At 44.4% G+C, this 144,179-nt stretch overlaps 2 protein-coding genes across 2 annotated transcripts; one reads left to right on the top strand and one right to left on the bottom strand.

The window, feature by feature from the left end:
• Nucleotides 1-43,667: 43,667 nt before the first annotated feature.
• Nucleotides 43,668-73,233, bottom strand: TRMT44 (tRNA methyltransferase 44 homolog). The gene is made up of 11 exons (XM_072126145.1): nucleotides 72,845-73,233; nucleotides 71,631-71,748; nucleotides 67,639-67,858; nucleotides 59,624-59,692; nucleotides 58,580-58,687; nucleotides 57,191-57,262; nucleotides 56,052-56,158; nucleotides 54,597-54,780; nucleotides 50,537-50,921; nucleotides 50,344-50,460; nucleotides 43,668-43,918 (listed from the first exon to the last, which is right to left on the bottom strand). The coding sequence occupies exons 1-11, from the start codon at nucleotides 73,158-73,160 to the stop codon at nucleotides 43,686-43,688; spliced, it is 1,929 nt and encodes a 642-aa protein (XP_071982246.1). The 5' UTR covers nucleotides 73,161-73,233; the 3' UTR covers nucleotides 43,668-43,685.
• Nucleotides 73,234-75,062: 1,829 nt separating this feature from the next.
• On the top strand, nucleotides 75,063-138,045 carry ACOX3 (acyl-CoA oxidase 3, pristanoyl). Its single transcript, XM_072126144.1, has 18 exons — nucleotides 75,063-75,211; nucleotides 77,263-77,422; nucleotides 77,667-77,900; nucleotides 79,853-79,927; nucleotides 80,409-80,498; nucleotides 81,489-81,632; nucleotides 83,152-83,240; nucleotides 90,763-90,859; nucleotides 92,027-92,209; nucleotides 95,801-95,923; nucleotides 104,545-104,665; nucleotides 105,848-105,970; nucleotides 106,189-106,302; nucleotides 128,155-128,270; nucleotides 132,473-132,647; nucleotides 133,013-133,080; nucleotides 135,680-135,766; nucleotides 137,642-138,045. Exons 2-18 carry the CDS (start codon nucleotides 77,270-77,272, stop codon nucleotides 137,759-137,761), a joined length of 2,112 nt encoding a protein of 703 aa, XP_071982245.1. The 5' UTR covers nucleotides 75,063-75,211; nucleotides 77,263-77,269; the 3' UTR covers nucleotides 137,762-138,045.
• The last annotated feature ends 6,134 nt before the right edge of the window (nucleotides 138,046-144,179 follow it).

Genomic DNA, 144,179 nt, shown 5'->3' with positions numbered 1-144,179 from the left:
ATGACGGTATTTAATATTCCATGCCCTGAATTGGGAAAAAAATTTCAAATGCAGTGAAATTTGCACCATTTTTTTGTTGTGGGCTTGGATTTTACGACTTTCACTGTGCTCCCCAAATGACATGTCTACTTAATTCTTTGGGTTGGTGCGATCTCGGGATTCCACATTTATGTAGGTTTTCTAATGTTTTCATACATTTACAAAAATGAAAACCTCCTGTACAAAAAAAAAATTCTTCATTTTGCCATCTTCTGGCGCTAATAACTTTTTCATAGTTTGGTCTACGGAGCTGTGGGTGGTGCCATTTTTTGCAACTTTTCTTGACGTTTTCAATGCTGCCATTTTAAGGACTGTACGGCCTTTTGATAACTTTTTAATGATTTTTTTTATATTTTTCAAAATGGCAAAAAAGTGGCACTTTGGGCGCTATTTTTGGGCGCTATTTTCCGATACAGGGTTGAACGCCATCACAGAAACTGCAGGATGTCAAAACTTACCTCAATATACCAACAGAGGCCAGTGATGAGGGGGGCACCTCGCTAGACCTGACGTAATGACAGAGGTAAGTATAATTGCACCTGGAGTCCAATTAAATATTTGGTTCCTGACAACCCCTTTAATAGGATCCCTATGTGCACTGAGTTGTTTACAATACTGGCATCATTTTATGAACCCTCTGAGGCACCAGGTCTTGGTTGTTACTGCGACCTCTGAACCCACAGCAGTCAGTGCTTTCTATGAGATCCCCATTTCTCTTTTAGTTGTCCTTTAAAAACTGTAAATGCAACAAGAAAACTTTATCGCTTGTTTGTTTCCGCCGTGAAACACACATCCTCCTGATTGCCGCTCTGTTGATTACAACTTAAAATGTTCTGATTTAATCAACATAATCATCTGCAACAGAAAACTTCTCTCAATAAAAAAAAATCTTGTTTTTTTTTTTTCTAAATTGCAATTTTCAAGTTCTCTCATTATCGTGGCAATTGACAAAAGATAAAGTTTTGCCACCTCTACGCCTTATTTTATACAGTCTACATCTACGAGAAATTATTTTTCGCCTGATTAATCCAGTTCAGTTATTTATTTCCATCCTGTTTTTTTTGTAATTTATTGTTATCTGTCATAAAAGTGGAGAATAGAAGTGACATGATTATAGGTGGAAACGTACCCGTTACCGTCTCTCACCGCCTTCCGTAATTTGAAAGCTACACATAAATATTTCATTCACAGAAGACTGTTCTCTTCAAGTGATTTAATACCTAGAAAGAAAATGAATGTTAAATGTGATGAACAGTCTAAATTCCATCAATGTAGACAAATAAATTTCCTAAATCTCAGCTCTGGAGCAGATACACAATTGTTATGTGGATCAATGGAGAAAGACCTCAATTGGAGCAACCAATGTGTTGATGATTAAACAGAAAGTAGAATCTAAGTGACCCTCTTATTTGTTATACTCAGGCCTCTGTGTAAGGACAGCTTCATTCACATATTCAGTGGATAAAAATTCAGCTTCACGTCGGTCATATTTTTGGGAGGTACAGAAACAGCTTCTAGGGTAGTAAACCACCTTTATCACCATGAACGATGACACAAGCCGACAGCTGGGACCGGAATCTAAATGGCATCCGTTTTTTTATAGCCCCCAGCAAAGCGGGTTGGACTGGCTGCAGCATGGTACGACCAGGTCGTTCCACAAGTGTGACCGTGTCTGCGGTGGCAGCCAAGGGTAGGTGCAGAGTCAGAAGGCAAGTTTGTGGTCCTGGACAGGTTGGAGGTCAAGACAGACGGCAAAGCTTCAGGGTCAAAGACGGAGCAGAAGGTCAGGGCTGGCAGCGGAGGTGCATAAATGGGAACAGGTTCGGGGGTCACAACGGGAATCCAATCACAGGTACAAAGCACAGGACAAAGCTTTCTCGACGGCATAGAGCACGAAGATCTGTCAGGGAATGCTGGGAGAAGTCGGTTTTTAACTTATTTCAGGAAGTGCCAGCACCAATCAGCGGAGCACTGGCCCTTTAAATTTATGAGTGCCGGGATGGGAGCAGGAGTGTGGAGAGGTGAGTGAGGCTGGGGGTTGTGAGCGCCGCGGAGAGTGGCACGGGTGCGCCTGCAACTTGGGATGTGGGTCGCAGGAGCACCCGTGACACTCACTGTCCAAATTAAATTGCATTCTATGAGAGTTATGGAAACAGCAAAGCCTTGAAAGCTCGAATTTTACAGGATTGCTCTAATATTGCTTTGGCAGGGGACAGTTGTCACAGTTTATCTATATAGCGCCTACAGATTCAACAGTGCTGCACAGAGTTTGCCAAATCAGTCCCTGTCCCAAATGGGACTCACAATCTAATCAGCCTACCAGTATGGAGTATTTTGGAGTGTGGGAGGAAACCGGAGGACCCGGAGGAAACCCACGCAAACACAGAGATACTATAACTTGGGGATTTACTTGGGGAATAGGGACAATATATGGTCAAAATTTCACAGAATGAGTGTGGGTAATTTATCATATGCCGGTACTTCTTACACCATGAAAGCCACGCGCCCCTGTCATAGCGTATAGCGTATAGACCAAGAGTCTTAGACATCCAGACGTATCCGCTGGGGGACAGCTCCCTGCAGGCACTGTCAGTTGGGTGGTCAGTGGAGAGACTATTTAGGATATTGGTTCCAGATACTAACAATGCAAATTTCTCTGGAATGGTTGGGGCTAGAAAAAAAAATCCAAATGTGCCAGAATCTGTAGAGTGCAAAACATTCCAATTTATAGAAGTGATGATAGAATCTCTTGACAACCCACCCAACAACCCAAATACGTATTGGACACCTGCTGCCAATTTATAAAAGGAGAAGTTGAAGGCTGATCGCAACAACAGTCTTTGCTTCAAGTGAAAAAACTGGAAGATGAGATATCAGCAGGTACATTCCAATTTGTTTGGGTAAAGAAAGTCAAGTGTTCTTTGATTCTGTATAATAATTTAGACTCAGATTTGTTCCTGAAAAACAATAACAAATGTCCCCAGCAAGAATGTTCTAAACTAACAAAAACTCTGAGTCACCTCCAGTAGATTTCCTCACCTGCCTGGTGTTGTTAGGAGTTTATTATCTAATATAATTTGCCTCAATCTTTGACAAACTAATCAGATTAGATTGCCGCTCCGCACCGATGTAGGTGGTATAATTCCCCCGTTTTCACGGCAAAGCTTACGTAGAAAAAGAATAGAGTACATTTGATTGAAAAAACTGAAAGGAATAAATAGAGAAAAGCGAAATACATATAATTAGAGGCTTAACATACAGCACATAATGCACATAAAACATTGTAAGCAAATTACTAACGCGGTTTTCTGTAAACGGAGTGAGTCACCGATGTTTAACTTTGGTTTATTGTGAAGGGATCACTAATTTATGTCCAACGCATTTGCTCATTGCCTTAAAACACAGGATAATGGGTGAACTAGATGAATTAAAATTACGTTTCATAATTACATGACTTAAGTTTTTTTATATTTTGGAGACCTGGAGAGCCCTTGGGTAGCCAAGATGGGGCGGGTTAAAAAAATAAACATGTACTTACCTCTGCTGTCCCTCCCGGCATCCAGCGCTGCAATCTCTCTGGTCTATGCCACACCCACCTGTCCTTATTCCCATTATTGTATCATGCAGGACGGGTGGGCATGGCCGACCACCTCGGCCGGGAAAAAGCTGAGTGCAGGCAACTTCCGTGCTCCTGTTTGTTTACAAGGGGCAAAACCCAGAGAGTTCGGGGCACTGGAAGCCAGGTGGGACCACAGTGGTAAGTACATGTTTATCTTTTTAATCCACTCCATCCCAGCCACCCAAGGTTTTTTTTTATACCCCCTTTAATAGAAAATATTGCATATTAATACAGTCTATCAAATAAAACCATAAAAATTTTTGGGGGAAAGGGATAATTGATAAAAAATATAGGGGCCTGGTGGCTACCTTTGGCATTCCACTGGTGCAGTCTTGATCACTCCATTACTGCTCCTGCCTAGATCGAACTTGTTTTTATTTTCTTATTTTATAACTACTGGTTTAAGAGGCTGGACTAGGCTAGATTATACCACTTAGGTCCTTTTTTCATACCCCCTTCAGTAGCATTGTGACACACACATGAATTACCACATTTTTCAACATTTTATTGGGGATTCAGCTTTGGTAAATTACATGAGAAACCAAACTGACTCCGAACACATAATAACACAGTTCGGCGGTGTTTTAATCCCCATAATCGCACCGACCCAAAGAATAAAGTAGACATGTCATTTGGGGCGTACAGTGAAATCCCAAAAATCCAAGCCCACAAGAATATGGCGCAAATGCGTTTTTTCATCAATTTCACCGCATTTGGAATTTTTTTCCCGCTTCCCAGTACATGGCATGGAATATTAAATACCGTGACTATGAAGAGCAATTTGTAACACAGAAAACAAGCCCTCACACAGCTCTTTACATGGAAAAATAAAAATGTATTGATTATTGAAGGTGGGGACTGAAAAATGGAAATGCAAAAGGACTGTGGCAGGAAGGGGTTAAATCACTGGACTACATGGAATGGTGCCAATGTTATTTTATCCATAAATAATTACTATACATGCGATATAAAGGAATGCAAACTTACTCTTATTTTGTAGTCAAACAATTATATTTTGTGCCACAAAATACATTCTGTTCACACAAAATAAGCAGCTTCACAAAATTATTATATATAAAATCTAAATAATTTTGTATACACAAAAATGATTTTTGTAATGACAAAAGGCAATTGGGGTCTCCAAATCGTACTTTTGGGAGCACAAAATAGATTTTGTGCTGACAACTTTTAATTCTGTGCCCATAGTATTAATTCTGTGACCACTAAATTAATTTTGTGCCACAGAAAGGGGCGTAACTTGAGGGGGTGCAGAGGTTGCGGTTGCAACCGGGCCCAAGAGGCTTTGGGGGCCCATAAGGTCTCACTTTCCCTTATAAGAAGACTATTACTATACACCATACATTATAGTCGGGGGCCTGGCACAAACTTTGCACTGGCGCCCATCAGCTTCTAGTTACGCCACTGGCCACAGAGCACATTTTGTGTCACGAAACGCCTTGTGAACAAATGGTTCCCCGTAGTTCGAGCTCTAGAAGCTTCTTTCATTCTGTTCTATCTTGAAGAGCTTTTTATATTGTACTATGAGCGCTCTGTCTGGTTATTGTCGTTAGTGCTTATTTTATAGAATCTATTCGGTCTTATGTTTAATGAAAATAACAATTACTGGAACAAAGAATGTCAACATGGAAAACTATTCATGTATGTGGACATCAAGCATAAAAAAATATACATTTAGAGGAAATCTACCATCAAAATCAATAATGATATCCCAGGGACTGAAATATCCAGGCACTGTGACTGTGGTAATCTTCTTATATTTGTTATCCTTGGCCTCTTTCCTTCTAAAATCAACTTTTAAAATTATGCTAATGAGACGGTTCTACGCTAGCAGTTCTGTGATCTGGCTTTACTAGCTGTAAGATTGTCTCACTCTCCCCCCTGCTCCCTCTGCACTGAAATTACAGCACAAAATACTCACTACACAAGTAAAGAGGGAGCAGCGAAAGGGTGAGACAGTGTAATAGTCTAGATCACAAAGGGGTTATGGTAGCCACTCAAGCTCATTAGCATAGTTTTAAAAGTTGATTAGGCCTTGGATAACAAATATAAGAAGATTACCACTGGATCTATGAGTAACGTCCCTGGTTTATCAGGATGGATTTTCATGGTGGATTTCCTTTAAATGAAATATTTCCCTATTTTATTGCGCCTTGTACTCAGGCATACAGTGGTCTCTGAGATTATTCAGTCACAGCATACCCCGGTCAAGCTTGTCTTATATTAGCTACTTCCCACATATAAATGTACATGTATGCAGAATATATACGGTTTGTTGCTGCATCCTGCCATACATCAAAGAGATGCTATTGGTGCAGGAGGTTGCCTATATGACTGCACTAACATAGGCAAAGCTTGTTAGTAGATATGGACGCTGCTTTTTAAAACACCAGTCTTAATATGTGCGCCACAATAACGGACCCTGCGGCACTATTAATGAATGCCCCCCACAGAGTCTTAAAGGTCATGCATGATAACCTGACATGGCCACTACATGCTATCATTCTGACCCAGTTCTCTTTGTTAATTCCAGTTGTAGCAGGTGTGGGTTACAGCTGATGGTGGGGTGTTAGGTGTTTGCTCTCACATATCTTGTATTGGTCATAGGTATCTTTAATCTGGAAAATCCCTTTAATTTCTGCTGTTAGCCAGTTGACAAGGCCATATATACCTCTGAAGAAATCAATGCATCCATATATTACATTTAGGTCCCATTCACAAGGGCCCTGTGGGGGCGTACATATCCTATATACGTCCCTATAGATGCCTATGGTGCTGGGCGTGGCACGGTGAAAACAATGGGGCAGATTTATCAAGCTGTCTGAAAGTCAGAATATTTCTAGTTGCCCATGGCAACCAATCACAGCTCCTGCTTAAAATATTCATGAGCACTGGTGAAATGAAAGCTGAGCTGGGATTGGTTGCCATGGGCAACTAGAAATATTCTGACTTTCAGACAGCTTGATAAATCTGCCCCAATGTGTGCTCACCGTACCATGCAATTGCCGCAAAAAAAGATAGAGCGTTCTCTATCTTTGGCCGTAAGAACGGCCATGCAGCGCTATTTCCTATGGAGAGGGGAGGGGTGAACAGCACTTATCCCTACTCCTCTCCAGCTATGGCCTGGCGAGCACATGTTAATGTGAATGTACCTTTATATATGGGATATATGGGAGAGCAGAGAAATAATTCACACTCATGGCCCTATAGCCTCATGGGGGTCTTGTTTCACAATATTAGACAACAGTACCCTCTGAGGTGATGGTAACTCATTGTCACAGATCAGCAGATTATAATATGGACCTTTTGTAATTTGTGATAGAATCAATTAACCTCTAAAAATGATATCAAATATGTCAGACAAAGCAACTAGGCCTCATTCCCCATAGCAACCAATCACAGTACAGCTTACATGTCTCAAACTGCTTCAAATCTGTTAATCCCTGCATTGTGATTGGTTGATGTGAGAAACAAGGACAATTTTTCTATTATATTGTTTTAATATATAATGCCCTGTGGATATATATTATTTATATCGGTACCAACCGATTGGAAAGGTTACGCTTCCTATAACACATTATTTATTTACTTTACATTATTTGGCTGTAATTCCCTCTAAAAGAGTCTTAAAATCAGGAGGCTTCATAGGTCGCAGATTCAGTTTAGTAGGAAGAACAAGCTCCAGTATTGTAAACTTATAAATTATTGCTGCCCCATAAAAAAGTCATAATAAACAGATTTAAAACATTGATATCACTTTGGAGGAAAGACTAAAAGTACCAGGTTGTCAAAGAGAAAAATGCTGTTCACTCAGAAACCCATTGAACTCTGGGAGACAGTGAATAATGGAGGGACATCAGTGCACCGGCTGCATATAAATGCTCTATATACAGGGAATTGCCATGACTTGTTATGGAAGTGCAGAAACAATGTACTGTATAGAGAGAAAAGAGAGAGCAAACTACAGCGTTGTCAGTATAATCCCCTTGAAGGACTGGATTCCACATAGGGAACAGATAGCGCCATACACAATGTAGTGGACATTCCTGGCTGCTGCAGCTCCTCTAATAGAACTGCTCTCTGTATACTGTACTAGAAGCTGTACTGTAAACTGTGCTATACATATATATGTGTATACTGTGCTGTACTGTGCTGACCTGTACAGACAGTCCCGGGTTATGTACAAGATAGGTTCTGTAGATTTGTTCTTAAGTTGAATTTGTATGTAAGTTGGAACTGTATACTTTATTATTGTAACCCCAGACACATTTTTGGGATTTTAAAAATGTTGTATTGTCATAAGAATCAGGATTAACAATAAATCTTAATTACAGACACATTTGATAACTGTTACAGCGGATTATTGTAGCCTAAGGCTAAAGTACAGTAAATTACCAACATCCAGAGGTTCGTTTGTAACTAGGGGCCATCTGTAAGTCGGGTGTTCTTAAGTAGGGGATCACCTGTATACTGTACTATGTATATATATATATATATATAATATATATATATATATATATATATATGTGTGTGTGTATACTGTGCTGACTGTACTGTTATACTCAGCAAAGGGATGGAATACTTATAACCGGGGGAGATTTCAGTTTTTCTTCTTCAGTAAATTAGCTATAAAAATATCTACATTTCAGTTTCTGTCAACAGGGGGTGCATAGTGTAGATTAATGAGCAAAAAAATAACATTTTCGATTTCACAAACTGGCTGAAATTTGATGTAATGCTTCTACTCGCCTGTGGGAGTGCTATAGAGAACCTGAACTGCCAATGATCACTGGAGATCACTGCAATGGTCACTGTACTCTCAATGGGCCTTTGCTTCAAATCGATTTTCGCTGTGATTCCAGTACTGCCAGACTATTTCATATATTTTTTTTTTTCATCGTACATGTGGAACTACCCACACAAATTGTGTTCCCGAAATACTTCTCTGTTTTCTTCCAAGGGTATGTGGCACGCAGACACATGCCCCGGGACTGACTGTCAGCCTGCTATGAGCTTTACGATTACACAGAGCATTAGAAATGTGACAAGCTGCTTTTCAGTACCCGTCAGTCCTAGATTTCTGTATGAATCATCAGATCCCGCTGTAAAAATGATGTTGAAAGGAAAACGTAATGGCGTCTTTTCCAACACCGAGTCCCCCAGCGTTCTAGGACTCCAGCCAAATCCACTGTACCTGTATTAGACAAACACCTCTCTGTGGTCCCTCATTTACTCCACACTGTGCCGATTCAGCTCCGCCGGGCTCCGCATTGTAGTCACACACTAATTACAGCACAAAGAGGATCAGACGTGGTTTCTTTTGTGCGTTTCTTGATGGTTTGAATAAAACGTAAATCGCTTTTTAACTTTCTTTGTTTTAACATAGAATAACATAGAATTCATTGCATAGTATAGTGTAGAATGTATACACACTTTGGGCTGCCTTTAAAAAATTGAGCCGAAATATCAGAAAAAGTCATCAATTTTTCATAGAGAGAGCTGAAAGCTGCAGACAGTGTTAGTTATAGATCCTGTAGGTCTGTGGAATCATACATGTGTTAGTAGCAGCAGGACTATGAAAATGCTCCTGATAAAAACACAAACACAGAGAATTACACACTGTTTTCAGTTTTGTATGGTGAAAACTGCAAAACTGCTGTCAGATTCCCCTTATGCAGAGAAACTTAAACTGACTTTATTAGGGTATCCTGTTCAGTGTTAATGGGGTTCTTTGGATCATCCCACTATAATAGTGGCAAACTTTACAGTTGGTAGAATAGGAATGCTTGAAGGAATTATCCACTTTCAGTAGATAACTGATAATGTTTGTGAAATGAAACGTTAAACAATTTTCCAATTATCTTTCTGTAACCATTTTTTTTCTAGATCTCTGAATTCTGTCATTCTATAGGAAGCTGATCCCTGGTCATGTGACATCAAATAGGTGCACGGCTAGTTATATCCCTAACCAAGTGACGTCAAATGGGTGCATAGCTTGTTATATCCCGTTATGTCACACAAGTGCACGGTTCGTTATATCCCTGGTCATGTGATGTCACACAGGTGCACGACTCACTATATCCCTGGTCATGTGATGTCACACAGGTGTACAGCTCGTTATATATCCCTGGTCATGTGATGTCTCTCAGGTGTACAGCTCGTTATATATCCCTGGTCATGTGATGTCTCTCAGGTGTACAGCTCGTTATATATCCCTGGTCATGTGATGTCTCTCAGGTGCATGGCTCGTTATATCCCTAATTATGTGATGTCACACAGGTGCACAGTTCATTATATCCCTAGTCATGTTAATGTTACACAGGTGAATGACTCCTTACATAACTGGTCATGTTATGTCACATAGGTGCACAAAGAGAGTAATCAAAGCTGTGCGTTATAACGAGCTGTTCACCTGAGTGACATGACATGACCAGGGATATAACTAGCCGTGCACCTGTGTGACATCAAATGACCAGTGTATAACGAGTCGTGCACCTGTGTGACATCACATAACCAGGGATATAGCAACTCATGCATCTGTGTGACATCACATGACCAGGGATATAAGAAGTCATGCACCTGTGTGACATCACATGACCAGGGATATAACTAGCCGTGCACCTGTGTGACATCAAATGACCAGTGTATAACGAGTCGTGCACCTGTGTGACATCACATAACCAGGGATATAGCGACTCATGCATCTGTGTGACATCACATGACCAGGGATATAAGAAGTCATGCACCTGTGTGACATCACATGACCAGGGATATAACAAGTCATGCACCTGTGTGACATCACATGACTGTTTTTTATCAATTTTAGGTGCATGGTGATGGAAGCAATTGTTACTGTAAGATCCAACCCCATCTGTGTAGAGCTCAATTGGAGCCTGTAGTCACTGTATGGTGCCCAACTACAGACACAAAGAGCCAATTGTTTCCGGCTCTGAACACCTGATGCTCTGTGCAGGCTCCAGAGTCAAGCACAGACTAATCAACTAGTAGTACCCTATGCTGAGGCCATCAATAGTCATTCATTTAAGAACCATTTATATGCAGACACCTGGCCCCATGGCCGGACCTACAGATCCTGCTTCTTATTTGGATGGGAATGTTCACTTTTTTTGGCAAAGTTATATAAACCCCATCACTTTCACAACTGGATAGGACTGAAGATGCTGACAGAATCTCAAGAAATCAGGGACAGTTAGCAAATATTTTGATGATCTATATAACGAGCCAGCCCAAGTTGGGTTGTCTTCTGCAGTTCTCTGAGATCCATTATTGTGTCAAAGCCAGGAAGATCACTCAGTAATCTAAGAGTCACTCATTGGTTGAATCGGTTGGGTTGCACCTGTGGCTCGAAACTGGTCCAATCCATGGCTTATACCTATGAATCAGCACATACACATGTGCATTCCCTAAGATCCCCCCCCCCATCCCATCATCACAGCCCTAATAATGGATATCACATTGATTCACACCCACAGAGAAGTCAATGATAGACCAATCCATAACATTTCCATCATAAACGTAAAATATCACATAATTGTTTTGTTGATAATTTCTTCCGACTTGTCGTAACTCCATTGTCTGCAGGTTCTGGAGACGTCCCTTTTACATAATGAGCTGCTAACACTTAGCCTTTACAACTGATCACGGACTTATCTGCTTCCTTCCAGGTGGGCTGGGGCGTAAATTGGGCAGACTACAAATTCGGCATGTTCTGCAGTAAAACACTGGCGAGCCTGAATTTTGCCAAGATAATATGGAATTTGGAAGAGGAGAATGAAAGAATAATGCCTAAATATTGTAGCAGTAGGAACAGTGGCCTCCATGTTCCATTGATAAATAGATATATAGTATACAGCATATATATCTACTTATGGTCCCCTACTTAAGAACACCCGACTTACAGATGACCCTTAGTTACAAACGGACCTCTGGTTATTGGTAATTTACTGTACTTTAGTCCTGGGCTACAATAATCAGCTGTAACAGTTATCACAGGTGTCTGTAATGAAGCTTTATTGTTACTCCTGGTTCTTATGACAATCCAACATTTTTAAAATACAATTGTCACAGAGACCAAAAAAATTTTGGCTGGGATTACAATGATAAAATATACAGTTCCAACTTGCATACAAACTCAACTTAAGAACAAACCTACAGACCCTATCTTGTATGTAACTTGGGGACTGCCTGTACTCCAGTAACCTAGGAGGGTGTAGGATCTTCAGGACCAGCTATAATGTCTTCAGGCCACTGAACTTGTATCCTTCATGGCTATTCGTATCCCACCTCATGTCCAGGCTATAGGCGCCCAGCAGGGCTCTAAAACCTTCTTTCTATTGTACAGTTTTTCCCAATAACTTATTTCCCAATAATATAGAACTTTTCCTTGCTGTATTTTTTTTCTTACAATGGAGGGCATGCATGGAATGGAACCCCTTTAGGATACGTGAGGGCTCAATCTTATGGATAGGGCCAGTAGTGGTTTATAATACAGGTGACCCGGGGCCCAAGGATTCTAGGGGGCCCATGATCACCTGAACCAATCATCAAGTTTTATGCTGCCCTGTAGAGATAATAAAGAGAAGGATCTCCAGCCATAAAATCCTCAAGCTCTCAACACATATGTATAGAAGGGTCCTCCAAAGGTCCTCAAACAGCAGTAACAAAAGTGGAAAGAGGGACCCTCCTATTTGATTCTACTACCATATGAATGAAGTAAAAGCCATTAAATAATTAGATTTGTAACAGGCCACAATTTTCATACAACCCAGGGCCCATGGTGGTCTTAATCTGCCCCTGGAGAGGGCATAACTTTTATACTCAACAAAACTTTCACTTAGGCTATCCATGGTATTATTGAGACTTGTTGAACCCTCTAAGGCACTAGAACCAGACCTATATGTCATATGCAATGTCCCATGTGTCCCATATTCCATTTCTTCATAACTAGTAAATCTGAATAAACAGTCTATGCCTTTTCAGGACGGCCTATTGATAATGTGCTGACTGTTGACATTGACTGTTAAACTGGGCAGAAAAAATTGCTGCCGACTTGTGATCACTAATGAATTCCCGGTGGAACAAGCGCCGATCCAAAAACTGACAACACGAAGACCTGGAGTGCTGACTCGGCTCATTTAAATTCTGTTTATTAGAGGCCGCTGCTTTGTAAAGCCAGTAAATTAAGCTGATCCTGCAGGTCCTACAATCAGTACCCCTGCTGATCACAAGTACAGGATTCCCAATCGATCATCTGAATGCAGCAGAGCATCGCACAGACACATTGCTGCAACAGTTACCCAGTTGACTATGGGTCATTTACTATCTACAGCTGTCTGGTAGTTCAGATGGAGAAGGTAGGACTCCGGTTCTTGCAACATTATGGGTTCTAGCAGTCCTGGTCCACTGGTATTTGCTCCCTGTTCCTTGATCTTCTCATTTACACCTAACTTTATGACCTCCGTGGTCATAGATGAAGGTGCTGTGAAATTGTTATTGTCCTGATGAAGCTCCCCTACTGATGGTCAGACTTTAGATATTTTTCCAGACAGACGCTTGCGCCCGGAGTTCTGGGACCTGTAGTGTATGGATAGAGGAGGGTTAATACGACATGAATTCCAATGGCTGCAAGTTGAAACACATCCAGGAACTTGGAGCATAATCCGTTCTTCACGCCTGGTAATAGAGATTGCAGTCACAGCAGGTTATGTTTTGATGACTGCTATGGACATTGTTTCATGGCTTGTAATAATGAAATCGGAGCAAGTAATTAACCTGTGTGAAAAGTAAATTCATGACAGTAATTTGACTCCTTTGAATCTGGGTCTTCTCAGTCTCATACTACAGCTGTAGACCTCAACTTTTGGGAGCTGTTGAAGGGTAATTTTACTTGTGTGGACAATAAGGGGGGCATTCTACTTGGGGAGGCCAATAAAATGGCAGCCCCTGCCCCCAGTATATAGCCAGCCAGCCCCTGCCCCCAGTATATAGCCAGCCAGCCCCCTGTCCTCAGTATATAGACAGCCCCTGCCCCCTAGCATATAGCCTGCAGCCCTGCCCCCTAGCATATAGCCAGCCTGTGCCCCCTAGTATATGACTAGCAGTCCCTTCCCCCAGTACATAGCCAGCCCCCTACCAAAAGTATGCCAAGCCTATAAAAAAAAATAAACTCTGTACTCACTTTTCCAACACCCCTTGCAGTTCCTCTTCTTTCTTCTGATGTGGCACAAACACTGTAATGTCAGCAAGTGTGTGCACTGGCAGCGCATAGGGAGCCGAAGCACCGGTAGAAAGAAGATGACATGCGGGGGGCATCGAAAGGTGTGTACAGAGGAGTTTGTTATTTTATAGACTCGTGTATAAGCCGAGTTAGGTTTTTTCATCCTTTTTTTTTTATGCTGAAAAACTTGGCTTATACTTCAGTATGGTAACTCTGTGCCATAGAGTCTTCTGGAACCTGTACTATTAGTATGAAGCTGTACTTTACAATTAGTATGAAGCAATGCAGTCAGTTCTGTTCTGATGAACCCCATAGGATGAATGGGGGAGATCTTCATAGTATCATCATAGTTTATACGTTTGAAAAAAGACACATGTCCATCAAGTTCAAAAAAGGAAGGGAAGGGATTGGATGAGGAACAAAAGTTGCTGAGAACAAGAAGAACTTTACAGGAACCCAGCTGAATATAGTCTTGTAGCAGGAATTGGGGCTGATGTGGTTTCTAGCAAGTAATAGGAACTCTCACCCTTGGGTTTGCACGTCTCTGCATTGAACATCTTGCTCCATTTTCCTGTGCCTGTGACCAGGGGTTTTCTCTCTTGTCCCAAGTCTCTGCACTGGGAATACAGTACTTTTCAGGCCCAATGAGCAGGGGCGTAACTTGAGGGGGTGCAGAGGTTGCGATTGCACCTGGGCCCAAGAGGTTTAGGGGGCCCTTACGGTGTCACTTTCCCATATGAGAAGACTATTACTATAAACCATACATCATAGTCGGGGGCCTGGCACAGTCTTTGCACTGGGGCCCATCAGATTCTAGTTACACCACTGCCAATGAGGATACCTTCTCTTCTACTTTACGCAATCACTTCTGCTGTCTTGGTTGAAAGATGAGTATTGTAGTCAGATGCAAGTCATGGGCTTCAGCAGATGCCTCCCTAGCCATGGTAACCAATCAACACAATTGTCTTGCCCATATGTCTTGATGCCCATTTTGTCTGCTCTAACTAATTCTTGCATTACCCTAAACTGCTATCTTCAGAACATTCGAAGACCACCCCTCATCAGTACAATACCAGGTGAACACTTATGTAATGGAGCCATCAAAGTACTCCATAACATTTATTATCATCTTGCTTGAATTTTCCTTAATTTCGACAAATCAGCCTAAAATTGTTTTGCAAATTATTGTCAATTGAACTAATCAGTGTCGATTCTTGTAATCAGGGATAACAAAATCTTCTCATTTTTCAACCTCCTCTTCCTTGTTTGCCAAAGGAGAAAAAGTAATCTTGTAAAGATCATACAAAATATGAAACTTATAGTTCTATATAACAAACTCAGGACAACTTTAGAAAGACAAAAACATAGCCACATCTTAACTATGTGAATTTAACATTTAGTAATATACATTATTTACTGTACATTGTGAAGAGTTCACTGGACTTTTTTAATGGAGACCTGAGAAGGAAAATGAAGGTAAAGGAGGTGAGATGGGTCGAGAAGTTTTAAGGAAACCTGCCATGAGGAATCTACTATCAGAAGTAGATCGGATGGTAGATGATTCCTGCTGCCTCTGCCCTAATCTGTAATGTAATAATCCTAGAACCTAACATTAAAAAACTTTATTTTATTAATATGTAAATTAGATGCAGAGGCTACTAGGGCGTGTACTAGCCTGGCCGGGCACTGGGCGCTAAGACAACACCCCGCCCCAGTAGCCTCTGCAGTTGATTTACAGGTTTCCTCTAAGGCTCATAGTTGGCTTAAACAGGATCACTAAAAAACTATTGTGGACAATAAGTAGTCAAAAGGAGCTAGAATGGCTATATCACTGCTAAACATCTTTTTGGCCACAAAAACCACACGCAACTCTGTATTTCTGCCCGACTAGAAAATCCCTTTACTTATTTATAAGTGTAAATTTTCTTTTTTTTTAAATGCAGGCATCTGTATCCATTATCTCCCTACTGGTGTCCAAATTTTAATAAAAAGACTGGTAGAGCTCCTTTTCTATCTTTCATCCCCATAGACTTCTATGGGGAACATGTAATCTGATCCCTCAGTTAGTGTAACTGCTGGTTGCAGTGATAGGATCCCGCTTTTAGTGCGGGTTTGTTCCACAGTAAGAGCGCTTATGTTATAAATAATCTATGTATTGCCCGGTTTTGATTTAAACGATGATTTATAATTTGGGGATAATTACTGAGTATCACTACCGTATATACTCGTGTATAAGCTGAGTTTTTCAGCACAAAAAAAGTGCTGAAAAACCTCACCTCGGCTTATACACGAGTCAATTAAAAAAATGTAATACTCACATTATGGTGCCTGGATGCACTAGCGTTGGCTCCCGATCCTCGGTGGTGGCTCTCAATTTCCGCGGTGGTTGTCTTCTTTCTTCTCTTGCCGGCGGAGTCGCGTCCATGCGATCTCCCCGCCGGCGCTTACTATGATGCAGTGGTGTGACGTCATCAGCGGCGACACCGCCGCATCATAGTGAGCGCCGGTGGGGAGATCGCATGGACGCAACTCCGCCGGCAAGAGAAGAACAGAAGCCGCCGGGGATCGAGAGCCACCGCAGAGGATCGGGAGCCAGCATCGAGGATCGGGGGTGAGTATCGCCGGAAGGTGAGCACATTTTTTTTAATGTGCTCAACATACAGGGGGGCAGGCTGGCTGTATACATTAGGGGGCAGGCTGGCTGTATACCACTTGGGGCTGGCTGTATACTACACCCTCGGCTTATACTTGAGTCAATAGGTTTTCCCAGTTTTTAGTAGTAAAATTAGGGGTCTCGGCTTATACTCGGGTCAGTTTATACTCAAGTATATACGGTAAGTACTGAGTTTAGTGCTGCACAACAACACGTGGTCACAAGAAGTAAGATCATAGTGTTATTCTATGACATTGTACATAATCGTGGCAACTGGGCCAGTCAGACATCCTAAAGGTACCCCGACCAAATAGATGGTGAGGGTGCCCATCTGTCCTCATTTAGAAACAACCCTGAGTATTTGTATATGTCATTTTCTCTGGCGATCCCATAACTATACATGTATTTTCTATTAATGATAAAGACTGGATGAAACTGAGCTGAAATCATGAGTTTTCTGTCCATGACTGCGTTCCCAGCAGGTCTATCAGTGCTTAGTATCACATTGCAACTCTGATAACTTCCCATAGAGCAGGGTCTTCACGGAGAGCACAGAAATATTGTTTTCCTCTAAATAAACTCTGCTTTAGCAAATTGGCAGTAATTAATTGAGACTGGAGCAAATAACCAGGATGGAAGGGATGGAAGAATGGAGGTAGTGTGGCTGCCGGTGTAAACAAGTTAATAAATCAGGTAAGTAAAACTTTTTTCCCAGTGGTTATATTTTTTGATTTATTAAAAATATTAAAATTGTTATACTAAAATATAAGGCGAGGGCAAGATGGCAACTTTGGTCACAAAAGCCATCATGCATCTAACTAGTGTCAGACTGGGGTGCTTAGGGTTCACCAGTTAAGGAACATTCTTGCATCCCACCACGGTACAGCAAATGTGTAAATAATAACTAACAACCATTCTGAAATTCTTAAAACATATTTAACATAGTAGTAATTTTCTCCCCAGAAACCGCGCTAACTGTCTCTTGCCTTAGACTTTGCTCCTCTTAGTTCTGTGAACCAGGAATACATGACCACATAGCAGCGCGCCTCAGGCACCTGCAAGATGCTGCAAGGTCATTGATGCAGCAGAGCATGTCCAAGTCCCTAAAGCCAATGACATTGTGTATTTACGGCACAGGCTTTATGAGGATTCCACGGTGGCTTAGTGGTTAGCATTACATCCTTGCAGTGCTGGAGTCTTAGGTTCAAGTCCCAGGGTCAACATCTGCAAAGAGTTTATGTTCTCTGCGTGGGTTTCTTCCCACATACTGGTAGGTTGATTAGATTGTGAGCCCCATGGGGACAGGGACTGATATGACAAACTCTGTGCAGTGCTGCATAATCTGTGTGCGCTATATAAATAAAGAATTATTATTATTCCCAAGAAAATGTCACAAATGAACTCATTAATGTCCTCTCAATCAACCAATGTCTTTACAGTTTGTTATGTAATCTATCTATCCAGCTTCACATCTCCAGAGTCTTCTATGGGAAGCATGTAACCTGATCCCTCAGTTAGTGCATGTGCCAATTCCAATTATTTCCAATTATTAGATCCTACATGTAAGAAATGTGTTTGTTCCAGGAAGTCCAGTTATACAATACCACATATAGAAATATAGTGATATAGCTAAATAAAATGTATGGAGTTGAATCATGATCTACTATCACCGAGTTTAAGTTAAGTGCTGCAAAAGAAAGTGTAATTATGTGTCCATCGCGAGCTCAGAGAGAAACATTTTTGTCAGGCCTCGGGATCAGTGGATCCTCTTGACCACCGCAGGAAGTGGTACTAGCAGCCACCTGGGATCGGAATCTAAGTGGCACCTAGTCCAGGCAGATGGGAACGGGAACACAGGAGCAGGAACACACAGGAACGCAGGAATATCGCTGGGGAGCTTTCTCTAAGGCATAAGCACATAGATCCAGCAGGGGACACAGGAAGGGGCTGGAATTTAACTAGAATGGCTGGGCGGCCAGCGACAATTATCGGCGCACTGGCCCTTTAAGGAGTCATTGCTGGATCATGGATCACCAGGCAACTAGAACAGCAGAGAGGGGCATGGGTGCACCTGCGACCCAGGAGATGGGTCGCAGGAGCACCCGTGACAATTTTATTCATACATTGATACATTTTCATGACGAAGAACATAATTTGTAGTTCTAAGAAATAAATTCTAAAGAGTTCCCTATTTTCTTATTTTAAATAGGGGGGCACCAAACAAATCATCTAAACTAAGACAACGGGGGGAGATTTATCAGAAGAGGTAAAACTCTTCTAGCTGCCAATGGCAACCAATCAGAGCTCAGCTTTCATTTTCCCACAGCTGTCTATAAAATGAAAGCTGAGCTCTGATTTGTTTCCATGGACAACTAGAACAGTTTTTCCTCAGACACTTCTGTTCCTATTATTATGTGAAATGTAAAGACAATTTCGGAGCTGAAATCTCCAAAATATCCTTCCCTGCTTTTGAGACATAAAAAAAATGAAAAATCTGCAGCCTCCTGTGTACAATCCGGCTACTTATTGTGGGTTCTCTGGGAAATCTTATTTAATTGCCTGAGCCTCAATTACAGCATTTAATCTGCTCAGAAAATATGAAGAATAAGCAATGGCGTATTAGCGGCCGCCTCCTGCAGAGTTTTTCTTCCCGTACCTTAATCATGGAGGCAGCTCGGCCGCAGAGGCTTCTATCTACCTCACACCAGCTTGTGTTTCAGGAATCACAGGTATTTCTGATGATAAAACTCAAGACCTTCTAATCTCCTCGAAAGAAAATAACATGCGGCTCTTAGGTATGCTTAAGGCTCTGTTCACACCTCATTTTTTCAACAGAGCCCAGGAAAGGTCTCAGGGTATAAGGTGAGGTACAAGGCTGCTTTTCGCCATCCTGCTCCCTCTTGCTGAGAGACGTGTACGTTCAGTGGAGGCCATTAGAGGCTAAAGTTTTGCTTCCAACCTGGCCTCTGCTGAGCGTACAAGGCAGGAAGGTCCCCATATAAGGACAGTGATAACACTGGGAAAGCAATCTGAAAATCGGCAGCAACTGGGTGGGGAAGCAGGACTCACAGGCTTTCTCTATGAGTGAGTGGGGAAGCAGGACTCACAGGCTTTCTCTATGAGTGGGTGGGGAAGCAGGACTCACAGGCTTTCTCTATGAGTGGGTGGGGAAGAAGGACTCACAGGCTTTCTCTATGAGTGGTTGGTGAAGCAGGACTGACAGGCATTCTCCATACCTGAGTGAAGTTGGCCCCCCCACCTTGTTCAAATTAAACAAAATTGGTGTCAAACGTTTGTGCTACGTTTGTGCTGGTTTGTGCAGCAGAAATTTTTGTTTGTGTTGGTTTGTGCAGCAGAAATTTTTGTTTGTGCTGCTATCATTTTTAAGATATTAATGAAAGTTTCCAGAGGTCATCAGAGGTCAACCAGCCCCCCATATTGCCCAAACCAAACAGAACTGGTGCTGAACAATTCTGCTACGTTTGTGCTGGTTTGTGCTGCTCAAATTTTTGTTTGTGCTGCTTTTGTTTTGAATAAATGAACAAAAAAATAAAAGTCAAAAGTTCAAGCAGCCCTCCCTAACATTAACCAAATTGAACAAAACTGGTTTCAAACCATAGTGCTACATTTGTGCTGGTTTGTGCAGCAAAGATTTTCGTTTGTGCCGCTATCATTTTTAATATACATACTTTTTTCCAGAGGTCATCAGAGTTCATTTCTTCCAAAGTACAATGTGTTTGCTAGCTCCCTCTGGTGATCAAACCAGGGAAGTGTCACTAGGTTTGTTTTTTACCAGTTCATCCTCAAACCTATGTAAACACCTGAACATACCTTAAAAATGATAGCAGCACAAATGAAAATTTTTGCTGCACAAACGTAGCACTAACGCTTGACACCAGTTTTGTTTGATTCGGTTAATATGGGGGGGCTGCTTGAACTTTTGACCTTTAATTTTTTGTTCATTTATTCAAAACAAAAGCAGCACAAACAAATATTTGAGCAGCACAAACCAGCACAAACGTAGATTTGTTCGGCACCAGTTTGGTTTGGGCAATGTGGGGGGGATGGTTGACCTCTGATGACCTCTGGAAACTTTAATTAATATCTTAAAAACGATAGCTGCACAAACGAAAATTTCTGTTGCACAAACCAGCACTAAAGTAGCACAAACGTTTGACACCAATTTTGTTTGATTTGAACAAGATGGGTGGGGGCAACTTCACTCAATTATTCTCCATGAGTGGGTGAATGAAGCAGGACTCACAGGCATTCTCCTTGAGTGGGTGGGGAAGCAGGGCTCACAGGCTTTCTCTATGAGTGGGTGAATGAAGCAGGACTCACAGGCATTCTCCTTGAGTGGGTGGGGAAGCAGGGCTCACAGGCTTTCTCTATGAGTGGGTGTGGAAGCAGGACTCACAGGCTTTCTCTATGAGTTGTCAAAAAAGCAGGAATTAAGGCTGGTGCAATGTTGTGGTAACAGTAATGGATTTCTATGAGCTCAGAATATTAATGGTCAATCCACAGGTCACCAATTTCAGTTGGGTTGGGTATACTCTCTGAAAATAATAAATTACTATATATTTACAGGCTCAATATTGTCCCCTCTATCCTATGTGGCTCCAAGTCCTGAGTCTTCTTTTATATGTATACAATGTAGGTCTGCAGTTTTAAAACATCCACATCTCTTCTACGTCCCGGAGTAAGGCATTGAACTCTAATTTGTACCAAATTGTCATATTTAATTCCTGCTTTAATTACAAGCAGGACAATGCTAACATTGTCTGTAGGTCGCTCTTTTCTTTCCGGAATTATGGATGATGGAATTTTCTGTTCTGAAGCTACCTGATTCAGCAGCAATGAAGTGGGAAGAGTCTAACATCTTCTTGTACCTGCCCTGAACCTAAGTCAAATTTAGGATGCCCACAGTTCCCAAGATGCCTTGTATTCCCTCATTGAATAATTTAGCAGTCAATACAATGTGATTCCTACATGGAAATCCTCTGACCTTATGTGTGTACATACAGGACTAAATTTTGATTAGCCTCCAAGCTGCAATTATATGTAGGAGCAAGGAGCCTGGAATAAATAGTACAAACCAGCAGTGAAACAGTTACATGATGTGTATAGTCTGTTTTGTGTGAGCAGTAGTGGTTCCCTCCTCTGTAAAAAGTGTCTGGAGAGCAGAAAGTGGGGGAGGAGGCTCCCGAAGTGTATATGACACAGCTGGAGTGGCAGAAATAGATAAACATCTGCAAATTCACAGACTAACAAAGAGGAACTCACAGGGAGAGTTTTTACCTCACTGTTCTGTGTAGAAGACTGCATCCACAGTTATCTGTCCTGCTTGATACACACAAAGCATCACATTACTGAGTGAGCAGGGGGCAGTGGCCATCCCCTCTGTAAAACCGTATATGTGTCCTTTGTGTAAACGAGATATGGTCTCATGGAGATAAGCAGAAGAAGCAGGGGAGAAAGCTACTGCAGGAGTAGGCTAATCTGAGGAGGATAGCAAAGAAACAGCTGCACATAGGTAATCAAGATAATAGGCAAAGTTGTTCTAAGTACATGAGTTGCACTTTAGTCTCTCGCATTCTATTCATGAACCAGGAAGCCCAGGATTGACTTTACAACTATAACAGGATGTAAATTTAATAGAAAAATAACAAAGTGCTTATGATAATCATCACTTATCCATCCTCCATATGAGGCTCAGGAATGTCATGTCTCGCATGTCACCTCACATCTCCTGCCCTTGAAGTTCAGTCTTTTGGTATCTCGCAGTTACAGCCGCCGCCTGGGTCCACGCCTGGCGGATAATTGCCTGGGCAGTATTACTGTGCACTTTCCAGATAAAGATTCCTGTCTGAGCACAGCGCCAGGTATTGATCTCCTCAGGATTACACCACGTCTCAGTCCATCGATCACTATTTTTATGTAATCCTGAAATGCTGAAGTCAGAACCAGGAATCGCACTCCACGCACGTAGTTAATAATGAGCCCCCGAGCCGCCAAATCTTTACTATTAGTTACAAATCCGATCATCCCTCATAAGAGACATTGAACAGAACGTCCAGGAGATGGGGGAGGAATCCAGTGAAGGTAATAAACATATCCAAATACAGAACAGACGTGTGTCCACTATGTAATAGGGAATGGGTTCTGCTATAATGGTGAATATTAACCTCTATGATGCCAGGGGTGTAATTAATACATCATGACCATATACTTGTTGTTAATAGAATATAATTACAGGCAGTCCCCGGGTTACCTACAAGATAGGTTCCAAAGGTTTGTTCTTAAGTTGAATTTGTATGTAAGTCAAAACTTAAATCGTATATTTTATAAGTGTAGATCCAGACAAAAATTTTTTTTTGCTCCAGTGACAATTGTAGTTTCAAATGTTTTTGCTGTAATTGGACCAAGGATTATCAAAAAAACTTCATTACAGACACTTTACAGCTGATCATTAAAGCCTGGGAGTATAGTAACATCCAGAGAGCTTCACCAGAGGTCACAGGGGGAGAGAGGTCCGTCTTTAACTAGGAGTCGCATTTAAGTTGGGTGTCCTTAAGTAGGGGACTGCCTTATATTAATATATTATAGTACAACGAATATGGAAACCTACCACAAGATCAAGGATTGTAAACCAAGCACACTTACATGCAGGTATATGCCCCTTCAGACAGGATCAGCTCTTCTTTTAGATTTTAATGCCCTTGTTAAAAAAAAAAAAAAAATCTGTAAAATTATTCAAATGTAATTGAGGGGTTCAATTAACAGCTATAGAAGCTCATTTGCATAGTTTTATATCCTTTTTTTTGTAAAAACAAAGACATAGAGGGGGTCATTTACTAAGGGCCCGATTCGCGTTTTCCCGACGTGTTACCCGAATATTTCCGATTTGCCCCCGATTTCCCCTGAATTGCCCCGGGATTTTGGCGCACGCGATCGGATTGTGGTGCATCGGCACTGGCATGCACGCAATGGAAATCGGGGGGCGTGGTCGAACGAAAACCCGTCGGATTCGGAAAAACCGCCGCATTTTTTAAAAAAAATCTGTTGCGGAGCTTGCACTTACCTTCACTCAGCCCGGCTCGGTGAACTCCAGTGCTTTCCGATGCTTTTCAGTGCAGCAGCGCCACCTGGTGGACGGCGGAGAAACTACCTTCATAAATCCCATCCGGACCCGAATCCACCGCAGAGAACGCGCCGCTGGATCGCGAATGGACCGGGTAAGTAAATCTGCCCCAAAGAGCTAAAAGAAGAGTTGATCCTGCCAGAGGGGGCACACAGCAGTATTTCAGTGTGCTAGGTTTACAATTGTTCATCCTGGTGGTAGATATCCTTTAAACCTCCAAATCTTCCTCATAGCCTTAGAGAAAGCTGTTCCTGATGCCCTGCGCGATTATCCTTATTTCCTGTTGTGACCTCGATTCCATTCCTGACTTTGCTCCTGTGCTGCCCGTCCTGACCTTCTGCTACATCCCCGACTCTGATCCTGTGCTGCCCGTCTCAACGACCTTGCCTTATGATTCTGTACTTCGTCTTGGCCACCACTGTGAACAAAGTCACACCTGTGAAACGACCGGGTGGTACCACGCCGCAACATGTCCAACCTGCTTTGCAGCGGGCTCTGGTGAAAACCGGGTGCCACTTAGACAAAACTTAGCAAAACTTTTAGCCACAAACATGACTCTATAAGCGTTTCTTATGAAACATTTCAGCGATCTTTCAGAAGACGTACAGTATGAGTAATGGCCTGTGAATACAATATATGCAGACCCTACGTTGGCTTCTTCCAGCTGCACCGCTTCATTTCCATATTATGGATTGTATAAATGAAAAGATTTCCAGAGGGAGATGAAACGGAATACAGTTCTGTGATCTCTCCGGACAAGAAACATAAAACAAATTCTAAAAGGCTTTGAACATTTGACAAAATCATGGTGGGGGTAATGGGGTAGATCTGCCATTACCTGGGTCCATCGTGTGATGGTGTGAGTCCTCCGGACAGTAATTAGCCTGAAAGTGGCAGAACAATGTAGGAAGAAGATGATCCGACACAATTATGTAACTTCTAAAAAAAAATAAAATGTGAAGAAAATCAATGGATCAATGACTATGCTGTAAGTTGGAGATTCTGAGATCTCAGTACAAGCAGTCCCCGGGTTACATACAAGATAGGTTCTGTAGGTTTGTTCTTAAGTTGAGTTTGTATGTAAGTCGGAACTGTATACTTTATTATTGTAACCCCAGTCAAAAATTTTTTGGTCTCTGTGATAATTAGATTTTAAAAATGTTGGGTTGTCATAAGAACCAGGAGTAACACTAAATCTTCATTACAGACACCTGTGATAACTGTTATAGCTGATTATTGTAGTCTAGGACTAAAGTACAGTAACTTACCAAAATCCAGAGGTCCTTTTGTAACTAGGGGTCATATGTAAGTCAGGTGTTCTTAAGTAGGGGACCGCCTGTAGATGTTTTGGCAAATATCTATCACCTAAGCTACAAGCTTAGATTAGAAGACACGAGTATGATGGAAAGTTCTTAAATACTGCCCAAAAAACGGATTTTTATCCCATTGTCTGTCCCTCAGTTCATCCACCAGAGCCCAAAGTGAGCAGAGTGAAAGGACACAGATCGACAGCTCGGTGACTGCTAATGGTGGAAATGACATCAAAAATATGTCAGTCTGCATCCCACATTGGACCACCACAATCAGTCCAGCCAAGTATATAAAGTGGACAAAGACCTAGAGGTTAAAGGCAACCTGTCACCAGGAGACCCATTTTTAGCGCTCCCCCAGTCCCCACAGAGCATAGTACATACACTGCCAAAGTGTTTTTGTATTAAAAATAGGTTTTACAGAAAAAAAGATGAGTTATTTTGTACCTTTCATTAGCAGCTGCTGTGTGACCAGGCAGTTGCCTATTGGGAGGAGCTAGAAAGGAGCAGTCCCCCCCCCCCACCTTTGGGAAACAGCTTCTCCATGTGACCTTTTCAAATATATGAAAACACCCATCACTTGGCTTAGCGACGCCCCCTGCTCCTCTACAGCCAATCCTGAGTGTTGGAAGTTATTCATATATTTGAAAAGGTCACATGTTTCCCAAGGGTGGTGGGGGGGGGGACTGCTCCTTTCCAGCCCCTCCCAATTGGCAACTGCCTAGTCACATAGCAGATGCTAATGATAGGTACAATATAACATATCTTTTTTTCTGTAAAACCTATTTTTTATACAAAAACACTTTGGCAGTGTATGTACTATGCTCTGTGGGGACTGGGGGAGCGCTAAAAATGGGTCTCCTGGTGACAGGTTCCCTTTAACCAGATTTTCAGAAGTCTCCTATGTCCACCATTGATACATCTTAGGCTTGGTCTGCTCACCTTGATGTCACAGCTGTTCATGAGGTTACTTGGTTGCCCATGGTGTTGCTTAGCTGCCCAGAAGTATATGGCTACCTGGTTTTGCTCTAGTGTCTGTTGGCTGGTGAGCGGTACACAATACTGATGATATTATTGACTTAAAGGGGTTTTTCCCACTAAATAATTTAGGTACTATCCACTGGGTAGGGCCTACTTGCTGATCGGTGGGGGTCTTAGTGATAAGACCCCCACAGATCACAAGAACGGGGAGGGGGGGGGGGGTCCGATGGGGTTTCTCCTTTGGACCCCTTGTCGCTCCCCGAAATAAATGGGAACAGCAGCGCATGTCCGTTCTGCTTCAGTCATCTCTGATGGAGATTGTCGAGCACAACGGGGAGCGACAAGGGGTCCGACGGAGGTACCTGGGACCCCTTCGATCCCCCCGTACTCGTGATCTGAACGGGAGGACTGTTCAAATCAGCAAGTTGGGACCTAACCTGTGGTGGGAAAACCCTAAGGCACCACAAGTGGGAACACATCTAGGACTTTCGTCTTCCCCTACAACTGCCATGCTGCTTACTAACAACCAATACAACAATACATTGCATAACATGCATTAATATCCATTCATATGCATTAATATGTATATATATTTATAGGACAGAGCAACTAGAATGGTGGGAACTGTAAACATTCTGACAGATAATATACAATATACCAAGGAATGTACTATATAGATGTAACTCTATACACTTAGTTCCAGATAATTCAAGATAAAAATTCCACAAATTTAAAATGCATATAAATCATAAAAGACAACATCTGCCCAAGTTGACTGCAAATCAAAGTGAAATATGAAACAGTTTCTACAGATTTCAGAACTATGTGATATGTTATACATTATCTGATCTGTCTTCTGGTATATATTAAGGTAAGACATCCAGAGGTCACTGGCTTCTTAAAGGGTCGCTACACGTTAATACAGAAACACATAGAAAGGGTAATAGCACAGAAGATATTCATCATAGGTGAGAACTTTTCTATAAGGGATCCCAATACTTGTGTCTTCTTAGGTGCATCATGATGCAGGGGTGGATTTAGTATATTGGTGCTCAGTTGGAATCTGTATAAATCTATATAAACCACGACAGAAAATGTACTGCTGATTGTGATCTTGCATTCTGTCCTGGACTAGTCTGAACACTACCTTACTTCACTCATGGCTGTCTCAATGGATTTCCAATATGCATATCTGTCTCCTGTTGGCTTTGCTCTGGGCTGCAGACAGTTATGCTATCTCTTCTATTTTGATTGCTTCCTGATAGTCTGATTTGTCTGGATGTTAGGGGATTGGTCCAATCACTCTTATAAGAGGATGGTTGGCCCTCTTCGCAGTACATGCTCTAAGTCTTCTTTGGAGCTTGCTATAATTTTCTTGACTTCCTTATATTTTGATGTTTGCTAGTCTTCTGACCATCCGTTGTCTCTTGATTCTATACTGCATTGTCCTCTTGGCTTTGACCCATAATTGCACGACCATTCTTCTATGTTTGTTTGTAGTTTCTTTTTTTGTGTTTCTTCTTCGTGTTTCCATTTTGGTGAAGGAAGGGTATGTCAACCAGTTGTTACATACTGTTATGGTAGAATAGGCAAGGAGATGGCATTACAGATTTTGTTATCCCCTATCCTGTGGATTTCTATAATACTTGGTACAAGCCTTGAGGATTTCAATGAGGGGCTCCCCATATCTCCAGTACCCCAAGCAATCGCATAGTTAGCGTAACGAGTATCAATATTGACTTTAACTTTAACATAGGGAATTATTCTGACACGACAACAAATAAACCATAAAAAATAAATCGGAGAGAAGCTTTTTGTAGTTGGTAAATATTACATGGATTGTCCTTTTAGCAATATCGTGCCTGAAGCAAGACAACCTCAGGAGCGCTGAAGGATTTAACCTCCTCCGAATATATCTCCTGCGGAGGAAGGATCCAAAGGGAGCAGAGAGGTGAGTAATTGTCTCCATTAGAAAGACACAACGGTAAATACTCATTAAATATACATTATTTGCTTTACTTGTCTATCACAAAGTGCGGCGGGTACAAGTAAACCTGGATTTATCTAGGAAAGCCTGGCAAATATACTGTGAGCCTCGGATTGAAGTAATATAGAAATACAGAAGGGGGATCTGAAATATTGCCTGGGATAACATGAAAAGCCACATTTCTACAAATGCATTTACGGTATTTTATACCTGCACGTTTTATATCTGTTTCTGGGATTCACTTCTTCTGGACTTATTCAACTTTTAGAAAATTCAAGATAATCAGAAAATTCAGGTCCCAACTTTTGGGAAGGCGGAGAAGGAACATAAGGTGCATTGCGGGTAGTGAACCATCATTTTTTTTTAAAACAAAGACCCACCCTTGACCTGACTCTAACTATAGTCCCTGGTGTGCCCGAAAAATATAAAATATCATCCCTTATAGTGAATCAACATCATATAATGTCCAAATATTATGCCCCCTCCCTTTAATGTAGCCATCACCTTATTATGTCCTTTTTTCTCCAGCCCCAAACTTATGATTCTCCCTGTAGCTCCCCTTATTTATACCCCTTTTTTGTATCACCCCCATCTATAATGTTCCTATAATGCGCCTATTTTCTGTTCGATCCCTGGTTTCTTCTCAGGGGTGTAACTAAGAAGGGCTTATATACATATTTGTATACTCACACATGTTTATAGAATTACTCAAAATTATACATTCATACACACATTTATATACTTATATACACACATTTATATACACACATTTATACATTCATACACACATTTATACATTCATACACACATTTATATACTTATATACACACATTTATATACACACATTTATACATTCATACACACATTTATATACTTATATACACACATTTATATACACACATTTATACATTCATACACACATTTATACACTTATATACACACACATTTATGCATTTATACACACATTTATATACACACATTTATGCATTCATACACACATTTATATACACACATTTATACATTTATACACACATTTATACACTTATATACACACACATTTATGCATTCATACACACATTTATACATTCATACACACATTTATACATTCATACACACATTTATATACTTATATACACACATTTATATACACACATTTATACATTCATACACACATTTATACACTTATATACACACACATTTATGCATTTATACACACATTTATATACACACATTTATGCATTCATACACACATTTATATACACACATTTATACATTTATACACACATTTATACACTTATATACACACACATTTATGCATTCATACACACATTTATACATTCATACACACATTTATACATTCATACACACATTTATATACTTATATACACACATTTATATACACACATTTATACATTCATACACACATTTATACACTTATATACACATATTTATATACACACATTTATACATTCATACACACATTTATACACTTATATACACACATTTATATACACACATTTATACATTCATACACACATTTATACACTTATATACACATATTTATGCATTCATACACAAATTAGTATACATGTATACACACACCTTTTTTTCTTAGCTGCCAATGTGCACTGTGATATACATATTATTCTACGAAACGTACAGCATAATATGGTGGTGCGTATGATCACTGATTTATTGTGTTAGGTTGGGTAACCTATAGCAGCTGTTATGGTGGTTTTCCCTGTAGTTACACCCCTCTTTCCGCTTAAATTAAAAACAAATCTGATCCTCACCTATCCCTGGTTCCCCACTGCAGTACTCTCCTCTTCTGTCTTCTCTGCTGTCGCTGTGTGTAGCTATGAAGCTGGCAGGTCCGATGATATCAACACATTGGCCCACATTTATCGAAAACAGTGTAAACTGCACTATGTACAGTGTGCCTGTGTAGTGTGCAGGGGGCACCAGATTCAGGATTTTTGCCGCACATTCTTCATGAATCTGGCGCCCCCTGCACTGCTCCGCCATTGTGCACCAACTTTGGTGGGCCCAGACTCTAACCCCATAATGTGCCCTGGAACTCCAGCAGAAGAACCCAATTTGGAGGCTACAATGATCTATTTCCTAGGACTTGTGAATAATTGTGTCTGTTGGGACTATGATACTGCAACACCCCTGCCAATGTGCAGGCAGAGGTGTGTTGTGAATAAGCCCCTCAGTCTGTGTTTCTCCCAGTATGTGATCCTGCGCAACTCCCCTCAGGGATTATGCAGTTGTATAGAGGTAATTAGCAGTGGTCAACCCTGCATGTACAGCAAGGGTTAAGATATGTAATGATTGTTATCCAATGATATTCTTCCATGTGAACTGGAGTGTGATTGGAGAGTGAGCCACCACTTGACCAGGGAATAACAAAACCCCTGGGCAGGAAGGACAAGCCCTCTTAGGCCTGAGCCTTGCTTCTGAGCACAAGCTCTTTCTCTTACCAGCCACCTCTTACAAGAAAGGTCACCTCTTTACCACCAGCTCTCTTGCATAGAACACCTTGCAGATTGTCAGTGACCAGAGAGATAGTGTGACACACACCTTCAGTGCCACACACAGAACATCCAGAATAAAGCTGCAGCTTCCATATCTGGACACAGCTATATCCCAGCCTATATCTACTACCAGGCTGGTGAATCTATTCCTGAGGATCACTCTCCATGACCACTCCAGTAATCCGGAATCTCCAACAATCCGGCATCTGTAACAAGACCGTTTGGCCCATTGCCTGCAGCTGTTCTAATAAAGAACCGTGAATTATTTTGCACAACATTGCCTCCGTCTGTTCCCTAGATATGGCTGTAACACTGCGGGCTTCCCCATCCATCACCCAGGGATTCATCCTACAGACACCTCAGGGGTTGTCCCAGGGAGAACCAGTACCTCAGCCTCTCCCTCCATATTTCTTGCACACACCACCTGCTGGAGAGCTGCCAGGCTGTAGGACAGTCCTCCGGTCCCCATACCAAGCACCGTGACCACAGCGTGACCTATGCCGCAACCTCCAGCCACTCCAGTATTCTGGGCCGGCTGCCTCCAGGCCCCAAGAAAGGGCTAGGCCCCGGTGGGGGATGTTGCAATACCCCAGTCCAACTCTCGCTAGGCACATGTACAACCAACTGATCATTTGGGCATCGCTATTGTCATGATTAGTGGGTTATCCTATGGAGGATATAAATTTCTGTATCCACACATTTAATGTGGGACAATCCCTTTAAAGGAAACCTACCACTCAGTTCAGGGATTAAACAAGATATGTTTCTGCATCAGTGTAGCTACAGCATTCTCAAGGTATGTTTGCTTCACAATGCATCAAATCTAATGGTAGGTTTCCTTTAATATTGATATGACACATGCTTATGGAGTGAAGATACAACATATGCTATATCACAATAATGTTATTACCCAGCATGCCTCAGACACCTACGTAAACAAAATAAAAGTTTGTTAAATCAATTCCAGCTTGTCACATAATTGACAGGCAGAGTTATCCTATGACAAATGTGACTAAACATATGTATTGTGATGGCGATGCCCCCGCAGCGTGCGGATCCCTGGTAGAAATGCCAACCACTGACATTTACAGTTCTGCATTGATTTCCAGCCTGAATCCATATGTAGTGATAATATTATTATTAATTACATTGAAGGAGTCGTCCTCCATCACAGCGGGAGAGGGAGGGGCAGGAGGAGAAGACCTAAGATGTATAATAATGTGACAGTCTCTATCAAGTGGCGGCAACCAGACTCGGGACTGACAGTAATGACACAAGTCGTCTCAGGACGGGTTACAGTAATTGGATCAAACTGGTGACACGTTGTCAGAGGAGCGGAAACTATTATTTTATGTTACGTTTATATAGAGTACATCCAATATATTGTGAAATATTAATATTGAATGACAAGTTCTATTATAAAAGAGTGAAAAAAACAATACTATATGATATAGACATAGACTGAGCATTTAAAGGGGCAAACCACTTTTTATATGGACATCAAAGAAGGGAGTAGAGCATAGAACGTAGCATGAATCTCCTTCATACTCCTGGAAAACCACTTGAGGACCAGGCTGGAAAAAAATTCAGCTCATGCCCCCAACTGGAAGTGCTGGGGATTCACAGGTCCTAATCGCTGGACCACCTCGGACCAAAGGACAGGAAGAAGTGACATCTCATGGTTCGGGAAGAGCAGAGAGACCACAGGCCAAAGGAGGTCACGGGACCCCTCACCACTTGGACAAGACATCAGCCAATGAACAGAAGTACCAGCGCGGCATGGGATGTGGGAGCCAGAAGAAGGCACATACACTTTTTTGTGGGGTTTTTTGACACCCCAAGACAAGAAGTTTTCCATAACCCCTAAAAAATACCAAGGTTCAAAATCAGTACAAGACCTCCAACTAGGATGTATCGTTTATAGTTTTGTATGGGAGACACCTCATGGGTATCTTCAGGCTCAGGGTTGGACTGGCCCACCAGAGGATCCTACAGGGGGCAAAGGCTCTGATAAAATTTTTGCCCCAAACAAACAAAACGTGCCCAAGGTGTGGCAGAACTGACTTTGAAGAATAATCCTATTATACCTTATTAAACATATGAAATTACAAAATGGAATTTGTACATATGCTTAATTAAGAAAATTTATTTGCATATTTTACAAACGAGACATTAAAGGGGTGTTCCCAAAAAGACAAGATTCTCAAATATACGTAGCATGACAAAATAACAAATTCTTTAATTAACAAAAATGCAGCATTTCCCAGATATATTTCCAACCTGTCTCTATCAGTCCTGGTGCATACAATTTCAGTTTCCCCAGGAACTGACCATAAATTTTCTAATTATGGTCGGGCAGGGCTGATTCTTCTCATGAATAGCTTCTCCTGTCCACCATTGGAACTCGGAAGAACCTCCACAGATGGTGTCAGACTCGCCCAGCAAGGAGCCAAAGCATCCTCCGGTAGGCCCTGGGTCTAACCCAATTCTGGATACCGGAATTCCAACAGTAGACAACTCAACTTGAAGGCTGGTAGGGTCTATTTTCTAGATGTGGAAGGATGGTTGGCCACCAGGATAATTTTGGTGGGGCCCACAGAACTCCTGTCCAATACTGGTCACAGATTGAGGAACAAGCAGTAGTACGTGAGATGCCGAGGATTACTCTGTATTATAGGAAATGTGTAGATAAAGGTTCGGTGCAACTTGGACATCCCTCTGAATGTGTCCACCATCGGGCACGGGTGGCCCCCAGGGGCAAAGCAGTATTGTCTTCTCTTTAGCATCAGAATAAAGGACGAGCCATACCCTGTTATAGCGCTGGTGTCTCTCTGCCCGGAAACCTCTGGGATTTTTATTTCCTCTGGATACATGTAAGGTCAGAGCGGAGGGGAGCCTGAATAGCAGAGCGGAGGGGAGCCTGAATAGCAGAGCAGAGGCGAGCCTGAATAGCAGAGCGGAGGCTGAATCACGTTCATTCCACATTGTGGCGAGGCGCGGTTAATTACGCTACAGACAATCTGTGTTTATTTTTAGCTGAGGTCTATGATTTCCCTGCTACATGTTACCTTTCAGAGAATTCATGGCGATTCTGTAAAGAAATAGTGGAACAAGAACTAACAATGGAAAATGAAGAAATAATTGCTGTACATCTTCTACTTAACTGATCTTTCACCACTAGATGGAACATCTGTAGAAGTTCTCTGGAAACAGCGCCCCTCTTGACCGTAGGCCGCGTTTGGTATTGCAGCTTCGACTTTGAAAATATGCAATTCTAGGCACGGCCTATTGAGAGAGGTTGTTTCTAATTTTTCTAATTAGACATTGAATGAAATCTGATGCAATTACAAACAGCGTTAGCTATTGTCCCTGGAGTTCTGTTTAACCTATGTGTGTGTTGTATGTAGCAGCAGGACTATGACAGTTTTATTTATTTTCCTGGATTTCAGCTAAATTTGTTGCATTGAGGAGGGTGTCCTGACACTGCTGTGCTCTTAGCTCTCTGCACTAAACTGCTCCACAGCCAATCCACTGTTTTCTAAGAAAAAGATTTGCCAGACTTCTGACAGGATACTCTGAACTGAGGGCAAAAGCTATGGAGCAATTTGATGTGAAGAGTTAAGAGAACAGCAGTGTGAGGACACCCCCAAACCCATTGCACTTGAAGCCCTTGAAGTCCTTTTACCGCCTCCACCATGTCTAATCATTTAATAAATGTGACTCCACCGATTCCACTGCAGTTGGAATTTTTTCTCTAGCCCGCGCCATTCCGGAGTAATCAGTGCTGTTAGCTTGGTGGGCGGTGCCTGGTGGTCTTCTGTAGTCAAGGACCACCCACCTGACAGTAGAGAACCTAATCAGCATATTGTTGCAGGAACTTTCGACACAGATTACTCAGGAATGGTGGGGGCTAGAGAAAAAATTCCAACTGTGCCGGAGTTAGTGGAGCAGCTTCTATTCTGTTATGCAAAGAGTAGGAAATGGTGAAAGGTTCCCTTTAATTCCTGGATTTTTAGAAATCAACCAATTATTGTTCTACTCCATATTATCCATATACACCCATATATTATCTGTACACCTTCCTTTATGTGCCCCCCCCCATAGACCTGTGAATATAAATGTGATGGCCGTACGCCACAGCATTAATTAAAAATAAATTATTTGTATCCGTCGTGTCCTCGTATTTAGCTTCCACTGCCGCTACCTTGTAATTATAAGTGACAGCCAAGAATCTGCATGGCATTAAATAGCGCTGAGGTGAGAGGACACGGGCGGACGGTGAATATTGATTTTTGATGTGTCTTGTTCTGCTGGAGAATGGGATGTACTGAAAATGGTCCAAAAATTGAGAGCGTCCCTGTGAGGATCCGCTGCGATGTAGCAAATCCTTTAACTTATAATGGTTTTGTTTTCAGGAGATTAAGGTGAAAGCTATAGTGACTAGCGGGGGAGAAATTAATTATATCCTCAAATCAGAAGACGTGTGTAACTAGGACACTGTCTGTTCACCAAACACCTCCGATCACAAGGCAGATGCAGATAACGTGTCTCAGATATAACATTATATAGGGCACACGCAGTTTTAGGCTGCATTCACACTGCCGTTGCCTGCTGTACCATACCGTAGTGGGCAACGGCAGCACGCGGGGAGAGGAGGAGCGCTGCTCACCCCCGACCCTCTCCAAAGGGATACATGGCACACGGCGCCGTACTATGGGAAAAGATAGGACATCTTTTTCCCGGGTATGTAGCGGTACCCGGGTACATAGCGGTACGGTGCCGCACGTGCGCCCATTGCCGTCTATGGGGGACGTATATCGTCCGTATATCGTCGGCCGTATATACGTCCCCCATACGGTCGTGTGAATGTAGCCTTGGACTGGCCCACCAGAGCATCGGAAGATCCTCCGGTGGGTCCCAGCTTGATCCCAATCCTGGACGACTAGGAGCGAACAACAGTTCTGCTCATCTCTCACGATAAATAGATTGATAGATAAATAGATAGATGATAGATATTAGACAGATAGATAGATATAGATATGAGATAGATAGATAGATATGAGATAGATAGATAAATAGATAGATAAATAGATAGATAAATAGATAGAAGATAGGTAAGATAGATAGATAGATAGATAGATAGATAGATAGATATGAGATAGAAAGATAGATAGATAGATATGAGATAGATAGATAGATAGATAGATAGATAGGAGATAGATAGATAGATAGATAGATAGATAGATAGATATGAGACAGATATAAATTAGATTGAAAGTTATTAGATAAACCAAATATAGTCAAAAAATAACTTCAAAAGAATCTCATTTTACAGCAATGTAACAAAGTAATGAGAAGTGAAATAAGAATAGAAGAGAGGAGAAGCAGGAATTCTTATTATGGTAATGACAGAACCAGTATAAATTACTGTCAGAAAGAACAGCAAAGGAAAAGTGATATCTAAAATTGCAATCAAGTCATTGTAGTAAAATGAGACTATTATAAGTGGAGAGAAGGGACACATGGAAGTTCTTCTGATCTACAATACATAATACATTAAGACTGAGATCACATCGGGTGACATTGCGTCCAATAAAATCCTCATATATGTGACAGGACGCACAGCCAACTTACATTTATATGGGAATATTTGTATTATTTTATAATTGTTCTGCTTGTGTGATAGAGGAGGGTTCAGACACATATGGAGAGTGCAGCCGGACTATCTAGCAGATCGTAATGAGTCAAGGTCCTGGGATGGATCCGGTATTGATACATTGAGGTATGTCGGGACCTTGAGTTTAGGGTTCTAATCGTAGCTGAAGTCTCATATGTGCCCCTTTATTTAGAGGGGGAAGCAGGAAATCAGTGCGTGAAACTGATGCTACTTTCTGTTGAGTTCACTCCCATTTCTATAAGTCCCTCCTACTACACAACAAGAACTAGGAGAAAAGTAAGTACTTCTTGGGAATTCATCACTTTTACCAACACTGCATCTTTGGTCGGTGTTGTTCCACGGATTATGGCACAGTTGGAATTTTCATTCTAGCCCCCACCGTTCCCAAATAAATTGAGTTATTTTCAGATTATTACTTTCTGAAAGGAATTTCCAGACTGTCTGCTAAAGTGCAGGACCTCCCATCTGATAATATAGAACCTTATTTAGCATAGATTTAGGCTCTCGTCTATAGGATGGGTGGTCCTAGGTTAGAGCAGGCACTTGGCTCCGCCCAACTGACAGTATAGGTTTGTAAATTATACACATAGCTCAGGAATGGTGGGGACTACAGAAAATTCCAACTATACTAGAATCAGTTGACTGGAACTAATAAGAGCAGTTACCAGGCCAAAAATAGTTTTAGCAAAGCTAGAGAGAGCCTAGACAAGAATTCCAATGATACCTATATCATGCTACTGTTTTTTTCCCAGCCCAAGATCCAGTCTAATATATATATATATATATATATATAAAACATCTGTAAAAGCCTCTCCAGCTTCTCTTGAGGTAGGCGTGCACTTCCTGGTTGTGACATCAACTAAGGGAATTGAGGCCAGAGCAGCTTCTCTCACTTTCCATAATGCTGAGCTCTTCTGTAATGTGCAAGCACAAGCAGCCCAGCCAATCATGACCGAGAATCTCAGTCTGACACCTTTCCTCAGCATTTCAGCTGTACAACACAGATATGACCCGACCCTGACGGATAAAGTCAATGTCAGTTTTTCATCCTCACATACATACTAACATGCATTACAGTGACAGTGACCTATACACAGGGATTACACACAAACACATATACACCTATGCACTGCTACACAGATAGTCCTATAATATACAGCTTTATGACTACTATAAACACTACCTGCTAAGTTGGATGTGTCAACCAAGCTGTTCAGCAGATGCCTGCGCTCTATCCTCTTGGGGTAGTACAGAGAACCATAAGAAAGCAGTTGTATGATATGCAGGAGGATGGAGAAGACAGAGCACACAGAGAAGTAAATAGTTTTCATCCTGTGTATTATACTGCTGGGTCAAATTGAGCAGCTGCAGGGAGAGGAGGTCACAATGTGTGGGAACATGAGGGCAGACTGTAGGCAGGAGAGTGCAGACAGGAAGGAGCTGCTTCCTGTAATTACCTAGCAGAAATGGGAGTGAGCACAGTGCATAGACCCTTCACCTCCTGCTCCCACTGGAATCCATAGGCTGCATCTCCCATTTCACTCCACAGATTGCTTTTAGCAACAAGAATGCAGGACTGAAGGTGGAAGGGCTAAGGCAGGCAGAAAGCAGAGTATTAGCAGGCAAATGACTGCAATAAGATAATGAATGTATATTGAAAAAAGTTTGTTTTCAGCTATAAAAAAAAAAAAAGTTTATAACTTTACAGTTACACTAAAAATTGTTGGAGCTGATGGAGGTGAAAAGTCCTATTGAAAGGGAAACTGTGGCCAACTATGGGCCAGTAGTTTGGTGTCCAAAAATAATGTGTTGTTTCTCCCTCTGGGCCTGCAACAGAACACCTCAAATTAATACAATTACCTTGGTCCAGAGTTTGCGTCCTGTGCAGTGTTTTGATGAAGGTTCTGCTGTACGGCAGATGCGCAATGAAGCCGGGCTGTACTACCCCAGATTCACTGAATATCTGTGCATGCACCCAGGCCCGGGGCCAGCACCCAACTTAACTGGGCAAGTACCGGTGCCCAAGGTGTCAGAGGGACCCCCTGGATCGCTTTAAGACGCTGGTACAAATGATCACCTTCTGTCTCCGCTATGACCCTATGCTGTGCTCGTGGGGAGGGCAACATAGAGACACAATGCAAAACTCACCTTACACGACGGCTCTGAAGCTGGCACACATAATGTCATGCAGAAGAACGAAGGTGGCTGCTGGGGTGCTTTGGGGGAGCAAGAAAGGTAAGAATGTTTTTTTTCCCCAGCATGGGGGGTCAGTGTGGCTACCGGGGGGGTGAGGATAGTGAGGCTACTGGGGAGGGGGGACATTGTGATTAATGGGGGGGATCAGGGCACTGTGGCCTATGGGGAGGTAAGGACAGTATGGCTACTGCAGGGGTAGGAGGGGGGAATGTGGTGCCAGGACAGTTTACTGAAAGGAGGCCAATTAAGGCTCGCCCAGGGGCCTACTTAAACCTGGAGGCAGCCTAGCATGCAGCTAATTAGACTCATTTCTATGTTACGAAGATTTTTCTTTGATGGCTGCCACAGAACAAGCTCAAATAAGGTGAGGGGGGCAGGACACTAAACCACAGGTCCACAAGGACCTGTAGTTGGTTTAGTGTCTCAAATGCCCTGACTGGTTCCCTAAGGGGTTTTCCTACAAAATACAATTCTCACATCTTAATCCCATAGTGATGTAACAAACTAAAGATAATTTTAACTCCTTACTTTACAATTTTACTCAGTATTATTGCTGTTTTAGCTTCTATCACTCCCTAGGCTTCTCAGTGCAAAAGCCCAGGGTGTGGGCGGGGCCTTTCTAAGCAGACACATTATACTCCATCTAGTTCTGTGGGTGACAATGTGGTTACATTATCAGGGTACAAGGTGCATATACACATCCATCTGGCTTCTGACATTGTACTAACACACTGGCACACAGAGAGAGAGAGAGATGATGAGATGCAGAAGATGCCTATTACACAAAGGCATGACAGACAGAAGCTGACAGACTTTTACATTGTTATACTTTTAGCTTTGCTACATCTCGCAGACATGTGCCTGCTTCCCCCGGATCACTTATCTCCTTTTAGTTTGCAGCCTCTCTCTCTGGATGACTGGATGTGATCAGTGAGCGTCTCTGAGCTCCGTGCAGGAGGCGGGGCTACAGCCACACCGCAGAGAGACAGAAATCTCGTCTGCACAATCTCACACAGAAATCCAAGATGGTTTCCCGACCCGAAGTCAGAAGTTACAGGGTCGTGTCTAGGGGCAACTGAAATTGTGTACAGCAGGACTGATAGAGACAGGTTGGACTTATATCTGTGAGATGCTGCATTTTTAAAGATATGTTAACTAAGTAAAATTTCTTTAGTGGGAAAACCCCTTTAAGGAAGGAATACAGCCAAGGGTGGCCAAATCGTGTAGAGAAACCTCAAGGGTCATTGGATTTTTTGTCGAGATCATTATAAGTTCATACGTTGTCATCTATAGGGAAGTCCATTTTCATTGATCGTACAGAGATCAAGGGAGCAGGGAAAAGTTTTCGGCAAAAGCTGAAACTTCACACCAGAGAATGTCAGCGAAAGAGACGAGCAAATCAAGCGCCATGTGACAGCGACACAAAGTAATCTCCCCTCCACATCCAAGTCCGGGAATTATTTATGACGGTAACATTTGGATGAAAGTGACGAGGCAGAGGACATGTTCTTCTCAACCTCTCGAAAACCAACGGGGAAGTGGATTTAATTGGAAGAGATTTGTTGAGTGGAGTGTCATCGGCGGTGACACCAGGTGGGGGGTAATCAGCACATGCTCCTCATAACATTGCTCTATGGATTGGGGAGTGTGTGGGAGAGCGGCAAACACACAAGAGATCTTCAGCCGCCTATCAATTATACATAAAGGAGGGAAGAGAAAGACATCAGGAAAACACCTCATCTCCATCTCCACCGACACCGATAAGTCATTTGTCAGAATGGAGCTTCAACCGGAGATCGTTAAACAGATCTTGGCGTTATGTAAGAAAGAGCACAATGTAACAATCACAGGACGTGTAGACACCGAGGAAGGACGATCTGCATTACACGGCTTATATCATTCTCAGACAGGAGCTCAAATGAAAATGAAGTATTTTGGTTTTGTTAATGGAATGGAAGGATGTAGATGATTTCAAGGGAACCTGTCAGCATAAATTATCCTAAGAAACCCCAACCAGTATGTTGTCAAGCAGATGAACGCCTTCCAGATCATGTTACTTTCCTGATCCTGTACGGTGGAATCATTGAGAATATCTACTTTGCAGTGAGATGTAAATTGGCTGTATAAAGTCAAGGAGGCGGAGATTTTAACACTGAAGTCAAGCTCTCTCTTCCTCAGAAAGACCCCTTCATTGTAATTGATGGTCCTGCATCCAGAGACACCACTAACAAGATCTCCTGAAGTCAGATACATCATGTCAATCACATAGGAGGAGGCGTTCAGGGCCACCTTGACTTCAATGTTAAAGTCTCCGCCTCTTTGACTTTATACAATCTATTTACTTCACACTTTAAAGTACTTTTTCTGGATGATGTCATCACACTGGTTCATGAAAGAAATAAAAACTAGCAGTCTTACACTGTTTGACAATATACTGCTAGTGGTTTATTAGGCCAATTGCTGATGATAGGCTTTAATGTTGGCTGAGTGTATACAAACTTAAAGGGAACCTAACACTGTATACAGTTCGTTCTGCTTGTGGTGCGAAACGACTGTAACCCATCAAGGTTATGGACTCCTGCGGTTGTATCTGGCAACAAAAAAGGAAAAGCAGCAATTCCTTTAACTCCTTCCTTCCCACGCCCTTTTTGGATTTTGCTTTTCCATTTTTTACTCCCCTTCTTTAAAAATTCATAACTTTATCTTTCCATGTACGGAGCTTTATAAGGGTTGGTTTTCTGCGTAACATACTATAGTTCCTATTCGCAGGATTTCATTTTCCATGCCACATACTGGGAAGTGGGGATAAAAAATTCCATATGCAGAGAACTTGATGAAAAGACACTTGTGCGCCATTTTCTCGTGGGCTCCGTGTTTACGGCTTTTACTGTGCGCCCCAAATTACACCTCCCCATTTATTCTTTTGGTTGGTGCGAGGACGGGGATACCAAATTTAGGTTTTAAAAAAATAAAAACCTTTTGTACGAAAAAAAAAAAAATCTTAAATTTTGCCATATTCTGACACTAATTACCTTTTAAATATTTGCTTATGGAGCATCGTTATTTTTTGCGGGAAAATATTACATTTAAATTGATACCATGACAAATCGGAATATCCATTTTTGATTAGGGCTGTTCTAAGGAAATTGGGTTGAACTTTTAGGTTTTTTATTATCATTTTTTTTTTTTTACTATTTTATAGACTCCCAAGGGCCGTGGTGGCGGCCCTATGGCACGGGTCCCCAGGCCATCACCCCAGCACAGAGTTTTCTAGACAAGTTGAGTGACTCTAGGCTCCTCCTGCAGTGCTGGGTATCCCAGGATGTGCCACATTCAGCGCTATTTTAAAGCAACTCTTCCAGGGACTCCAAGAAGACCAAGAAGGAGGAGTGGACTAGGCCAGATTATCATTGGATCTCCTGCTCCGCATTTCCTCCTGTTCAAGGAGACCCTGGAGGGAAGCTACAATGATGGCCTGAATTTCCCTTCCTCTTTCAAAGGAATTGCTTTGCTCCAGGCGCCAATACGATTGAAAGCTGTGACAGAGCAGGGAGCGATAAGTTGCTGATTAAATTGCAGTGTCAGCACTGATAAGTGCTTTTTTTTTTGCTGTAGTTTGATCACTCGGGATCTAAAAGGTCCAATATCACTGCCCTAGGGTGTTTTAACCCAAGGGGGTCTGATCGATTCTACCATACTACAGTATAGCAGTATATGGTGTTTATGCACATTACCTCTCCCAATGTCCAAGTGGCAATGCCTGGAGTCTGGTACAGACTCTAGGCTGTCATGACATTAACAGTTGAGTTGGTTGAGCAGTGAGGCACCACGCTACTGCCATGCTGGCTACCTCTGTGGGAGAAATCAAGAGCCCTACTAGACGTGTACAACTTTTGCTTTTTAAAGGAAATCTGTCAGCAGTTGTGACCATACAAAGCTGCAGATAGTATAAGGTAGAAGCCCTGCAGATCTGTGCCATCATATGTGTCTGCTGTTAGTAGTGATAGGACTGTGAAAGATAAAGTTATAATACAGCTCTGAAGCTCTTGTAAGGGCTCTGGGCGGGTCTTTCAGAGCTTTCTGCACAGTGCTGCTGCTCAGCCCCTCCCCTCTGCTAGAAGTAGGAGCTATATAAGGATTTTGGTTGGATACTTACAGCAGTCATTCAGAGCAGAGGGGTGGAGCTGTGAAACAGATCATTGCAAGGAGCAGAAAGCTCTTCAGGCTGAAAGACACGCCCAGAGCATGAGCTGCAAACCTGGATGAAAAGTTCACTTTTCACAGTCCTGCTGCTACAAACTACAAACACAAAAGTATAGTTACACAAATCTCCAGGGCCAACACCATAGTCTGCAGTTTAAAACTGATGACAGATTCCCTTTAAGGGCTATTAGAACATAGAACTTGTAATGTAACGTAAATGCGACCTATTCCAAGGTTGTCGATCTACATAAAAGACAACCAAACTAAAGGCGCCTGGAAACGTTCATGTAAAACCTGCGTCAGTGTGAAGGTTAAATACTCAAAATTGTTCCGGAGTGTTCTAGTCACCGGGCTAATTATTTAAATGTGGCTTCACGCAGCGTACAGTAGGCTATAATTTCCCCTGCACCTTTTGTTCCTGACAAGTGACATTAGACTTTTACATCCGCCACTCACGTTATCCTGACACTTCAAACCGAAAGAAAAAAAAAAACAATTAAAACATAAGATTCTGATTAGAATAAAATCGTATTCTATTGTGTTTTACATGGGATTTGCAAAAAAGACTAAAAAAGAACAAAAAAAAAAAAAAGCACAAAATGATTCAGAGCAACAATGAAATGTGCAGCTTAATTAGCGAATCGCTTTGAAGAGAAAATTCCTTTAGTTTTCTTCGAGGAGTTTAATTAGAAAAAAAGTAACAAAAGGTAAAAAGCATAAAATAAAATAAAAACATAAAATTAAGGACACGAGTTTTAGGATTTAAAACATGGCTGCGTTCTTCCAAAAACAGCTCCACACCTGACCACGGTATTGAGATGTAATACCCTCACACACACCATGGTCAGGTGTGGAGCTGTTTTTGGAAGAAAGTAGCCATGTTTTTCAACCTCTACACCCCCAAAAAAAAACCTTTAAAGAACATCTACCACCAGGATGAAGTATCGTAAACCAAGCACACTGACATACTAGTGTGTGCATAGGAAGTTTAAAGAAGAGCAGATCCTTCCAGAGGGGGGCGCACACCAGTACGTCAGTGTGCTTGGTTTACAATACTTTATCCTGGTGGTAGATGTCCTTTAAGGATTCATAGTCTATGTTTTTTGGGTACGGCACTCGGCCTCAGTTCTTCAGCCCCGTGTGCGTATGGGCAATGGTTGGTGGCACGTGGGCAGCCGTCAGGATGGTTGAGGTGGAACCAGCAGAGTCGCCTCTTCAGAGCATCGGCTGAGAGTTTGCGTTTGCTTTCCCTCTTGCGTCTTTCTGTAGCGGTTTGCGACTCCTGGCTCCAATCACGTATGGAAACCATCGCATTCATCACTAGAAGAAGACAAGGAGATTCCAAGGTTATCCACAGAAAAGATTAATAGCCCCCAACCTATAATATGCATTTAGTAACCAGGATACAAGCCTGGAGCCAGCACTGAGCTTTGTATGAATGACCTCCTAGATGGTCGTGGGAGTCAAATACGGGTCTCTGAAAGTGATGGCGAACTGCATAAGGGACAAAATTAGGCTACACGTGGCTCTGGAGAATTGGGAAGAATCATATCCTTAGGAAAGCACATGTTACCAATGCATAGTACATGAGCGTTCACACTAGATGGAAGATGAAAGATGGATTCCAGAGTTTTCCCAGGACTAAAGCCAAGTATTCGTAGTCTTGGTATAGAAGCTATAAGTGACTAATTGGGGCACATTTACTAAGGGTCCATGGGGTGCGATTCTGTCGGGTTTCCAGAATATTTCCTTTTTGCGCTGAATTGCCCGGGGTTTTTGGCACACATGATCGGATTGTGGTGCACCGGCGATGGCTTGCTTGCGACATAAATCGGGGGGGAGGGGGTTGGGTCATGGGCATCTGACAACCCGACTAATTCGGACAAACCGAATTTCGGAAAACGAAATTGTGCCGCTAGATCAAGCACTTACATGCACCAGGAAGAAGAAGGTGAAATTGCCGGAAATTGGACGCAGCTCCGAATCCTCGTCGGACAATGCACAGCGGGGATCGCGACAGGACCAGGTAAGTAATTCTGCCCAATTGTTGCTGTGGCTTTGGCTGCTGGGGATATACTGATTCAGATCTAAAGGGGTTGGTCACTTATGGAAAACTGAGTACTCACCGCACCGTGCCTGCAAAAAAGATTGAGCCTGCTCTATCATCGGCCGTCAGAATGGCCGTGCGGCTCTATTTTCTATGGAGAGGGGAGGGGTGAGCAGCGCTCACCTCTCCTACTCTCCAGCGCGCCTGATGTATGCTCACCACCGACTATGGCCAGGCGTGCAAACCTCCATGTGAAGGTACCCTAACAGGGTAATGATTAGACACGCCAATAAGGTCACCTACTTGCCCCAATAAAGCTCCCCTGCGGTCCACATGACAGAGGGACAGTGACTCCCTATTGTCCTGCTGGAGTCCTGTGGGTGGAGGAGGCCGTACGGACATGACCACTCCCATATCAGTGGTTCCAGTGACCTGGTTATGAGGGAGGGGATGTGCAGACAATAATGACAGCATGGCCCGCCTTCCATCAACCAGAAGGACACAGGAAGTCCTGCTGCCCTGGGGGGGCATATGACCCGTGACATCCAATGGCGAGCCAGAAACTTTATCAGGATAAGTATGATATAACTGTCCCTTGCACCCGTGTGATCCCCATTTGTGCTGCTCATGTAACTTCCAGCGAACGTAACTTGGGGACTGTGTAATAAAAAGTTAACAAAAGTCTTAACTACAAGATGTTACCGACAAAAACTACAGCCCCCCCCCTATAAAACAAGAACCAAGTCCTCAAGCTAACAAAAAAGGGTTTATTAAATAGAAAAAAAATTTGCTCAGTTTCATAGAGGGAGTGAGGAAGTGTCGGCGAGTGCTGATACAAGGCAGTGAAACTGTCCACTAGATGGCGCAGTGGACCTTGTGGCCACGCCCATGGTGCACCGAAATGTTAATTTCCCAATAATTAGAACAGAAATGTCTCTGCATTCACATTTTCTCAGGATCGGCGTGCCCATAACGCAGGACACTTCCTCTACAATATAATTAAGTTGATATATGACCCTGGAGCCGACAGTTTCGTAGTAATGGGGGTTCGGGGTCTAAACTGCAATTCCCGTCACAACCTCTAGTTCAGTGCTATACATCATTACTGTATCCCCCTGTCGAGTACCCATAACCTCCTCGCTTTCAGACAGATGAGATTACATCGCGGCCGCGGTTTACGTGTCGCTAGAAATCGTATTTGTGGTAGAAACAAGTTTCCGCTTCGCCTCGGGGGTTGCGTCTACCTGGGAGAGAGCGGAGGGAAGCCGAGGTCAGCGCAGCAATTTATCCTGACCCAGAAACGTATTGATGGCTCATAAAAAGAAACACAAGAAAACAGAATGTCCTCCGCAGATCAGCCAGAACCTCTCTCGTTATCTTATGTAACGTAAGAGGAGGTCGCGGGGGGAGACCAGGAGGTTATACTGCGCTGCCAAGAGATATTCATCCTGCAGATATATAAAAAGTGCAGCTCCGACTATGATTAACCCCGTCTCTACTGTCCGTAGATGTACAATCCTCTATCTCAGGGAGAAATCTGCTTTGATTAATAATAATTTTTATTTATATAGCGCCAAATTCCGTAGCGCTTTACAAATCGTTTGATTTATTTTCTTGGCTACTTGGCAGGTAAACTGACGGATCTGGCGCCTCTTAGATTTATTAGTGTTCAACCTAATTTAGACTATTCGTGGGGTGTAAAGGGTTAACGGCCACCACTACTTTAAGTGTAATTATGGGTTAATGTTAATTCACTGGTGGCGAAGTAGAGAGCGTCAAGAATATTTGGTTTCCTAGAGTTACCTGGCAGAAGGGAGGGAGAATACTTCCATTAAAACATAAGGATACACTTCCTGCTCCACGCACTTTACTCCTCTCTTGCTAAAAAGATAGAAGCTCACATTGGGGGTCATTTACTAAGGGCCCGATTCGCGTTTTCCCGACGTGTTACCCGAATATTTCCGATTTGCGCCGATTGTACCTGAATTGCCCCGGGATTTTGGCGCACGCGATTGGATTGTGGCACATCGGCGCTGGCATACACGCGACGGAAATCGGGGGGCGTGGCCGAACGAAAACCCGACGGATTCGGAAAAACCGCTGCATTTAAGACAAAAAATGTGTCGCGAAAATTACACTTACCTTCACCAGGTATAGGCCGGTGAATTTCAGGGCATTCCAGCGCGCCTCCGGGGAACTTCAGCGCAGCAGCGCCACCTGGTGGACGGCGGAGGAACTACCTTAGTGAATCTTGGCCGGACCCGAATCCAGCGCAGAGAACGCGCCGCAGGATCGCGAACGGACCGAGTAAGTAAATCTGCCCCATTGCTTTTAGGTTACAAAGAAGTCTATGGAAAGGGTAGGGGGAAAGAGTCACAGCAGCTAGGTCATTACTCAACAACTTTCCATGCTGCCCGAAGCAGTAGCAGCCATCCTCTTCATCTTTCCCATGGCAGTATGCGTCTCTGAATCCGTCAGACGCAATTATGTGGGGGGTGGGGGGTGGAGCTAGAGAAAATAGGCGTTATAATGCCTCCTTTTCTGTAGACCGCGACATATAATGGCCCCTTTTTGGTAAACCACTCCCTTAAAATGACAGGCAATTAAAAAGGGGGTATTATAAAGAGGGGGCTGTAGGAGAGGAGGCATTATGAGGTGGGATTCAGGAAAGAGCGCATAATATGGGGCTGCACTAACTTTTTTGGTCTATAGGCCTACAGAATAACTGGAGATTAGTAAAGCAAGTGCTGGAGCAAGACGACAAACACCACAGACGCCAGAGCAGAAAATGAAATGGATCCCATACAAGATGAAATGTGAATATATAAACCCCAGACCAGACAATTAATATCAACTCCAGACCACACAATAAATAACAAAGCAGATCCCATAGAGAGAGAGATACATGACCAGGATCAAATAACACAAAACAATAAAAAAAAAACCCAGGCCAGACAATTACCATATTTTTTGAACCATAAAACCCATTTTTTTACCTTTAAAAGGGGTTTTCCCATAGAAAAAAAAGTTCTCAAATTTTAACCCCCTAGTGAGGTTTACACAATAAAGATCATTTTTAATCCCTTCCATTACAATTTTACTCAGTTTTATTGCTGTTTTAGCTCCTATCACTCAATGATGGTTAGTGTAAGATTCTTTAAGCAGACACTTTAGGATTCCTCTAGTGCTATGAGATGCTGTGTGCTGACAATATCAGGGTACAGGCTTATCTACATGTTTATTTAGCTTCTGAACTCTACTAGTATCAGATAGAAAAAGAAAGATGAGAGATGATGAGATCCATGAGATGTATATAAAACACAATGACACACTCAGCTCTGCTAGCTCACCTAACCAACAAAACACACGGTCAGCTCTGTGATAAAGACCTTATTTGTGGCTAGTATAGTAAGTCTCTGCACACTCTCTTGTAATACGGGGGGAGAGGAGGGGCAGGATGCAGAGAGCACCGCAGCGTGCAGACAAGAGCAGCTATTCATGAGAAGAATCCGACCATAGTAGAAGATTTATGGTCGGATCCAGGGGAAAACAAAATAGTAACACCAGGACGGATAGAGACAGGTTGTTATTATATCTGTAAAATGCTGTATTTTTTGTTAATTACAGTGAATTAGAGAATATGTTAATTTATTATCCAAACTAAATTTAAAAAATCTTTGTCTTCGTGGGAATACCCATTTAAGAATAAATCTTGCTAAAAAGTGCCTGCATCCTATAGTCCAAAGTCATGAGGATCCAGCACCACCCGACCCTCGGGAGCACTGCCCTAGAGATCCAGTGAAGCACTGATACAGCGTTACACAATCTCAGAGAAAGAAGAACCTCTGCACTGCTCGCTCCCCCTCCTTGCTCGTCCCAACACGAGTATTACTTGCAGGACCTACAGTGATGTCAGAATTGTGACTGATCACATGCTTCTGGCATCACTGCAAGGTCCTTAAACCCTTTCATTGTCCCCGGAGATGGGGCCAGAGAAGTAGCTGCACTGGGAATTGGTAAGAGTAAGAGCGCTGTGCTAATAATAATAATTCTTTATTTATATAGCGCACACAGATTACGCAGCACTGCACAAAACATGACAAATCGGACCCTGTCCCCAATGGAGCTCACAATCTAATCATCCTACCAGTATGTTTTGGAGTGTGGGTAAATGGATGTAGCAGAGCTGTGTGTGTACTTATGAATGTATGTATTTAGCAGACCTGAGTGATTGGTAACAGCAGAGCCATGTGTGAGAGTGTGGATGTAACAGAGCTGTAAGTGATTGAATGGATGTAGCAGAGCTGTGTGCGACTGAATGGATGTAGCAGAGCTGTGTGCGACTAAATGGATGTAGCAGAGCTGTGTGCGACTGAATGGATGTAGCAGAGCTGTGTGCGACTAAATGGATGTAGCAGAGCTGTGTTCGACTAAATGGATGTAGCAGAGCTGTGTGCGACTAAATGGATGTAGCAGAGCTGTGTGCGACTAAATGGATGTAGCAGAGCTGTGTGCGACTAAATGGATGTAGCAGAGCTGTGTGCGACTAAATGGATGTAGCAGAGCTGTGTGCGACTAAATGGATGTAGCAGAGCTGTGTGCGACTAAATGGATGTAGCAGAGCTGTGTGCGACTAAATGGATGTAGCAGAGCTGTGTGCGACTAAATGGATGTAGCAGAGCTGTGTGCGACTAAATGGATGTAGCAGAGCTGTGTGCGACTAAATGGATGTAGCAGAGCTGTGTGCGACTAAATGGATGTAGCAGAGCTGTGTGCGACTAAATGGATGTAGCAGGGCTGCACGTGCTCTTCTTGCAAGTAACTAACATGGAATTTCTAATCAATGTCAAATATATTTCTGACTAAATGAATACATTTGGGTTGTGTCTTATAGTCCATAAAATACGGTAACAATAATGCAAACCACAGCCCAGAACGTAAAAGATTTCTATGGACCTCATGCCAGATGCAATAATCTTAATAAGCCAACCCCAATTTAAGCAACAAATAATGGTGCAGAACCCCCCCCCCCCACACAAAACCACACAACAAATACAGAACCTAGAACAGACAAAGAATGATACAAGGTGAATATATAGACATCAAATCAGACAAAAAAAAAAAAATACTCCCCTCAGGCCTGGGTCCTCTCATGCTCCAGAGGCTGTTCCGAATCCTGACCCTCCAAGTTTTCCCTACTAATGGGGTAAAATATGGTAGCAGTTGCTAAATATACACGGAAATACTAGACTTTCATTGGTCCTGCCAACATCAGCTTTCTGACAGTTTCCATGTAGTAAAATAAAGCTTTTGCTCACAGCCCCAAGAACAGGCACGAAAAGTGAAAAATGGTGATAAGGAATTATAATATAATACAACGTGTATAGTAATAGGAATTCTACCATCACAATCCATCCGGATAAACCAGGGACATTACTCATAGATCCAGGAACCGTGACTGTGGTATCTTCTTATATTTGTTATCTATGGCCTCCTTCCTTCTAAAATCAACTTTTATAATTATGCTAATGAGCCAGAAGGGTTCCAGGGGGAGGGAGGGGGTGTTACCGTGCCTCTACATGCTGTGGCTTCACAGGCTATTACACTGTCTCCCGCTTCCACATGAGATGTAATCTCACACAGTAGGGGGGGGGGGCACTGCAGTAATAAGCCCCAGGATGCGCCTGATTCATGTTACCTTGGAAGACCTGGTGGTTGTTGCGGAAAAGGGTCTGCAGACCCCCACACTCATTCTTCAGTCTCTGTAGCGTCTCCTTGTCCAGGACTTCAGCGACTTCCCGTATTGGGAGACTTCCTGGAAGGGATAATGGAAGGGGATCAGATTTGGGGCCTGACCAGTGCGGAGCCATCAGGGGACATGTCATACTCACTCCCTTTATTCCACAAGTGCTCCGCTCCGTCTATAGACACTCGGACCTTCTCTCCTGCACCAGAGCCGAGCAATAACTGGGCCACCTGCAGGACCACCTTATCAATGAAGTCTCTGGGGAGCGACACACAGTTCCTGATCGGCTCCACCTTGTCTCTGGGTCTGAACCCTGCGATCCAGTTTCCATGATGGGTCTGGGGGGAGCGGTTACTGCAGTCTGAGGTTACATCACCATCGGTGTGAACCTCGTCATGGTCACATGTCCCCGGGGCTGTATCACTAGTAGTGGAGTCACCAACATGACTGGAGATATACCGAGTCCTCCGGGCATCGGCCTGGGCCTCCTCTTCTGGAGAGTAACTACGAGACTTCCCTATAAGGCACACCTGTAGTCACAATGGTAAATTCATATATACATCACTGTGTACATACATGACATTACTTATCCTGTACTGATCCTGAGTTACATCCTGTATTATACCCCAGAGCTGCACTCACTATTCTGCTGCTGGTGCAGTCACTCTGTACATACATGACATTACTTATCCTGTACTGAGTTACATCCTGTATTATACCCCAGAGCTGCACTCACTATTCTGCTGGTGCAGTCACTGTGTACATACATGACATTACTTATCCTGTACTGATCCTGAGTTACATCCTGTATTATACTCCAGAGCTGCACTCACTATTCTGCTGGTGCAGTCACTGTGTACATACATGACATTACTTATCCTGTACTGATCCTGAGTTACATCCTGTATTATACTCCAGAGCTGCACTCACTATTCTGCTGCTGGTGCAGTCACCGTGTACATACATGACATTACTTATCCTGTACTGATCCTGAGTTACATACTGTATTATACTCCAGAGCTGCACTCACTATTCTGCTGCTGGTGCAGTCACTGTGTATATACATGACATTACTTATCCTGTACTGATCCTGAGTTACATCCTGTATTATACCCCAGAGCTGCACTCACTATTCTGCTGCTGGTGCAGTCACTGTATACATACATGACATTACTTATCCTGTACTGATCCTGAGTTACATCTTGTATTATACCCCAGAGCTGCACTCACTATTCTGCTGCTGGTGCAGTCACTGTGTACATACATGACATTACTTATCCTGTACTGATCCTGAGTTACATCCTGTATTATACCCCAGAGCTGCACTCACTATTCTGCTGCTGGTGCAGTCACTGTGTACATACATGACATTACTTATCCTGTACTGATCCTGAGTTACATCCTGTATTATACCCCAGAGCTGCACTCACTATGCTGCTGCTGGTGCAGTCACTGTGTACATACATGACATTACTTATCCTGTACTGATCCTGAGTTACATCCTGTATTATACCCCACAGCTGCACTCACTATTCTGCTGCTGGTGCAGTCACTGTGTACATACATGACATTACTTATCCTTTACTGATTTGGAGTTACATCCTGTATTATACCCCAGAGCTGCACTCACTATTCTGCTGCTGGTGCAGTCACTGTGTACACACATGACATTACTTATCCTGTACTGATCCTGATTTACAACCTGTATTATACCCCAGAGCTGCACTCACTATTCTCCTGGTGCAGTCACTGTGTACATACATGACATTACTTATCCTGTACTGATCCTGAGTTACATCCTGTATTATATCCCAGAGCTGCACACACTATTCTGCTGCTGGTGCAGTCACTGTGTACATACATGACATTACTTATCCTGTACTGATCCTGATTTACATCCTGTATTATACCCCAGAGCTGCACTCACTATTCTGCTGCTGGTGCAGTCACTGTGTACATACATGACATTACTTACCCTGTACTGATCCTGAGTTACATCCTGTATTATACCCCAGAGCTGCACTCACTATTCTGCTTCTGGTGCAGTCACTGTGTACATACATGACATTACTTATCCTGTACTGATCCTGAGTTACATCATGTATTATACTCCAGAGCTGCACTCACTATTCTGCTGCTGGTGCAGTCACTGTGTACATACATGACATTACTTATCCTGTACTGATCCTGAGTTACATCCTGTACTATACTCCAGAGCTGCACTCACTATTCTGCTGCTGGAGCAGTCACTGTGTACATATATGACATTAGGTATCCTGTACTGATCCCGAGTTACATCGTGTATTATACCCCAGAGCTGCACTCACTATGCTGCTGCTGGTGCAGTCACTGTGTACATACATGACATTACTTATCCTGTACTGATCCTGAGTTACATCCTGTATTATACTCCAGAGCTGCACTCACTATTCTCCTGGTGCAGTCACTGTGTACATACATGACATTACTTACCCTGTACTGATCCTGAGTTACATCCTATATTATACTCCAGAGCTGTGCTCTCTATTCTGCTGGTGCAGTCACTGTGTACATACATGACATTACTTATCCTGTACTGATCCTGAGTTACATCCTGTATTATACCCCAGAGCTGCACTCACTATTCTGCTGATGGTGCAGTCACTGTGTACATACATGACATTACTTATCCTGTACTGATCCTGAGTTACATCCTGTATTATACCCCACAGCTGCACTCACTATTCTGCTGCTGGTGCAGTCACTGTGTACATACATGACATTACTTATCCTTTACTGATTTGGAGTTACATCCTGTATTATACCCCAGAGCTGCACTCACTATTCTGCTGCTGGTGCAGTCACTGTGTACACACATGACATTACTTATCCTGTACTGATCCTGATTTACAACCTGTATTATACCCCAGAGCTGCACTCACTATTCTCCTGGTGCAGTCACTGTGTACATACATGACATTACTTATCCTGTACTGATCCTGAGTTACATCCTGTATTATATCCCAGAGCTGCACACACTATTCTGCTGCTGGTGCAGTCACTGTGTACATACATGACATTACTTATCCTGTACTGATCCTGATTTACATCCTGTATTATACCCCAGAGCTGCACTCACTATTCTGCTGCTGGTGCAGTCACTGTGTACATACATGACATTACTTACCCTGTACTGATCCTGAGTTACATCCTGTATTATACCCCAGAGCTGCACTCACTATTCTGCTTCTGGTGCAGTCACTGTGTACATACATGACATTACTTATCCTGTACTGATCCTGAGTTACATCATGTATTATACTCCAGAGCTGCACTCACTATTCTGCTGCTGGTGCAGTCACTGTGTACATACATGACATTACTTATCCTGTACTGATCCTGAGTTACATCCTGTACTATACTCCAGAGCTGCACTCACTATTCTGCTGCTGGAGCAGTCACTGTGTACATATATGACATTAGGTATCCTGTACTGATCCCGAGTTACATCGTGTATTATACCCCAGAGCTGCACTCACTATGCTGCTGCTGGTGCAGTCACTGTGTACATACATGACATTACTTATCCTGTACTGATCCTGAGTTACATCCTGTATTATACTCCAGAGCTGCACTCACTATTCTCCTGGTGCAGTCACTGTGTACATACATGACATTACTTACCCTGTACTGATCCTGAGTTACATCCTATATTATACTCCAGAGCTGTGCTCTCTATTCTGCTGGTGCAGTCACTGTGTACATACATGACATTACTTATCCTGTACTGATCCTGAGTTACATCCTGTATTATACCCCAGAGCTGCACTCACTATTCTGCTGATGGTGCAGTCACTGTGTACATACATGACATTACTTATCCTGTACTGATCCTGAGTTCCATCCTGTATTATACTCCAGAGCTGCCATCACTATTCTGCTGCTGGTGCAGTCACTGTGTACATACAGGACATTACTTATCCTGTACTGATCCTGAGTTACATCCTGTATTATACCCCAGAGCTGCACTCACTATTCTGCTGCTGGTGCAGTCACTGTGTACATACATGACATTACTTACCCTGTACTGATCCTGAGTTACATCCTCTATTATACCCAGCCAAATGTCTGTTTTAAAACAAACTTCTGAGGTTTTTCTTAAGAAAACTGAGCATTTGCTAAACCAGACAAGTCAGGAGAAGCGAGAGAAAGAAGGGGCCACTTACTCTTTTTGTGGATGGGATTCTCAGACAATCTTCTTCTACGAGGAATCCGCAGCGATCGCCGATCTCCAGGACAAAGTCCAGGTATTCTCTGTACTGAGTCTTTTTACTGGATTTTCGGTTGAATTTCCCGAAGAAGCTGAAGAAGCAGCAGGGCAAGACAAAGAAGCGGCAAGAATACGATGACCTGGAAGAGAGACACTTGTTGAGGCTAATACACAAACAGGCGTCCTGGCCACTTACATGAACTACTCGAGTGGCCTCTGTATTGTTACTGCAGCTAATGGGTTTTAGGCAGGAGAAGAGTTTCAAGAGCTTTTCAATTTTCTTCCCAAACTTGAGTCAAAAACAAGAGATTTAGTTCTTATTACCGGGGGAGAAAGCAGATCTGCTAGAAAAATAGTTATTAGACAGTCCTACCCTGGTCTTATTGCTTTTTACCTTGCACAGCGGTGCCCCAGCTGGACGACAGAGGTACTGCAGCGCAGAAGAAAACTAAAGGGACCACTGTATCCCCTTGATTCCTAGGGTGGGTGGCTACCCAAAAGATCAGACCTTCACCAAACAAAGTGATGTCATTACTCATTGATCCAAGCTCCTCCCATTCTGTCTTGATTGGCTCCCCTGGACGCGAAAGGTTGCAGTGGACTTTACAGACACACCCACTGTGCACCTAAATGCTAATTTGCATATAGGTAAAAATAAGATTTTTCTCTATTCAGACCACTCAGCCTCTAAAACCCTACAGAATTTGTACTGCCTTGTCTGTAAAGACCTTAGCGAAGAGGTTATTATCCCTTTACGGTGAAGGCTACAATTTTTTTTTTTTTTTTTTAGAATCTATGTCAAATTGTCATTTTAGTGCTCCCTCCTTCCAAAAAAAAAAAAAAAAAGTAACAAAAAGCAATGACAAAAAAAGATGTGCCTCAAAATAGTAGCAATTAAAATAGTGTCTTATCCCATAGAAACCAAGCCCTAACAATACTCTTTTTAAAGAAAAATTAAAAAGTTAAAACACAAACGTGTTTATTTCACCCCCTTTAAAGTAATTCTACCATACAGATGCAGTGCTTATAGATGCTCCTGCATGCTGGGGTGTGCCTGCTGAAAAGGATCCATTCTTCTTTTTGCTTCTAGTAGTTTAGTTTTTTTATTATAAAAACCCATCTTTCAAAAAAATATGCAAATGAGCATCAGGGGCTCATTCGTATAACTCTAAAAGACGGGTTTTCTCAAAAACTAAGAAGCAAAAGGAAGCTTGGATTCTGTTTCGGGAGGCAGCATGTAAGTGTGCTTGGTGTAGAAGCACCGCGTCCAGAAGCCATTGAAAAATAAAACTCTTAGTGTAAAAAACAAGCCCCCTCCATAGGCCTAAGATAGATGGAAAAATATAAAGTAAGTTATGTGTCCAAAATAACTGCACCGCATACATAGAGAAGACGGATCATTTAACATTACCTAGCAGCAATTACAGGAAGCCATGGGGTCAGCTCGTCCGAATGATTCCCGATGATCCAATCCGTGTGCGGGAATAAGGAATTATCACTTGGAGTAATGGCAGATTCCTGGGGGGGGGAGATAATTGATATAATATACAGTGTGCAGTTAAAGGGGTATTCTCATTACAGCAAATTAATGTTATTGTTTGTATAATTAAAAGTTATGGCTTTCTAGATCTCTGCTTGCTGCCCTTCTATGTTTACTTCCAGTGGATAGAAATCTGACCATTGTCACACAGGTGCACTGCTCGTTATATATCACACAGCTCGGATTACTCTGTGATATAACGAGCTGTGCACCTGTGTGACCATGGTCAGATTTCTGTCCATTGGAAGTAAACATAGAAGATTGTTGGAATGACAGCAAGCAGAGATCTAGAAAACCATGAATAATTGATATAGAAAATATATTGGAAAATCGTATGACTTTTCAATAAACAAACAATAACATTAATTTGCCTAAATGGGAATATCCCTTTAAGAAAATGCAGAAACCTATACACCAATCAGAGATTACAATGTATCAATAAAAATCTACCAAGCACAGCGCCATATATTATATAGTGGCCACGCTTGGTATTGCAGCTCAGTCACGTTGACCTGAACGGCGCGGAGCTACAAACAGGACATGTAAAGGATGGATTTTCCAGTAGAATCAGAATGGAGGGGCGAGAGGGGAACAGTGATCTGTCTACACATATCAGCAAGCGCTCCAAATCTCCTCCGAAATCGCTCTGTTCTCTGTATAATATTAGACTCTCAATCATGTAGAATGGTGGAAAACACACAAACAGAGGGAAAAAATATCATAGTGGTGTCATTCCCCTTTAAGGCAGGTTACCATATAATAATACCTCGTATACGAAGAGGTAAATATAATTGATTTAATTGCCTTCACTGGAGACGCGTGTTATTTGCTGAATAAATGAGGCGAAGGTGAATTAAAGGAGAAAAGAAACAACAACAACAACAAAAAAAAATCTAAATTCCCTTTAAGCCATAAGCAGCTAAGACTTGTCCGGTATAAATATCACATTGTGCGCCTCTCAGCGTGCGGCTAAATGTCACCAGCGATGGCACAGAGCGCGCGGCGCTTACCTCCAGAATAGTCCGTGACCCGTACATATCCCAGATCCTCCTCCTGCGGACATCAATGCCTCGACCCGGGTGCTAAAATCACATGTATAAGTGTATAAATATAATAGAAAATGGCTGAAATATGTAATTATCTGTATGATGTTTACAAGATTAAAGGGGCTTTCCAGTGTATGGATATTGATCACATATCTATAGGGGGGGGGGGGGGATCACCAATATCAGATCAGTGGGAATTTAAAGGGATTGACCAGAGATTGAAAAACATGACTGCTATATTCATAAAACAGCGCCACATCTGGCTATGGTGTGTGCCGGTATTGCAGCTCAGCTGTATAGAGATGAATGGAGCGTAGCTGCAATACTCTCACACACCATGGTCAAGGGAAGGCGCTGTTTTTGGATGAAAGCAGCCATGTTTTTCAATGCCTGGACAACCCCTTTAATGGACCTCGGGATCAGCTCATACTAGCTGCTTCTTGCATTGAAATTACAACATAGTGAACAGAGCAGGAGGAAAGGCTATTATACTGCAACTACCAGGACAAAGGCAACATCACGATTATTCTGGATCCATTCTCATACCAGCGCTGGTTCTGATTGTCCGATTACACTGATTTAAGGATAGGTCACCATGGAAATGTTCTATAAAGCTCAGTTGTCTTTTCTGCACATCTGAAATCCTTCCTAATCCTTCAAAAATAAGATGAGAGGAGTCACTTTGTGCCTGAAAGGAGTCACTTTTAGAAGCTGGAGTGGGAAAGTCTCCACAGACTTGCCTCTCTTGGACGCTCAGGAGCGTTGCTTACAGTGTCACTTTTTTTCAGAGTCACTTACAGAGGCTGGAGAGGGAGTGTCACTTCAGACTACCCGGTCTTCAGTTCTATAGCGCCTACAAAACATGCTGGTGTCATATTAAAGATAATTCACATCTTTCATACCGCATCAGATTTTTGATTCGCTTTTCAACAGAACCAGAGATACAAACCTTTGAAGAAATATTCATGAGATGGGTCTTAATGTGCAAGTCAAATTTCCCTGTCTTTTTTCTGTTTTCATCTCTGGTTCTGCAGCTCACAGAACCACAAACCCAATATGATCTGAAAGAGGAGATTCCTAGCTTTTGTATGACACCTACAGCAATGCTCTAGATACTATAGAACTCAAGACGTGGCAACAGAATTGACACTTCCACTCCAGCCTCTAAAAGTGACTTATGTCAGGCAAAAAATTACTCTTCTCTGCTTTTTATACCCTACCGAAGAGAAGGTGTTTTTTTATTGTGGTAAAGTCAGATGACTGTGCCCCTTTCATGGGGATTGTGCTTCAGATAACAGCACCCAACCACCCTAAGACCGGCTTTACAGGGATTTCTAAAATACATATATTTACTCCTTCATTGCTTAATATATGAACCAGCAGTCCATTGCCACACCCCAGGTCTACAAAAGATTGCTTCTCCTCCAGCTGCTTTTGTGATCGCTCTTCCTCCCAAAGAACCTAAAAGCAAAGAGAACACCAAACCAATGAACAAAATATATTAATAATAATCTGTCATCTAAATTCATGATGGATCGAGGTAAGGCACCCGTAACCGACCTCCCCAAACAGGCACAATACCTCCCTCCCACATTAAAGGGGCTGGCCACTCTTTTACATAAGTTGCCCAATGTGATTTAACAGTCTTGTGGATACTACCTGAATGTTCATCAAATGATTCAGCATTCCTGTGCTGTGTGCAGACCCTCTGTGATTCTTTGTTTACATGTCTGAGCTCTGCTGAGTTGGAGGAGCTGTAGCACGAGAGTTATGACTCATCTTGCTCCCTTCCCCTGTTATGCTCTTCTTGTTTCCATCAGAGAGGACAGACTGTATATATGCAGAGGGCAGCATGGTGAGAACAGGGAAAAGCTGAAGCTCTCAAAAGAGGAAAAGACACAGGTACAAATACAAGCAGAGGTATGTCTAATGGAAGAGATTTATTGAAAAGTGGCCAACCCCTTTAAACTTTTTTATTACCTAGTGGGAGGTATTTTTTTGAACTCAGTCTGCAGTAAGTTCCTCAGCTCCCCCTGGTGGTAGCTATAGGTAACCAGTAATTGTATCTGTAAATCTGTATATATACAGAGGAGTTGGAGCTTTGTAGTAGTAGGAAACAAATAAATATTTCTGACAGACGTAAAAATACATAAAGAAATTACTCAGTGATGGAGTTTGTGCCAATATATGACACCATGATAAAAAAGCAGATATATTATTGTGGTAAATCAATAGATCTCTTGTTACATTTCCCCAGAGCTCAGCCTGGATTCCTGGAAAACTACTTTAAGACTTGGCTGCAAATTCAAAACGCATTTTCCCTCATATACTGTACATACTCTATACAGATCTCCATACAGGTGTATGCAATCCGTATGATTACTATTAGAGACTTACTAAGAGGTAGGTTGCGATGGCCACGTCTTCATACACAAACTTTTCAGGATCGGTGACTTCAGGCCAGACCTGGGGGTGAAGGAAAGTGCAATTACTACACCGATTCTTATGGTTTCATTACTGTACCACTATGGCCGCTCCTGCCACTTCTACAGAAGTCGTCACCCACCACAAGGTCAGCTGAGGAAACTACAACCCCCAGAGTGTACACCAGAGCTGATGTTATTGGAATTTCCATAAAATGATTGGGATTCTGGACAGAATCGGTCTCCTTCAACTTCAACAGATGTCAAACACACAGAAAGACAGTGTAGTCCAGGGTCCGAGGGAGCAATGCTCCTCCCCCGGGGTCCCAGGGAGCGATGCTCCTCCCCCGGGGTCCCAGGGAGCGATGCCCCACCCCCAGGGTACTGTGTGTCCTCTCAGAAACAGTACTGAAATATTGAAGCAACACCAGAAGCCGCTCCCATTTCTGCAGGGTATTCCAACATTCCTCAAAATTTGCAGTTGTACTGACATGTACAACAGTGGCTCTGCTCCTTCCCTGACAAGCAGGGCAAGAAGCTAATTCTATTGGCTGCACTGAAGTGACCAGAGGAAACCTATGCAGAGAGGCATCAGATTTTTGATTCGCCTTTCAACAGAACCAGAGATACAAACCTTTGAAGAAATATTCATGAAATGGGTCTTAATGTGCAGGTCAAATTTCCCTGTCTTATTTCTGTCTGCATCTCTGGTTCTGCAGCTCACGGAACCATAAACCCAATATGATCTGAAAGAGGAGATTCCTAGCTTTTGTATGACACCTACAGCAATGCTCTAGATACTATAGAACTCAAGACGTGGCAACAGAATTGACATTTCCACTCCAGCCTCTAAAAGTGACTTATGTCAGGCAAAAAATGACTCTTCTCTGCTTTTTATACCCTACCTAAGAGAAGGTGTTTTTTTTTGTGGTAAAGTCAGATGACTGCCCCTTTCATGGGGATTGTGCTTCAGATAACAGCACCCAACCACCCTAAGACCGGCTTTACAGGGATTTCTAAAATACATATATTTACTCCTTCATTGCTTAATATATGAACCAGCAGTCCATTGCCACACCCCAGGTCTACAAACGATTGCTTCTCCTCCAGCGGCCTCAGTAATGGCCGCGCCTCCGGGACGGCCTCAGTAATGGCCGCGCCTCCACGACTGCCTCAGTAATGGCCGCGCCTCCACGACTGCCTCAGTAATGGCCGCGCCTCCACGACTGCCTCAGTAATGGCCGCGCCTCCACGACTGCCTCAGTAATGGCCGCGCCTCCACGACTGCCTCAGTAATGGCCGCGCCTCCACGACTGCCTCAGTAATGGCCGCGCCTCCACGACTGCCTCAGTAATGGCCGCGCCTCCACGACTGCCTCAGTAATGGCCGCGCCTCCACGACTGCCTCAGTAATGGCCGCGCCTCCACGACTGCCTCAGTAATGGCCGCGCCTCCACGACTGCCTCAGTAATGGCCGCGCCTCCACGACTGCCTCAGTAATGGCCGCGCCTCCACGACTGCCTCAGTAATGGCCGCGCCTCCACGACTGCCTCAGTAATGGCCGCGCCTCCACGACTGCCTCAGTAATGGCCGCGCCTCCACGACTGCCTCAGTAATGGCCGCGCCTCCACGACTGCCTCAGTAATGGCCGCGCCTCCACGACTGCCTCAGTAATGGCCGCGCCTCCACGACTGCCTCAGTAATGGCCGCGCCTCCACGACTGCCTCAGTAATGGCCGCGCCTCCACGACTGCCTCAGTAATGGCCGCGCCTCCACGACTGCCTCAGTAATGGCCGCGCCTCCACGACTGCCTCAGTAATGGCCGCGCCTCCACGACTGCCTCAGTAATGGCCGCGCCTCCACGACTGCCTCAGTAATGGCCGCGCCTCCACGACTGCCTCAGTAATGGCCGCGCCTCCACGACTGCCTCAGTAATGGCCGCGCCTCCACGACTGCCTCAGTAATGGCCGCGCCTCCACGACTGCCTCAGTAATGGCCGCGCCTCCACGACTGCCTCAGTAATGGCCGCGCCTCCACGACTGCCTCAGTAATGGCCGCGCCTCCACGACTGCCTCAGTAATGGCCGCGCCTCCACGACTGCCTCAGTAATGGCCGCGCCTCCACGACTGCCTCAGTAATGGCCGCGCCTCCACGACTGCCTCAGTAATGGCCGCGCCTCCACGACTGCCTCAGTAATGGCCGCGCCTCCACGACTGCCTCAGTAATGGCCGCGCCTCCACGACTGCCTCAGTAATGGCCGCGCCTCCACGACTGCCTCAGTAATGGCCGCGCCTCCACGACTGCCTCAGTAATGGCCGCGCCTCCACGACTGCCTCAGTAATGGCCGCGCCTCCACGACTGCCTCAGTAATGGCCGCGCCTCCACGACTGCCTCAGTAATGGCCGCGCCTCCACGACTGCCTCAGTAATGGCCGCGCCTCCACGACTGCCTCAGTAATGGCCGCGCCTCCACGACTGCCTCAGTAATGGCCGCGCCTCCACGACTGCCTCAGTAATGGCCGCGCCTCCACGACTGCCTCAGTAATGGCCGCGCCTCCACGACTGCCTCAGTAATGGCCGCGCCTCCACGACTGCCTCAGTAATGGCCGCGCCTCCACGACTGCCTCAGTAATGGCCGCGCCTCCACGACTGCCTCAGTAATGGCCGCGCCTCCACGACTGCCTCAGTAATGGCCGCGCCTCCACGACTGCCTCAGTAATGGCCGCGCCTCCACGACTGCCTCAGTAATGGCCGCGCCTCCACGACTGCCTCAGTAATGGCCGCGCCTCCACGACTGCCTCAGTAATGGCCGCGCCTCCACGACTGCCTCAGTAATGGCCGCGCCTCCACGACTGCCTCAGTAATGGCCGCGCCTCCACGACTGCCTCAGTAATGGCCGCGCCTCCACGACTGCCTCAGTAATGGCCGCGCCTCCACGACTGCCTCAGTAATGGCCGCGCCTCCACGACTGCCTCAGTAATGGCCGCGCCTCCACGACTGCCTCAGTAATGGCCGCGCCTCCACGACTGCCTCAGTAATGGCCGCGCCTCCACGACTGCCTCAGTAATGGCCGCGCCTCCACGACTGCCTCAGTAATGGCCGCGCCTCCACGACTGCCTCAGTAATGGCCGCGCCTCCACGACTGCCTCAGTAATGGCCGCGCCTCCACGACTGCCTCAGTAATGGCCGCGCCTCCACGACTGCCTCAGTAATGGCCGCGCCTCCACGACTGCCTCAGTAATGGCCGCGCCTCCACGACTGCCTCAGTAATGGCCGCGCCTCCACGACTGCCTCAGTAATGGCCGCGCCTCCACGACTGCCTCAGTAATGGCCGCGCCTCCACGACTGCCTCAGTAATGGCCGCGCCTCCACGACTGCCTCAGTAATGGCCGCGCCTCCACGACTGCCTCAGTAATGGCCGCGCCTCCACGACTGCCTCAGTAATGGCCGCGCCTCCACGACTGCCTCAGTAATGGCCGCGCCTCCACGACTGCCTCAGTAATGGCCGCGCCTCCACGACTGCCTCAGTAATGGCCGCGCCTCCACGACTGCCTCAGTAATGGCCGCGCCTCCACGACTGCCTCAGTAATGGCCGCGCCTCCACGACTGCCTCAGTAATGGCCGCGCCTCCACGACTGCCTCAGTAATGGCCGCGCCTCCACGACTGCCTCAGTAATGGCCGCGCCTCCACGACTGCCTCAGTAATGGCCGCGCCTCCACGACTGCCTCAGTAATGGCCGCGCCTCCACGACTGCCTCAGTAATGGCCGCGCCTCCACGACTGCCTCAGTAATGGCCGCGCCTCCACGACTGCCTCAGTAATGGCCGCGCCTCCACGACTGCCTCAGTAATGGCCGCGCCTCCACGACTGCCTCAGTAATGGCCGCGCCTCCACGACTGCCTCAGTAATGGCCGCGCCTCCACGACTGCCTCAGTAATGGCCGCGCCTCCACGACTGCCTCAGTAATGGCCGCGCCTCCACGACTGCCTCAGTAATGGCCGCGCCTCCACGACTGCCTCAGTAATGGCCGCGCCTCCACGACTGCCTCAGTAATGGCCGCGCCTCCACGACTGCCTCAGTAATGGCCGCGCCTCCACGACTGCCTCAGTAATGGCCGCGCCTCCACGACTGCCTCAGTAATGGCCGCGCCTCCACGACTGCCTCAGTAATGGCCGCGCCTCCACGACTGCCTCAGTAATGGCCGCGCCTCCACGACTGCCTCAGTAATGGCCGCGCCTCCACGACTGCCTCAGTAATGGCCGCGCCTCCACGACTGCCTCAGTAATGGCCGCGCCTCCACGACTGCCTCAGTAATGGCCGCGCCTCCACGACTGCCTCAGTAATGGCCGCGCCTCCACGACTGCCTCAGTAATGGCCGCGCCTCCACGACTGCCTCAGTAATGGCCGCGCCTCCACGACTGCCTCAGTAATGGCCGCGCCTCCACGACTGCCTCAGTAATGGCCGCGCCTCCACGACTGCCTCAGTAATGGCCGCGCCTCCACGACTGCCTCAGTAATGGCCGCGCCTCCACGACTGCCTCAGTAATGGCCGCGCCTCCACGACTGCCTCAGTAATGGCCGCGCCTCCACGACTGCCTCAGTAATGGCCGCGCCTCCACGACTGCCTCAGTAATGGCCGCGCCTCCACGACTGCCTCAGTAATGGCCGCGCCTCCACGACTGCCTCAGTAATGGCCGCGCCTCCACGACTGCCTCAGTAATGGCCGCGCCTCCACGACTGCCTCAGTAATGGCCGCGCCTCCACGACTGCCTCAGTAATGGCCGCGCCTCCACGACTGCCTCAGTAATGGCCGCGCCTCCACGACTGCCTCAGTAATGGCCGCGCCTCCACGACTGCCTCAGTAATGGCCGCGCCTCCACGACTGCCTCAGTAATGGCCGCGCCTCCACGACTGCCTCAGTAATGGCCGCGCCTCCACGACTGCCTCAGTAATGGCCGCGCCTCCACGACTGCCTCAGTAATGGCCGCGCCTCCACGACTGCCTCAGTAATGGCCGCGCCTCCACGACTGCCTCAGTAATGGCCGCGCCTCCACGACTGCCTCAGTAATGGCCGCGCCTCCACGACTGCCTCAGTAATGGCCGCGCCTCCACGACTGCCTCAGTAATGGCCGCGCCTCCACGACTGCCTCAGTAATGGCCGCGCCTCCACGACTGCCTCAGTAATGGCCGCGCCTCCACGACTGCCTCAGTAATGGCCGCGCCTCCACGACTGCCTCAGTAATGGCCGCGCCTCCACGACTGCCTCAGTAATGGCCGCGCCTCCACGACTGCCTCAGTAATGGCCGCGCCTCCACGACTGCCTCAGTAATGGCCGCGCCTCCACGACTGCCTCAGTAATGGCCGCGCCTCCACGACTGCCTCAGTAATGGCCGCGCCTCCACGACTGCCTCAGTAATGGCCGCGCCTCCACGACTGCCTCAGTAATGGCCGCGCCTCCACGACTGCCTCAGTAATGGCCGCGCCTCCACGACTGCCTCAGTAATGGCCGCGCCTCCACGACTGCCTCAGTAATGGCCGCGCCTCCACGACTGCCTCAGTAATGGCCGCGCCTCCACGACTGCCTCAGTAATGGCCGCGCCTCCACGACTGCCTCAGTAATGGCCGCGCCTCCACGACTGCCTCAGTAATGGCCGCGCCTCCACGACTGCCTCAGTAATGGCCGCGCCTCCACGACTGCCTCAGTAATGGCCGCGCCTCCACGACTGCCTCAGTAATGGCCGCGCCTCCACGACTGCCTCAGTAATGGCCGCGCCTCCACGACTGCCTCAGTAATGGCCGCGCCTCCACGACTGCCTCAGTAATGGCCGCGCCTCCACGACTGCCTCAGTAATGGCCGCGCCTCCACGACTGCCTCAGTAATGGCCGCGCCTCCACGACTGCCTCAGTAATGGCCGCGCCTCCACGACTGCCTCAGTAATGGCCGCGCCTCCACGACTGCCTCAGTAATGGCCGCGCCTCCACGACTGCCTCAGTAATGGCCGCGCCTCCACGACTGCCTCAGTAATGGCCGCGCCTCCACGACTGCCTCAGTAATGGCCGCGCCTCCACGACTGCCTCAGTAATGGCCGCGCCTCCACGACTGCCTCAGTAATGGCCGCGCCTCCACGACTGCCTCAGTAATGGCCGCGCCTCCACGACTGCCTCAGTAATGGCCGCGCCTCCACGACTGCCTCAGTAATGGCCGCGCCTCCACGACTGCCTCAGTAATGGCCGCGCCTCCACGACTGCCTCAGTAATGGCCGCGCCTCCACGACTGCCTCAGTAATGGCCGCGCCTCCACGACTGCCTCAGTAATGGCCGCGCCTCCACGACTGCCTCAGTAATGGCCGCGCCTCCACGACTGCCTCAGTAATGGCCGCGCCTCCACGACTGCCTCAGTAATGGCCGCGCCTCCACGACTGCCTCAGTAATGGCCGCGCCTCCACGACTGCCTCAGTAATGGCCGCGCCTCCACGACTGCCTCAGTAATGGCCGCGCCTCCACGACTGCCTCAGTAATGGCCGCGCCTCCACGACTGCCTCAGTAATGGCCGCGCCTCCACGACTGCCTCAGTAATGGCCGCGCCTCCACGACTGCCTCAGTAATGGCCGCGCCTCCACGACTGCCTCAGTAATGGCCGCGCCTCCACGACTGCCTCAGTAATGGCCGCGCCTCCACGACTGCCTCAGTAATGGCCGCGCCTCCACGACTGCCTCAGTAATGGCCGCGCCTCCACGACTGCCTCAGTAATGGCCGCGCCTCCACGACTGCCTCAGTAATGGCCGCGCCTCCACGACTGCCTCAGTAATGGCCGCGCCTCCACGACTGCCTCAGTAATGGCCGCGCCTCCACGACTGCCTCAGTAATGGCCGCGCCTCCACGACTGCCTCAGTAATGGCCGCGCCTCCACGACTGCCTCAGTAATGGCCGCGCCTCCACGACTGCCTCAGTAATGGCCGCGCCTCCACGACTGCCTCAGTAATGGCCGCGCCTCCACGACTGCCTCAGTAATGGCCGCGCCTCCACGACTGCCTCAGTAATGGCCGCGCCTCCACGACTGCCTCAGTAATGGCCGCGCCTCCACGACTGCCTCAGTAATGGCCGCGCCTCCACGACTGCCTCAGTAATGGCCGCGCCTCCACGACTGCCTCAGTAATGGCCGCGCCTCCACGACTGCCTCAGTAATGGCCGCGCCTCCACGACTGCCTCAGTAATGGCCGCGCCTCCACGACTGCCTCAGTAATGGCCGCGCCTCCACGACTGCCTCAGTAATGGCCGCGCCTCCACGACTGCCTCAGTAATGGCCGCGCCTCCACGACTGCCTCAGTAATGGCCGCGCCTCCACGACTGCCTCAGTAATGGCCGCGCCTCCACGACTGCCTCAGTAATGGCCGCGCCTCCACGACTGCCTCAGTAATGGCCGCGCCTCCACGACTGCCTCAGTAATGGCCGCGCCTCCACGACTGCCTCAGTAATGGCCGCGCCTCCACGACTGCCTCAGTAATGGCCGCGCCTCCACGACTGCCTCAGTAATGGCCGCGCCTCCACGACTGCCTCAGTAATGGCCGCGCCTCCACGACTGCCTCAGTAATGGCCGCGCCTCCACGACTGCCTCAGTAATGGCCGCGCCTCCACGACTGCCTCAGTAATGGCCGCGCCTCCACGACTGCCTCAGTAATGGCCGCGCCTCCACGACTGCCTCAGTAATGGCCGCGCCTCCACGACTGCCTCAGTAATGGCCGCGCCTCCACGACTGCCTCAGTAATGGCCGCGCCTCCACGACTGCCTCAGTAATGGCCGCGCCTCCACGACTGCCTCAGTAATGGCCGCGCCTCCAGGAGGCCTCAGTAATAGCCGGAGGGCCGGAGAAATAATCCAGGGTAAATGATGAGAGAACATGAACAAGCGGCGGGGGCAGGAGGGGGGACTATTTATCTGTACTATATTGTTCTAATAGGCGCGGGGCGGTGATGGATGAGCGCGGCGGATACCTTCACCATATCTTTGTACTTCTCCTTCAGGCTCTGGTACAGCTTGCTATATTTATCCACAGCGATGAGCGATAGGGTGCTCTTAAAGTCGCTCTTCTTGTCCTCCGTGGACCACTTTGCCAGGCGAGAGAGCAGCTCATTTGTCATCCAGGAGATTTTAGGGTATATAACGCCATCCGATTCCCAGCTTTCTGCGTATACTGTGTGCAGAGAGAGTGACCTGGAAAAAAAAAAGGGAGAATTTTAATTCTGAAAAACCTGATTAGTCCAAAAAGCTCTACTTTTATTTAAACGTGAAAACACACTTATTTTCATAACTTAAAGGGGTTGCCCACTTTACCTCATGTGTTCTGTAATGTGTGTGTTATACACACGGCGAGCACACGTCCTGGGTCACTGCCGCCAGGAGCTTTGCCAGTGGCAGTGAAAGAGTTAACACCCCCAATCAGTATCGGAATGCAACACGTAGAGGGCCGAATACTTCTCTACACCCTGTCAGTACCCTTGTACTATACACGTATACAGGGGCATAATGACAGCGGTAGCAGCCATTGCAACTGCTATGGGGCCCACAGTGTCATGGGCCCCGGCATCAAACTTTACACACTAAAGAATGGAGGATGTGCACCATACACCTTCCACAGTACACAGCACGAATCGGCAGCAGGGTGAGGACACTCCGTGCAAAACCTGGTATATAAATGCATATTTCACAGTCCTGCTGCTACTAAAAATACACACAATGCATATACAGAGCTCCAGGGACAACATTGCCTGCAGCTCTGTATGGTCGAACCTGCTATTGGAATTCAGAAAGGTAAAACAACACAACAAATTACTCAGCGCCCCTGTAAATAACGGGGGACATACAGGGAATTATAGATGGTGGCGTTGTCGCTACATATTGCCGTCTACAGAGAACAAAGAGAAAAGAGAAAAAAAATACAATGTGAGCGCCGGAACGGAAGAACACGGAGATTTCATTTACATTTTAACAAATCAAAGAAAAACCTGATTAGAGAAGAGTGCAAACGAATGCGGGAGATAAATTTCCCAATGTATCATCCTGGCAGCGAGGAACAAAGCTCCGAAATCTGCGGAGGGATGATGGCGAGGGCTAGCCTGCACAATGGCTATAGGGGACATCCCATTCCCACATATAGAAAAAAACTCATTTTTAACATTTTTTTTCTCCATGTAATCATTGCTATTCCAAAATCACTAAGCAACAATACATATTGTCCCCGAAACACCCAGGAGTGGGGGGCAATGCAGCTCCATTCTATTCATTTCCCTGCAGTACCAGACACAACCTGCGGAGAGGAATGGCGCTGTTTCCGTGTTTTTCTAATCTTATTGGTCTGGGATTAGGAAAAAAAATTCACACAGTAAAAGATCTAGGACTGCGTCACCTTCCCGATTTCCCTGCTCAGCAGCGCTCCAACCACCCGGCCGCGCAGAGATTACTTGCACCTCACAGACCGTAAGCTCTTGCGAGCAAGAACCCTCAAAACTGCTTACTAAAGTAAGCAGCTCCTAGTGCTTAAACAAACGCCGCAGTGTTAGAAGAATAGCGTTACCTGAAACCTCCGATAACGCTATCTAACACTGCGGCGGAGTACAATGTAAACGCCGGACCCCTCGCAGAGCGGTCCAATGTATTCATGAGGGGGTGGTCCGAGGTGCTGCCTTTTCCCCGGACCGCCCCGCTCACTCCATAGGCCAGCGGTGACTGCCGAGCGTCATGGGCAGTCACCGCCCCAACCCCGCCCCCTCATGAATACATTGGACCGCTTGACGAGGGGTCCGGCGTTTACATTGTACTCCGCCGCAGTGTTAGATAGCGTTATTGGAGGTTTCCGGTAACGCTATCCTTCTAACACTGCGGCGTATGTTTATGCACTAGGAGCTGCTTACTTTAGTAAGAAGCTCCTAGTGCCGAAATTATGGGTGACAGGTCCTCTTTAAGGACGCAGGATTTTTTTTTCCGCTCATTTCTTGCTCTCCGTCTTCAAAAATCCATAACTTTTTCATTTTCCGTGTACCGAGCTGTGTGAGGGCTTACTTTGTGCGTGACAAATATTACTTCTCCGTCACATTGTTTATTATTCCATGCCGTGTACTGGGAAGCTGGAAAAAAATTCCAAATGTGGAAAAATTTGAAAAAAAAAAAAAACTTTCGTGTCACGTTCTTGTGGGCTCAGTTTTTACGACTTTTCACTCCGGGTGCGGTCACACGTCGCGTTTAATGCATGCGTTTAAAAACGCATTGCAATAGCTGGAGAGTGATTTGCCTAATTAAACAGCTGCTAACACCTGTGTTTACAAAACACAACCATTAACACATTGTTAACGCATGCGTTAACATCGCGGTTAACGCATGCGGTTGTTAACATCGTGGTTAACGCATGCGTTTTGTAAACACAAGTGTTAAGAGGTGTTTAATTAGACAAATCACTCTTCAGCTATTCCAATGCGTTTTTTAAACGCATGCGTTAAACGCGACGTGTGACCGCACCCTCCAAATAACACGTCTACTTTATTATTGGTTCAGTACGATTGCGGTGATACCAAATTTACACAGATTTTATTGCGTTTTAATTTTCAAAAGTTCCGAAAAAGAAAAAACAATCTTCACCATCATCTGACGCGAATAACTTTTTCATACTTTGGTGTACGGACGTGGTGGAGGGGTAATTTTTTTTGCGAAATGAGCCGACGTTTTCATTGCTACCATTTTGAGGCCTGTCTGTCATTTTTATGTGATGTAAAATGGTGTAAGTTGCGTTTTAGACATTTGGGCGCTATTTTCCGTTACGTGGTTTACCCCCGGCAATAACCGTGTTTATATTTTGATAGATTGGGCATTTTGGGACGCAGCGATACCTAAGTTGTCTGTGATTTTTACTGTTTATTATGTTTTATATCAGTTCTAGGGAAAGGGGGAATATTTGAACTTTTAAGTTTTTTACTTTTTTTAAATTATTTTTGAAACTTTTTTGAAACATTTTTTTACTATTTCTTAGACCCTCTAGGGCAGTGAGGGCAAACCTTTTAGACACCCAGTGCCCAAACTACAACCAAAACCTGCGTATTTTTCACAAAGTGCCAATGTGACAATTTAAGCAGTAACTTATTACCCCCTGCTCTGTCACAGGATTAAATTGTATAGGCACCTGAGGACACCAATACAGTAGAAAGAAGGAGAAGAAGTTTGGATCATCATTGTAGCTTCCTTCTGGGGTCCTGGGCTGCCTGGGACTGCAAGAGGCCTTTAGTCCTGTCTTGCAATCTCTACCCTGGGGTGATGGCAAGGGTGCCCATATAGAGGACTCTCTGGCACGCGTGCCATAGGTTCGCCACCACTGCTCTAGGGTAAGAAATCGTTCCTTCCATATACTGCAGTACTACTGTATTGCAGTGTATGGCATACCTGCACAATATCATTGCTCATTGTAACAAATCTTCTGAGACCATGCAGCCTCAGGTCTGCCAAATACCCGAGGCTGTCATGGCAACCGACTGAAAATGGCGCAAATTTGTTATTATGTCAATTTTGCTGAATTTTTTATTCTTTCCAGCTTCCCAGTACATTGCATGGAATAGAAAATACTGACACCAGGAAGTGCAATTGGTTATGCACCAAACAAGTCCTCGCACAGCTCCATACATGGAAAAATAAAAGTAAGTTCTGGATTTTGAACAAAATATATGTAAAACCAAAACGGAAAAAAGGGCATTGGCGGGAAGGGGTTAAAATGAGAGATTGCTGGGAAACGTGAAGTGTATACACAGTCCGGAGCCCCATACAGCGCACTCACATTTCATTGATCCATAAACAGAACACATAAATAAAAACAAAAATCACATGACCGGAGGGAAGCGGGTGCTGGGGGCAGCGAAGACAAGAGAGGCCGGCGGTCACCGGCTCCATGCATCATCTCCCAGACACCCGGCTTAATGCTAATGTATGCGCTGCAGAAAACTCTCACCATTCATCATCCACGACAGCAGAGAGACGGATTTGATAAATGTTGTTTTCCTTGACCTGGAAGTGTCCCCCGCTCCCTCCCTCCAGGGGCACGAATGTCACAACGTTACTGGAGACATCTAGAAGGGGTGGAAGAAAATATCTAACGTGACTTATCTGCCATGAGTATGGAGACACAACAGTCAGGCTTAAAGAGAACCCGTCACCAGCCTTTACCCAATGAGACTACCAGACCCCACATGTTTAGAGACTGCAGAGGGAGGGTCACTTCAGATGCCCCCCATCTAAAAACATGGGTGAGATTTATCACAGCTTGTACCCAGTACTGATGGTCGGAGGGTTTGGATGGAAGGTTGGGTTTTATATCATACGTGGGCGCATCAGGAAAATCCCCCCACGGTGTCACATTAAAGATAAGAATCGCATCTTTCAGGTCGTTGCCGGCTTGTGGTTCTGTGATCTCATAGATTGATAAAGTTTAATGGAAATCAACCAAAAAAAAAACAACAACTTAGAAATACTCACCTCCGCTCCTCTTTATCTTGATCCCGGGGCTGTCCATCATTAGTCTCGAGACGCAGGGATCATTTAGAAAGGAAACTTATAATTAGCAGCCCGGAGCATGGGGACAAGATGTCCAGAGCTCAGGGCTGCTAATTATTCCTGCCTCTCACATGACGTCACCTTGTGCTCGCATGCATAATTAACAGCCCGTCCATTTTCCTTTCTAGGTGATCCCGAGTTGTCAAGACTAACGACGGACAGCGCCGAATCAACATCAAGAGGAGCAAGGATGAGTATGTCTAGGTTTTTTGTGTTTTTTCTAAAGTTGGAAATACGATCTGCAGATAACTATCCAGTTCCAGCCTACCTCCATGGCACATGGGGGGGGGCTTCAACGTTCAGACCAGGAGGTGCATACGTGGCCATCAAACAGAGGGGACGGGAAAGGGGGCCGTGGCAAATCAAGTGGACAGGGGAACGGGGGCCGTGGCAACTCAAATTAGGAGGGAAACGGGGGCTGTGGCGATCAGATGGAAAAGGGAGGGGAATGTGGGCCGTGGTAATGAGACAGGGGGTAGTTTGGGGATCAGCCGGGGGGATGTGTGTTGATCAGATCGGGGGAGTAGGGTTCATGGCCATCAGACAGGGGGAAAACAGGGGATGTGGCGATCAGATCGGATGGAACCGTGATTGTGAGGAGTCGGTCGTCACCTCGTATGATAATCTCTCTCCGGGGCTCGGTGCACCCGTAGTGCGGATTTGCCTTGGGGATGACAGTCCTCACTATGACATCGCTCTCCTGGTACCCCCTGATATGGGCCAGCACCTCCTCATCACCTCCCGGACAGCTCAGTCCTGACAGCAGGGTGTGAACAGCAGCCTGATCCCAGTTGTGCTCCACACAGGAGCCGCATAGCCTCTTATTCACAACCTGCGGCTTCTCCTCCCACACCGTTACCGCTGCCCAGAAGCCTGCGGGCAGCACAGAGCCGGGATCCCGCACACAAGTCCTCCCCAGCTCCGGCATCTCCAGCTACAACGTGGGTATACACAGAGGAGCTCGGAAAACACGTCACCAACACGGCTGTCAAACTATTTTGTCTCCGTAACAGCGGCCATTTTACTGGAGACCATTTCCTACTTTTTCATTATACTATAGGTCTTCATAAAAATGGCGGCGACCTTTAATATTCAGTACGGTAACAACGACCACTTTTTCCTGTTTTTTACCCACGCGTAAATATTTACATGAGCTTGTTATACTGATGACGTCTGCCGGGCAACTAACAGCGGCCATCTTGCTTACTGGCAGCATCAATAGATTGAATAGAATCTGGAGCGCACGATGATGAAGTGTTTATTACCAGGGGATAGGCGGCGGCCATCTTGGTTAAGGGCAAATGGTCTGATTCGGATTGTATGAATTGTACCATATTAAGCGGGACTCGAATTTTTGCTTCTTTAACTTGCTTGAGTAATATCTATCGTAGTTACACGACAACACAAATATCTATTAAGTTGGGAATTTAAGTTCGGGGATCCTGCCCAAAAGAAATATGGCAGAAGAGACTTCCCCTTCCTATACAGGAGCTGTGCTAGAACTAGGAACTAGGTCCAGTATCAGGCTGTCATTGTGTATCCATCTGTACAATCTGGAGATACATAGCAGCAGCTGAGGTAGGTTATGTGAGGGTGCACTGATTCTCTATGGAGATCTGTGTAATCATATCTGTGTGTATGATGTTAGTAACAGCAGGACTGTGAAAAATGCATTTATATTACAGGATTGTAGCTTCTCCAGAATGATTCCCATGTGGCGTTTTTGTTGCGTTTTTAAACACATCCAAAATGCAAGCGGGAGGGGGTTTATATTAAACGCATATGCGCCACATGGGAATCCACCCTTCAAGAGCACTGGGGGTGTGTCCTCACACTGCTGTACTCTTATCTCTCAACATTGATATGCTCAACAGACCCTTTTCTCTGCTCTGAGTAAAAGCTGTAGCAGGCTGTAGTCAAATACCACAGTCACTCAGAGTGGAGCTTTAGTGCAACTAAATGCAAAGCACTAAGGGCACAGCAGTGGTAGGACAGAGCCCCAGTGCACTTGGAGAAGCTACAATCCTGAAAAACATAACTTTTTTTGCGTTTAAAGAGGACATATGGATAATTTGCGCCAGTTCTGTACTAAGTGATAAAGTTTTATCCCCCCAGGTGGGTTTGCCGGTCTGTAACTCAGAGGTGATTCAAGGATCTCCTGTAAGTAATAAAAGGGGTTCTTCAATTTGGACAAACTCCTTAATAGAGATGAGCAGACCTGATGCTCGGGTTCAGCCGCCTGACCCGGACATATTGCCAGATTGGCAAATCTGTTAAATTGAAATTGAGCAATTATGATTGGCCAATTGGCCTAAACTGAATAGAGCAAGAGCAAATCTCAAAGTGTCCTACTGGGATCCTAAATAATCCAGTGTAATCTGTGGGGTAACCTGCTGGTAAGTGTTCTGTTTTCCTACAGCGCCTCCGCAGGGGAAGATGTGTATTACACAATGCCCATTCACATCCGTGTAATGCAGCACAGCACAGGACCTCCGGAGAAGGAGACGCTACAAAGATAGTCCTGGACAGAGAACTAACATCTGTTAAAGGGGTTGTACCGGCTTTGAAATTAAAAGCTGAGTAGTGCAGGTCCAACTGCCTGGACACCCACCAATCACAAAAACGGGAACCCAGGCATCTGGAGGTGATTGTAGGGGTCCGACCACTGTAATAATAGGGAGCATGTTTGACCACCTGGACATTCAGACTCCTATCTTCCTCCAATGTAGCAGATGACAAATGTAGGATTTACCAGGTCACCCAGTTGGATGGCAGCCACTATGCCGACTGTGTACCTTTCTACGAGAGCGTCACAGCCCAAGGTACAAGAGGACGAGACAGAGGAGGACTTTAATCCCACCGCACAGGAGAGGTCCAAGTCCAGACATCTTATCATTACCTGCAGGGTCAGTAAATATCATTGTGCCGGGTAGTGATCTGTGACTACACTGCTGGAGACGAGTCCTCCTGTATACTCCTGTAAGTATACCGCTGTGTGTAGTAGAGAGATGTGATGCCTTTAAGGGTATATCCGCATAGGGCACATTAGTCCCATAAGTCTAAAAGGGGTGGATTTTGCATCTGTTGAATCTGTAAATTAATTCAGATGGGATAAGAGCAGATATTTGTCTAATAATGTAACAAAATATAACCAAGTTAAAGGAAATCTACCATGAAAATCCATCCTGATAAACCAGGGACATTACTCATAGATCCAGGCACCGGGACTGTGGTATCTTCTTATATGTTATCCATGGCTTCCTTTATCCTAAAATCAACTTTCTGTGCTGCTGTGATATTACATCAAGAAGAGGGAGGGGGGAGTGTCGAGCAGGAGCAGATGGGGAGGGTGAGACATGGAGGGGCTCTGTTGACACCTCCACTCAGGGGCGCACCTGCCATGAGGCAAGTTGAGAATCTCACCTTAGGCAGCGCGCCTCCTGCTGGACGAGGGGGCAGCATCGCTGGCCCATGCTCCCGCCCGCCGGGACATTCCCTTGTCCGGCACATGCTCCTGCCCGCCACATGCACCCGGGCTGGGCAAAATTTATTTAATTGAATTAAATAGAGGCCTTGTGTCTGGTAAGCCCATGGAGAGGTAGACATATATGGACAAATGGTGATTTCTCCCTTATGACATGGTCCCTGCTCTGCGCTAACCCGACACATCTCTCAAAAGCATTCCCTACCCGATGTCTGTAGGGTCTGTGGAAGTCATTCCAAGTAACAAAAACCTGGTATTGAAGTACCAACCCTACATGGCGACACGCCGTATCTATTTATACTACATGGCGGTACGTTGTATGCATTTTATACTACATGCCGGCACGCTGTATGCATTTTATACTACATGGCGGCAGGCTGTATGCATTTTATACTACATGCCGGCAAGCTGTATGCATTTCATACTACATGGTGGCATGCTGTAGGCATTTTATACTACATGGCGGCACGTTGTATGCATTTTATACTACATGGTGGCACGCTGTATGCATTTTATACTATATAGTGGCACGCTGTATGCATTTCATACTACATGGTGGCACGCTGTATGCATTTTATACTACATGGCGGCACGCTGTATCTATTTTACACTACATGGCGGCACGCTGTTTGCATTTTACACTACATGGCGGCACGCTGTTTGCATTTTACACTACATGGCGGCACGCTGTTTGCATTTTACACTACATGGCGGCACGCTGTTTGCATTTTACACTACATGGCGGCACGCTGTTTGCATTTTACACTACATGGCGGCACGCTGTATGCATTTTATTCTACATGGCGGTATGCTGTATCTATTTTATACTACATGGCGGCACGCTTTATGCATTTTATACTACGTGGCGGCATGCTTTATGCATTTTATACTACATGGCGGCACGCTTTATACATTTTATACTACATGGCGGCACGCTGTATGCATTTTACATTACATGGCGATACGCTGAATACATTTTATACTACATGGCGGCACGCTGTATGCATTTTATACTACATGGCGATACGCTGAATACATTTTATACTACATGGTGGCACGCTGTATGCATTTATACTACATGGTGGCACGCTGTATGCATTTTATACTATATAGTGGCACGCTGTATCTATTATGCATTGCTTTATTTTCACACTAAACCAATATGATGGACCTGGTCCTGACACATCTGGTCCCTGATATATTTCATATATGGAGGGGGCGCGTCTCTCTGTGGCTCACCTTGGGCAGCAGAAAGGCTTGGTTCTCCCCTGCCTCCACCATCCATCAGACGTGTCACCTGTTCTGTGAGACTTTGTGTAAACCCTTTAAAGGGGTTTATCCGAGCTCCTTGTTTTTTTGTGTTGTGTCCCCGAGTGTTGACAGTCACATAATTGCTTCACCCAAATAGTGTGGACAGGAGCTGGATGTGTGACTGCTGAGGCTGCTGATTGATCATGATCCCTGGATTACTGTCACTAGACATAGGTGCAGTGGCAGAAGATTTTCGGTCTCTCTCTTCACTCTATGACATAATATTGTTTTGCAGATTTAAAATGATCACCTCCAAGCATTCAGAAGCCGCTTCCCAAGATGCACTGCTCCCCGATTTACCCCATGGACCGCTTACTGATTACCGCAGAAGGGCCTCCTTCAATTGGAAAGACATGGTGCTGTTTTTGGAAGATGAAGACATTGTTGCTTTTAAGGTTTGGCACATTTAGTCGAGTGGAGATTTCAGAACTTTGATTTCCCATCATGCACTGGGATCTGCATGCTGTTAGAACATATTGGGAGTTGTAGTTTTTCAGTACAGTATTGTATATCGCTATCACAATACCTCCCTTTATCTGTTATATTGTACTTGGGGACCCAAAAAGTTGAGATATGGTGAAGGTTTTTGACATTTCACAATGGACTACCCAAGTTTTTTTTTTTTTTTTCTATCCTCAGAACAAGATTTTCTCCACACTAGAGAATGACCCCCTTTTCTACCGCCAACCCGGGGAGGATCTGCCTCTGGAGAAGTACAGACAATTGACCTTTCTGAGGTGCAAGAAGATTTTCGAATACGACTTCCTGACTTTCGAGGCAACCATGGAAAAACCTCAGAAATTACTGGTCCTTATCAACTGCCTGGGCATGTACGACTGGTCGCTGGCCGCCAAATTCTTCCTAGATACACAGGTAAGTCTAAGCGTTTTTTCACCGACTACCGATGTCCACATCTGCTGCCAATTTTCTATTTCCCCTGTTTATCTTCCAATTTGTATTTGCAGACCTATGTCTTTCCATGGTAACAGACAACAAACAAACCTGATTGAGTCTGATCCTGCAGTTCTATCCCTCCTAATATACAAACTATATGTTAAAAAGAACGGTACACTGGTGGGAATATGACTACAGGATCAGACTGCATAGACTTTGTTTGTTGTCTAATAAAGGGGTTGGTCACTCTTTTACATAAGTTCCCATGTGCCTTTACTGCCTTAATAATAATCCCTGCATGTTCATCAAGTGATTCAGCAGTCCTTTCCCTGGTCTCACCATGCTGCCCTCTCTCACTGCTCTAGGTTGTCGTTATGGCGTCTCTCACTGTATCTTTCACTGTGTGCAGACTCTCCGTGGATCTTTGTTTACATCTCTGAGCACGGATAAATAGGAGGAGCTATAGCAGGAGAGTTATGACTCATCCTGCTTCCTCCCTTCTTCCTGTCACTGTCAGTAAGGACAGACTGTGAGAAGAAAGATACAGTGGGAGAGACCATGAGGATGGCCTAGAGAAGTGAGAGAGAGGAAGCTGTGTATATATGGAGAGGGCAGCATGGGGAGAACAGGGTAAGGCTGAAGATATTAAAGGAGCCAAAGACACAGGTACATGTACATACAGAGACATGACTCATTATACAGATTTACTGAAAAGTGGGCAACCCCTCTAATATGGTGCTGTATCAATGTGCATAGCAGCCAATATTGGAAGGAAATTTTTAACAAGGACATTGTTGTAATAGAAGAAGGGGGAGCATAGTATTTAGTAAAAAGCATAGAGGTTCCTCTTTATTAAGAGGAACCTGTCACCCATTTAACTACTAGTCCATTAAGTAGGGTATTAAATGTCATTTTAGAAACTTTGTGCAGCATCACGGGCTGTTACACTGTCCCCCCCTCTACTCCTGTTCGGCACTTTCTTCCCCCTCCCTCTGCCTGATATAATGTCACAGCAGCACAGGAAGGTTCAGCACACAGCGGAAAGGAGGGAAAGTGTTCATTACATAATGTAACAGCCTTGTTAATCTGCAGCATGAAGGGGCTCCTAATGCCCTTCTGACTAATTAGCATAATTCAAAAGTTGATTTTGGAAGGATGGAGTCTGTGGATATCAAATATAAGAAGATTATTACATATCAACTTTTGTAACAGTAATAATAATTGCTTTATTTATATAGCGCACACAGATTATGCAGCGCTGCACAGAGCTTGCCAATTATGCAAATGAGCCTAAAAGGCTTTAGGGGTGTTACCAAAGCCCCTCTGTGCTGTAGTGTCACAGGCTGTTACAATGAGCAGTGCAGGTCTCCCCTCCCCTTGCCCTTCCTGCTGCTGCTAGATTACACAGACAGAGGGAGGAGGAATAGAGCAGGGGTAGGGTGATACATATTCCGCTCATTGTAACAGCCAGTTACACTGCAGCACAGAGGGGCACTGGTAACGCCCCTGAGACCTTCATGCTCATTAGCTTAATTTTAAAAGTTGATTTTAGAAGGAAAGAGGCCATGGATAACAAATATAAGAAGATGACCACAGTCACGGTGCCTGGATCTATGAGTAATGTCCCTGATTTATCAGGATGGATTTTGGTGTCATCTGGACTATGCACTAGAAATTATTATGCTTCCCCTGCACATAATGGAGACTTATAAATTGGCAAAAGAAGATACACAAGTCAGAACCCAATACTGAGACATAAACTCTAGTATTCCGAAGGGCTGATGTGATGTCCTCGCCCCTGTATAAATCGACTGGGCCTGGAATATAGTTATCATGTTCCTCCCCATCATAACCCTGTAGAGTCTTTCAGGTGTATTGCTAACTATGCAGGTCCATTGGGTCACCACAGTTCTGTTCTTTCCATCTCCCAGGTCTTTGCCGGAGCTGTAGGAAACGCGGGTTCTGAGAGACACCAGACGTTCCTGAACCAGACCCGTAACATGGAGGTAAGGTCCATCATAGGGGATTACAATCACTTGCACAGGATAGGGCCTAACTTGCTGATCAGTGGGGGTCTGGGATCTGAGACCCCCACAGATTGCAAAACCGAGGGGTCCGACCGACCCCTCGTTGCTCCTCAGACTAATGGGGTAAACGGCCATGCATAACCGTTATGCTCCATTAATCTCTATGACGGGAATTGCCGAGCGCAGCGCTCACTGATCTCCATCAGTTACAAAGGGATTAATGGAGCAGAAAGGTAATGCACGGCTGTCTACTCCATTAGTCTGAGGAGCAACGAGGGGTCATTCGCAATCTGTGGGGGTCTCGGCACTAAGACCCCCCACTGATCATGGATAGGGCCTAACTTGCCTTTGTGGGAAAACCCCTTTAAGATGGAAATTTGGATAGTAAGAAGGGTTTCTTTCTATATAAATATGTGTGCTGGTCTCTCCTTATTTTAATATTTCGTTTCCCTCCTTTAAGATATTTGGCTGCTTTGCACTTACGGAGCTCAGTCACGGCAGTAATACAAAGGCTATCCGAACGACCGCGACCTTTGATGCTTCTACCAAGGTAGGTATAAAGAACAGAATGGGTCAGACTACTGGAGTTTTCTATTTTCTGACTGCCCCCGTGTTCGCCTTTATGCATTAAGAGGTTTACGGTAATCCCATCCGTTTACTTATAAAAAAAAAATCTCCTTCAAAGTCACCTGAAAATGAGCAGAGAAGGGTCATATTTTGCCTGAGATGAGTCAAATTTAGAGGCAGCGGGGGCAGCATCACTTCAGATGCCGCTATCTTTGATTCTATAGTTACTTAGAAGCATGACACTTTTATCTCCTATTAAAGATAAGAATCTCATCACATCAGACTTGTTGTTCTGTTATCTACGAAACCGTAGATACAGGCAGGACCTGGATCTTTATCTACGTTCTATAGATGTATCTATGTCTTTAAAGGTCCGTGTCTCTGGTTCTGTAGCCCACAGATGTGATCTGAAAGATGAGATTCTTATCTTTAATATGGCACCAGCAGCATGTGCTATAGGAACCAAAGATCTAAAGAGCAGCCTCTACAATTCACTCACGAATGATTCATGATTCTTATCATTTTCACACAGAGGAGATTTCACATAAAAGAGGGAATTTCGTCCTGTACCTGAGAGGCATGTAGTTCAATTGGGTAAAATTTTGTGACAGGGGCTGCAGGAAATGGGACATTATATGGGTTGGGGTTAGATATGGAGTATTTGTGGGGCACACAATTTTTTTTTCCATTGACCATGGTAGGAGGGTTACACGGCTCCGCTCCCTGGAAAATAAATTTTTAGGTGCAGCTGGTTCCCGGATACAAAAAGGTTGGGGAACACTGGTTTAAAGGGAACCTGTCACCAGATTTTACCCCATTAAACTAGTAGGCGATGAAATGACCTTATACGTAAATGAGCAGAATAGAGTCACTTTTTTTTCCTGAGGGGAGTCACTTTTAGAGGCTATGGGGACTGTCACTTCTTCTAGCATCAAGCTAGTCATTAATATGAAGATTGTGTCCTTATTTCTAGGAATTCATCCTCAACTCCCCAGACTTCGAGGCGGCTAAATTCTGGGTGGGTAACATGGGTAAAAACGCCACCCACGCTGTTGTGTATGCCCAGCTGTACACTACGGACGGGCGATGTCACGGGCTGCACTCGTTTGTTGTACAGGTAAGAATTACAGACGTCTCTTATCAAGAAATCACAGGAGGGTCATAAAACCTCATGGCCGTGGGTGTCCTGTGTGCACTAATGTAACACTAAGGAGCAATTCACACACGTCATATACATGTCATGTCTGCAGATTAAACACTTTACAATGAGTGAAATATCTGTATTACTTGTAAGTTTAGTTTATATTAAGTTATATAAACCATATATGTTATATTACTACTGAATTCTGTAACCTGTGTAATATGGAAATCATCTCTATTAAAGGGATTGTCCACTTCTAGCAAATCATATTGTTTGTGTTCCAAAAAGTTATACAATTTTTCAATTCTGTATCAACTCTTCATGGTTTTCTAGATCTCTGCTTGCTGTCATTTTATAGAAAGTTTCATTGTTTACAACAAAGCCGTGCACCTGTGTGACATCACATGACCAGGGATATAACGAGCCGAGCACCTGTCTAACATCACATGACCAGGGATATTACGAGCCGTGCACCTGTGTGACATCACATGACCAGGGATATTACGAGCCGTGCACCTGTGTGACATCACATGACCAGGGATATAACGAGCCGAGCACCTGTCTAACATCACATGACCAGGGATATTACGAGCCGTGCACCTGTGTGACATCACATGACCAGGGATATAACGAGCCGTGCACCTGTGTAACATCACATGACCAGGGATATAAGGAGCCGAGCACCTGTGTAACATCACATGACCAGGGATATAAGGAGCCGAGCACCTGTGTAACATCACATGACCAGGGATATAAGGAGCCGTGCACCTGTGTGACATTACATGACCAGGGATATAACGAGCCGAGCACCTGTGTAACATCACATGACCAGGGATATAAGGAGCCAAGCACCTGTGTAACATCACATGACCAGGGATATAAGGAGCCGTGCACCTGTGTGACATTACATGACCAGGGATATAACGAGCCGAGCACCTGTGTAACATCACATGACCAGGCATATAACGAGCCGTGCACCTGTGTGACATTACATGACCAGGAATTTACCGAGCCGTGCACCTGTGTAACATCACATGACCAGGGATATAACAAGCCGTGCACCTGTGTGACATCACATGACCATGGATATAGCGAGCCGTGCACCTGTGTGACATCACATGACCATGGATATAACAAGCCGTGCACCTGTGTGACACTACATGATCGGGGATATAGCAGGCCATGCACTTGTATGACATCACATGTCCAGGGATATAACGAACCGTGCACCTGTGTGACATCACATGACCGTTTTTTATCCAAATGAAGTAACAGTGAAACTTTCTATAGAATGACAACAAGCAGAGATCTAGAAAACCACGTGGAATTGATACAGAAAGTGTATTGGAAAATTGTATAACTTTTTATTACACAAATAATAGCAATTATTTGCTGAAAGTGGAAAACCTCTTTAAGAATAAAAGAAAGTTGTTTCTCTTCCATAACAAAATACAATTTTCAATTTATAACCTGTATTGTTCATTTTACACTTTAGATTCGAGACCCCAAAACTCTGCTTCCCATGCCAGGGGTGATGGTAGGAGACATAGGCAAGAAGCTGGGCCAGAACGGGTTAGATAACGGGTGAGAAGTATTTCATGTCTCTTATATAATCTTGGTAAAGGTTATGCACTGGTTTTCAGCTTTTCTACAGGTGGTCCCCTACTTAAGAACACCCGACTTACAGACGACCCCTAGTTACAAACGGACCTCTGGATGTTGGTAATTTATTGTACTTTAGTCCTAGGCTACAATGATCAGCTGTAACAGTTATCACAGGTGTCTGTAATGAAGCTTTAGTGTTAATCTTGGTTCTTATGATAATCCAACATTTTTAAAATCCAATTGTCACAGAGACCAAAAAATATTTGGTGGGGTTATAATTATAAAATATACAGTTCCGACTTACATACAAATTCAACTTAAGAACAACCCTACAGCACCTATCTTGTACGTAACCTGGGGACTGCCTGTGCTTGTGGGAAGGTCCCTAACAATAAACTGATCATTACATTTGTACCCAATTATCTCCTGTGGGGAAATCTAATAGTTCACATTCTCTGCAGCGCCACCACAGGGGGCATGTAGCATTACATGCGGCTCAATTCTATAAATACGGTAGTTTAGCAGTGTAACACAGGACTAGTCCTCCAGAGCTGGTTATTACAACTTTGTAGGGAAGGATCCCTAACCAGTGACCCTGGAAAGGTTAAACTCCTTTATAGGATCATCCTGAAATTCCATCCTCAAGCCAAATATCCCTAACTATAAGATCCTTAGTCCCTAAATAAGATCCCTAGTAGTGGATCTTATTTTTTCCTTTTGCAGTGACTTCTGGTGTGTATACCAAGTTCCACCTGCAGGTGGCAGCACTGCTCCATAATACAATTTTGGTTTTCTGTAGATTTTTAAATTCCAAAAAAAATATTCTTTGATTAGTTTAGAAACGGGGACCCAAACAGCGCAGTTTTCACTTTCCCTGGGCCCTCATCTATCCCGCTCATGTGGGTGTAATATTTTTTCGTTTCTGTTTTTTACTCCCCTCGTTCTAAAAACTTTTTTTTTATTTTTCCGTTTACAGAGATGTGTGAGGGCTTGTTATCTACGGGACATATATTACTTTTTATTGGTTCCATTTAATATCCCGTGCCATGTACCGGAAAGCTGAAAACAAAAAAAATTAAAGGCACATGGGTGCCGCCATTTTGGCTGAGATTGTCACTCCACAGAACAGCATTGGGGAGGGACGATCTGTCGCTATGACAGCCTTGGTTCTTTATAAGACCCGAGGCTGTATGATTCCTGAAGATCTGTTACAATGTATCAGTGGTATGTAATAGATTGTGTGTAAAACCCCATATACTGCCATACTATAGTATGGTAGGAGCAATCAGACAACCTAGGGTTAAAGTACCTTTGGGGGTCTGAAAAATAGTAAAACAAAAAAAAAGTTTAAAAATAAATAAACTCTAAAAATGCAAATCGCCCCCATTTGATATAAAAATGAATAAATAGTAAAACTCATGTTAGGTATCACCGCATCCAAAAATGTCAGATCTATGAAAATATAATAATGGTCATTCCTGGCGTTGCACCCTGTAACGAAAAATGGCGCCCAAATGTCCAAAGCGGCACTTTTTAGCCATTTGGCTATATCTAAAAAATTTTATAAAAAGTGATTAAAAGGCCATACAGTCCTCAAAATTATAGCAAAGAAAACATCAGCTCATCTTGCAAAAAAATGACCCCTCTCCCAGCCCGGTACACCATAGGCTGAAAAAGTTATTAGCGCCAGAATAAACAAAGTAATTTTTTTTTTTTGTACAGAAGGTTTTAATTTTTTTAAAAAATGTATTAAAACACAATAAAACCTGTATATATATATATATATATGTTATCCCCGTGATTGCACTGACCCAAAGAATAATGGAGACGCATAATTTGGGGCGCTCAGTGAAAGCTTTAAAAACCGAGCCCACGGGAAAATTACGCGATTGCATTTTTTCACCATTTTCACATGATTTGGCATTTTTTTCCATACTTGCCACCACACGGCATGGAATATTAAATACCGTCACTACAAAGTACAATTTGCTACGCCGATCACACAGATCTTTACATGGGAAAGACCCCTCGTTGCTCCCTGAGATGGGCGGAGCAGCCGGATGTGCGTGGTCTGACTGCCCCGATTATCTTTATGGAGCTGACGGAGATTGTCGTATCGGGGAGTGACGACTGACGACGGACCCCAGTTTTTGTGATATGTAGGGGTTCCATCATCTGTGGATAGGGCCTAACTTGTTTAGTGGGAAAACCCCTTTAAAGGGAACTTGTCGCCAGGGACCTAATTTTCACTAAAGACAGATTGTAAAAGCCCATGACACCTGCAGTGCAAAAATTCCTCTCTGCCTTTTCTAAGCATTTGCATTACAATATAATTGTGTGTTATAACTCACTCTTGCACCCTGAGAAAATCCTGGGGTAGTCACAGGGGTTGGGCTTTGGTTTGGATGCATTCAAAAAACAATGGGGCAGATTTACTTACCCGGCCCATTCGCGATCCAGCAGCGCGTTCTCTGCGCTGGATTCGGGTCCGGCCGGGATTTATGATGGTAGTTCCTCCGCCGTCCACCAGGTGGCGCTGCTGCGCTGAAGTCCGCTGGAATGCCTCGAAATACACCAGCCTATCCTGGATGAAGGTGAGTGAAATTTTCGCGACACAATTTTTTTTTAAATGCAGCGGTTTTTCCGAATCCGTCGGGTTTTCATTCGGCCACGCCCCCCGATTTCCGTCGCGTGCATGACGGCGCCAATGCGCCACAATCCGATCAGGTGCGCCAAAATCCCGGGACAATCGGCGCAAATCGGAAATATTCGGGTAACATGTCGGGAAAACGCGAATCGGGCCCTTAGTAAATGACCCCCAATATGTGACCTGTTTGAGCTGAAGGCTGCCTCCATGTTTGTGCTCCTGTACAGCTGTGTCCCTTCCCCACTGATGTCTGGCTGACCAGGCTGTGACCTCTGAGAAGGAGCATGAGGTGGAGCTGTACGGGAGCACAAAGGTGGAGGCTAAGAACTGAGGAGTGAATAACATAGACAAGCCACATGTTATTTTTTGAAATGCATCCAAGCTAAAGCCCAACCCCTGTGACTACCCCAGGATTTTGTCAGGGTGCAAGGTAAGTTATAACACACAATTATATTGTAATTCAAAAGCTTAGAGAAAGCAGAAAGGCATAAGTGCACTGCAGGTGTGATGGGGTCCTGCAAGCTGGCTTTAGTGAAAATGAGGTCCCTGGTGACAGGTTCCCTTTAAGTGGATAAAGGGAACCTGTCATCAGATTTTACCCTATTAAACTAGCAGCCCCCTCAGACAGGGGATGAATTTTCCTTTCAAGTTTAGGACCCTAAACTGACCCTGTGCCTAACGTTGTGACATTTGATAATTCTTGTATTTTACACCAGATAAACATTGCAGACCCCGTCCCTATAAACCGGGGAGTGACGCTCTGCATATACTATTTCAGCACATCTAAATATTTTTGGGTGTGTTCGCCTTCCGTGGCAGGACCCCTCCACACCCATCGTTTTCATAGACGACACTTGATCAGCTGAGCGTATGGGAACGGGCCCCATCCTCCTCGCACAATATTGTTTTAATTATCCGTCTGTTACCTCATCCGAAAAACACCCGAAATATTCCTGTCAGATGGAGGCAGTTTAGGGGGTGCACTGTGTACACCAAGAGCAGTATAAATGTCTGTGAAAAGTCACAAATTATAGGAAATGACTTTTTTTCTAAATACATTTTAAGTTCTGGTGACAATATAGGGGGTTCCTATATCTTCCGCTGAGCACAGGATTGGGAGAGGTCACTGCTTCTTCATATAGATGAGCAAATGGGACCGCAAGTTCTACTGTGATATAGCATGGGATACGCTTAAAGGGGTTGGCCACTTATATCAAACTTTATCAGTAAGGCTGATAATAATATGATAATACAATATTCTGCTGCCTTTACAAGCAGCTGGCTGGCACTGTGCATCACATACACGCAGATCCTATATTTTACTTATACTTTACCCCCCTCTAGCAAGAGGGCAACAGGTGAAGACTCCTTGCGTCACCCTGTATTTGAGGCTACATTCAGCCGTGTGATCTCGTGGACCGGATCCCAGGTGAGAACAGGGCCGGGTGGAAACAGGAGGGGGAGCGACCGCTCCTCACCCCCGACCGCTCCTCACCCCTCCCCTCTCTATTCAAAGACAGACGGCTGCCTGACTTTGTAGCAGTCCGGTGAGACACAACTGGGTACCATAGACCTCTATGGGGACTAAGATCTGGCCACAAGTTGTGTAACCACATCATGGCCCCCCCCATTGCCATCGTGTGAATGTGGCCTTAGAAATGGATTTTGACGGTAGATTTCTTTTAAGCAATGACCAAGAACCATCATGGTAAACCAAGGCCACTTACTGATTGATCCAAGCACTGTGATTGTGGTAATCTTCTTATATTTGTTATCCATTGCCTCCATCCTTCTAAAATTTAATTTTTATAATTAGGGCTTCTGGGGCAGTTACCAGATCCCCTTCGTGTTGAAGCTTCACAGGCTGTTACACTGTCTCCCCCACCCCCTTGCTCCCCCGGCTCTCCCCCGCAATCTGTCAGATCTCACTGTTTTAGCACACAGTGGGAGGGGGAAGTGCTCCTTGAACACTGTAACAGCCTGTGGTTCTGCTGCATAGAGGGGATCTGGTAACACCCTATTCTGACTCATTAGGATAATTTTAAACATTGATTTTAGAAGGAAGGAGGCCGTGGATAGCAACTATAAGAAGATTACCACAGTCACGGTGCCTGGATCTATGAGTAATGTCCCTGGTTTATTGTGATGGATTTTGATGTAGTTTTCATTTAATGCGACCCCATAACATGATATAAATAAGAGGACGTGTGTGTCTAGCGCAGATGAAGACAGTGCAGTGTGTCCCTGCCAAATATGCTTAATGTGATTGTCTACCCTTTATCAGAGTTTTATTGCTTAATTCTAGATATTCCTAACATTGGGATTTGCAGTATATTCTAATTTAAAGCACTGCAGCATGATGTTGATGGTTTAACCATGATAATCCAGGGGTCTGATTCCCTTTAAAGGCAGTCTCCCACCTCCCTCAAGCATTATAATCTGATGGGAAATGTTGTACATAAAATCAGTGTGATTTACGACAAAACTTTTATTACTTACCATATGTCCATTATACTGTTTCTGAGAAATTCCCAGTTTAATCCAAATGCTAATAAGGCAGTGGGTACACCAAAGCATGTCCCCAGCCCCCAGAGCACATCTACGTCTGTCTAAACCACTTCCCTCTCCAGCAGATAAACAGGAGATTTGTCTTGCGAATAGCGTGGGGTGACACTAGAAGAAGAGGGAAGTGATAGAAGAAGGCAAGAATAGCAGAGCTCCACCTACCGAGGACACACTTCAGGTGCACCAACTGCTTCATTAGCATACGGTTTAAACTGGAAATATGTTTGAAATTAGATAATGGAAAGATGTAATAAAGATATTTGCTATCATCATATTGTAAACTCTCATTTCAAGCATACCTTTGTTATTTCTCTCCATTATGCAATTTCCAAGATAGGCAGTTAGCGCACCCTCAGTAACTGGAGCACGGCTATTCTTGCCTAAATCCCTTCTCTTTAGTGTGTCCCCCTCCCCCCATGCTTTTCTCAAGACAAATCTCCTGCTCATCTAAAAATAGTAGAAAAAAGTCCAGCAAAAAGGGAATATAAAACCATAATTTTATTGAAGTCATGTTAAAAACATCACAATACCATGGCAGAAATAAGGAAACACCTGACGCGTTTCGAATCCAGTGAGATTCATAGATACAAAACTTCGAAACAGGTTTGAAACGCGTCAGGTGTTTCCTTGTTTCTGCCATGGCATTGTGATGTTTTTAATATGACTTCAATAAAATTATGTTTTTATATTCCCTTTTTGGAATCGTACATTGCTGGACTTTTTTCTACTATTTTTACATGGACTGACCTCGACTCAGCTAGTCCGTGCTGTTTTTTCTCCTTTTTTTCTCAAATCTCCTGCTTATCTGGTGGAGAGTGAAGTGGTTCGGAAATAGAAGTGGTCAGGGCCCTGAGCATACATTCTGGGTGCAACAACTGCCTCATTAGCATACAAATTAAACTGGGAATATCTTGGAAATTGCTTAATGGAGAGAATTAACATAAAATATGCTTAAAATCAGTCCGTTTTTCTACAATATGATGCTAGCAGATAATGAAGCTCAATAAAGGTGGTAGACTTCCCTTTTAAAGAGGTTTTTCTTTCTTAGAACACATCTGTTACATATGCAACCAGCACCCAATATGTTGGTGTCTTATCCGTACTAATTGCTAGTATAAAAGGATATCCTATCAATGGGGCTCATTTACTAAGGGCTCCGCGGCCGCACTTTCGTTGGGTTTCCCGAATTTTTCCGTTTTGCACCAGATTCTGTCAGGATTTTGGCGCACACGATTGGATTTTGCCGCCGGCTTTCGCGCGACAGAAAACGGGGGCGTGGCCGTCGGACAACCGGACGGATTCGGAAAAAATGCGGAATTTAAAAAACAAAATGTGTCGCAATATCAAGCACTTACATGCACCGAGAAGAAGCAGGTGAACTCCGGCGGATCTCGGCGCAGCAGCGACACCTACTGGATATCGGCCGCACGACCTTAGTGAATCCCGGCAGAACCCAAACCCACATCGGACAACGCACCGCGGGATCGCGACCGGACCGGGTAAGTAAATGTGCCCCATTGTGTTTTCAAAGGTCGATTGAACCACTGAGATGCTCATGTAGATTAATGGAAAGTTATCAGGATCAGTGGCGCCCCCAGTGGCCATTAGTTTAGCACATTTATCACTATATACTGTCCACAGCTCCTTGTAAGGTATTAACCTTCCCATTGAACAACACAAGTGGAATATTTTGGGTGATTAAATGATGGAATCGTCAAGTTCCTTATCTGTGTTTATGTGAACCTCAGGTATCGGCTTCCTACCCGGATAGATCTCTGCTCGGGTGGTTACACATAATGTATCCATCATTTTCATTCATTTAGCCCTTCATATAAATATTTATGGCTGCAGTAAATAATCGTCAGGGTTAGTGACACGCCAACGCCAAGATAAAACAAACCTTCATCTTTTACTAGAAACGAGAGACGAAAATATATCCAGGAAACCCGGCCAAGTTTTCCCTTATACTGTCCAATTCTTTACTCTTCCACGCCCGGCTGTCAGATGTCTCCTCTATATAAATAATGTTTGTCTTGTTGGAGAAAGATGTGAGACCCTTATGCTGGGATCTTATATCTACAAAATTAGAGGCTTGTGGGGTGGGGTGAAGGTCCTAGATGTCATCTAAGAGAAGCCAAAGTTTCTCCAAGGACCAAAAGTTCTACAAGAATGAGTGTTACCCTTGTATTCCTTGTCCAGAAAATGTCAGGGACCTGATGGGGTTAATTGTATAGCCTAAATTTGGTGTAATACTTGACTATTTTTAACCATTAATATTTATTTTTACAGATTTGCAATGTTTTACAATGTTCGGATTCCTCATGAAAACCTCCTAAACCGTACAGGTGACATATCCTCCAGTGGAAACTACACTAGTGAATACAAGGTGCAAATATAGATCTATATCTCTATCTCCAATCTATCATGAGAAAGGTGAAGGTCATGCAGAGCATCTCATTACTAGGGAGGAGGCTGCTGGCCATTTCATTACTGGGGGAGGCTGCTGAGCATTTTGTTTTTGGGGGGAAGCTGCTGAACATTTCATTACTAGGGAAGGCTGCCTAGCATTTCATTACTAGGGGGAGGCTGCTGAGCATTTCATTACTAGGGGGAGGCTGCTGGGCATTTTATTACTGGTGGCAGTCTGCTGGGCATTTCATTATTGGGGGAGGCTGCTGGGCATTTCTTTACTGGGGGAGGCTGCTGGGCATTTCTTTACTGGGGGAGGCTGCTGGGCATTTCTTTACTGGGGAAGGCTGCTGAGCATTTCGTTATCGGGGGGAGGCTGCTGAGCATTTCATTACTGGGGGAGGCTGCTGAGCATTTCATTATAGGGGGGGCTGCTGGTTATTTCATTACTGGGGGAGGCTGCTGGGCATTTCATTACTTGGGGAGGCTGCTGCTGGCTGTTAAATTACTGGGGGAGGTTGCTGGTTATTTCATTATTGGGGGAGGCTGCTGGGTATTTCATTACTATGGAAGGCTGCTGAGCATTTCATTAATGGGGGGAAGCTGCTGAGCATTTTATTACTAGGGGTAGGCTGCTGGTTATTTCATTACTGGAGGAGGTTGCTGGTTATTTCATTACTGGGGGAGACTGCTGGGCATTTCATTACTTGGGGAGGCCGCTGGGCATTTCAGTACAGGGGGACGCTGCTTGTCATTTCATTACTTGGGGAGGCTGCTGCTGGCTGTTAAATTACTGGGGGAGGTTGCTGGTTATTTCATTACTGGGGGAGGCTGCTGGGTATTTCATTACTATGGGAGGCTGCTGGGCATAACATTACTGGGGGCGGCTGTGACCAATGCATTTTCCACCCTAGGCTTTTACACGAGTAAATGCGTTTTCCCAGTTCTTTGTGGAAATATTTGGTTCCTTGGCTTATATTCATGTTTGTTTATACTGCATATATACACAGCATCTCATATCTAATAAGTTGTCTGTGAAATCCTCATTACAGCCTAAAAGAATTTGCATTTATTTTGAAGGCTGCTTTTATATCCGTTCACAATTATTACAACTTTTTTTTTTATTTGTTGGCACTTTCCATAGGACCCCAAGCAGCGTCTTGGCGCGTCTCTCGGCACGCTGTCCAGTGGGAGGGTTTCAATCATTGGTATGGTAGTCACAAACCTGAAGCTCGCCATCAGTATTGCTATCCGCTTCTCTGCAACTCGACGCCAGTTTGGACCTACTGACAAGGAAGAAATACCGGTCCTGGAATATCAGTTACAGGTACATGGACTGTATATGTATCATGTTATACTCTCATGTAGACTGGTTTTGTCTTTGCAGTGTTTATACTGATTACTGATACTTAAATCCTCACCAATTATGAGATTTCTTCTCCTAGTTCCACCCAGATAATGGCTTATCACTTCTACTCCTTAGGCTGGGCTCACATCACCGTTTTTGTGCCATACATTGTAAGGACTACGTATGGCTCAGACATATCCCACTGTATATACAATGGGATACGTCACCCAGGGACCCCCGATTGGCTGCTGCTGATGTATGGGGTGTTTCCCTAGTGATGTCACTGTCCTTATATGGACAGTGACATGACTGGTGCCCTCCCTGCTGAGTGACATATCGGGTATAGGGTACTATTGCCTTCACCGAGCATATAGGTCACTCAGCAGGAGGGAGCAGGATGGAAAGACATGGCTTACTACGCCTTTCGATACTGCCTTTTTCGCTGCATGCCTCGTATACTGGTCAGACGGAGGCAACAACTATGCATCCATCTGCCAGTACATGTCAATGTGTACGCTGAGCTTTCCCAAAATATACTTTGAGTGTATACAAAAAAACCCTTATGTAATACCTTGTTTTTGGTGGGTATTTTCACCCATGATAATAACTTTACTTCAGGTCTCACCTGTGGTCGAAGTTCTACTCCTAGTCCCATAGTAAAATATCTACTCTTAGGGCTTATTCACACGGCCGTTGGGGGACGTATATGCGGGTGACGTATATATGTTGGATATATGTGCCCTATAGGCCGGCAATGGGCGCACAGTGCCGTATGGAGCGGTACGGTGCAGCACTCGTGTGGCACCTTCCCGTAGCCGGTAGAAAGATGGAACATGTCCTATCTTTCCCCGGAATTTGGCACCGTGCCCATGCTTCTCTATGGAGAGGGGCGGGGGTGAACGGCGCTCACCTCCTCCTCCTCTCCCTGTTGCAGACGTGTGCCCAGCATGCTACGGTACGGCAGGCACACGTTAGTGTGAATGCAGTCTTAGTCCCACTCAAGATATTAGTTCTACTCCTTGTCCCACCCACAATAACAGTTCAGGTCCTAGTCTTGCCCATGACAGTAGCTCTACTACCAGTCCCATTCTTGCTTACATTTATACTCCTAGTCGAACCCATGTTAGCAGCTCTACTCCTCGTTCCATGCCTGATAAGATTTATACTCCTAGTCCCACCCTTGAAGTGAAAAACATAGTAATAGTTTTTCGATCTTCACTCCTACACTGCCATAGATCTCCAACACATTGGTTTAAGATCAGTCATATTCATACTCCCATTTTGCATTCATGGTGGGTCCTGCTTGACGTACAGAGAACCCCTCACCCTATCATCTCCATTTCACAAAGGCAGCACTATATAGTGATATGAGGGAACTAGACTAGAATCCGCACTAGGAAGGGTATCCTTTGGTTTTTTCCATGTGATGTCCTCCCCTTTTTGTTTTTTTTTTAACATAAATAGCTACCTCAATGCTGTATTTCAAAGCAAGAGTAAAACTTTTTGGGTATACTACCAGGTGTGACCCACTGTTATGTTTTGTTGTACCTTGTAACTAGGCGGCTGAGCGGTTTTATATAAGTACATCCTCTTCTATTATCCACTTTGTGTCACATCCGTCACAAATGCATTTTCACGACTTAGGAATCCTCAGATTTCTCATGTTAGATTTTACTCCTTGGAATAATGAGAATGACATTTAGACAAGAGAAAAATGATACTAATGGTGGAAAAACACAGATCATGTTTATGAAGCAATTAAAATTGTCCACTTTTACTGCAAGACTGAGCATAGACATCGGTGTCCTAAACCCGGGATTATACCAGAAATAAGGCTTGATTGAAACCGTACTTATGGGTGAAAATGAAGTCAGTCATCTAGAAAAAGAGCAGCCGCATTACAGGCAGTCCCCAGGTTACATACAAGATAGGTTCTGCAGGTTCGTTCTTAAGTTGAATTTGTATGTAAGTCGGAACTGTATATTTTTTAATTGTAACTCCAGACAGAATTTAAAAATGTTGGGTCGTCATAAGAACCAGGATTAATAATAAAGCTTCATTACAGACACCTGTGATAACTGTTATAGCTGTTTATTGTCACACCTGGCTAAATTAAAGTAATGCAGTGGTCCGTTTGTAACTAAGGGTCGTCTGTAAGTCAGGTGTTCTTAAGTAGGGGACCACCTGTATAGAGATGTAGACTGTAGCTGTAAAATGGTGGAAGACCTCAAACCTATACATTTAGTTTGGGAAGTACATTTGTCTTGTCTTCTACTTCTTCTGTGACACCATTTTCTTCTTTTTCTCCTTCTGTGAAGCCACTTATTTTTTTTCTTCTTTTTCTCTTTTTATTTGGGTCCACTACTTTTTCTTATCTGTGAAGCCCACCTCTTTTTTCATTTTTCTTCTATAAAGGCCACTGCTTATTTTCTTCTCTCTCTCCTTATCCTTCTTCTTCTGTTAAGACTACTACTTCTCTTCTTTTTCTTCTTCTTCTGTGAAGCCAATTCTTTTCTTCTTTTTTTGTGAAGACCACTTCCTCTTCTTATGTGAAGCCACTTCTGTTCTTCTTCTTATGTGAAGGCCACTTCTTCTTTTTTTTCTTTTTCTTCTGTGAAGGGCACTTCTTCTCTTCTTTTTCTTCTGTGAAGCCAATTCTGCTCTTCTTTTTTTGTGAAGACCACTTCTTCTTCTTTTCTTCTTTTTCTTCTGTGAAGGCCATTACTTCTCTTCTTCTTTTTCTGTGCAGCCACTTCTGTTCTTCTTTTTTTGTGAAGGACACTTCTTCTATACCTCTTTTTCTGTGAAGACCACTTCTTATTTCCTCTTCTTTTTCTGCAAATCCCACTACTTTACTTCTTCTGTGAAGCCACTTCTGCTCTTCTTCTTATACTGTGAATACCACTTATTATTCCCTCTTCTTCTTATTCTTCCGGTGTTTTATTTTTATTTTCTGCTTTATGAAGGCTTCTTCTGTGATCCTTCTTCAGTTTTTCTTCTTATGTGATGCCCATTACTTTTTCTTTTTCAAATCCCACTTCTCCTTTTGTCTTCTTCTGTGAAACCCTCTTCTGCTTCTTTTCCAGTGAATCTTTCTTCTTTTCCTTTTAAATAGCATTTTCTTTAGTGAAGTGCACATCATCTCCCTCTATGAAGCTCACTTCAGCTTCTTTTCATGTAAAGCCCTCTTCTACCTCTTCTTGTTCTACTTCTCCTCCCTCTGTCAATCCCACTCCTTCTTTATCTAGCAGGCCCACTTCTTCTCTGTAGATCACGTTTTCATCTTGAAGCCCAATACCTTTTCCTGTGAAGTAAACTTTTTCCACAATGTCCAATTGCCCAATGAGGATAATTTTTGTGAAACTGTCTGTTGATTTTTGAGTACAATAGAATTGGCTGGCTTTATGAAAAAGTCATCATTTTGGTGAAATTGTGAACATTTTTAGGTGTACAGTATCAGAAATCAAAAATTTGAAGACCGTGTCTGTCCCATGATCGCCCAGTTATGTGATGTATCTTTGGTTATATTCTTATTTCCTTTATAAGCTGTGTCTCTCTTATTATTTTCAGCAATGGCGGCTGATCCCTTACCTGGCTGCAGCTTATGCCCTCGATTACTTCTCCAGGAGCTTTTTTGTTAACTTAATTGAACTTCAGATCGGGATTCTTATGAAAGATCGGAGCCCAAGACAGGTAAGTACTATATATGTTAAGACAGGGGTCGGGAACCTATGGCTCGCGAGCCAGATATGGCTCTTTTGATGGCCGCATCTGGCTCGCAGCCGGGGCTCCAATCCAGGGGCTTAAATACAGCCGCAGCAACTGCTAATATGCCTGCCAACAGACCAGGCTGTTGTGCCCCGGCTGTACTTATGCCCCTGGATGTATTCGGCAGAGCAGCGCAGGGTCCGCGGGGTTAATTCGGGGGCGGCGCCTCCCTCTCCTTCCCTGCAGCAGTCTCCTCCGTGTGTGAAAGGGAGGGGAGGAGACTGTCTGCCTGCAGCCAATCCCGGGGCTGGATGTAGCAGCCCGGGAGATTCAGACATAGGAGACCGGAATCAGCCAGAGTTAAGTGCTCCCTCCCCCCAGTGTCTCCTCACACTCTGCCTTAACCCCTTAGTGTCCTGTGTGCAGGAGCAGCTAAGAAGCTCCTGAGTGTCCCTTACAGACCCATCTGCATCATCCTCTCATATCTTCCCCCACCACTGCATTTCTACATTAATGTGAGGTTATGCAGCAGCTTAGACACGTTGGCATCTGTATAGGGATGTTCTGCAGCGGTTGGCGTCTGTATAGGGAAGCTCTTCAGCGGTTGGCGTCTGTATGGGGATGTTCTGCAGCGGTTGGCGTCTGTATAGGGAAGCTCTGCAGCGGTTGGCGTCTGTATAGGGATGTTCTGCAGCGGTTGGCGTCTGTATAGGGATGTTCTGCTGCGGTTGGCTCGTGTATAGGGAAGTTCTGCTGCGGTTGGCGTCTGTATGGGGATGTTCTGCAGCGGTTGGCGTCTGTTTGGGGATGTTCTGCAGCGGCTGTCGTCTGTATAGGGATGTTCTGCATTGGTTGGCGTCTGTATAGGGATGTTCTGCAGCGGCTGTCGTCTGTATAGGGATGTTCTGCAGCGGTTGGCGTCTGTATGGGGATGTACTGCAGCGGTTGGCGTCTGTATAGGGATGTTCTGCTGCGGTTGGCTCGTGTATAGGGAAGTTCTGCTGCGGTTGGCGTCTGTATGGGGATGTTCTGCAGCAGCTGTCGTCTGTATAGGGATGTTCTGCATTGGTTGGCGTCTGTATAGGGATGTTCTGCAGCGGCTGTCGTCTGTATAGGGATGTTCTGCATTGGTTGGCGTCTGTATGGGGATGTTCTGCAGCGGTTGGCGTCTGTATAGGGATGTTCTGCATTGGTTGGCGTCTGTATAGGGATGTTCTGCAGCGGCTGTCGTCTGTATAGGGATGTTCTGCAGCGGTTGGCGTCTGTATGGGGATGTTCTGCAGCGGTTGGCGTCTGTATAGGGATGTTCTGCATTGGTTGGCGTCTGTATAGGGATGTTCTGCTGCGGTTGGCTCGTGTATGGGGATGTTCTGCAGCGGTTGGCGTCTGTATGGGGATGTTCTGCATTGGTTGGCGTCTGTATAGGGATGTTCTGCTGCGGTTGGCTCGTGTATAGGGAAGTTCTGCTGCGGTTGGCGTCTGTATGGGGATGTTCTGCTGCGGTTGGCTCGTGTATGGGGATGTTCTGCAGCGGTTGGCGTCTGTATAGGGATGTTCTGCATTGGTTGGCGTCTGTACAGGGATGTTCTGCAGCGGTTGGCGTCTGTATAGGGATGTTCTGCAGCGGTTGGCGTCTGTATGGGGATGTTCTGCTGCGGTTGGCTCGTGTATGGGGATGTTCTGCAGCGGTTGGCGTCTGTATAGGGATGTTCTGCTGCGGTTGGCTCGTGTATGGGGATGTTCTGCATTGGTTGGCGTCTGTATAGGGATGTTCTGCAGCGGTTGGCGTCTGTATAGGGATGTTCTGCATTGGTTGGCGTCTGTATAGGGATGTTCTGCATTGGTTGGCGTCTGTATAGGGATGTTCTGCATTGGTTGGCTCATGTATAGGGATGTTCTGCATTGGTTGGCGTCTGTACAGGGATGTTCTGCATTGGTTGGCGTCTGTACAGGGATGTTCTGCAGCGGTTGGCGTCTGTATAGGGATGTTCTGCAGCGGTTGGCTCGTGTACAGGGAAGTTCTGCTGCGGTTGGCGTCCGTATGGGGATGTTCTGCATTGGTTGGCGTCTGTATAGGGATGTTCTGCAGCGGTTGGCGTCTGTATAGGGATGTTCTGCAGCGGTTGGCGTCTGTATAGGGATGTTCTGCAGCGGTTGGCGTCTGTATAGGGATGTTCTGCTGCGGTTGGCTCGTGTATAGGGAAGTTCTGCTGCGGTTGGCGTCTGTATGGGGATGTTCTGCTGCGGTTGGCGTCTGTATAGGGATGTTCTGCAGCGGCTGTCGTCTGTATAGGGATGTTCTGCATTGGTTGGCGTCTGTATAGGGATGTTCTGCAGCGGCTGTCGTCTGTATAGGGATGTTCTGCAGCGGTTGGCGTCTGTATGGGGATGTACTGCAGCGGTTGGCGTCTGTATAGGGATGTTCTGCTGCGGTTGGCTCGTGTATAGGGAAGTTCTGCTGCGGTTGGCGTCTGTATGGGGATGTTCTGCAGCGGTTGGCGTCTGTATAGGGATGTACTGCAGCAGCTGTCGTCTGTATAGGGATGTTCTGCATTGGTTGGCGTCTGTATAGGGATGTTCTGCAGCGGCTGTCGTCTGTATAGGGATGTTCTGCATTGGTTGGCGTCTGTATGGGGATGTTCTGCAGCGGTTGGCGTCTGTATAGGGATGTTCTGCATTGGTTGGCGTCTGTATAGGGATGTTCTGCAGCGGCTGTCGTCTATATAGGGATGTTCTGCAGCGGTTGGCGTCTGTATGGGGATGTTCTGCAGCGGTTGGCGTCTGTATAGGGATGTTCTGCATTGGTTGGCGTCTGTATAGGGATGTTCTGCTGCGGTTGGCTCGTGTATGGGGATGTTCTGCAGCGGTTGGCGTCTGTATGGGGATGTTCTGCATTGGTTGGCGTCTGTATAGGGATGTTCTGCTGCGGTTGGCTCGTGTATAGGGAAGTTCTGCTGCGGTTGGCGTCTGTATGGGGATGTTCTGCTGCGGTTGGCTCGTGTATGGGGATGTTCTGCAGCGGTTGGCGTCTGTATAGGGATGTTCTGCATTGGTTGGCGTCTGTACAGGGATGTTCTGCAGCGGTTGGCGTCTGTATAGGGATGTTCTGCAGCGGTTGGCGTCTGTATGGGGATGTTCTGCTGCGGTTGGCTCGTGTATGGGGATGTTCTGCAGCGGTTGGCGTCTGTATAGGGATGTTCTGCTGCGGTTGGCTCGTGTATGGGGATGTTCTGCATTGGTTGGCGTCTGTATAGGGATGTTCTGCAGCGGTTGGCGTCTGTATAGGGATGTTCTGCATTGGTTGGCGTCTGTATAGGGATGTTCTGCTGCGGTTGGCTCGTGTATGGGGATGTTCTGCAGCGGTTGGCGTCTGTATAGGGATGTTCTGCAGCGGTTGGCGTCTGTATAGGGATGTTCTGCATTGGTTGGCGTCTGTATAGGGATGTTCTGCATTGGTTGGCGTCTGTATAGGGATGTTCTGCATTGGTTGGCTCATGTATAGGGATGTTCTGCATTGGTTGGCGTCTGTATAGGGATGTTCTGCATTGGTTGGCTCATGTATAGGGATGTTCTGCATTGGTTGGCGTCTGTACAGGGATGTTCTGCATTGGTTGGCGTCTGTACAGGGATGTTCTGCAGCGGTTGGCGTCTGTATAGGGATGTTCTGCAGCGGTTGGCGTCTGTATGGGGATGTTCTGCTGCGGTTGACTCGTGTATGGGGATGTTCTGCAGCGGTTGGCTCATGTATGGGGATGTTCTGCAGCGGTTGGCTCATGTATAGGGACAAGCTCGAATGTAAATTATCTATTTTTTATTTTACAGGGAATTACCATTGTTTTGGTCCAGTGGAAGCTTAGTACGGGGGAAGGGGGGAACACTCTTTGCTGTACTAATGACTGCTGGAGCCATTGTCCCTTTAAGCATATTGTACGGCTCTCGCAGAATTATATTTTAAAATATGTGGCGCTTATGGCTCTCTCAGCCAAAAAGGTTCCTGACCCCTGTGTTAAGATAATGGGGCAGATTTATCAAGCTGTCTGAAAGTCAGAATATTTCTAGTTGCCCATGGCAACCAATCACAGCTCAGCTTTCATTTTACCAGTGCTCATGAATATTTTAAAGGGGAGCTGTGATTGGTTGCCATGGGCAACTAGAAATATTCTGACTTTCAGACAGCTTTATAAATCTGCCCCAATGACGTTTAGTGATTAAAATTTTGATGTGTTGTACCTCTTTCTGGATTTGTGACTTTCCAATAAAGTGGTAAAAGGCAAATAAATACACTCAGCCCCTAAACGTTTGGAGCCAGCAGTCTGGATCTTTTACCTGGTGATCTGTGGACATGAAAAAGCATATAGCCTCGGCTTTGAACAGGTAAATTTGTCTTTAATGACCTCAGTGGGTGAAATCTGGATTACGCTGAGTAGGAATATACATACATATACAACTGGAATGATCCTTCAGTCCTATAATCGGGACTTGTGTTTCTAATAAGTACTTTTCAGTACGTGCTCAGCAGTTACCATATAAGGTTACAATCGTCCTGGAATAAAGAGGTTTTGGTAATGGTCCATTTACCCAAGTGTGCGCTGAGATGTAACCACATACTTAACTCTGCTTCTCATCACATCGCTATATTGTCCTCTGTATAATAAAGGCAACCAGGCCAGGAAATATTTCTGGTGGCCAAGGATTTTTCTGCTTTGGAGGTTTCTTGAGAAAATGAGTTTAGTGCTGTAATCCTTTGTATGATAAATTATTGGATTGTATGTTTGGTTACTTGGTGTCCTTATTCTCACTCCTTATTATTAAGACAATATGCAAAAATTCATTTTGTCAGAATAGCATTATTATTGCCAATATTTTAGTGCCATAAACTTAAAGGAAATCACTTGCTCATAGATCCAGGCACAGTGACTGTAGTAATCTTATTATATTTGTTATCCATGGTCTCCTAACTTCTAAAATCAACATTTAAAATTATGCTAATTAGCTAGACGGGCTCTAGGGGCATTACCAGAGCCCCTCCATGCTCCAGCTTTACAGGCTGTTACACTGCATCCCGCTGTTATCTTACACAGTGGGAGGGGGAAAGTGCTTCTGCACTGTGTAACAGCCTGTGAATCTGCAGCAATAAGGGGCTCTGGTAATGCCTGCAGAGCCTTTCAGGCTCATAAGCATTGTTATAGGAGTTGATTTTAGAAGGAAGAAGGCCATGAATAACAAATATAAGATTACCACAGTCACGGTGCCTGGATCTATGAGTTAGTGCACCTGGTTTATCATGATGGATTTTGATTGTAGATTTCCTTTAAAAGACTATTTTTATAGCTTACACATAGATAGAGTTGCACATTTACTTACCCAGTCCGCCGAGTTCACCGAAAGTGCATTGTCCGATGATAATGCACTCTGCCGTGATTCACAAAGATCATGCGCCCGATATCCTGCATGTGTCTCTTCCCCGCTCAGGTCCGCCGGAGTTCACCATCTTCTTCCTGGTGCATGTAAGTGCATTATCTTGCGACACAATTTGAAAGTTAAATCCCGCGCTCAGTCCGAATCAGTCGGATCGTCCGATTGCCCATGGAACACAATCCCAGCACAGACACCTGTTAAATACCTGTGCAAGCCGAGCAATCCCCGAAAAAGCCGAACAGTCCAACTAAAGTGCGCTCTGCGACCCTTAGTAAAAGAGCCTAGGTACATACATTGCATTGCTTACTTTGTATTGCATTACAGTGTGTAATATACACCAGTTTAATTTGCATTTACAAGTTCAAATCCTCAGGTCTCATTCACTGGTAGAGAGAAGCAGACCTGTCATTCGAGGTTTGGCTTTGGCTGCTTGACCCGGACATATTACCAATCATAGCCATGGCTAGTTGCTAGGAGATTCCATATGCCAGATTGGCTGTTCAGCCAATTCGGCCCCATGTCCGGGTCAGACAGCCAAAGCCGAACGTGAGGTCTGGAAGTGTACCAGTAGTTTTGACCATACAAAGCTACAGACAGTGGTGGAAGATGTTATAGATCTGTGTAACCATACCTTTTTTTTGTATTGTAGCAGGAGGACTGTGAAACATGCAGTTATATTCCAGGATTGTAGCTGGACTTGTAGCTATGGGTTTCAGCCCTATGCAAGATTTAACAGCACCGCCTCTCCCTTATGACCTTAAGGCTATAGCGGACACATAGGGACAAGCTAAAGGCTAATTTGGGACAGTAAACCACCGGTCTAATAAGACTTGTGGGGGGTTAAGAGTCCCAAATCGCCCCAACAAGTCCTCTTTAAATATGACTACACTGTAAGAATGTTTGCCTACAGGTCAGAGGTTTTCATGTTTTTGTTTGTTTTTTTTTTATTGGGGGGGGGGGGGGGGATTCCAGTTGCTATTTTCTGGATTTTTCTTTGATGGGAAATATCCTTCCAGTGTGGATATACCCCTACTGGTATGTAGTGTATGAATTTATAAGCCAGTGTTCAGAACTGACTGATTGAACTGTGCTCCTTATCAGCTGCTGTGACCCACAAACAAGTCGCAGTCAGTGTCACCGTCACCCCGTCCTTCTAGATAATCTATGATAATATTTGGAAGAATCCCAGTAGTTATTCCCTGTGCCCCCGTAGCATGTGCCGCCCAGGCCGAGCTATCTCAATTTCATGAATCACATCTACAACAAAAACCTCTCCAAATGTGCCAAAAAATGTATTTTAGCCGTCTGCAGTAAATTCTATTTTCTCTAATTTCTCCCATAATTTGGTTACTATTTTTTGCCTCACTATTTATAGTTTCCAAGCTAATAAAATGTGGAGATCTTAATAGAAACAAGTAATTTAGGGTATTAAAAAAAACACATCTGCAGCACAGAGTCCATAAAAATTACTTGTAAAAAAGATTATTGTTCCACAAACACTAGTACGGCAGCCCAACGGACCGTATTATGGCCAATGGGATCTTTTGAGCTCGGTTGGTTCCTGTCATTTTGTAGATTGGTCTTTCAAAATTAAGTGACATTGTTCTGATCCGATGACTGAATAAAACAGCATAAGTCCAGCCACAGAGGTGAACACAGTATAATATTCTTTGACTTTAGGTTCAGTTCACATCATGTTTATAGATTCCTCCAGAATATATTTGCTAGAAAATCTCCCTCACTGATTCCCATATAGATGTTTATGTCTCCATAGACCAGTGATAACATAATTACAAAAAAAACTGCATCTATAGATATTTACATTTTAAATGCATAGGAAAGATTCCATGTAGGAGATTATAGGCCACATTCAAAACAACTAGGCCATGTTTACCATAGCAACCAGTCAGAGCTCAGCTTTCATTCCGTTAGCTACTCCTGAACCATGAAAGCTGCACTGTGATTGGATGATGTGTGCTCATGGTTCCCTATGTATAGTCTATGTTCTATAGGTCAGAAAAGACTCTATACTTATACTATCCTAGACAGCCTAAAAATTGACCACATTTATCTCAGTGGCTGATGCTGGATAAGAATGTTGTACATGTTTAATTGTACTTTAGTTATAATCATATTTTTGGACAATAAGCCACCCCTAACTATGAGATTCATACTAGATTAAGTGTTACAAAAAGGAAAAATATATTTGACACCGAATAAAAATCCATGTTGTTCACACATACACACAGCTCTGCTACACCCATCCACTCACACACAGCTCTGCTACACCCATCCACTCACACACAGCTCTGCTACACCCATCCCCTCACACACAGCACTGCTATACCCATCCCCTCACACACAGCACTGCTATACCCATCCCCTCACACACAGCACTGCTATACCCATCCCCTCACACACAGCACTGCTATACCCATCCCCTCACACACAGCACTGCTATACCCATCCGCTCACACACAGCTCTGCTACACCCATCCACTCACACACAGCTCTGCTACACCCATCCACTCACACACAGCCCTGCTACACCCATCCACTCACACACAGCCCTGCTACACCCATCCACTCACACACAGCCCTGCTACACCCATCCACTCACACACAGCCCTGCTACACCCACCCACTCACACACAGCCCTGCTACACCCATCCACTCACACACAGCCCTGCTACACCCATCCACTCACACACAGCCCTGCTACACCCATCCACTCACACACAGCCCTGCTACACCCATCCACTCACACACATACACAACCCTAGTACATACCTGGTCCCAGGGGCAGTTACTTTTCCTCCCATACCCTGGCTCTGTCCCATCCTGCAGCATAGAAAGGTTCATGGACCTTACAGTGATGAAGCAGATGAACAGTCACATGCTTCTGAGATCACTCTAAGGTCCTGAAGGTAATACTCAGGTAATACATAGGTAATACTCTCAGGGAGAGTGGTCAGGAGGGTCTAGCAATGCTCTATATTTGGTGCTAAAATTTAGAAAATTTAGGAAATGCCTACATATACCAGGCACATTATGGCTGTTGTTGAGTAGATTGATTGTTATCCTCAGTTGTCAGGTGACACCTTGAGCAATAAGTAATATACAACTCAGAAGTTACATACTGTCAGCCATTACTGTATGTAACACTTTACACTGTTCATGTTTTTCAGGCTGAACTTGGCAGAGAAATCCACGCCTTGTCCTGTGCCGGTAAACCCCTGGCCTCCTGGACTGCACAGCACGGGGCTCAGGAGTGCCGCGAGGCATGCGGAGGTCACGGCTTTTTAGCTAGTAAGTGACCAGAAAGTGGATTACTGTCATAGAAGTGGACATGATTAGTCCTCTAGATGAGGAGCTTTTACTCCTCACAGATTATCAGTCATAGTTTGGAAAAATTCCAAGATATAATTGGGGATTACTGGATGCATTTGTTTCTGAAAGGCAGGTGAAGCAGATTGCAGACTGATAAGACATGTGTTCCCACCAAAACATGTCATATCTAATTATAAGCGCTGCCTGATGGGATGAGTCAGATAATATCAGTCCTAGGCCATAACTCCATTACTACATCTAGTATCTCCATAGACACAGCATTTGTTTTTATTTTGGGTGTAGCTCGAAGGGTCCTAGACCAATCTGTCTCCGTAACTGTATGTAATATATATACATGTATTGTTATAGGGCGATTAAAAGAGGTAGGCAAAGAATTCCTAATAGGATAGCCTTTCGTAACTCCAATCATATTTGCCTCTTCTTGATGTTAAAGGGGTTTCCTACATCCTAGCTAGGGTTGGCCAAAGCAAAGTAAGGCTCCATTCACACATTCGTGGGAACAAACTGGAGCTGCAAGCTGGATGGAGAGGGAAGGGCTAAGTGCTTCTCATCCCCTCCCCTCTCCCTAGGGAGCCCTGCGGTCGTGTTGCCAAGCCTGGCAGAAATGGGACCTGCCGTGTCCCACAGCTTGCATGCACATTGTACTTACGCACCGCGTCCGTGTATAATGCACATCTATGGCGGCCTTGAGCTAGCTGACGGTTTTGCAACTAGCCCACGGTAGCTATATACGGACATGTAAATGGAGCCAAATGGGATAGAAGATGGTGGTCCACAATACCTACACAAGTAGAAAACTTTATTGATGGCCAAAAAATATGAAGGGCAAAATATATTTTGATTCAGGACTGGGATCTCCCCCCAGGTAAAAAAACAAACCAAAAAAAACTAAAGTCAACTTGGTACACAATTGTAGGGATTATAGTAGGACGACACACAAAACCTTTATAACAGATAGGAATTTCCTGAACCTGAGAACCACTTTGATCTACAGAAGGTAGAAGAGGGACGAGGGCAGGGGATTATATGGAATAATGCATGATCTGACTACACAGGGTTTGTTTGTAGTCTATTTCCATGAAGGCAAAAACTAAGGTCTCCAAAATCAGGGAACCATAACCATCATTCTTCTATTTCAAGTGAATCGTTTAGGGGACATCCGCAATGACAATGATCCAAACTGCACATATGAAGGAGATAATAATGTCCTGCTTCAACAGACCAGCAACTACCTTCTGGGTCTTATCCCCTTGATCCATGAAGGTAAGTCTTCAAATATGTTTCTCTCCTTTGCAGATATGTTTTTTGTAATGCCCTGAAGTATACACACGATCCATCAGGGCCGATCCATCAGGGCCGATGCTGCTCTTTCTTAGCGACTCTCCATCAGTCCAACTTTTGCACCTTCATTTAGAACATGTTGTGGATCTCATTTTTGTGTATTGTCTCTAATTGTGTTTTATTTTTCAATTTCCTATTAGATAACACCCCCTGCGAGTCTCCGCTGGGATCTATACATTTCCTCAATGACTACAAGAATATTATGAAGCACAAATTTACTGCAAGCACCATCAGAGAATGCCTGGACTGTGCAGGTATTGTGGTAACATTACATTTTATAAGCTGTTGATTTTTAAGAGGTTTTTCTTGAATGGGAACCAACCTGCAGAAACCCTACATGGAGATGTCCACGAAAACAACGGAAAGGAGCCGGAGCACATCCAGATAAAATCCAACGATTCTTTATTAGATACCATGACTAAGGCTTAGTATTGAGCTGAAACGTGTAGGTGTGCTGTACCTACAGCGACCTTTCACACAGAGCGTGTGTGATTTTTAATGGACATCTAAAAAAGAATCGTTGGATTTTACCTGGATGTGGATTTTACCTGGATGTGCTCCGGCTCCTTTTCCTTGTTTTCTTGGACTGTTCTACATGCCAGACACAGTGGAAGCGCTCACGTGTAAGGCTCCACCAGCAGACAAGCCTGGGAATACATGGAGTAATGGGCTGTAATTGCGATTGGTGCTTAGACTTCGATAGGTGGGGATGCTACAAAACACTTTTTTGGAGGGGGATTTGTTACATGCTGGTGCATTGTGGACCCCCTTCCCTCGCATGAGCCTGATGTATAAAAAGGTTCTGACTTCCTGATATATCCGGAGGCCTGCTGCACTGCCGGACTAATCTACACCAGGCAGAATTGCGCTATAGCCTGTTTATAACCCAGGTTATATGTGGTGCATAGTCCAGCCTGCCATGGCCCCCTTCACTTAGCGTGGAGGTGGTGTAAGGGGGGAATAGTTGCACTCTCACACAATTTGCAGCCAGATCACGGACCTTGTAGAGGTCTATGGCACCCGGTCACAGTGGGGTGAGCACACAGTGTATTATGGGGGGTGAGGAGTGCTCACGCCCCCTCCCTTCAACAACCAGCCATGTGCCACACCTGGGATCCGATCCAGGTGACCACACGGCCGTGTGAATGAGATCTTTAGCTGTCAGATTGGACACTTTTCAAACAAATGACCATCAAATGCGGTTCTAGGTGCTATGGTTCTGCAGGTATTTGAAATGTCCCCCCCCCCTGTATATAGGTCTTACTTTTGGGATATAGAGCTTATATTTGAACCCTATTCCAAATAGGTTGAAAATTCTTGCTATGGCTTAATTTCGGGACAACACAATAGATTTTGAACCTTTAAGATTCCGCCATTTTACCGCATGATTTGTGTAATGTGTGTGTAAGTGCGGGGGTAGGATATTCGATAATTTACAAGTTTACATCTACATCTGCTCCGCTCTCTTTTGTTTTTGCTGTGAAAACCACAATAATATGAATCAGCTAAAACTAAAAAAACACCGCAATTGCCTACATTCAGACGGCCGTTGGGGGACCTATATACGGCTGCTGTATATATGTTCCCTATTGGCCGGCAATGGGCGCACAGAGCCGTACGGAGCGGAGATGTTCCATCTTTTCCCGTATTATGGCGCCGTTTACCATATATCTCTATGGAGAGAGGCGGGGGAGAGCCACGTTCGTCTGAATGTAGCCTTAGATATATACTGTTCAGCTCCCTGCTCCCTCCTAAAAATATATTACGGTAAATATACCGTAAATGAAACTGAAGTTTACACCAAAATGCAATTGCAATTGTGTAAGGAATCTTTATTTTATATACATCCCGTGTGTTTGTGCCCTGATGGTTTTTATCATGTGTTCCCCTGTATATTCTCCTTATGACCAACGCCTGGCACTTCCCTTACTATCACTAGCAGACGTATATCTAGAATCTAGGTCACAGGAATATATTGTCAGAAGATAAAGTTCCCTGGAGCCACTATATTCTCCACACCCGAACCGTCTGCAGGGAGCGTCTCGCTCTGTCGTGTCTGCAGTCGCCTCTCCCGTCTGTCATCTCTCGCTGGGCATCACATGCAACAAACTTGTAATATAAGATTGCCAATATAGTCAATCCAATTGAAGTGTGTTTTTTATAGAAAGCTTAATATAGCGTCTTTATAGCCTTTGGCAATTAGTTGTTATGGCTCAGAAAAGAAGAAGGGGATATGTGATGTGACAGCAGGTTGTCCTGGATTAGAAAAACATGGCTGCTCTCTTCCAACAACAACGTCACGCCTGTACAAAGAGTGCGGTAATTGATAACGTGAATTGAGTTCAACTACAATGTCACGTCTGAAAAGGTGTGGGGCAATCTAGGGTGACTATATAATAAATGATTGTACCCCCAGATTGCTTCAGAGCAAGATGTGCTACAAAGAGGGGTCTCACCTCCATGAGTATAGGCCGTATAACAGAGATTGGCTATGTTTCTCGCCTGTGTATTGTGTTTTGGTGTTCCTGTAAGGACATATAATATACTTTAAACTAAATCTACCATCAAAATCCATCATGAAAAACCAGGGACACTTACACATAGATCCAGGCATTGTGACTGTGGTAATATTCTTATTTGTGTTATCCATGGCCTCCTTCCTTATAAAATCAAGTATATTTGTCCTGTGCTTTCCTCCCTTTCTTCCCTCTTTTTGTGTATATATATATCGGCTTTCCCTCCTGTACTCACACTGACAGCTAAGGAGAAGCTGATAAAGTATCATATGATTTAACTCCTCACACATAGACATCTGGAAAGCCTTATCTCCTTATTAGGTTAATTATCAAGTTAATTATTCTTTAGATGTAAACAGATTGGGGCAGATTTACTTACCCGGCCCATTCGCGATCCAGCGGCGCCTTCTCTGAGGTGGGTTCGGGTCCGGCCGGGATTCACTAAGGCCGTTCCTCCGCCGTCCACCAGATGTCGCTGCTGCGCTGAAGAGCATCGGAACACACTGGATTACACCGAGACCGGCTGAGTGAAGGTAAGTGCAAGCTTTTTTCGTTTTTTAAATGTGGCGGTTTTTCCGAATCCGTCGGGTTTTCGTTCGGCCACACCCCCCGATTTCCGTCACGTGCATGCCAGCGCCGATGCGCCACAATCCGATCGCGTGCGCCAAAATCCCGGGGGAAATCGGCGCAAATCAGAAATATTCGGGTAACACGTCGGGAAAACGCGAATCGGGCCCTTAGTAAATGACCCCCAATGTGTTTAACCTCTTCTCCTCATCTATCTGCCATGGACTTGAGAAGGCTTTCAGTAACACTGCTCACTACAAGAGAAAAAAGGAACAGAAAAATGGAACATAGAAGCTTTTTTCCTTAACAAAGTATTGTAGCTCACTTAAAGTAACCCATACAGCTTTAGAGTTATGTTGTTGGAACCTGCCCAGCTATTGTGTATGGGATCCGTCAGATTCCCCCCTTACTGCAGATGTTGAAGGGGACTGATTAGTTCAATTTGATACATATACGTACACTGCTCAGCCTCACGTGATACATGTGTATGGCAGAGTCAGGCTGGTTAGATATAGGCTGAACATGTGTTTGTTCTACAGCCAATTCATGTTTATGCCAAGATTTATACTTTTTTGCACTTTTCCATCAATTTGACAACTTTTGGATTCAACTCTGTGTTCAGCACCAGGGACTACACATCACATAGCTGTGCATCACAGGGCACATTACTGGTTGTTGTTGCAACTTTCTGTATTCATAACATTTGAACCACAAGATTACAAATCTGATTAAGATAATTTTTTGATATGCCACATTTCCTCATTCCCATTGGAAAAACTTGGCAATGATCCAAGATGGAGTCTGTGTTCTGGACACAGCCTATAACAGTGATGGTGAACCTTTCAGAGACCGAGTGCCCAAATTACAACCAAAATGAAATATTTACCATGAAGTGCCAACATGGCATTTCAAACATTCTCACTTTATCCGCAGTTTCAAACAGCCAGTGAAGTGTCGCTTTAAAATAGCGCCGCGTGCAGCATCTCTTAAGTTGCTTGGGACTGCAGGAAGATTTGGTGGATTTTGTCCTGATTGTCTGAGTGCCCACAGAAAGGGCTCTGAGTGCCACCTCTGGCACCCGTGCCATAGGTTCGCCATCACTGGCCTATAAGATTGGCCCCCTCTCCCATTACTTGCTCTCGGATCAGATATGTCATTTTCCCTTTTTGTTTCTGAAATACAAACATTTCCTGTGACATCTGACTCCCCGGGTTACGTATATGATAGGTTCTTTCGGTTTGTTCTTAAGTTGAATTTGTATGTCGGAACTGTATATTTTATAATTTTAGCTCCAGACAAAAAAATTTTTTTTTTTCCAGTGACAATTGGATTTTCACATTTTTTTGCTGTAATGGGACCAAGGATATCAATAAAGCTTCATTACAGACACCTTACAGCTGATCATTGCAGTCTGGGACTATAGTAACATCCAGAGAGCTTCACCAGAGGTCACAGGGGGCAGAGGGGTCCGTCTGTAACTAGGGGTCGTCTGTAAGTCGGTGTCCTTAAGTAGGGCACCGCCTGTATATGAAGGCTATAGGAGAATATGATGTAACTGGTGGATATATGAACAGTCAAAATATATATATATATATATATATATATAATAATTATTATATTTTTTTTTTTTTTTACTTTGGGGACAGTGACATTCACAACTTTTTTGTCCACCAATATGGGACGAATAACCTCCTCTGACTCAGGAGTCATCAGAATAAGATAGTAGATAATAATATACAGAGAGATATTCCCCTCTCATGATCTTCAACAAGGCTTGGAACAGTAGAAGACAATGGTAATGTCTGGCCCCTCCTTCCAGATGATGTCTGGCCAGATTTCCCAATATTTGCTTCTTTGATGCTCGCACATTTTACGCCTTCACACACAGCAGAGACGCTGATAAACACCCCACTTCGTGCGCTCGCTTCGGCAGATTACACAACACATGACTCGGAGGTAATCATAGTTTATTTGCAAACAATAGAAGTGAAGCGGAGAACAGCTGTGAGTCATGGGAATGACCGCTGGACATCACCGCCAGATGTTCTTTATCTCCCGAGAAAATGTTTGGGTGTTTTTCTTTCCGTTCCTGGAAGTTAACTGTATATCGGCGGCAGTATAGACTCTACAACTTGGGGTAGTGAGCACGGAAGGCTTGGCTTTCTCATCGAGCCTTCTCCAAAATCATAAGGAACCCTACGATAACTCCAAGACTCTGAGTCCTGCTAGAGTGGTGCTCGTACGTGTCACCAAGGTGGAAAATAGTCCACGATAATGTCCCCTGTAGAGTCGAGTGCTCCTTAGACTGTCACACTCTTAGGCCAGAGAAGAAGTCCATTTTCATCAATGGTCATATACGGTGGTCCATAACCACCAGGCCGTGGCCAAAGACCAAACCCTGGAACACCCAGGCAGTGGGCATAAAACTTTTTCAGGGTCAACCAAAGCCGCAGCAACCCTCTCTTCCTCTTCTCTCTGCAGTCGCTGTACACGTAACTGGGACCGGCAGACGCGATTTGATTACATCATGACATCTGTCGGCTTCAGAGCCACATACAGAGGCTGCAGAGAGAAGGAGAGCGATAAGGAGGAGCAGGGAAAGGAGAGTATGGGATTTTTTTTTTCAAACAGAAAAGAAAATGAGAGGGCGGGTGGTGGTCTACATCAAGGGGGCAACAGACTGGGGGATTTGTAAGGTGGGGCTAGAGAAAAGGGGGTATTATAATGTTCCCTTTTCTGTTGCCCTCACCTTATAGGGACCGGACACATACCTCCCACAGGGCGCGACAGCAGGACGGAGCCCGAAATCCGGGCCTGTCCCGCAGGATTGGGGACGGTTGGGAGGTATGCCTATAGAGATGAATGCATACACCACTCCACTATGTTCTGCTGTGGGTTGACAGACCCTAATCTATGGGGAATCCATAATGTACAATGTTCAGGTGTTATACACCTAAATATTTAGCAGATGACCAGAGACTGTTCTGCGTCAGGTTATGGTGACTCCCAGCTCATCCATCACAGGACTTGGCAGGTCGCTGACGACACGAGTTGTCATGTTCTGCTTACTTATTCTTTCTTGGGTCATGTTAAGGGCTGTGATAATACGTCTGCAATGAGCCATAGCTGAAAAATGTGACTTTATGTGGGGAGCAGACGATTCTCAGTATATTACAGGCAGTTGTTTCTGAATAGTTTAGTCTTTTAATGGTTTAGTCTTTTTTCTGTGCTTTTAATGGATGAAATTACAGTTAGTAAGACCTGTATTTTAGGTCTTTAGGCACTTTGGTACCTAACTGGTTTAACTTTGACCCACACACAAGGATGTTGTCTAAGTGATGCAGTCAGTATTCATCCCGATGCACAGCAGGTTATATCCCTGGTCGTGTGATGTCACACAGGTGCACAGCTCGTTATATCCCTGGTCTTGTGATGTCACAGAGGTGCAAGTCTTGTTATATCCCTGGTCATGTGATGTCACACAGGTTCACAGCTCGTTATATCCCTGGTCATGTGATGTCACAGGTGCATGGCTCGTTATATATCCCTGGTCATGTGATGTCACATAGGTGCACGGCTCATTATATATCCCTGGCCTTGTGATGTCATACAGGTGCACGGCTCGTTATATCCTTGGCCATGTGATGTCACACAGGAATCCGGGTTGTTATATCCCTGGTCATGTGATGTCACACATGTGCACGGCTCATTATATCCCTGGTCATGTGATGTCATGCAGTCACATCACATGACCAGGAATATAACGAGCCATGCACCTGTGTGACATAACATGGCCAGGGATATAACGAGCTGTGCACCTGTGTGACATCACATGGCCAGGTATATAACGAGCTGTGCACCTGTGTGACATCAAATGTCCAGGGATATAACGAGCTGTGCACCTGTGTAACATCCAAAGACCAAGGGCCGGCTTTTATCCACAGGAAGTAAACAATGAAGCTTCCTATAGAATGACAGCAAGCAGAGATCTGGAAAACTGTAAAAGAATTGATTCAGAACAGGGCAGGCACCATTCACCTTGAATGTTCACTTGGTTTTTGCATAAACTTTAGGAAACTTCTTTTCTCTGCTACTTAAGGCAGTGATAATCAAGTAACCGTGTATCCTCATACATACAAAGAAGACTGTCAGTCACTGCTATGTGAAGTGCGGAAGTGCTCTACTCATAAATACACCAGACTCAAAAACTATGAGACCAGTGTATTCCATCAGAACTCAGGTTTTTAGCAGTTTGTGCTATTTACGCCACTATCAGTACATCCCTGGGGTTGTTTTATATTGCTTTGACATAAGACAGAATAATAAGCTGAGAGATTCTCTATAAGGTAGGACAGACTATTAAACAGCCTCAAGAGACATGAGCTCAACATATGGTCATAACTACTAGCAGCAAATTTCTCATGAACCGTGATGACTCAACATATTACAGAGAAGCTCTGATTACTTTAGTGTGATACATTTATCTAGGATTTTCATTAGTAGCCGACCTACTGCCACGACCTAACCCTGCCGCCCCCTCAGGCGGAGCAGCATAGCTAGCAGTCTGCCGCCACCAATCCACATCTCCAAACGTATCTGGACATGATTATTTCTATAACTCTGGAGGAATTTTGCTTCTTTATTTACTTTGTATTGTCCACTCATGGACTTGATCCAGATCCTGTAGAGTCGCCTATAGGAGGTCTATGGTAACGGGGGGGTTCCTAGGTGTTCACTGTTCATCCATGGAAGGGCGTTCGACTAGTTACATTGACAATAATGGTTCCATGTCTTGTCCATTGGACAGACAGAAAACACACAAAAAACCTACGCTTATCCAGGGGTGAACCTAAACTCCCTGCTGATTCCTGATTTGTCGAGGAATTTGTCTTTGTCTGCTGGATTCTCCTCTTCTATGCAGGTTTGTATGTTATGCACCAACATGGTGGTCTGACTGCTCCAGGGAATGAGGATCCTCTTCTCGTTAATGTGTCCTGCTGCTCCATTCAATAGAATTAGAGCATTGGAAATGGCTGAGCACAGTGCTCTGGTATCTCTGGCTTTCCCATAGAAATTGCTGAGCACAGCGTTCATTGTTTAACACTCTCATTCTTGTGGAGCAGTAGGATGCATACTGAACCTGCCGCTTTGCCCATTAGTGAGAATGGGACCTCCATTCCGGGGTCACTGGGGGTCCTCTCACCGATCAGAGTGTTATCCACTTTGAATAAGGGAAAAGCATGTAAACTTCATTCAACCCCTTTAAATACTGTGCCACAGTGAGCAAAGGTTTAAGGGGTTAATCAGCATTGCGTTATACTTTTACAGCTTTTTATTAAGAAATACTTTTTACATTTCATTTAACCAAATGAGTGAAAATGATGGAAATTTAATCAGAGGAGTCATCCAGATAATTCCTTTCTTTTTAGATTTTGCCAAAAACTTTATATTACGTTTGTTTGTTTTTTTTAATCCAAAACACACGTCAGCCTATAAAGTGTGCTGCACTTTCCACTCTCAGACATTTACATGTAATTTTTATTTGCAATTAAAAAGAATTCAAAGAATATTACATCAGATGTTTAGCGAAGCTGTGGGTTCACGCACGCCGAGGGTGGAGGGTACACAAGTGGGGGAAGGGGGGAGTTACTCTCCGGGCCAGAGCGATCAGTAATGTCCTGTTGGATCTTGTTAGGGATCTGAGGCTTTGCCACGGTCGAGCATTAGATGTGTTTATATACAGGGTTACATACAAGATAGGGTCTGTAGGTTTGTTCTTAAGTTGAATTTGTATGTAAGTCGGAACTGTATATTTTATCATTGTAATCACAGCCAGAACTTTTTTGGTCTCTGTGACAATTGGATTTTAAAAATGTTGGATTGTCATAAGAACCAGGAGTAATAATAAAGCTTCATTACAGACACCTGTGATAACTGTTATAGCTGATTATTGTAGCCCAGGACTAAAGTACAATAAATTACCAATATCCAGAGGTCCGTTTGTAACTAGGGGTTGTATGTTAGTCGAGTATTCTTAAGTAGGGGACCGCCTGTACTATAGAAACCAAGTGCAGACCTTACACTAAAGCACCACTCTCCAGATCAGCTATGTTACCACTTGAGCTGATAATAAGAGTTTTATATGACAGTATAGTGCTATATAACTGTAAAGCATAAAAATTTTGCATAAATCTGCACTGAGCAAAAATAAGCAATTCTCTAATTTACTCTTATTAGCTATCTGCAGGTGTTTAGCTGCTAGCAGAGGTTTTACCTTGTCCCTCCAGGCTAATCTCCATTTACCATGTTTTGGGAAACCATATAGGACAGCTAGAGAAAAGCAGAGGCTTGTTGGGAGGGGCAGTAGGTGAGGAGTGCAAGAAAATAGGACCTTCAGTGATGGCACAAGCAGGTGACTCATCACATGCTTCAGATGAGCCAATTACAAACATTTTTTTTTTTTATAAATTGTTTATTAAACATTCAATATGCATTATAAAAAAAGAGAATTGTCATGGGCGCGTACACAATCATGCTTCTTACAATAACTTAATACACAGTCCCACTTTGGATACACATTCTTATAAACACAGTGGAGATAAAAGAGAAGGATTTTTATATTTTTATCCCCACTTCCACCCATCCCACCCCATCCTCCTGGCAGCTGGTGACCACCATCAGTTCCATACCTATAAGTATCATCGCAAGAGCGTACGTGAAACAAGTGACTATATTTTGGAGAAGCTTTTGCTCTCTTTGTTTGGGCCACAGCACATTATTACTCATTCGGTCTGTTAAGCCAACTATCCCTCATTCCAACTTTTTTTACACCCTTTTCATATTCTTCGTATTTTTCTGCATAGAATAAAGTGTCTAGTCTCCCCTCCCAGTCCTTTACCCTGGGGGCCTCCTTATCCTTCCAGTGTCTTAGGATTATTAATCTAGCCATCAGTAGACCTTTCAAAACACTCGAGATACAGCCCGCTGTGCCTATAATACCAATTTTCGTGCCCAGAATACAATTCTGTACACCTAACGGAATTTCACAACTAAATACACTCTGCAGTTTATTCACAACATTAGTCCAATACCGATGCAGCTTTGGACACCTCCACAGCATATGCACGACGTCCGCGTCCAGCAAGTTACATCTGGGGCACCTCTCTTCATTTTTTTTCCAAAAATAATTTAACCGCTTTGGTGATAGATGCGCTCTATGTACAATATAGGTCTGGGATACAATATGGGACATATTCTTGATATTCCTACTAGTCATATACAATGAGTCCACCCACTCCTCCTCCGTCAGATCCGGTATGTCTTTCTGCCATTTTACATAGCACTCTTTTGCCGGGAGGTCAGTCTCACTTTTGGTCAATAATTTGTATACTCTAGACATCAAACCCTTTCTATTCGAGGGGGTAAACATATCTCTCAAGGGATGCTCTTCTAGCAGGAAATCCCTGTTTAACAAACAAACACTGAAGGCGCACCTAAGTTGGGCAAAAAAGAACCAGTCCCTGACTCCCAAATTAAACTCTCGTACCATATCTTCAAATGGCTTCAGGCCACCCTCGTCTACTACCTAATGTACGTGCGAAACCCCTTTATTACACCAAAATTTCATCGAATCCAGATGCAACGGATTCCATTTCATAAATCCCCATAGTGGTGTCACATTTAAATAACCCCTGACCCTTTTTTGATTTTTAACCCTATCCCACACCCATTGCATTAGTGCAAACAACGAGTCTCCTTCCTTGAAATCCAATTTCAGGAAAACCGCTGTCTCTAATAAACTCCATATATCAAAACTGCTAAACCATCTGTATTTATTTTCCAGCGTGAATTTAACCAATGCCCTATCGTAGTCTATAAGATTGTGCCATTGTGCAGCTATAAAGTAACAGTGAAAATTTGGCAGAGCTAATCCACCCTTATCAATTGAAGCGTGCAATTTGTTCAAACTAATACGAGCATTTTTCCCTTTCCACAGAAAATGTCTTAGTAGAGAGTCTAAGGTAGAGAATACCCTTCTAGGGATAATCATTGGACTGTTCTGAAATAAAAATAAGACCTGGGGCAGAATTACCATTTTAAAGATAACTACTCTTGCTGCCAATGGGAGATTCAATCTATTCCACACTGAAATTTTTTGTCTAATCCTAGAGATAAGGGGTTTTATATTAAGATCTACATAATCACCTGGCCTATTGCTGACTGTAATACCCAGGTATCGAATCTTCTCAGCCACCGGGAGAGGACCGACCGGGGGCGGGGATACCATAGGAGAGTCCAAAAGTAAACATGCCGACTTGCTCCAGTTTATTCTAATACCGGACAGCTGCCCGAATTTGTCTATCAGGTCCACAACTACCTTTACGCCCTGCTCTGCGTTATCTAAAAACAGGAGCATGTCGTCCGCATACAACTGGACTCTTCTTTCCATCTGTCCCCACACAAGCCCTCTTAAATTCCCCGCTGTTCTTATACTACATGCCAAGGGTTCTAATATTACTGCAAATAGCAAGGGGGACAGGGGACACCCCTGCCTTGTTCCTCTATATAACTGCCAAGCAGCAGAAGCTTTACCATCAATACTAACCCTGGCCTGGGCCCCGCTGTATAAAAGTTTCACCCAACTTATAAATTGTGTGCCGAACCCCATTCTATTCAGAACCGCCCATATATAATCCCACTCAACGCGGTCAAACGCTTTCATCGCGTCCAATGTAACCAACATGCGCGTCCCTGATGCTTCACTAGGGCATTGCATGCACCACCACATTCGCAAGATGTTATCCCTGACCGATCTCCCCGGCATGAACCCCGACTGATCCTCATGTACAACTGAGCGTATAACCGTCTGCAACCTAGTTGCGAGAGCTTTAGCTAGGATCTTATAGTCGGAGTTCAGCAGGGAGATCGGCCGATAAGCGTCCAAATCTGTGGGGCTCTTCCCTTCCTTAAGAATCAGAACTAAGATTGCCTCCCTCATTGACTGTGGTAGTTGACCCACCAACAGTGAATGGTTTAGTACCCTTAAAAAGCGGGGAAGAATGACATCAGCATAATGCAGTATTACCTCAGGAGGTATTCCATCAGAGCCAACCGCCTTACCCCTAGGGAGATCTTTTAGGGCCTCACCCAGCTCTTCCAAACTGAGAGGACGCTCCAGGGCCTCCCTCTCTTCCATTGATAATCTTGGAACCGGTACTCTGACCAGGGATTCACTTATTTCCTTTTCTCCCAAGACTAACTCGGAGGTGTACAGACCCTCAAAGAACAGCCTAAACTCCTCCCTAATTCCTTCTTGAGTTGTTACTAGCGATCCATCTCTCCCTTTAATGGCACCTAAAGTATTGCTCTTATTCTGGGACTTCAATAATGCCGCCAATCTTTTCATTGACAGATACTCCCCCAGTATAGTTTTTTGGCCCTGTCTTCTGTGATCCCACGCAGCTTTCTCTAGACAAAATCTACCAAGACATTCCTGTGCATCTACCCATAGTCTTTTATTCTCCTCTGTTGGATTTTGCACAAATTCATTCTCCAGATTTAAAACCTTATCTTTTACCAGTTGAATAGATTCTTGTTTCTTTTTTTTATAAAATAGAACCTGATCCCGAATCAACCCCCTCAGGTGCGCCTTCAGTGTGTCCCATACCACCCTTATATCCTGCCCCTCTATATTATGATCCCACATAAATTCAATTTCTTCTTTTAAGTTTTTATGGTCTTTTATTAAGTTGAACCAGAAGGGTTTGACTTTGTAAAAAGTGATGCCGGTGCTATTATACCTTTTTATTGTAAACCACACTGGAGAGTGGTCTGGAAGCCCTCTTGCCCCTATTGCTATCCCCGTCACCAAATTACTACCAGGGTCATTAGCCAGGACTAGGTCGATTCGAGAGAGGGAGCTGCATGATTTAGAGTAGCAAGTATAATCCCTCCTTGCTGGGTTCTTCTCTCTCCATACATCCCTGTATCCGAGCTCCGTAATCAGCCTCCCAAAGATGGTATTTGGCTGTTTGGCCGTTATTCCACCATACTGTTTACTTTTAAGCCTGTCCAGGCTTGTATTCATAACCTGGTTGAAATCCCCCATCAGATAAATTGGATCCCCCTCGTATATCTCAAGTTGGTTCATTATCTTTACCAATACTTCTAATGGGGCGGCGGGAAGGAGATATATCCCCACCAAAACTAAACTTACTCCATTGAGCGAGGCATGCAGGATAATATACCTTCCTAAAGGATCTATCCTTACCTCATGCTCTACAAAACTTATCCTCTTACTAATCATCATACTTACTCCGCGAGCATACGAGGAAAAGGCAGTATGGTAGTAGTGGCTTATCCATGGTTTATATATCTGTTTACTGTTGTCATCTGACAGGTGTGTTTCCTGCAGACAGATTACGTCAGGCTGGTATGAGAGACATAAATCAAATACGGCTTTCCTTTTTAACCTGTCACCTAGACCCCGGACATTCCAAGATAGCACTTTTATCATCCTTTATCTACAAATGGAATATGTAGCCTCTCCTTACCCTGCTCTTCAGTATAACCTAGGTACCAGTCACCAGCCGCCAGAAAATCCCACCCACCCCCCACTTCCCCCCTATCCCCCCTTCCCCTTCCCCATTGCCCTGAGTATTTAAACCCTGGACTCATCCTGGAGCAATATTTTTGCTGGAGCGGATGCGGCCGCCTGAGGCCTCAGATTTTTATGACCCTCTCTACCCACTCATTTGCCTCCTTGACATCGTCAAAAAAATGGGCTTTCCCTTCAAATATTATCTTCAACTTAGCGGGATACATTAGGGAATAAACTACCCCTTTCTCTCTCAATCTTCTTTTGAGGCTGACATAACTGACTCTCTTCTTTTGGATCTCTTGCGGATAGTCAGGGAAAATCATGATTGGGGAGTTATCATATTTCAGCTGGTTCTTAGAACGTGTGGCCTTCAATATGTTATCCCTATCTCTCGGGGAGAGAAGCCTCACCAACATGTTTCTGGGGAGCGCCCCAGCCGGACGAGCACGGGCTGGGACCCGGTGGGCACGATCCACCAGAAAGACCCCGGTGCGGACCCCCTCTGGGAAGGCGGCCATCAGCCAATCAGTAACAAATTTGGTGGCATCCTCGCCCTCTACCCCCTCAGGGAACCCAACAATCCTCAAATTGTTTCTTCTCGACCGATTCTCCAGATCAGTCAATTTCTCCTGCATTACCAACTCTCTTTTTTCTAATTCTTTAATCCGATTTGTAATGTCTGACGTTTGGTCCTCAACCTTTCCTAGTCGTTCTTCTACCTCCTTGGTTCTGCCTCTGAGATTATTAAAATCTTCCCTCAGCAGGCCAACATCATTTTTCAGACCGCCTATTTCTTTTAACACAATGGGGGTCATTTACTAAGGGCCCGATTCGCGTTTTCCCGACGTGTTACCCGAATATTTCCGATTTGCGCCGCTTGTACATGAATTGCCCCGGGTTTTTGGCGCACGCGATCGGATTGTGGCGCATCGGGGCCGGCATGCGCGCGACAGAAATCGGGGGGGGCGTGGCCGAACGAAAACCCGACGTATTCGGAAAAACCGCCGCATTTAATAACCGAAAATGTGTCGCTTGGGGAGCGCTCACCTTCACCTTCTATGGGATGGTGCATTCCGGGGCGTTAAGATTATTTTCGGCGCTGCAGCGCCACCTGGTGGACGGCGGAGGAACTACCATCTTAAATCCCAGCCGGACCCGAATCCTGTGCAGAGAACGCGCCGCTGGATCGCGAATGGGCCGGGTAAGTAAATGTGCCCCATTGCCTACAGCAGCAATGCATTGAGTTATTTGCAATGATATATCTTTTAAGGATACATTCGCCTCAGCCTCCTCATTTCCCACAGTGTTCTCCTCAGCACAAGTTTTATCCATGGAGTCATCCATGGCAAGCTGCGAGGCCCCGCCCCCTTTATGGCGCTCACCATTTGTATGACCCTTATTTTGAGGGGCACCTGGTGATTGCAAATATTTTTCCATCTTGCCATCTCTTTTCTTTCCTCCCGGGGATACTCCAGCATCTGAGAGTCTAGCTTTGGTAACGCTTTTGTTTTGCCTCTTGCTCCCCATTGTACACATCCAAAAGAACGAGTACTTTTAGTACCCCCCAGCAGGAGAACAGACCCCTATTACTCCACCTAGTAACAATATGTGGCAGCAACAGGGTTAGTATATTCCTATTCCACGTTCCTATCCCCTAGTTGGGCACCAGTATGGACAACTGTGAAATGTAAGTACAGTGCTACAATGTCAGCCTATTGGCAAGCAAAAAAAAACAACAGCATCGATATTAATTAACAGTATGGCAAAAATACGAACTTAGTACTAGAAGTCCAAGAAAGCAGTTACAAAATAATACGCTACTAAATATTAAACGACAGCAAGGCAGGAACATACATTACATATTGAATAAATATGCTTGATATTTAGCAGCTATTAAGAATTCGCTGTTGAGCATTGTTCGGATAACAGTGCATCAGTTATGCGGGCACAGTGATGACTGAAAAATAAAGCAGCCGTATCAACTTAATATTAGTAAGCAAGCCAAAGAGTTATTAGATTAGCTTATCATTTAGCAACAATACGCCACAGTCTTGATGTTAGATAGACAATAGTGTGGAGACAGTATTAGTAACAATGAAGTAGCAATGGATCCTTTATATTCGATGATGTTAGCGTCACTGTTATGGCCTTGTTAATTAGGCAGCAGAGAAGCAGCAGCAGCAAAAAAAAAAAAAAAAAAAAAAAAAAGGAAAACACAGTTATATTCGCTCAATAATAGCTGGGAAATGTGACACTGGAGTAGGTCGTTGCGGTCTTGATGTAATGTTGATGTTCAGCAAGCGAGGAGGGATAGTGTAAGAGCGCAGTTAGGTAGCAGCAGAGCAGCGAGGGGCGGCAGCATAAGATACAGTTAGGTAGCAGCGGGGCAACAATATCGCCTTTATGTTAGATGTTAGATAACGTTAAAGTCACTGTAATAGACTTGACATTAAAGCGAGAAAAAGGCAATAACACACAGTCGATGTTAAATGGTCCTGGAACAACAGTGTAGCTTTTATGTTAGATAGCAAGGAGGCAGTGGCTTAAGTTTCAACAGATATAAAGAAATAAAACTTTACCAGCTTGAAGTTCAGTAGCAGTTGGACATCTCCAGACCTCTTGCTGCACTCAAGAGACTCTCATTTTGACATCCATACCTGCAGCACACCAGCGCTCTCTATGCTCCAAAAAAAAGCTGTGTCCTCCGCCAACCCCAATTACAAACATGCTGACTTAATTCATATTATAGTGCTCTGGCCTCACTGCCCTTTAACTGATGTCACAACCAGGAAGTGCCGCCCACTTCAGGATTAGCTGAATGTGATTTTATAAGAAGGAATGATACATATATCAGGCTGTATATAAGGATAGGAAGAAGCCAGCAGCATGATACAGGTATCGTAGTAATTGTTGTCTCTAGCAGATTAACACCTTCCGGTCATGTTTCTTTCATCGGTCAACATTGAAGCAGTATCCAGAAAATTGTCTTTTAAATGAGATCTAAATTGGTTGTATAAAGTCACGGAGGCGGAGAGTTTATTACTAAAGTCCTGCTCTCTTCTCCTCAGAGCATTCCCTGTGATGTTACTGACAGTCCTGCATCCAGGGGCATCACTTACCATCTCTCCACAAGTCTGGTGCATGATGTAAATCTCCTTAGCATAATTCTAAAAGTTGCTTTTAGAAGGAAGGAGACCATGGATAACAAATATAAGAAGACACCACAGTCACGGTGCCTGGATAAAACATAGACCCAAAATCTAGTAACTGATATATTATTGGAGGCAGCACAAATATTGCTCCACAAAATCATGTTGTTATTAATAACAATAAAACCGAAGAGTATTTTTTCAGCAATAAATAATAATAATACTGATTTTTATTACTTTTCCCATAAAAAATGAAATGATGTGGAATTATATTGGTGCTAATATGCAGCCAAAGTAAAGGACAATCTGTTCCGAAAGTGGAAAGCAAAGTACAGTTCACTTTGGGATGATAGAAAAGTTATTCCCGGTTATAATAGCTTAAGATGGAAGCGTGAATATGTCTGCTGTGACGATTAAAGGGGTTGTCCCTACACTTCATTCCCTCTATATGTTACTAAGATATAGAAGAGGCTAAGCCTTATTTTTTTCTGGATCCCTGTCTCTTGATCCTGTGTGTTTCCCAAATCTGTTGGACTTATCTGCTTCAATCCTTGGCACTTGACTCACTAGGTCACCGCTCCTTTAATGGGCTTCATGTATACAGACGGTCCCCTACTTAAGAACACCCGACTTACATACGACCCCTAGTTACAAACAGACCTCTGGATGTTTGGTAATTACTGTACTTTAGCCCTAGGATGCAATAATCAGCTATAACAGTTATCACAGGTGTCTGTAATGAAGCTTTATTGTTAGTCCTGGTTCTTATGACAACCCAACATTTTTAAAATTCAATTGTCACAGAGACCAAAAAGTTTTTGTCTGGGGCTACAATAATAAAATATACAGTTCTGACTTACATACAAATTCAACTTAAGAACAAACTTACAGAACCTATCTTGTACATAACCTGGGGACTGGCTGTATTCCATAGACATTTTTGATCCATTAAAATGAATTTCCTTACCAATAGCCTATACTATGTCCTTAGGATTGGTGCGGTTCTGAACTCTGGTAGGTACTTTTACGCTAGTGGTGCCCCTTGCCCCCTATAGAAATCCAGTGCAGGGCGTGTAGCTGTACACCAGCACTTTGGAACCTTTGGGAAAATTTTGCGCCTTCTTAAAGGGCCAGCACACACTCACTGTTGTATCCCCAGCTAATCAAAGCCTTTATGTTTAAAATTCTCTTTAAAGGGGAATTCCCATCTGGGTATTTACATTTAATTTTATTCATTTTCCATATGGAAACATTTCTTCAATTGGATGTTATTAAAAAAAATGTTCCCGTGTAAAGATAATTTCTCATAAATGTAGTCATGTTGTCCCTTAGAAATGAGATGGCTTCCTTGGATACAACCACCTCACATTTTGGCAGTGGTGGCCAGACATGCACTATTGAGTCCTGCCTGACCATATGGATACAGCAATTATTACCACAGGACGGCTGTGGGACCTGCAGTAACTCCCGAACATTTCAGATATAAAAACCTTTTGTTTCTTTTGTGCGAAACCCTCCAGCAGAGGTGGTCGCATCCAAGGACACAGTCTTGTTTCTAAGGGACCATATGATGAGGGACCACATTAATGAGAAATTATCTTCACACAGGAACATTTTTTTTAATAACATCCAATTGAAGAAACGTTTATATTTGTCAGATTAATGAAACTGGATGCGAATGCCCAGACGAGAATACCCCTTTACCCATATTTGTAGCTGTGCACCCATTCCGATCTATGACCTGATTACAGACTCTCCTGCCCTCTTCTTGCTGTAACCTCCACCTGTACCATGCTACTTTCTTGTGTGACCCTGGTGATTTCATTGGTATTTTTTAGCTGTAACCTACATTGTGATCACTTAAAGGAAATCTACCATCCTGATAAACCAGGGACATTACTCATAGATCCAGGCAGCGTGACTGTGATAATCCTCTTATATGTGTTATCCACGGTCTCCTTCCTTCTACAATCAACTTTTACAATTATGCTAATGAGCCAGAAGGGTTTACTGGTTTATCATGATGGAGTGTGATGGTAGAAATCCTTTTAAGTTGTCACAATTTATGTTACAGCTGGGCCGGCCTAGGGCCAAGAAGTACTAGTTAAAGCACCAAAAATTAAAAAATGAAAATGAAAAAGTGTTGGAAAAAAAGCATCAGCGCCATTTTCTTGAGGGCTCGGTTTTTACAGTTTTCTCCTTTATTCTTTTGGACTGTGTGATCATGGGGATACTGAATTTATATCGGTTATTGAAATACGTTTAAAAAAAACTGAAAACCTTCTGTATAAAGAAATATTTTTGCATTCCGCCATCTTCTGACTTCGGTGTACAGAGCTGTATACACACGCTGTGATACCAAACATGTTTTTGTTTTAACTTATATGTTTTTATATTAGTTCTAGGGAAAGGGGGGTGATTTGATCTTTTTGGTTTTTAATTTATTTTTAACTTTTTAAAGTTTGTTTTGTTTACTATTTTTAGACAACCTAGGGTACTTTAAAGGAAACCTACCATTTAGAATGGTAGGGGTAAGCTGTAAGTACTGAGCACCAGCTCAGGGAGAGCTGGTGCCGGTACTTACTTTTGTTAGTGTTATAAACCGCGGTATCACGGTTTTAACACTTTTTAAACTCTAGACCAGAACAGGCTTCAGCGCTGCGCGTGACCGTGCGCGCGCAACATCTCCGCTATTTCCTATGTAGGCGCGCGCACAATCGTGCGCACGCAGCGCCGAAGCCTGTTCTGGTCTAGAGTTTAAAATACAGCGGTTTATAACACTAACGAAAGTAAGTACCGGCACCAGCTCACCCTGCCATTCTAAATGGTAGGTTTCCTTTAAACCTATGGAGTCTGATTGCTCCTGCTATAAACTGCAATACAATATAGCAGTATATAGACCATTTGTTATAGATCTGTAAAGGTTTGCCACTGGCACACTGTTACAGATATTCAGCAATACCAGGTCCTGGAGTCTTATGAAGACTCCAGGCTATCATGACAATTGATCCTTGTTCCCCGCTGACTGCTTAGCCATCGTCAGTCAAATGGACAACGCCTACAGTCAGTGCCAGCACCAATCACAGGTTTTACTAGTGGGTGTTTGCTGCAATATGCAGCAAACACCCGGCTTGTGTGGAGAGGCCTTAGCTGGTGAGACCTCTCCACACTGCCTTAATAGACTTGTGACCTACAATGTTACAAGTCGTTAAGGGGATGAATGGACAATTAAAATAATTTTTGTTTTTGTTTCACACCTGTTAGAACCTTATGTACTGTACCCCTTTACAGAACATGCCGCAATGGTGCAGTCAATCTCAATGTTGTGGAGTCCTCTCTCTAGTAACAATGATAATGAGCAGATGATGGGATGTTCTGAAATGGAAGGTCTTGTGCTTTTTGTATAAACATTCATTCAGTGACTTTCGGAGACTTAGTAACCCTGATCCTGTTAGTTCCACAACACAATTATCCGAGGAATCTTCTCCCCTGAGGAAACTGTGAGCTTGTCTAATGCAGAGAGTAGCAGCGTGCAGTAATCCTATAACACACGCTCTCTGCAGCCGGCGGATGGGATTCGGTCATGTAAAGGAACGTCACCTTCTCCTGATTCACACAATGTCCTCAGCCTGTCCTTGTTATGTTGTTTTGATGGAAACGCTGAGACCTCACAGCAGTTTAATGGTGGTTTAGTGATCATATTATACAACGTTGGGTGCATGGAGTCCTGTGATGACATCAGTGGAACACTTCCACTGCAAGTCCTTACGAGATTCCGAGACTTCTATATACTTTTTATACGCTCTTTGTTTCAGGAAACAGGTGCTCAGGAACTACAGTTTTACTTCCAGGAACGCTAGTGCTGGTTTCATATTGTTAATTTCTGGGAAACTAATCAGAAAATTATAAGAGGAAATATTGCAGTATTTACACTGGCCTCTAGGTGGACATTTTCTTAGCTTTACTGTGTAGACTGGGACAGAGTCGGCAGAGGAGAGAACGTCAGTTTTCAGTCTAGATATGGAGAGAAAGTAACACGAGCTCCATGGGCCTCTCTGGTCTAATCTAAATGAAGAAAAAACTTGGCACTCCTTGGTAGTAAAATTTTATTTTATTCCAGAAATAAGAGTATGGCAATCCCAAAAAAATTTTTAGGCAACGTTTCGATTGCTCTGGTCTAATCAGCGGGTGTATTTATCTATTGTAAACATGAGGCTCAGACACTTCTGATAAACCCCCCCCCATAGACAAAGTGACACATACAAATAAAGTCACAGTCAAAGACCGAGTCAGACATAGTCGAAGAACGTCCAAGACTGTCGGAGACAGACAGAGACAGTCTGGGAAAGTCGGATACAATCATAGACAGTGAGAGACCGTCTCAGACAGTCAGAGAAGCCTGGCGTCGGAGACAGACAGAAACAGCGACAGACAGACAGAAACAGCGACAGACAGAAACAGAGACAGACAGACAGAAACAGCGACAGACAGAAACAGCGACAGACAGAAACAGCGACAGACAGAAACAGCGACAGACAGAAACAGCGACAGACAGAAACAGCGACAGACAGACAGAAACAGAGACAGACAGAAACAGAGACAGACAGAAACAGAGACAGACAGAAACAGAGACAGACAGAAACAGAGACAGACAGAAACAGACAGACAGACAGAAACAGCGACAGACAGAAACAGAGACGGACAAAGACAATATTATATTACAGATACATATTTGAGTCCGCTCACCAGTTTGATCCAAGAATCTTGTGTGTATCCACGTTCTGCTGAGGGTGCACGGAAAATAGAGTCGGAAGGAATCCACCGCATCAGATATGATAACACATGAAATATATAAATGTTTTCCAGCACTCCAAATTCATATTTTAAAAATTCATCCTTTATTCTATCATGCTAAAATTCTTATACATCCGATATTTCCGACTCGACCTACGTGTAATCAGAGATCAGCTGTGCGAAGCTGCCTTCAGACACCTCTGATAAATCCCCCCATAGACAAAGTGACAGTCAGAGACAAATACAGAATCAGACGGAGACAGTCAGTGCCCCAGACATTCGGAGACATATGGACACAAACAGACAGTCTGAGACACTCAGACAGAAACATTCAGAGACGGTCAGAGAGAGAGATGGATTCAAATAAAATACTTTTTGTTAACCCATTTTTTGTGTAATAGCTAAGAGCAGTTATTTACTCTCCCGGGCACCGCCAGGGGCTACAGCTAGTTATTACTATACTTTGCTCTTGTTTTTCAGTCACTCTGGATGCTTACAAGTGGTTGGTCTGCTACCTCCTCCAAGAAAGTCATCGTAAACTCCAACACGAGAGGCAGAGAGCCGCCAATGACTTTGATGCTAGAAATAACAGCCAGGTAGTGTACAGTGTATACAGGAGGTCTGTCACCCGGATACACCGTATGTAACATCATTGTGTACGTGTAGCTCCCCTGTCATAGCCAGACTACACCTAACCCTAAATCTCCCAGCTCAGTCACTGGGGCTAGTAGGTTGTTTCTTCCAAACCCGTGTATATAACTACAGTGGGGTCTTCACACAACATCCCTCCCTATTCAGGGGTTTGATGGTTTGATTGTGTGTAATATCCCTGTAATGTGACATCACTGTATGTATTATTCCTGTACTGTGACATCACTGTGTGTATTATCCCTGTACTGTGACATCACTGTGTGTATTATCTCTGTACTGTGGCATCACTGTGTGTATTATCTCTGTACTGTGACATCACTGTGTGTATTATCCCTGTACTGTGACATCACTGTGTATTATCCCTGTAGTGTGACATCACTGTGTGTATTATCTCTGTACTGTGGCATCACTGTGTGTATTACCCCTGTAATGTGACATCACTGTGTGTATTATCTCTGTACTGTGACATCACTGTTTGTATTATCTCTGTACTGTGACATCACTGTGTGCATTATCCCAGTACTGTGACATCACTGTGTGTATTATTTCTGTACTGTGACCTCACTGTGTGTATTACCCCTGTAATGTGACATCACTGTGTGTATTATCTCTGTACTGTGACATCACTGTGTGTATTATCTCTGTACTGTGACATCACTGTGTATATTATCCCTGTACTGTGACATCACTGTGTGTATTATTTCTGTACTGTGACCTCACTGTGTGTATTATCTCTGTACTGTGACATCACTGTGTGTATTATCCCTGTGCTGTGACATCACTGTGTGTATTATCTCTGTACTGTGACATCACTGTGTGTATTATCCCTGTACTGTGACATCACTGTGTGTATTATCCCTGTACTGTGACATCGCTGTGTATTATCCCTGTACTGTGACATCACGGTGTGTATTACCCCTGTAGTGTGACATCACTGTGTGTATTACCCCTGTAGTGTGACATCACTGTGTGTATTATCCCTGTACTGTGACATCACTGTGTGTATTATCTCTGTACTGTGACATCACTGTGTGTATTATCCCTGTACTGTGACATCACTGTGTGTATTATCCCTGTACTGTGGCATCACTGTGTGTATTATCCCCTGTACTGTGACATCACTGTGTGTATTATCTCTGTACTGTGACATCACTGTGTGTATTATCCCTGTACTGTGACATCACTGTGTATTATCCCTGTACTGTGACATCACTGTGTGTATTATCTCTGTACTGTGACATCACTGTGTGTATTATCCCTGTACTGTGACATCACTGTGTGTATTATTTCTGTACTGTGACCTCACTGTGTGTATTATCCCTGTACTGTGACATCACTGTGTGTATTATCCCTGTACTGTGACATCACTGTGTGTATTATCCCTGTACTGTGACATCACAATGTGTGTATTACCTCTGTACTGTGACATCACTGTGTGTATTATCCCTGTACTGTGACATCACTGTGTGTATTATCCCTGTACTGTGCCATCACTGTATGTATTATCCCTGTACTGTGACATCACTGTGTGTATTATCCCTGTACTGTGACATCACTGTGTATTATCCCTGCACTGTGACATCACTGTGTGTATTATCCCTGTACTGTGACATCACGGTGTGTATTACCTCTGTACTGTGACATCACTGTGTGCATTATCTCTGTACTGTGACATCACTGTGTGTATTATCCCTGTACTGTGACATCACTGTGTGTATTATCCCTGTACTGTGCCATCACTGTATGTATTATCCCTGTACTGTGACATCACTGTGTGTATTATCCCTGTACTGTGACATCACTGTGTATTACCCCTGTACTGTGACATCACTGTGTGTATTATCCCTGTACTGTGACATCACTGTGTGTATTATCCCTGTACTGTGACATCACTGTGTGTATTATCCTGTACTGTGACATCACTGTGTGTATTATCCCTGTACTGTGACATCACTGTGTGTATTATCCCTGTACTGTGACATCACTTTGTGTATTATCCCTGTACTGTGACATCACTGTGTGCATTATCCCTGTACTGTGACATCACTGTGTATTATCCCTGTACTGTGACATCACTGTGTATTAACTCTATATTGTGACATCACTGTGTGTATTATCCCTGTACTGTGACATCACTGTGTGTATTATCCCTGTACTGTGACATCACTGTGTGTATTTTCCCTGTACTGTGACATCACTGTGTGTATTATCCATGTACTGTGACATCACTGTGTGTATTATCCCTGTACTGTGACATCACTGTGTGTATTATCTCTGTACTGTGACATCACTGTGTGTATTATCCCTGTACTGTGACATCACTGTGTGTATTACCCCTGTAATGTGACATCACTGTGTGTGTTATCCCTGCACTGTGACATCACTGTGTGTATTACCCCTGTAATGTGACATCACTGTGTGTATTATCTCTGTACTGTGACATCACTGTTTGTATTATCTCTGTACTGTGACATCACTGTGTGCATTATCCCAGTACTGTGACATCACTGTGTGTATTATCTCTGTACTGTGACATCACTGTGTGTATTATCCCTGTACTGTGACATCACTGTGTGTATTATCCCTGTACTGTGACATCACTGTGTGTATTATCCCTGTACTGTGACATCACTGTGTGTATTATCCCTGTACTGTGACATTACTGTGTATATTATCTCTGTACTGTGACATCACTGTGTATATTATCCCTGTACTGTGACATCACTGTGTGTATTATCCCTGTACTGTGACATCACTGTGTGTATTATCTCTGTACTGTGACATCACTGTATGTATTATCCCTGTACTGTGACATCACTGTGTGTATTATCCCTGTACTGTGACATCACTGTGTATTATCCCTGCACTGTGACATCACTGTGTGTATTATCCCTGTACTGTGACATCACGGTGTGTATTACCTCTGTACTGTGACATCACTGTGTGTATTATCTCTGTACTGTGACATCACTGTGTGTATTATCCCTGTACTGTGACATCACTGTGTGTATTATCCCTGTACTGTGCCATCACTGTATGTATTATCCCTGTACTGTGACATCACTGTGTGTATTATCCCTGTACTGTGACATCACTGTGTGTATTTTCCCTGTACTGTGACATCACTGTGTGTATTATCCATGTACTGTGACATCACTGTGTGTATTATCCCTGTACTGTGACATCACTGTGGGTATTATCTCTGTACTGTGACATCACTGTGGGTATTATCCCTGTACTGTGACATCACTGTGTGTATTACCCCTGTAATGTGACATCACTGTGTGTGTTATCCCTGCACTGTGACATCACTGTGTGTATTACCCCTGTAATGTGACATCACTGTGTGTATTATCTCTGTACTGTGACATCACTGTTTGTATTATCTCTGTACTGTGACATCACTGTGTGCATTATCCCAGTACTGTGACATCACTGTGTGTATTATCTCTGTACTGTGACATCACTGTGTGTATTATCCATGTACTGTGACATCACTGTGTGTATTATCCCTGTACTGTGACATCACTGTGTGTATTATCTCTGTACTGTGACATCACTGTGTGTATTATCCCTGTACTGTGACATCACTGTGTGTATTACCCCTGTAATGTGACATCACTGTGTGTGTTATCCCTGCACTGTGACATCACTGTGTGTATTACCCCTGTAATGTGACATCACTGTGTGTATTATCTCTGTACTGTGACATCACTGTTTGTATTATCTCTGTACTGTGACATCACTGTGTGCATTATCCCAGTACTGTGACATCACTGTGTGTATTATCTCTGTACTGTGACATCACTGTGTGTATTATCCCTGTACTGTGACATCACTGTGTGTATTATCCCTGTACTGTGACATCACTGTGTGTATTATCCCTGTACTGTGACATCACTGTGTGTATTATCCCTGTACTGTGACATTACTGTGTATATTATCTCTGTACTGTGACATCACTGTGTGTATTATCCCTGTACTGTGACATCACTGTGTGTATTATCCCTGTACTGTGACATCACTGTGTGTATTATCTCTGTACTGTGACATCACTGTATGTATTATCCCTGTACTGTGACATCACTGTGTGTATTATCCCTGTACTGTGACATCACTGTGTATATTAATATTCTTTATCTTGAAGGCATATTACTGTCGCTCCTTGGCCCTGGCGTTCATTGAGCACACAGTTCTGCAGAGATACTATGACTACACCCATGACCCCGGGACCCCCAGCTCCCTGCAGCCCGTCCTGAAGAAGCTGTGCTGCCTGTATGGACTGTGGTCCCTGAGCAAACACATGGCTGTGCTCTACCAAGGTGAGGACAATACACACGATTCATGTATCCAAAAATTAAAGGGGTTGTCCATCTGGTGACACATGTGCACTGCAGTCAGTCTTTACCCACCAGGTCAAGTACAAGGGGAAACCACAACATCCTGAATCCTCTGTATTGTTTGTGTTTATTTTATAAATTTCACCATTTTTGGATACATGGACCCGAAATGTTGCCAGATCCGTGTTCTGGAGAGCGTCAGATTGTAATGTGGTCTTTGCGATGTCACATTCCGCTATGGACCTCAGATGTTGTATGCATTAGATTGTACAGAACGTGTATTGGATCTCACATATCCCTTTAGAAGTTCACTTCCTATTCTTCTTTTTGTTGTTGCCATTTTCCAGGTGGATATTTTGCTGGTGAAGTTCCGGGCAGAATCGTGCAGGACGCAATCCTGGAACTATCTGCTGAGGTAGTAAATCAGAATCACAATGATACACTGTCACAAACCTGCAGCTGTGTGAGAGGGGCTAACTCTGACACTAAAGAGATCAGAAATTTGCAGAATGAGTGGACAGCCCCTCTACTTGATTGATTTAGAGATTGTAGACTCTCTATGTGTACTGGGACATGTCCTCACACTGCTGTGCACTTTTCTCTCTGCAAAGAGCTGCTTTAAGGCCCATCCACTACTGGTTTGCAAATGTAACGGAGCTGAATTTGTGAGTTGAAGCAGAACTGCAGCCAGTGGCAGCTATTGGTCTTGTTTAAAGGGGGTTTATCAATTATTTGGAGACAAAAGGAAGAATTCTTGGATCCAGAACTCCCAAAAATGTGGAAAAAAAACTTTTGATAACTACCTTATAACTCGAGTATAAGCCTAGTTTTTCAGCACAAAAAATGTGCTGAAACCCCAAACTCGGCTTATACTCGAGTAAAAAAATATATCAAAACTGACCTTTCCGGCTTCTCCCCTGCTGGCTATATACTGGGGCAGGGGGTTGGCTGTATACTGGGGCAGGGGGCTGGCTGTATACTGGAGCAGGGGGCTGGCAGTATACTGGGGCAGGGGGCTGGGAGTATACCGGGGCAGGGGGCTGGCTGTATACTGGGCAGGGGGCTGGCTGTATACTGGGGCAGGGGGCTGGCTGTATACTGGGGCAGGGGGCTGGCTGTATACTGGGGCAGGGGGCTGGCTGTATACTGGAGCAGGGGGCTGGCAGTATACTGGGGCAGGGGGCTGGCAGTATACTGGGGCAGGGGGCTGGCAGTATACTGGGGCAGGGGGCTGGCAGTATACTGGGGCAGGGGGCTGGCTGTATACTGGGGCAGGGGGCTGGCTGTATACTGGGGCAGGGGGCTGGCAGTATACTGGGGCAGGGGGCTGGCAGTATACCGGGGCAGGGGGCTGGCTGTATACCGGGGCAGGGGGCTGGCTGTATACCGGGGCAGGGGGCTGGCTGTATACCGGGGCAGGGGGCTGGCTGTATACCGGGGCAGGGGGCTGGCTGTATACCGGGGCAGGGGGCTGGCTGTATACCGGGGCAGGGGGCTGGCTATATACCGGGGTAGGGGGCTGGCTATATACCGGGGTAGGGGGCTGGCAGGCTATATACTGGGGGGCAGGTGCTGGCTATATACTATGGGGCAGGGTCCGGCAGGCTATATAATGGGGAGGCTGTGACCAATGCATTTCCCACCCTCGGCTTATACTCGAGTCAATAGGTTTTCCCATGTTTTGTGTTAAAATTAGGGGCCTCAGCTTATACTTGGGTCGGCTTATACTTGAGTATATACGGTACATTTTATTGAACAAAAATATAGTTGGTACGACCCCTTTAATGAAACCCACTTTATGTTAGTAGCAGCAGGACTGTGAAATAAATGGATTTGCAAGATTGTAGCTTCTCTCAGTGCACTGGAACACGTCCTCACACTGCTGTGCTCTTAGCCCTCTGTCTTTTAGCCCCTCTATTTGATTCATTCGCAAATGTGGCAGAGCTGAACCTGTGCGATGAAGCAAAACTGCAGCCAGTGTCTTGGTCTTGTTTAAAAGGGCTGTATCAACTAATAGGAGAAAAAAAGGGAAGAATACTTGGATCCAGAACTCCCAAAAAATGTGTGAAAAACTGCATTTTATTGAAAAAAAAATGTTTACATCACCAAAATATGTCACAACATGAAGACTGGCCGCAGGGGATAACTTATATAGTTGATACGGCCGCTTTAATCAAACCTTTGTGTATGTTAGTAGCAGCAGGACTGTGAAATAAATTGATTTACAAGATTGTAGCTTCTCTAAGTGAACTTGGACATGTACTTACACTGCTGTGCTCTTAGCGCTCTGCACTGGGTAGCTTTACAGCCCTTCCCATCTGTTCTGAGTTAACGTTTTTTTTTTTTTAATGCTACAGAAGCTACCCAGAAGGGAGGGGGCTGAAAATGGGCTCAACGCAGAGCGCTAAGAGCACAGCTGTGTGAGGACTTGGTCCCAGTTGATCTGATTGGGGCTGCTACAGTTGTATGTAGTCGAAACCGTAGACATATTCCCCTTTATGTCTGTGGTTTTACAGAACGGATTAAGAGCTAAGTAACTCATCTAACCCTGCTACATCTGTAAGAGCATAATGTTCTGTGATCCATATGTTTCGGTAATATAGGATAGAGAAGATAGTGAGGTGGGGGGGGACATTACATAAGCGCCCCCATTAGTCATATCCTACATCTTGAATTATTATCAGTATTTCTCTTCTAATATGTTTCACATTTGTGATTTCTCGGCCCCTGAAGCCTAGTAGATGATACAAATGCAGGTAACATATAGAGCAGCAGCGGTAGTTCTGCAGGTCATGTCCCCGCTGTGACTATAGGACCGCCAGGAGCCTCCCATATAAAGGGTAATGAGACACAACACACGGAAAATTCATAAAACCCGATCCTGCGCTCCCCGAAAATGTAAGCAGTCACAATTCACCCTGGGTAATTGTAGCAACGCTCGCTGCTGCTCTGTTGTGCTGCGCTGCTATGGAAAGTGAGGACGGCTGCCAACATTTTCCATTCTTCTCACACAGTTGAAAGTTGACGCCGTGTCTCTCGTGGACGCCATCGCACCTCCAGATTTCATCCTCAACTCCCCCATTGCCAGAGCGGACGGAGAGGTAAGGAGCAGAAATCGGAAATATTTTTGCCATATTTTTATATTCATTGTATGAGTTCTATAGATAGAGATGATGTAGCAGGGCTGTGTTTGTCGTGCATTGTAGTACCGTATTTTTCGGACTATAAGGCGCACAAAAAATCCTTTGATTTTCTTAGAAATCGAAGGTGTACCGTATAGTCCAGTGCGCCTTATATATGAACCTTACTTACAGACAACAGCTGCCTTGAGCTGTGCACAGGTCTGCCACCTGCTGGTCATTCAGCCTTATAATCAGGTGCGCCTTATAATTCGGTGCGCCTTATATATGAACCTAGACGTTTTAGGGGGATAACAATCTGATCGGTGGATCACAACTCCCATTCTCACTATTTTAATGCCGCTCCATCCAATACTATGGAATGGTACTCTGGTTACAAGATGTATATTCTAGATCTGGACCCCCTGTTATCAGAACCACAGCTCCCAGGTAATAAGCAGGTCACATCTCCTCAACCCTATACTCTCGATCATAGCTACCTCCCAGCTATAGCTAGGTCAGCCCCTTTGTCTGTTTAATCAATGCATGGATAGAGAAGACCCCTGCAACAAAGTCATACATGGACGTATGGGGGGTGGGGGAGAGAAGATTTCATAAACTTTGGATAACCCCCTTTAAGAGATAAAATGTACCTGCAGGATATTCCTTAGATTTTCGATTAGTCCCAGATATGAGACCTTCATGTATCCCCATACATACAGTATTTTTCAGACTATATGGCGCACCGGATTATAAGGTGCACCATCAATAAATGCCTGCTAAAATGTCTAGGTTCATATATAAGGCGCACCGGATTAAAAGGCACACCAGATTATAAGGATGAATGACCAGCAGGTGGCAGACCTGTGCACAGTTCAAGGCAGCTGTTGCCTGTAAGTACGGTTCATATATAAGGCGCACTGGAATATAAAGCACACCTTTGATTTCTGAGAAAATCAAAGGATTTTTTGTGCGCCTTATAGTCCGAAAAATATGGTACTCCAGGCACCGTGACTTATATTTGATATTCATGGCCTCCTTCCTTCTAAAAAATCTACTTTTACAATTATGCTAATGAGCCAAATGGAGGCATTACCAGAGCCCCTGCGCTTCACTGGCTCTTACAGGAGCACTTCCTTCCACTGTGTAAGATTACAGTTGACAGAGGAAAGGGTGGAGTGTTTCTGGACAGTGTAACAGGCTGTGTGAATCTACAGCACAAAGAGCTATGGCAACGCCCCCTAGAGCACTATAATTTTCAAAGTTGATTTTAGAAGGAAGGAGGCCATGGATAACAAATATAAGAAGATTACCGCGGTCACAGTGTCTGGATCTATGAGTAAGTGTCCCTGGACAGGATGGACTGGAGGGTAGATTATCCTATTTTGAAAGCTACAACATACTTCTTTCAACAGATCTTTGTAAGTAGCTGCACCCCCTCAATCAGAATACATGGGTCGCTTAGCAGAGCATATGTGTGTACAGGGCAAGGATCAGGGGGAGCAAAAGTTGGCCATAAATCGTTTAATAAGTTTATTACCAACTTATGTACTATATGACGGGAGGATGGCAGCACTGAAGCCGGCCATATACCTTCCATAGGTATTTCCTTCCAGGAACAGCTCCATACCTTGTCCACAGGTTTCAGCTCTGCACCAGTGACGTGGAAGCCTGCACTGCAGTAGCGCACATAACCTATAGATAGAGGGGAGCTGTTTTGGGAAGAATGCAGCCATAGTTTTGTAATCCTGGATAAGCCCTTGAGCAGTTATTTCCACAATGGTTACCTTGATAGCCCATCCTTATTTGAGGCCTCCATAATGTTACCAGTTAATCTCCATCAAACTCTCCTTCCAGCTGTACAAGAACCTGTGGTCCGCAGTCCTACAAGGAGAGAAGGTCCTAGAGCGTCCATCGTGGTGGCCTGAGTTCTGCACCAATAAGCCTGTAATTGGCAAACCAAGATCCCAGCTCTGACGTCCTACAGAGGGTCCGGTCTGCACACACGAGACATCGCTATAGATAATCCTGTAATGAGGAACTGATATCACAATGTACAGAGGTGACAGAATGTTTTCCCAGGCTTTATGTAGGAGCCATGTTCTTTACGGAGAATTGTCATAGTCCACCCACCTGAGGCAGTCAGAAGGTATCTTCAGACACTTGCATGTAATAGGCCTGGAAAATAATTAACCATCACTGCTTTTTTTGAAAAAAAAAAAAAAGATAACTGTGCCAAAAAGTGTCCCATGAACATTAAGTTGGGGACTTTAACTTCCGTTATGTAAGTATCGTAAGTAGGAATCATTATCCAATTTAATATGATTTTTGACCGGCCGTCCACCAGCTCTCCTGCATCGTGTCTTCTCCAAAGTCTCTTCTATAGTCTCTTCTATAGTCTCTTCTATAGTCTCTTCTATAGTCTCTTCTATAGTCTCTTCTATAGTCTCTTCTATAGTCTCTCTTCTATAGTCTCTTCTATAGTCTCTCTTCTATAGTCTCTTATATAGTCTCTCTTCTATAGTCTCTCTTCTATAGTCTCTCTTCTATAGTCTCTCTTCTCCATGGTCTCTCTTCTATAGTCTCTCTTCTATAGTCTCTCTTCTATAGTCTCTCTTCTATAGTCTCTCTTCTATAGTCTCTCTTCTATAGTCTCTCTTCTCCATAGTCTCTCTTCTATAGTCTCTCTTCTATAGTCTCTTCTCCATAGTCTCTTCTTCTATAGTCTCTTCTCCATAGTCTCTTCTTCTATAGTCTCTCTTCTCCATAGTCTCTCTTCTATAGTCTCTTCTCCATAGTCTCTTCTTCTATAGTCTCTCTTCTCCATAGTCTCTCCTCCATGGTCTCTCTCCTCCCTGGTCTCTCTCTTCCATGGTCTCTCTTCTCCATAGTCTCTCTTCTCCATAGTCTCTCTTCTCCATGGTCTCTCTTCTCCATGGTCTCTCTCCTCCCTGGTCTCTCTTCTCCATGGTCTCTCTTCTCCATGGTCTCTCTTCTCCATGGTCTCTCTTCTCCATGGTCTCTCTTCTCCATAGTCTCTCTTCTCCATAGTCTCTCTTCTCCATAGTCTCTCTTCTCCATAGTCTCTCTTCTATAGTCTCTCTTCTATAGTCTCTCTTCTATAGTCTCTCTTCTATAGTCTCTCTTCTATAGTCTCTCTTCTATAGTCTCTCCTCCATGGTCTCTTCTCCATAGTCTCTCCTCCATGGTCTCTTCTCCATGGTCTCTCTTCTATAGTCTCTCTTCTATAGTCTCTCTTCTATAGTCTCTCCTCCATAGTCTCTCCTCCATGGTCTCTCTCCTCCCTGGTCTCTCTCCTCCCTGGTATCTCTTCTATAGTCTCTCTTCTCCATAGTCTCTCCTCCATGGTCTCTCTCCTCCCTGGTATCTCTTCTATAGTCTCTCTTCTATAGTCTCTCTTCTATAGTCTCTCCTCCATGGTCTCTCTCCTCCCTGGTATCTCTTCTATAGTCTGGATTGCTCAGGTCATGTCTGGTATAGCATCTAATCTCCATTCCCGGTAATGTCAGCCATTATTATTACATTCCCGGTCATCCGTCCCGTAATATTGGTAATCTGTCATCCACCTCTATAATCCTGTAATATTGAAATCGTCGTCTTTTAGATTTAATAAATTTCTACAATTTCTAATACAACTTGTGCGTGTTCTTATTACAGACTGATCCCATTATGTGTATTATTTGTTTCAGCCAAGTATGATTTCTTGGGCTCACACTGGCTTTCCTTTTTAACCCTTTAACCCTTTTCAGTTTCTTTTACCCTCCACACTAGAAAAGCCATGTATCATTTTCCATGTACAGAACCGTATGAGGATTTGTTTTGTTCTGGACAGATTGTACTTTTTAGTGGCGCCATTTAATATTACCGGGAAGCTAGGAGAAAATTCCAAATGCTGGGAAATGTAAAATAAAAAACCTGCTGCATCGTATTCACAGACTTCATTTTTACTCATTGCACATTCCAAACAGCACATCCCCGTTATTATTTAGGTCAATACAATCACAGAGATACCACATTTATATAGGGGGGTATATATATATATTTTAGTTCTTTTGTATGTAATCTTGGAGGGGGTTTATTTATAATTTTGTAACTCTTTTGAAAATTGAAAATTTCTCTCTGTTATATTTTGAGACCCATTCATTTTATTTTTTAGTTCAGTGTACTGAGTACTATGTACACGGTACTTTGTACCACTCCAAAAATGGTGGCATCCATGCACTGCTGCTGTTAAAGTTGCATTGTGGCACTTAAAACGCTGTATGATAAAGAAAGACAAGACCACTGCCTGTATCTCTGATCTGTAGATCACAGAACCACAATACTGATTCAATGTGAAAGTTGAGATTCTTATCTTTAAAGGGAACCTGTCACCAGGGACGTAATTTTCAACAACAGGTTGCAGAAGCCCATTACACCTGCAGTGCAAATATGTCTTTCTGCCTTCTCTAAGCATTTGCATTACAATATAATTGTGTGTTATAAGTTACCTTGCATTCCGGAAGAATCCTCTTTGTAGTTCCAGGGGTTGGGCTTTGGTTTGGATGCATTTAAGAATACACATGGCTTGTCTGTGCTGCAGACTGCTCAGCTCTCAGCCCCCACCTTTGTGCTCATGTGCAGCTCCTCCCTCCCCCACTGATGTCAGCTCACCAGGTTGTGAGCTCTGTGCAGGATGAGGAAGGGTGGAGCTGTACAGGCGGGAGCTGAGAGCTGAACAGTCTGCAGCACAGACAAGTCACTTTTTTTTTCTTTTAAATGCATCCAAACCAAAGCCCATCCCCTGGGACTACACAGAGGATTCTGTCAGGGTGCAAGGTAAGTTATAACACACAATTACATTGTAATGCAAATGCTTGTAGAAGGCAGAAAACCATATTGCAGGTGTAATGGGCTTCTGCAACCTGTCTTTAGTGAAAATGAGGTCGCTGGTGACAGATTCCCTTTAATATGACCCCAGGAGCATGCTTCTATACTGTAAAACAGAAGATCTGGGCATCTAAAGTCACCCTCCTCCTGCAGCCTCTAAACTCCCTCATTTCTGGTAAAATATGACTCTTTTCTGCTCATTGTAAACAGGTAAAATTTAACATAAAAGACATTCTGGAAAGGACATTTCATAAACTACCTGAGGGGGGCTGCTATTTTTAAAGGGTAAAATCTTTAAGTGCCACAGGGTTAAAAGAACAACCTCACCATGTTGCACTGGTGTCAGTAAGACGTTTACAAGTAGATGTGATGATGGCGGATGCTGACACACTTAGCTTAAATACATTTCTTTGGGCTGTCTGTATTTAACCCCTAATCCATTAAGAGGTGGGCACCAGGAACTTTCGTAGATTTGAGCTCCTAATATACAACCCAGGAACTAGCGTTAAAGGGAACCTGTCACCAGGAGAGCCATTTTTAGCACTCCCCCAGTCCCCACAGAGCATAGTACATACACTGCCAAAGTGTTTTTGTATTAAAAATAGGTTTTACAGAAAAAAAGACATGTTATATTGTACCTTTCATTAGCATCTGCTGTGTGACTAGGCAGTTGCCAAATGGGAGGGTCTGGAAAGGAGCAGTTCCCCCCCACCCTTGGGAAACAGCTTCTCCATGTGACCTTTTCAAATATATGAAAACACCCATCACTGGGCTTAGCGACGCCCCCTGCTCCTCTACAGCCAATCCTGAGTGTGGGGAGTTATTCATATATTTGAAAAGGTCACATGGAGAAGCAGTTTCCCAAGGGTGGGGGGGGGGCTGCTCCTTTCCAGCCCCTCCCAATTGGCAACTGCCTAGTCACACAGCAGATGCTAATGAAAGGTACAATATAACATATCTTTTTTCTGTAAAACCATTTTTTTATACAAAAACACATTGGCAGTGCATGTACTATGCTCTGTGGGGACTGGGGGAGTGCTAAAAATGGGTCTCCTGGAGACAGGTTCCCTTTAAGTGTATGATAACCCCAGGCACTTGTCTTTTTGCTGACAGGTTCCCTTTAAGGATCTTCCACACTGCAGGTGTCGGAGATCTCTGCGACGTTCACTGAGCAGACACACGCGGCGAGGGTGATGAAAATGAATCATGACACTCTGCCGGGAAAGAGTTTGCATATGGAAAAACAAGGCCACCCAGCTCTGCTACATCCCCTCAGTCACATGAATGATGGAGAATATAAATTGTAAGAGAGTGGAGCATTAACGAATTAGAAAAATATGGCAGCTTAGGTCTAGGGACAGCGCCACTCTAGTACACAGGTGGTGTGTGGTATTGCATGTGAGTAATAACCGGATTGTCTAAGGCACTTTATATGTTTTCTTGCATGCTATCATTTTGTAAAAATTTAAGTTTGTATCTTTATGCAAATTAGTGTCTCAGTGCACTGGGGGCGGGTCTATGCTTGATAGTGCACTTGTTTTCTACTTTTTGCAGGGGATGTAAAGGGGCAGGGCCCGGGATAAACTCTCTGCTGCTTGAGGCGAGCTATAGAATGGCGCCTCCAGTCTGCTTCATCCAGAAGTAATATTATCAGGTTATTATTTATTTTTAGTAAGTGGGTTCCCCCAGGCAGTGCCTCACACCTCTGCTGGCATTGGGTGTGAAAAGACACTATTTTTAGGTGTCAGGTCCTTCTTTATAGCAGGTGACTGCGCCCCTGATGCTGCCCCCATCTTGCTGCAGATGGCAATAGTGCAACCTGAGGCAAGAGGCTCAACTTGCCTCATGTACATGTATGGTGCACCCCTGGGCAGTACAGCCAGAAGTGAAGTGGGGCTGCACACAACCTGAGGGCAGATGGGACACTGTTTTTAGAGGAAAGTTGCCATGTTTTCCCAATTCTTCACAGCCCCTTCTAATTCATGCTGTGGTTGACGTTTGACAGCCGGCCAGGCTCCAGACATTGTATCAGCAGGGGATGACTAATCCTATACTGTCTAGTGATGAACTCAGTGGGGTCATCCAGATAGTTATCAGTGCCCCCTAACAAGTAAGACTGAGACACAGACCTCTACAATTACATGAGTCACAGATGAATGTCCTGATGGAGATGAAGGATAAGAATGATCAGAGTCTTCAACTTTACTGAACTTTCCCCGAAACAATATTTTTTTTTCATAGAAATGTCAAATTTGAAGTATTGTTAAAGGGGTTGTCACTGCACTAATAAAGACACATGGATATCCAAAAAGTAGGGGCTGGGACAGTATCTTATACACTGGGAAAGCAGCTGGATGAAGGAGTCACATTGCATCAGTGTAGTCCTCGATAATTGATGCCAATGATTAGTACTTTGATCACTGACCATTACTTCCTATGCTGAAAATACACCTCCGCCCACCCCTTTAATGGCTTCTCTGCCAACACCATGAATCCTTTTTGTTTGAATCACTTTCATGTCATTCACCAAGATATTACACTATAATGCCCTAGACCACCAGGGATACCTACAGCAACTCCAATGGGTACAGAACCCACAATGCAGACATTAAAGGAACGCTCTATAGTGCAGAGCCTGAAGGGAGCCCTTTAACTCAACTTAAACCTAAATCAATAAGAAAGTAAATATCAACCCTTGAAGGAAATCCTCTGGAGATTCAACATGGAATATCGAGTTTGACTACTCAATACTGTAAGCTCTTGTGTCACCCCCTCATCCTCATAGACTGTAAGCTCTTGTGTCACCCCCTCATCCTCATAGACTGTAAGCTCTTGTGTCACCCCCCTCATCCTCATAGACTGTAAGCTCTTGTGTCACGCCCCTCATCCTCATAGACTGTAAGCTCTTGTGTCATCCCCTCATCCTCATAGACTGTAAGCTCTTGTGTCACCCCTCATCCTCATAGACTGTAAGCTCTTGTGTCACCCCCCTCATCCTCATAGACTGTAAGCTCTTGTGTCACCCCCTCATCCTCATGGACTGTAAGCTCTTGTGTCACCCCCTCATCCTCATAGACTGTAAGCTCTTGTGTCACCCCCTCATCCTCATAGACTGTAAGCTCTTGTGTCACCCCCTCATCCTCATAAACTGTAAGCTCTTGTGTCACTCCCTCATCCTCATAGACTGTAAGCTCTTGTGTCACCCTCTCATCCTCATAGACTGTAAGCTTTTGTGTCTCCCCTCATCCTCATAGACTGTAAGCTCCTGTGTTCCCCCTCTCATCCTCATAGACTGTAAGCTCTTGTGTCACCCCTCATCCTCATAGACTGTAAGCTCTTGTGTCACCCCCTCATCCTCATAGACTGTAACCTCTTGTGTCATCCCCTCATCCTCATAGACTGTAAGCTCTTGTGTCACCCCTCATCCTCATAGACAGTAAGCTCTTGTGTCACCCCCTCATCCTCATAGACTGTAAGCTCTTGTGTCACCCCCCTCATCCTCATA

This window comes from Engystomops pustulosus, chromosome 1 (genome assembly GCF_040894005.1).
Source record: "Engystomops pustulosus chromosome 1, aEngPut4.maternal, whole genome shotgun sequence".
Lineage (NCBI taxonomy): Eukaryota > Metazoa > Chordata > Amphibia > Anura > Leptodactylidae > Engystomops > Engystomops pustulosus.
Note: the sequence above shows the minus strand (reverse complement) of the source record. Positions and strands in the feature narration are given on the sequence as shown.

Coding starts and splice junctions, on each gene's coding strand:
- TRMT44 (XM_072126145.1), bottom strand. CDS start 73,160: ATGCCGGAGCTGGGGAGGACTTGTGTGCGGGATCCCGGCTCTGTGCTG. Junction 71,749..72,844: donor GAGAGAGATTATCATACGAG/GTGACGACCGAC, acceptor CACCCCTTCTAG/ATGTCTCCAGTAACGTTGTG. Junction 58,688..59,623: donor CCATCGCAACCTACCTCTTA/GTAAGTCTCTAA, acceptor CTTTGCTTTTAG/GTTCTTTGGGAGGAAGAGCG.
- ACOX3 (XM_072126144.1), top strand. CDS start 77,270: ATGATCACCTCCAAGCATTCAGAAGCCGCTTCCCAAGATGCACTGCTC. Junction 90,860..92,026: donor ACTACACTAGTGAATACAAG/GTGCAAATATAG, acceptor CACTTTCCATAG/GACCCCAAGCAGCGTCTTGG. Junction 132,648..133,012: donor CATGGCTGTGCTCTACCAAG/GTGAGGACAATA, acceptor GCCATTTTCCAG/GTGGATATTTTGCTGGTGAA.